General features: G+C 43.2%; 4 protein-coding genes across 7 annotated transcripts; 1 reads left to right on the forward strand and 3 right to left on the reverse strand.

Moving 5' to 3' along the window:
- Nucleotides 1-28,120: 28,120 nt before the first annotated feature.
- arid1ab (AT-rich interactive domain 1Ab) lies at nt 28,121-85,495 on the forward strand. Its single transcript, XM_071499286.1, has 20 exons — nt 28,121-29,557; nt 52,770-52,991; nt 55,759-56,481; nt 57,158-57,274; nt 71,952-72,192; nt 73,115-73,204; nt 73,562-73,732; nt 75,210-75,510; nt 76,166-76,311; nt 76,451-76,548; nt 76,635-76,844; nt 76,939-77,143; nt 79,208-79,340; nt 79,791-79,966; nt 80,056-80,185; nt 80,292-80,411; nt 80,553-80,649; nt 80,824-81,643; nt 81,910-82,040; nt 82,129-85,495. Exons 1-20 carry the CDS (start codon nt 28,658-28,660, stop codon nt 84,046-84,048), a joined length of 6,951 nt encoding a protein of 2,316 aa, XP_071355387.1. The 5' UTR covers nt 28,121-28,657; the 3' UTR covers nt 84,049-85,495.
- A 12,019-nt stretch (nt 85,496-97,514) lies between these two features.
- Nucleotides 97,515-99,494, reverse strand: LOC139634434 (DNA-directed RNA polymerase II subunit RPB1-like). 3 transcript variants are annotated; one of them, XM_071500885.1, is made up of 5 exons: nt 99,337-99,494; nt 99,166-99,224; nt 97,772-99,084; nt 97,643-97,705; nt 97,515-97,572 (listed from the first exon to the last, which is right to left on the reverse strand). In XM_071500885.1, exons 1-5 carry the CDS (start codon nt 99,357-99,359, stop codon nt 97,555-97,557), a joined length of 1,476 nt encoding a protein of 491 aa, XP_071356986.1. In that variant the 5' UTR covers nt 99,360-99,494; the 3' UTR covers nt 97,515-97,554. The 3 variants fall into 3 exon arrangements, with proteins under 3 accessions (XP_071356986.1, XP_071356985.1, XP_071356984.1); XM_071500884.1 differs by having other exon boundaries at nt 97,739-99,084; XM_071500883.1 differs by having other exon boundaries at nt 97,643-99,084.
- Nucleotides 99,495-101,725: 2,231 nt separating this feature from the next.
- Nucleotides 101,726-121,095, reverse strand: tmem222b (transmembrane protein 222b). 2 transcript variants are annotated; one of them, XM_071499997.1, is made up of 6 exons: nt 120,925-121,095; nt 119,492-119,576; nt 117,291-117,322; nt 117,065-117,161; nt 116,846-116,976; nt 101,726-101,951 (listed from the first exon to the last, which is right to left on the reverse strand). In XM_071499997.1, exons 1-6 carry the CDS (start codon nt 121,044-121,046, stop codon nt 101,852-101,854), a joined length of 567 nt encoding a protein of 188 aa, XP_071356098.1. In that variant the 5' UTR covers nt 121,047-121,095; the 3' UTR covers nt 101,726-101,851. The 2 variants fall into 2 exon arrangements, with proteins under 2 accessions (XP_071356098.1, XP_071356099.1); XM_071499998.1 differs by lacking the exon at nt 101,726-101,951 and adding an exon at nt 114,563-115,399 and having other exon boundaries at nt 120,925-121,091.
- tpbg1b (trophoblast glycoprotein 1b) lies at nt 109,221-111,368 on the reverse strand. Its single transcript, XM_071499996.1, has 2 exons — nt 110,864-111,368; nt 109,221-110,538 (listed from the first exon to the last, which is right to left on the reverse strand). Exons 1-2 carry the CDS (start codon nt 111,115-111,117, stop codon nt 109,689-109,691), a joined length of 1,104 nt encoding a protein of 367 aa, XP_071356097.1. The 5' UTR covers nt 111,118-111,368; the 3' UTR covers nt 109,221-109,688.
- Nucleotides 121,096-129,876: the final 8,781 nt, after the last annotated feature.

The raw sequence follows: 129,876 nt of genomic DNA on the forward strand, positions 1-129,876 counted from the left end.
GTCAACAGAGGCTGGAATCAACACTTGAGAAGCAGGGCCAGGGAGGAGACACACACACACACACACACACACACACACATACAAACACACACACACTGTCACCTCTTCACACTCGGCCCCGTCACAGGCCTGTCTTTGCCTCACTTTGAACTTCCGAGGTGACGAGAGGTAAATGCAGCGACGACTGACTGAATCTATGCGGAGAGAACGACCAACAGCCTGTGTGTGTGTCAGTAATCCCATCAGGAGCAGCGTGGATACATGCAAACAACCACCAAAGTCAAACATGTCATTTCACACGCACGCTTGGTGGGAAACCTGGACCCCACTGACACCGACACAGCAGAGGGCATCTCTGAGGAGCTACTTTATTTTAAAGGTTGGAGCTACATATATGTAGATTACACACTGATTTCATTGATTTTAAACACTGTCTATCATTTACAGCAGATCACAATCCCCCCTGGCTCCTCAGTTTCCCATGGAGGGCCTGCAGGTAGAGCTGCTGTCAAGGGAAGGGGAGGGCTGCCGGACCCCCTCAGTGAGTTGAGCTGTTTTAATCATGGCCCCCATGTGGGCATCGACAAAAGGGCCAGGTCGGAATCACCGTCTGCTCTTTTGTTGCAGGGGGAGCCATCGAGGCTGGGAGTGGGCTGCAGGCTGAGTCCCTGCTCCCGCCACCACAGCAGGCCTCCTGTTTATTTGCTTTGGAGATTGTTTTATCCCAGGTGACAGTAAAGGTAGCAGATTCCTGACGTGATATATTGCACTGTAATCGTTCTTACCACTCGGCCAGGAATGACTGTCAACAATACTGTGGGAAACACACACACGCCTGGCTCTGTAGACTTTCATCCGTTACACAGTCTACAGCTATAATAATACATGAGGCACACATCTCTTGTTTCAGGTGTAGATCATTTCTTACAGTCTATTTTATAGCAGCATATATTATGTTGACATAATTGCTTATTGGTTGCTATCGATAATCTATAACTCCTGGGATAAAGTTCAACATGGCTGATGGCTATGTAACTATGTTGAGATGAATATTAAAATGATATGATTCCAACCATTAGCAGTGAGTGATCTGACAGAAAATCAATGAAAACATTTGATAATCAAAAATTGTTTCAACCATCTTTCAATATTTTGCTTTTAGCCTCTTGGATGTCAGAGTTTGCTGTTTTTCTTGCTGTTTCATGTAACTGTCGATACAACATTTGGGTTTTTTGACTGTGAGTTGGATAAAAACCAGCTATGCGAGGACGAGAATTTCAGCTCAGGGGATTTTGATGGACATTATTTACTATTTTCCTCTCCCTCTGCTGTTATCCCCTTTTTTTCTGAAGCTAAAGAATCAGTCTTTATTTTTTTCTATGATACTTGGTTTGATGATCTCTCTACAGGTAAGAAGGACAGGCTGAACCACAGATTTGTCGCTGTGGGACTTATTGATTTTTTTTATTTTACAGAGATGACAGGAACTGCTTGGAGAGAGAGAGATGTGAGATGACATATCCAGCCGGACTCAAACTTTGGATTTTACACAGCGTCTTAAAATCTTATGCCACCAGTACACCACCTCCATCACATGGTTAAAATGACCAGCAAATTCGCTGGTTCCAAACTGCCTGGTCTGTCTCACATTTCCCAGCAGAGAGAAATGGAAAAGGTCCAAGTCCTTCTGTACAGAGAGTCAGAGCTTGTCCCCGAATGTAACCTGAAGTGTAAGGGAGCGCTGCCTGTAAAGGAAGTGGCTTTACACTACTGACTCGGAGTGATAGATACATTTTTCTCTCATGCCATCAAGCTTAGATTTGCAGGTGATGATGTTTTAATGATTGATGGTTAGGTTGGATGTGAATAAATGTGTATGTACTCGAGGATACACATTACATTTTATATGAGCTTGCATAACATTTTTTATGTTTTTTATTATGTTTTACATATCTTTTGTTAAAGGTCCTGAAAACTTTTTTTCCCAATCAGTTTCTTGCTCTGGGAGATGGGGTCTTACATGAACACATATCTTCTATAATAGGTTTGGTCATTTCTGTGTTTTGTATTTTGTCTGTGCCTGTGTAACTGTTTGAAGTGGGAGGGTCTCAGTTGTGAGAAAGTGACGTCATGTAAACCTGTGCACCAATCACAGTTTAGAAACCTTTTAAACAAAGTGTTATGACTGTTGTGGGGTTGTTTTCTGTACTTGTTGCCTGCATCGTCAATCACATTCAATCCAACCACAAACGAAGACACTTTAAGAGGAGATTAGAAGAGATGAGCTGAGATTTTAAACTTTTTATGAATGACTGAAAAACCCCCAAGAAAAGTTGAACTGAAGGCAACTGGACGTGGTTTTAGATGACATTTCTCATCCAAGAGGCTTCTTCAGTGCTGAGAGTGAAAACTGCAGAAGCCTTGTGGATGAGAGGTGAAATGTCTTTGGGTATCTACAACCAGTTGGCTTAGGTTCAACTTTTCCTGGAAAATCATGTCCTGGATGACTGAGAACCTTCACAAATAACTGAAAAAGTTATTTCAACTTGTTTTGGAAATAAATAACTTTAAATCAGATCCACTTACCAGTTTTTTCTTGAACCAAACCCAGATAGCAAAACCAAACTTACACCCAAATACACCCTGGTTGCACGGCCTGAGTCTGGCCCATACATTTCCACATCTGAGTAGATTCCTGCTCTTATCCTCCAGAGTTGGCTGACAGCTGGATGGTTTTCTGTGTGTGTCTACCAGAAGTGGTCCAGATGTGGAAGTAGCATCTGAAAATCATGCTGTATATGGGCCAGAGCATGAGTATGTATAAGAAATTTCATGCTCAATTAGTCAATTATCTAAAGGAAATATTATATCATATAATCAGATTAATTACCTCAGCTAAGGAGGTTATTATTGTGTTTTTCACCTGTCTGTGTATTTGTCACCAAAAACTACTGAACTGATTTACTCCGAACTCGGAGGAGGGATGGGATATGGACCAGGGAAGAACCCATTGAATTTTGGGACAGATCTGAATCATAAACTGTGAATTAGATTTTCTTTCTCTGAAGGACGGGTTACGTTGTTTGTCATTGACCTTGGTGGAGGTCTGCGCTCTCTGACTGCCCTTCGAGTTGAAAATAATTGGGTAACTTTAATGTCTGTGTCACAATGTCAAGTCTATCTTCCAACATTTCATTGAAGCTCTAAGTTGCTTAAATTGAATGACATATTGAAATTCAAGATTCTGTGCTTTCCATATGGCAGCACCATTGCATCAGTGGAAATGATGTAGATGTTGACATGACAGATTTCAAAAAGCTGCTAATTGTGAACACATCAGAGCACCCAGCAGACACAACTACTGCAAAGGTGACGAGTCACCGCAACAAGCACCAGACAAATGATGCCATTCAGTTGCACCAGCTGATTAATATTGATCACCACGCCCTGATAAATGTGAGCACGGTGTCTCCTTAACTCTCCTGTCACTCCTCAGCTGCTTTTAAGAGACACAGCTGCCGACACCCTTTCAAGGTTTGGTGACAATTTCATTGATCCTCGCAGTGATCTCTGGCTAAATGGCCCCCTGGTGTTTATTACAGAGCAGGATGGAGAGGAAAACATCTGTACAAATGAAGGGTTTGCATAGGAAAAGGTCAGAGACAGTTGTCTGAGGTGCGTGCAAAAAGACAGGGTAAATGTGTAAAAATCTAAAGGGAGTTTTGAATAAGAAAATATGATATGCTGTTTTCAGTGATTGCTGCTGCATGTGGTCTATATAATGAGTTTTTGCTTTCTTATACAGAGTAGCCAGTCTTTAAATAATGCATGGTCACCCTCTGGTGGCCACTATAGATAACACTATTCCTGGTGTAATAGTGGATGTTTCCAGCTTTCCATATCACTGTGCATTATTTTGGAATCAATAATTTAATCTGCACTGAATGTGAACCCCAAACAATGTACAATATGTTTTTTTGTCGTTTTTTTTCTCCAACAGCCTGCACAAAATCGATGATGAATTACCCACAAATCATATAGAGAGGCGACAAAGACGCACATGTCTCCACAGTTTCACTTTTCTGGGCCTGCTTTTGTTGCCGTGAATATTACACTGAGAATCAAATTACAGGAGCAGGCTTTGTGAATGATTGATATAATGCAACAGCATGCAGTAAAAATGACTACGTGATGATTTATTCATGAGGGGGCTAGATAAACAATAAAATCTCGCCTGAAACATGAACACCCACAGAACAATAGATTCATGAGAATAGCAAACACATTAGATTGTTGTATAATCGTCCTTTCTTAGTGCTATCACTTGAAAATGTATAAATTTCCCCTCGTCTGAATATGATTTGAATTCTGATGTGAGCAGGCAAAATATCTCTCTCTGCTTTGAAGATTTCGACTTCAGAGAGGAGCATTTTTGAACACATCTCATCAGGCTTTGTGGAATTTAGATAAGTGAGTTTGCATTCATGTTGGACCTCTTTTCCCTCTTTCCTGCTCTTTCATTTGCACCAGTGTCTTTCACTCCCTCCAAACCATGACAAACAGATGCATTAGCTCCCTAATTGCTGAGATTACCAATGAGATGCCTTATGAGTTACCAGGGTTGCCTCCCAGAAATGAAAGCCCCGGCCAATTTGCATGGGAGGTAATTGAATCGCCTGCAGTGAGGGAGAGAGGGGACGTGCTACGCATTACAGCCCAATTGGCTTCTCTGTGAGTGTGGCATGAAAAGCCATTTTCAAGCACTGAATGCCAAGGGTTTTCTCTCTCATTCATGTAGAGTCCACTTCTCGCAGCCTTTCCCATCCACTCCAGCGTTTTCTCCGGGCCGGTTGATGGCTGTTGAATGGGTTTTGCGTTCGGGGGCCCTCGTACTTATGGGGAAATGACCAATCACTCTTTCATCTGGAAATCCTGAGAACAGACACGGAAGAGAGGAGGAGGAGGGATTGGGTTTGGGGGTGGGTGGGGGGGTTGGAAATGACAGTCTGTGGGAATGAGGAATAAGTTAAAGTATTTGTATAATTCTCTAAGGCTGGGATGAGAAATGCTTTGGGACAGTGGTGAGATGTACATGTCATACGTTATCTACATGTGCAAATTGAATGTGCTGATGAGCTGCTACACACACATCCACACATTTGTATGCCCTTTTAACATGAATGTCGCACACCTCTCATTCAGAAACCGTTATATTCTGTAAGTATTGTGTTTTCTGAAGGTTATTTATTGACATTTTGATACATTTGAATAATATTTCCATTTATTTCTTGCTGTAATAGCTCATATTTTTTGCTTATTTTCACATTGAATATGTTTTAAATCTTTTTGTCTTTGTCTCACATCATAATGCTGTTTTTTGCAGAAAACCACATACACCCTATGGCTGAAAGTAAGTGGACGTACCTGTCCGCATATTATTTTATACCTGTGTAGTACCAGGGCAGTTTAAGATTTTACAGCCTTTAGATTTTTACTATATACTTACAGTAAACCAGAGAAGAGAAGACAAGAGGTGATGGAATTATTTTCATGTACAGTCACTACAGAAAGTATTCAGACAATATGTTGTCTGAATTGTAATTTTTTCGTCCATCAGTTTACACTGATTAACCCATAATGACAAAGTGAAAACATGTTTTTAGACATTTTTATAAAAGAATAGAAACCAAAAAAATCTCTTTTACAGATTTATTCAGATTCCTCACCATGGCACTCCAAATTGTGGTCAGGTGCTTCCTGTTTGCTTTATTATACTTGTAAATTAGCTTTGACTAGAATAGTGGTTCCCAACCTTTTCCAACTCATGGCCCACTTAAAAATATCAGTAATATTGGTGGCCCACATCCGATCCCAGAACAATACGGAGGCCGAGTAAGATCTTCTCAGAGCACTAGTTTTTACATTGTAATAATATTGAGTGAACATTCAGGACAGAACTGAAAGCAATTTTTCTTTTCTGTTTGACAGGGAGAGATCACCTGTCGATTCACCATCTGTATTTTGACTTTCTTTCTTTTTAATTCTTCTTGTTGCTAACCAGCGACCCATTTTGATCCAGTTTTTGCCATGTATCTAAACTAGTGTGCAATTTGACTGAAATAGCAAATAAGTGTATAATGTGATACCACGGCAAAGTGGTCTGGCCAGCAACAACATAAAAGTTCCTATCATTGGCTGATCATGGTCGTATGCCTCAATACGAGAGGGAAAAAATTAAAGATAATTTTCTATAAAAATATTATTCACATTTTATTTCTTTACTTTTAATAATTAAATCTTTTCACCAAATTGTTCTGTTTTGCAAATGATTTGTCAGCCCACTTGCAATTCCTTTGCAGCCCACCACTGGGCCCCAGCCCACAGTTTGAGAATCACTGGTGTCCCTGGTGAACGTGAGTGGTGTCCTCCTGTAACAAACTTTATTAACTGGACATAATGTAGCAAGGCACACACTTGTGTATATCAGGTCCCACAATTCACAGTGCATGACAGGACAAAAACCAAGCCATCAAGATCAGGGAACTCTCTGTGGACCAATAAAACATTGTGTTGGCAGGAGTACAGTGGCCTCGATAATTGTAACATAGAAATAGAAAAGCTTGGAACCACCAGGACTTTTCCTTGAAGGGTCTTGTTCAAGGAGATGACCGAGAACGCACAGGTCACTCTAACAGAGCTTCAGAAGTCCTGTGCAGAGATAGAGGAACCTGCAGGAGCATCTCAGCAGCAGTTCATCAAGCAGGCCTTTATGGTGGAGAAACTAGATGGAAGCCACTTTGAATAAAAGGCTTATGGCAGATGCATGGAGTTTTCCAAACTGCATTTAAAGGCCTCTGAGGGCATGAAAAAAAAGATTCACTGCTTTGATGAGAAATAAATTGAACCCTTTGAACAGACCTCCAAACACTATGCATGGCAGACAACAGGCACTGCTCATCACCTGGCTAGTACTATCCCTATGGTGAAGCATGGTGGTGGCAGTGTCATGCTACGCAGATAGCAAGATATATCTGGTCTAAACTTGGGCCCCACGCTTGTGTTTGTTCTGGCTCAGTATACGCCCTCATTCCACAGGCCAACTAGAAGGGCAGTCAGAGAGCGCAGACATCTGCCAAGGTCAGCGACAAACAACGTAAACCAAACTTCAGAGAAAACAAATTTAATTCACAGTTAATGACATGCCATGTGCCATCCCTCCACCAAGTCCTGTGTAAATCGGTTCAGTAGTTTTTGTTGACAAATACACAGACACGGGTGAAAAGATAACCTCCTTAGCCGAGGTAATTAATCTGTTTATAATATTTTCTTTAGATAATTGACTAATTGAGCATGAAATTTTATTCTTGACCATCGTGCCATGGGCTCCACAGATAGCAAGATACATCTGGTCTATACTCGGGCCACATACTTCTCTGGCTCAGAATACACCTGGTTCCAAGGCCCAAGTCTGGCCCTTATACAGCCTTGATTTTCAGATGCTATTTCCACATCTGGACCAGTTCTGGTACACACAGAAAATCATCTGGCCTTTAGACAACACCAGAATCTACCCAGATGTGGAGGTATATGGGCCAGACTAGGGCTGTGGAACCAGAGTGTATTCTAGGCCAGAAGTTAAGTTTTGCTCTCTGGGTATTTGGGAGCTTCTCAGCAGCAGGGATAGCGAGACCAGTTAGAACAGAGGCAAGGATGAATGCAGCTAAATACTGAGAGGTCCTTGAAGAAAAACCTTCTCCAGACTGCAGGTGACCTGAGACTGTGGCAACAGTTCACCTTTCTCCACGACCCACAATGACCTGAAGCAAACACCCAAGACGATGCTGGAGTCCTTTCATGAGATGACAATATCCCTTTGTGCAAAGCTACCTCAACCCATCCAGCTCTGTTGGGATGAACTGCGAGTCCACACAACAGTGCTGGACCTCACTGATGCTAAATGGCAGCAAATCCCTGCAGCCAGGTTCCAACATTTGGTGGGAAGTCTGAAACCAGAGGAGTGGAGGCTGTTACACCTCCACATTAAAGCCCACGATTTTAGGAGTGAATTGGTCACGTGTCTGGATACTTTTGGCCGATGCAATTTAAGTCCATCTGTACTGTTATCAATGATGTTCTTCCGTGCAGGACCCGGCAGTGTCTCATTTTTCCTAAGTGATTATTAAGTTTCATTGCATCTTATGTATTGTACAACAGGACAGTCTTGTATCTCAGTGCGGGTCATTTACAGCATATGGATGTGTCTATAATGGTCAATATATAATGCAAAATGAGAGCTATTACCTTGATGGCCTCACAGCAATAGAAGTGATGTGACAGTAAAAACAATATTCATTTCCTGCAGTCTATCATTGTGACGCCTGTCAGCACGGATGGACAACAGATGAGTGTCTCTATCCTTTCCATTTGCTGCATCTGCATCTCTTTTGTCATTAGACCACTGAAAAGAGAAACACACCCTGTTCTTATTTATTTTTAGTCCTGGCCTCAAATGGGAATGAGGCTGATTACACTTCCAAGATTGACAATTTTATGCTGCCAAATTAAAAGAACCCTCTGAATCAGTGAGATAATTGCATGCAATCTCCCTTTAATGGGCCTGTCAGTGATTACTGGCTGCCTCGACCAGCCCTATCAGTGGCAGGGGAGGGGAGTGTGCTGAAATGAAATGTCAATCATATTAGCATAAATGAGTAAATTAGTGCGAGTAGCTCATTGTCAGAGCAAATCAGTCCTGATGTGCCACCCTCCGACCCGCGCTGGGGACTGACACCATGAGGAATGAAGGATGAAGAGGACGGAAACAGAGAGAGGCAGGGAGGGAGGAGTAAGAGAGACAAAGAAATTACATGTGAGCACATGCTGCTGACAGCTTATGAGAGGTACAATTATTATCCTCGACCGGTGAAGCACATTGTTGTGGCAAAGACCCGTTGACAATCATTTCTCTTCATCTGCTTTCGGTTTCATGTAGTCAGTGTTGTGTGTTGCAGCATTAATGGCCCAGATTCACAACAGAACGACTGCAGAGGAAGAAATTTAAGGAAGTTCTGAAGTGCACTTCCCCAGTATTTGCCTAAGATTAGCCTCTTCTCTTACAGTGTTTCTTTGTTTCTCACAGAGGAATCTCTCAAACACAATCTTACCTTATGATTTACAAATGTAAGCATGTATAAAAGAGGGATTTTCCACTCTGACTACAAGCCAGAGATCTTTCATGTAGGTTTGCAGCACTGATGTATTTATACACCCATCCATTATGTATTATTATCCATTTATTATCCATTAACCATTATCTTTACCACATATCTGTACAGGGTCATGGGCGGGCTGGAGCTGGAGCCAATCCCACTAACCACTGCACCACCTGATGTATTTATGATTTACTTAAATGAGTTACTTTGAGCAGAGAAAAAGTCTCACACATTGAATTCTGCATTTTGACTACAAGCTCACAAATAACATTTTTCCCAGAAAAGTAAAAAGCCTAGAACATTTTACAATAACTTTATTTTTGCTTTGCGCCGCCTAAAATGTTTGTTTGAAAGTTTCATCTAAACTATATAACAGCTGTCATATTATAACCTTATGCCTTATGCCAGACTGTGGATATGAACAGCCCAGTGGGAAGAACCTTCCACATCAGCCTCCAAGTGTTGATTTCTGAATCAGAGGTATGAAGGATTTCTGACAACTATCATATCTCCTGCTTGGTGAAAAGAAAGTGTGAAAGAAAGCGTCGACAGACTCCTGTTAAAATCACTGTTGAGCCGACATCACTGAAAGTTACATCTCAATAAAATCTAATATTAACAACCAATCCAGTTCATTAAAACAAGCCCCTACACTCTGTGTGTCCTGTTTCACTTGTTGATGAGCTTCTACAAATACATAACACAATAAAATAAATGAACATAGCTCTGACTCATGGGTGTATTAAGAGAGCTGGATGTGGCGCCACCACTCAGCCTTGCTGCTAATTTGTCACTGGGGCCACTTGTGGTGCTGCAACAAAAAAATCCCCTGTGGCCCCACAAGCCTTTTCCCCATAGATAAGCTTTGGGCCATTAAACGTGAAGCCTGTTAAACTGTTGACAGGACACTTCCAAGATGACAACAACAAGGTCAATTAAGCTGCTTATATCTATGAATATTTAAACCATTGAGCTTTTATATTTGTAAACTTTTATGTGCATGACGTTCTCGCCATGTAAAGACTGAACTGGTGGAAGCAAACCATTTTTGGCTTACGTTCTTGCTGAGAAATTGTCATCAGAATGAATGGATGAGCCCAGTATCCAGTTCTAATGCAGCCCTGACTATAAGTCTAGTGGTGGTGGTAACCATTTTGGAAATATGTGTGAACACTTTCCATTTTGCTGATAGTGCACGAATGCAGCCTTATAAACCTGTCTTTGAGCTGTGTCCTAGTTCAGGGGCCACATCCCACAGAGGGTGCAGTCTGCAGAGGAATTCCTGTTTATCCTTGGCCACTGTTTTATTTGTTTTATTCTCTTTTTGAGTGATTCATCACTGGTGCACAATGAATTTTGAAATAAATTGGGACAGCCTTGTCATGCCGCCCTAGTTGCATCTTCAAATGCAGCCTTCGATGGATGTAGCCCCTGAAACACTGAACTGAGACACACATAAGGTTGAATATTTAAGCAGAGTTCCCTATTTACACATTATCCAGCACTGAACGCCAAACAAACTCCTTTTAGCTCTGTTTTAGTCTCCCAACTCATGAGGAAAAATATATATATAATAATAAAATAAATGTTGACTCTTTGATACAAACAAGCTTGATCTGAGTACAGTTTGTCATCCACAAAACAAAAACAATTAGCTAAAAGAGGCTAAAATGCTGAGAGGAACTCAAAAGATGGGTGATCATTTTCTGTGAATTTCTGACTTCCAGTGTCACCTTTCACACACATATCAGAAAGGAGGCTCTGAGCCTCTCTTCTGATTGGCTGACTGTTTTCTGAGTGGCTGAATAAAAGCTAGCAGATTACAGGTAAACAAAAAGACACCAAATCCTGCAAAGTTGGATGGTTTGTCCGGGTGGGCGGGGCTTGGGTCATGGCTGACTGCAGTGACAGCTTTGTTGTGACATCACAAAGTTACAGAAGTCCTAACGGCTCTGTGGACTGAGCACTTTGATACTTTCACAGTATTTATATAGAACCTTGACCTGCTTTATAATCAAAAAAGGAAAGGACATTGAAAACTCACTTTATACAATATGGGACCTTTAAAGTTGGGGGACTCACAAGAGGCATTCCCCACAATGCAACTAACAGTATCTTGTCCTTAGACACCTCACTGCCTAGTAAAGGCCAGCGTCTTTCAATCCCAAAACTCTAAGGCAAGAGATACCCTGGACATGTTGCATGTGCATGGCGGCTGCAGAATGTCTTGGTTTTGATTTCGGCGCCCAAGTTAACAGATTACACACTGCCTGCGGCACACACGTCTCGCAGCAAAAATAGACACAGAAAAGACCTGTGGACAGTTGAATGTCCTTTCTGTTATAAATGTGTAATCTCCTCGCCCAAATAACCTTGATGACATCATCAGGGGTTATGATCTCAGGCTTGAGAAAGCTCCTCCTGAGCCTCTGAAGACACTGGTTTTCACAGGCTGAATAGTCTTCATCAAAACAAGCTAAATCATCTTATTTGTAAAATTGGTGCTGTTCCCCTTTAAGATATTTTTTGTGTGTTAAATAAAGTTGTTTTTTTTTTTTAAGAACACTTAATAGTCTAAGAATTATTTTTTATTTTTGGTTTGGTTAACAAAATGTCTACAACCACTAACTTCCATTGTACTTACTCCAAGTTTACTGCAGACTCTCTGCATCTCTTATTCACACACACTCACACACTCAGCTCCTTCCTCTACAATTTCCCACAGGCAGCGGGAGCTGAGTGTAAATCAAGGCAAAATTCCTCCAGTTCGACAATTCATTTGTCCACAGGCTTGTTAGGCAGGAAGAAGGAGGAGAGGGAGCGCGTGTCAATAAATCATCTGATGCCTGGCTATATTTATGCCCACAGCATTGAGTTTAACAAGGAGAGCAGTCCTTGAAGCAATATCCTAAGTGGCACTTCATCCCTGTCTTCTTTTTCTACACCCCACCCTCCCTCATTTCCCCCCATCTTCCCACCACCCCCCCTTCCTCATCCCTCAGGAGGCTTCTGATTGTGAAGTGTCAGAAGATGCTTCAGCTACAGCGCGCAGACAGAGAGGGAGATGAACCCCAGACACCCGCTGCTGTCTCTCGGCTAAAATTATCCCACGAGCCAGAGATTTGGAGAACTTCATTTCCTTGTTCATAATTAAACTCCTCAACCTTAATCTGACCCAGTCATTCTCCTGCTGGAGCCAAGCTGGGGCTTCCTGCAGCACTTATTGAGTCCTACTTATTACAGGGATCAAAATCCATCCTCCACTTCAGCTGCCAAGTGTGGGTCACCCTATTCAATTATTTTTGCCATTCATAGCATAAGAAATGAGAGATCCTGGAGAGATACAGCTCGTCGGTGCTTTCGCATGCTGGTGAAGAGCCAGCGCGGGGTTCAGGAAAGGTGACTGGGATTTCTGTGAGAGGTTCAATTCCTGACAAAGTCTCCACTGTGCATAATATCACAATCCAATTCAATGCATGCCACAGTGTACCTACAGACACATCAGTGAAACAAAGCACTTTGCTCTTATCCTGCACTCGGCTTGTCACACCACTAGGTGGCAGTCATGAACCAGCCTCTTCTGTTCTTTCTGCTTGTTTCCCACACTCTTCCACCCACTGCTGCTTTAATTACTGCCATAAAAGAGGGAGCTGTTTGTTCTGTTCGCTCCTCACAGACCATCATCATTCCTCAGACTGAGATAGACACTCTTGTTTTGCTGTCAAAGCAATTTCCAAATCAAGGATAGGCTCGCTAAATAATTAAAAAAAGGATCTTATTCCAAACAATCAACACTGAAAATAGCAGCTGCCCCTTTCCGCCTGACCCTCTTTGCCAATTATTGTCACCCTTAAACTGATCTTATTATGAAGGAAAGAAAATAGGAAAAATCCAACATATCTCTGCTGGTGTTTCCCATTTGAAGCTCTTGATTAGCTCTTTCCACGCCAAGAGAAGTACAGCGCCTTAGTCTATGTTATTAATTTTGCAGGTAAACCAAATGCGCCGTAATCACTGCACAGGGTCGGCTGCTGCTGCTGCTGCTGCTGCTGCACCTTATGACCTGAATGAGCACTAGACAACATCTGAGACGAAAGGGACCATGTAGGTTATCATGCACTTTCACCAGCTGTGACTGAGAGATAGCCTGGAAGTGTGTCTGACACTGTGGCAGTATTAGTAGATCTGTCAGTGTCAGCCCCACGCCCTCAGCATTGGTATAATATCACTGCAAAAAAAAGAAAAGAAGAAAAAAAAAGTGTGATCCATCCAAGTTATTCACACAACTGTGTGGGAAGGAAAACAACAGCAGCCAGATGATCAGCTCTTTTTCCATTGTTGTTGCGCCCTTTATGAAGCTGATTTAGTGTGAGCCCAGAAGTGTGTCTTGTGCTCAGCTACATGATTTGAGCCAGGGTGGAGAATGGGATACAAGCTCGGCTCCATACAAAAAGCCCCCGCGCTCGGGTCGCACTGGTGAGCCTCTGACCCCTCTCGCTCAATGGGTATTGTGTGGCCCCGTGGATCGGAGGGTAAAACAATCCATATAGGTTTAACAGGCATGAAGCAGGAAGGATAAAGCTGGGAGACACTGGAAGGAGAGGTTGACCTGCGAGCCAAAGGGCTGTGCCCCCAGCGTGCCGCAGGTCAAGGGCAGCGGGGTAATCTGCAGGGGAAAAGGTCACTGACATGTCATCAGGAGCCCACTCACCTGTACGCTACAATCACGTGTGCAGCTTTTAGCCTTGGCTCTAATTTGTCTCATTCCTTTGAATGTTCTTACCCATCTCAGTTTTGCAAAGTCTCCTGGTCCTAAATAGCCATGTGTGTATGAATAGCAAGGAATGGGCAGCATTCAGTGTGTAGCAGCCCAGGCATGGGGATTAGTATGCTATGACCTGCTTTACAGTCAGTGGAAACAATAGCCTTTCCTTTGTTTTTCATTCATCGCCTCTCATTTTGGGAACTGTCATTTTAAAGTTGCATGCATCCTACCTTTGTGGAAGTAGGTTGTTTGTTTGGTTTTTTTTCGCTTGCAACAAGTGCAGTGAAGGTGTGACCAAACAACGCTCTTCACCCACTGTGCTCTTTGATGTAACCTATTTTTTTTTTTTTTTTTTTTTTTTTGGTTACTCTGGTTTACAAAATCAATCTACAGCTGAATTCCAGGATTAGGCCCTCTGTCAAATTAATTCAGTTTTACCGGGCTCTGGAACAGATGGCTGTTTCATTCAGGAGTCAGGGTAGTTTTGTTGCCTGGCAATCTGGCAATCTCCAGCCAAACCAAACCAAAGACCATAAACTGTCACTTAGGGGCAGTGGAATCTGGTTTTGCACGCAATCTGACTGCGAAAGCATCGGTTATCATGCAACCACATCTCACTACACTGAACCTGGGCAGAAATTAATTGATGGTTAAGCCACTAAGGAGCTGCTTCTCTTGAGCAGCTCCCAAGGAAAACCACAAAAGTAATCCTATAACAAATTCAGGGTCGCATAGCAGCCAAACCAGCCATAAAACCCATGTTATGGGAATATTTTAGTGACATGATAGGTGATAAAAATTTAAGATAAAGGCACTACAAACCCACATTTGAGTGGCACAGATGTACTTTAAAGTCCCTACAGGAATATGATAGGAAGATTAAGGAGTGTCTTTTTAATGGAGAGCCTTATTTTAGATAGCCTATTAGACTCTCCAAGGTTTAGTTACCAAAATTGATCAAACTAATCAGCGAGGAAATGATTTCAACACCATGTTTCAGGTTTAAATGTCAGATGAAGGACATGTTTACTTTGCAAATATGGGAATTTGTGACATATTCTATTAAAATGTCACTATATTACATTATGTCTTATCATCATATGGCTATCAAAAGCTAAAAAATCCTGCTCATAAAGGGGGGTATTGTTTATACTTACCTCAGTATTACTCATTTGTTAGCACTGAATGTAGTGGACAGGGAGGAGTGGACACTCTTTCATGCGGGGGGTTTTGTTGAGTAAACTGATATTTCTCCAACAATGTTTGAGTCATTATTTTATTATGACTACTGTGTTCATTTTACCCTGCAAACTTGGTGTGTGCTCTATAATGGAATATGAACTCCAGTGTGGGTGCTGTAGGCCTGCTTGTTTTATAGGGCTTTTCCACTCTCTCTCTCTCACTCGGCTCTGCCTGTGTGTCTCTCTGCCTCTCTCGCTCATTGAGTCAAGGCGGGAGTTTACAGGAACAGCAGGCAGGCAGGGCCTTGTCACAGCGCGGAACAACACTGGAATGTATTGTATGCGTTAGAAAGACAGGACAGCCGGGGCTAAATAGTGCACCAAGTTCCCAAAACCTGGTCTGCGGATGTTGAAACGTATTATATTTACTATCCAGCGAAAAGCCGATCAAAATGAACTACTGCAGTTTGTTTTACGTGACGTACCGGGTGAAAACTTTGTCGTTTTGGGCCGTAAAACAAGAGTCACATACACGCACACACAAGTGAGCCGCGGAGGAATCCTTAAGGTTGCCAGTGAGCGCTGCGGCGCTGAAAGCACACACAGTAAATTGAGGCTCCGGCTTCGCGGAAAACCCGAACTGGATTTTGATTTTAATCTGAAGTAAAAACACATTTTAAAAGTGGAAAAATAAAGAAGTAAAGTGTAATAGCACTCTACACCGCCTTACAAATGTATTTTACCGGGGTGAGGTTGTAAGATGTTTCATATTTAAGTAGATTTTTACCTTTTTGGGCCTCTGTATGCTAATGAAGTGCCTGTGTGTTGGAGGGAACGGTTGCTGTACTGTGACCTCTATCTCGACTTGACAATCTCTAGCTCAACTGTGTGAGCACCAGACACCAGCTACACAGCCTGTGGAACTGGTTACACTGGTGGGCAGTTAACTGGGGCATCTTTGTGTCAGGAATAGCCCCTAAAGTTCAGTCAGCACACCACAAAATGTCCCACAGATATAAAATGGTGAGGTTCTTCCTATGTGATGCCTCTGAAGCCTCTGCACCATTAAAGGTCCAGGAAGACATGTTGAAATGCCACCATCCACTGAGTCTATGAACTTTGAGGCTAGTTTCTTGTCAAAACTACATTACCCCATGCTATATATATGTAATAGACAGTACCAATAACAAATATCAACTCTCTAACTATTAATGTTAATAATTTTACTCTGAATTCATGTAATGCTGTCTTCATAGTCTGCTTTGGAAAAAGTCAGATTTATAGTTTATACAATTACTATAAAAAACAAATGCAAAAACATTGGTACAGTCTTTGGAATGTGATATATAGTTATCCATAATGATATATATTTTATTTCTCAATGTTCTTTTTTATTTTTTTATTTTTTACTTTGCATTCACTCTACTTAACAAGTTGACTGTGATGTTTCACTATTCACCTTTGTCTTTCAGTTGAATTATATTCATTATGCTCCATTATGCTGCTGCAAGGAGTCTACTTGCATAAAAGTTTAACCTCATCATGGATTTTATGAACAAACAAGAGTGTCAGTCATTAATTTTGGATGTCACAAACAAGTTTGCATGCTGAGCTGCTCAGGGGGGCACATAACGGAACCAGAGCCAGTTTGGCTTAAGAGCATGTTGAAGGCCAGGTCCGTGTGACCACAGACATGTTTAGATCTACAGTATCTAGACGGCAGCCCATGTCCTGTGCAATCTCTCCAGTCCGTCTGCCCTGGAATACCGCCACTGATAATGATTCCCCCCTGGAACAACAGGGAATTATTTGGAAATGGTAGCAAAATCAACACACCGTCTGTTAATTTATCCCCCTGATATTCTGGGTCCTTTGGCTCCACTGTGTGTTCAGAGCATCAAAGAGCCATTGGAGATGTCAGCCTAAAGGGAGGCGATGCACAGTTTAATCAAACATTTGGGTGCCTCTGTGTTCAGTGTCATGTGCCATCGTTTCAAAGAAATGACATATTAAGAAAAGCAGTGGGGAGAAATCACCCCCTTTGGAGCAAGGAGACTTCAAACCCATGCACATGTGCTCCTTTTTTTTTTTTTTTTTTTTTTAGGACATGGGGATCTGCATTGAGGTGCAGTTGGTTGAAATGCAACCAAGAACATTTTTGGGTGCACTAAAAAGAGATGAAATGCTCTCATCCATTTCTGCAACATAGGAACCATAGTTTTTGTCAACCCTGGAAAGAATTGTGACACCGAAGCCAAGAGTATATATGGATTTTTGTTGATATTTTCTTTATTATATTACTGTGACAGTCTATTGGTGGCCCAGCAGTTGTTATCAAGTGTCACAAACACAGCTTGTTACATGACATTTGATAAAGGATCTGGAGGAAAAGTTAGTGCCGTGCCTACACTGCTGTTTAGATTTGGACTCCATCACTCAGTGCATTTGGTATTGGGACTATATGCCTCTGCCTGGCCTGATAATACCCTTTCTCTACCCAGGCCCTTTCTCGACTGTCATGTCTGGTTGACACAAAGTGCTGCCACACGGATGGGGGGGGTTCACCCCTCCCTTGAAAGCCCAGCTGTCCGTGGTTACATAATAGCAGAGCCTTGTTGGGCTCGGCGGACGGCTTTGTGCGCCTGTCACTAAATGTGATTGTGGGTAAGATTAAGCGGCGGGTGAGAAGCCACAGTTAAGGGGTTCCTACCTGGTCTCCAGCAGAGACGACAGAACAAACAGAATCAGAGGTTTTGGAGAGCTCTTTAATGTGGCTCGGCAAGAATCATATCCCCTTTTCACACTGCACGTTGTGTTGACGAAGAGTCTTTCTTGCTTCCATGCTTGATGTTTTATGTATTGCCTAAGTAAAGACCAGTAGTGACATATTTGAACAAACGGCAATAACCAGATGCTATTTTTACATGGATTTAAAGCTGTAATACAATTCCTCTGCACACATTCACAAACCTAAGGCTGTGCTGAATTTCTATAGCCCTCAGCTACAATCAATAACTGCTTATGAAATATCATGTAATGTAATGAGTTCACCCAAATGGATAAAAAGCCAAATCTGAAATCTCAGCCCAACAGCTATACAGTCAAGACAAGGACGTGCATGAGATTCCAGTAAACATGATTTAATAATAACTGTGTTATTGAGCTTGAAACCATAAAAATCATGATTGGTGGGTGTTGGGGTGGGTGAGTGGGGTTGCCAATTTATTGTAGAGAGGCCTGATTTCCCTAGGGCTTGTGTTGTTAATTCAGTGCATTATAGCACTGTTTTCCCAAAGAGGGGACAGTAGCAGCTTCAGTGGGGGTACGTCCTCTCTGAGAAGTCACACCCAGAAAGACAGTCCACTCAAGCCAGGACCGGGGACTTCCACTGGACTGAATCCTTTCAAAAGCCCCTCTGAGTTCTCCATGTGGGGGTAACAGGCGTCCCTTCGGGCCACTGGATCAGAATCTGCTTCCTCCTCTCCTCTCCTCTCTGTCTCCCTCTTCCTGCCAATCCAGACCAGCTTTTTCCTCTCTCCCCTGCTTATAACAGAGAGCCAAGCCTTACATTAAATCTGTGTTTCTGCATAACCGGCCTTGTATGTGTTTTTTTCTCAGTCTGCTGGGCCCTCTTCTGTCTCTCTCTGCTTTCTCTTGCAGTGGAAATAGCGCAAGCCAAGCCTCCCAGTGGCTCGCTATCAGCGCTTTTTGCACAACCTGAATTCTTCCAACACAACAGCAAATAAACAACGCTGCCAAAAGCAGGGGAAAGGGGGGGGGGTGTACTGTGCAGAGCTCGACAGTGCCATTTAAAACTGTGGCTATGGAAACCCCTCTGTCTTCCCCCTTAATATGTGTTTACATTGCTGGGTTTGACTGACAGATAAAGGCACACTGGGGGAAGCGCCTTCTTTAAAATGCATTGTCTTCAGCACCTCCTCCCTCTTTTTTATTTTCTCTTAAAATAGGCCTCTCCTGGCAGGTCAAACTGAGGCAGAATAAATTACTTTAGCTATTTTGCCCTTTTTCCCTACTGTCTTGATTTGTACAGTTAAGGGCAGAAATTGCTCTCCTTGGTACCTGAAATTAAGCAGTGCTGTTGTCCCTGACTATGTTCCTAGCGCCCTTTTTATTGTAACAGTCTCACTGAGGATCGCACATGTGGCGCCTGCTGCTATCAAACGTGGGATATCAAAATCTCTTGGAGAGGCATTCAGCCAAATCCTCCAGTAAGAAGGTTCATGGTAAAGACACTGCCACTCTGGATTCACTAATGAGTGATATTGTGTATTTAATTTAGCTTTCGTCACCTGTTATTCTTTTGCAAAGTGAAAAAACAATACAGAGGCGCTCACTTTTTTTCATTCACTGATGCTGTGAATCCATATAATGACTAACACGCGTGTAGAATATGTCCACAATATTTTGCACCTTTGCTGCATGTTTTTTATTGATCCTCATTCTTGCACCTCTCATCTCACGCAGCGTCTGGGAGCTTTTTAATGAATCACTTTCAGTTTGTAATGCTTCTGTAACCTAATGCTAAGTTGTGTTTGGGCCAGTTGTCTGGAGGAGACAAGCCATACTACAGAGACACATGCCAAACAAAACCCTTGGTTGGCACTATGATGTGGGCATCATGCCTTTGCCAGCCTTCACTCTGTAGGGCCTGTGCCAACCTTTTATAAATGCCCTATTTGGCAAGAGCTGTGCCCAGCAGTGTCTCTTAAGGTTCTGGTTCAAATACCCTCTTCAAATGTGAACCTGATCCAAATCCTAAATGATCCAAATGATGCGTTCCAAATTGTAAGCTCTCATATCATATTCAGAGGAAACCGTGGATTATGTTTTATCAACTCGACTGGCAACAGATGGAGAAAAACTGGAAAGTCATATGCACAGCCTCGTTTTACTTTATTGTCACACATTATAGTAGATTTTGTTCCTTAATCTCAGCATCCTCCGCCCTTGCCACGCATGGAGGAAAAAAAAAAGGTGGCAGCTGCAACACATCACCGTTCATGGTTTGTTTTCTTGGTATTCAGCTTGGAGGTGTGTCACCCAGAATTACAGCAAAAGAGCAATTACAGCTTAATGTCCTCTCTTTCATCAGCATTTCAATGCAAAGATTTGATTCCCCCAAGGACCCCCAAGGACACCCAGCCAGTACCACCCCTATCTCCAACTTTGCCCTCCAGTCCTCAGGCCGATAATCAGCCCCAAAGAATAGTTTCTGCCCTCAAATGCCTCGCAGTCCCCTATCTCGCAGCCTCCCCACTGAGTCAAGATAAAGTTTTGTTTTCACAGTTGACTGGCGGGTGGTGCAGGGATCCCTCTTCAAACCCCACCCTTTGTCCTAGCATGGATGCAAAAGGTCATTCCTGAAGTGTGCCGACACATGGTGACAATTCCCATCACTACAGAGGAGGCCACCATTAGGCCCATATGCGTAGGTGCCTTCCCTTGGAGACGCTGTCAGCCCCTATAGCTTTCTTCTCATTAAACCAGTTCTATCTTGATATTGTCACCTTGCAAACATTAGATTTTATATGCCAAAGTTTGTTCCCCATGTTTCCCTGACAGCCCTCCGTTTGTGTTTATCCTCCTTCAAACACAACTCTCTTGCCGTTTCAACATCGACTCCACCACCTATCTCAAGCTGCTATGCTAATGTATTCCCTTATTTCTTTTTTTTCCTTTTTTTTCAATTTCACTTCATTGTTACCCTTTGTAAGTTAAGGCACTCATGCTTGAAACAGCACAAACATCAGCCCCCATAAGAGGGAAGAGTTCAGGCACAACAAAAGGCGCATCTGTAAACAATAGGCTAAAAGACTGGGACAAGAAAATGATTCAGCTGGTAGCAGCTGAAATACATCCAATTTCAATATATGAAAAGATTGGTCTCTTGAGCATCTCGGGGGCCCAGGGAGTGAATTACATCAGCTGTTTTTCAATATAATGCCTTGTATCAACATACTGATATTACACACAGAAAATAGTTTCTCCATAAAATGCTCCTTTGGTTTCTACATAGACTCTATTTTCCGTGCTGGATAAGTACGGCTGCTTGCAATTCTTTTTTTTTCTTTTTTACACCCATTCATTCGCATCCAATTCATCTTCTCAGCCTGCCACAGTTCATATTGATATATGCTCAGGGGCTGTTCTGTAACAGGTAACTTAATCACTCTGTCTTCAACATGTCAATTTCGTCCATCTCTCTGCCAGCCTGTTGTGCTGTTCATCATGTCTGCATTACATTTAGCCATTTCACCCCAAAACAAACGCAGGTCCCCAGACTGCCGACATTGATTGCAAAACAATGACTACTGAATCAGTAATTCAAACAAGCATATTTGGTTCAATTATAGTTTGAAATATTCATAGTCTAGTCTCTCTTTCTGTTTTGAATGTACTGTATGAACAGACTCTTAAGGCCCAATCTATGTCCAAACATAAAAAGGAGGGCAGCTCCATACACATTGAAATGTAGCATTTTCTTTTAGTTTGACCTTATGATTATGAAAAAAGAATTCTCTGTTTACTAATACTGAACAAATGCTATTTTAACACATTTTGAAACCATAAAATGTTTTTGTACAGTTGGAGTATTCAAAATTATATAAATAATCATGGGGAAAAAATCCAGACAAAACACCAAACACCAAAGCACCAAATTTAGAAAAAATCTGATATATTTTTTAAAACTTATTTTTCAATACCTTTTTTCCAATGGTTTTATTTCACAATGCCAATTTTCCTGATGCCCATCGTATTATAATTTATTATTTACAGAGGTCTCTGTCTGTTATTCAAGATAAACGGAGCAGAGCCTGTTATGTGATTGGCTGTTAGCTCCTACAGACCAAAGCAACAGCCAATCATATAATCACATAATTGGTTCTGCCCTGTTTGTCTTGATTAACAGACAAAGACAAGTTGTGAAATAATGACAGTACATTATTTCACAAAAGGATATTGACATAAAAACATGAATTAAATAACAATGAACTCCATTGAACTGTTGCTGCTAACAAAGCAGGATAAAATAACATTTTTCATAAATTCCATTATAATGAGCTGAGTTTGATGTATTTGATAAATTCACAATTTCATGTTTAAATTATATGTTTTTTTATTCATATTATCATTTATTTCATCATTTTTTCCCCCATAAAAGTACTCTCATGCAAAGTGATATTTTTGCAAAGCTCTGCGTGGTGGTTCGGCCACAGCAGCTTTAAAACTGCAAAATTATCGTAGCTTATTAGCTTTGTGGCACCATCCAGGTTTATTTAACCCTCCTCCGTGTATTAGGACATATTATAACCTCTCTCTGTTATGAAGACAGCGATGGCTGAGTGGCTGCTTCACAAAAGAGGAATTGTTCAGACATTTGTCAGACACAAATCTTGTAACAGTTTGCTACAAAAACTGTGTGACTGTACTGTCTCATTAGCAACCAAGCTAGTTCTTACCCAGTTATCTAGCTAGCTAGCTCATAGAGCTTTTTCCCCTTCCTCATGAACTCCTCATCGAGTGAAACGATGCATAATCCTGAAAACAGTTTAGTTCGTTTATCCCCCTGAGAGACAGAGGTGTGGAAAGCTGCTGTGATGGACCAGTGCTAGCATATTCCCAGCTTGTTAGCTAGTTAGCCATGTTTTCAAGCCACACAGATGATTTTCCATCTTTTCTCAGCATGACTGGCCCTTTTTACTGGAATTAGAATAAGTCAAAGATTCATAGCAGTTGTAAAGCCGAACAATACATTTATTTTTTGAGGGGCAATTGATATATTTTTCTCCGTAAGATTGGTTCCTTTTCTCCTCTTTATTTTGGTCCTACCACACAGCTGAAATGCTTTGTGTGATTCACCGATGGGACTGTTTGTCAGTCGCGGAGAAGCTCCCATACTGGGCTCCGTGACCCACAATGGAGCAGTTCCCAGTATGCTTGCAGTGATGAGTTCCCTTACTACAGAGATGATTCCCTGCACAGTTTCTTTTCATCCCCGCTGAAAAGAGAGTGAGCACTTCTCTGTCCTCGCAGGGCGGACACCGTAATTTTGAGTGCTCTTAACCTTGCCAGGCTTTGTTGAGATTGGGGGTCTTTCCTTCACTTCACTTGAACACACTGTGAGAAAATGGAGTGTTTGGAGTTCAGCGCCGGTGCTGATATGACTGTGTGGAGTTCATGAATTTGGAGATTTTCAAAAAAAATGCCCTCTAGGAAAATTATCACCCCAACACACACACACACACACACACACACACATACACAAAAAGACAGATAAAAGTGCTCCAGCATAACCGGAACATGTCCTACCTGCTTTGATTTGAAAACTTGTTGTAGGGCACTGGGGTCCCCTGAGTCTATTTTCACCTAAGGAACAGAGAGGATTTCACTACTTGGGAGAGAATAACACAAGGCGAGAGGAGCAACTGATTGAATGTCTGCTCAGCAGTTCAGGCTGAGCTGTGGCCTGTAAAAAGTTTGATCCCATTTGATCAAATCAGGTAAGAACAACGGCTGAAAGATTAATCTGAAATATGACATTATAAGGCAGCAGAATAATTCCACAAGTGCTTTTTAATATCCTTTCATCTATCAACGCTGTATGTTTGGATTAAACGTATGCTGAGGCCCTGTCTGCAGGGAGAGACTGTGATTTTTTTTTTTTTTTAAAGCCGATATGAAACTGATTGTCCACGTTTATTAAGGAACCCAGGAGGAAACTGTGCGGTGCTTCTTTTGCACATTCCTTATTTCGGCAGTGTTTACAAAGCAGTGGGTGTGTGTTTGTCAGGTGTAAGTTTCAACGGCAGGTTCCACACATGCACACACAGCATCTGGGAACAAGCCGGATGCCCATTGCACTTCGCAAAGTGGCACTTCCTTCCTCTACACACTCCAGACTATGCGTCGAACTGCTGCCTGGCAACCATCTGGACAGGGCCCAACTGTTGTGAATGCGTGTGTGTGTGTGTGTTGTTTCAGTGTGCATGTGTGTGGCCAGGATAACCTCAGTGTGGGATTGCCACTGATGTTTGGCGCGAGTCTGCGTTAATGACGGACTCTTGACGGCCATAAATTCTCAGTGTGTACATTATTGTCAGGTATGGGCTGTGTTTGGCTATTGTACCCGTGGGCGTGTACCGTGCATCCGTGTGCGTGTCTGTGTGCGTCTGAATTCAACTCCACTCTTGTTAGGAAATTCCGCACCACATTATTGGGTTGTCTTGGTGATTGTATGGCTTCATTCCCAGACTGGATCCCAAGGGATTAAAATAAAAGAAAAACTCCTGAATGATCAGTCACCAGTTAACTTGCTCAACAAGAGTGACACTTATACTGTCCTAAGCTGAGATTAATTAAAGAAAGTTACTACATTAAAAATTCATATTTAAGAATATCAAAGCGTACAAATGAACAGAAATAGAATATTTTGGCTTCGTTAAGTTAGTAAAATATTTATGGCCCTAGCCTGTCCACTGAAATTTGTGTTTTGCATTTATAACTAGATTTGACGATATGAATAATGAACTCCCACCAGATCTGGGCATCTTTAATGGAGATTTTTCACCACTGCTTCCATTGTTACTTTCTTTTCCCTCCCTCTAATCAAGGCCTGATATCAGTTTAATAATGATTACGAGAGAAAAGGGCTCCTGGAGGAAGTCCAAGCTGCTGCCTTGGTGACGGCTGGGGAAGCCGCGGCATCGGGCCGAAGGTGATGCATCATGGTCATCCTCACAGGGAGGCGGCGGTGGGGCACAAGTAAACACTCTTAAATCATCATCGTGGGACAGATGGGGGTTGTCACATGACCCCCCTCCCCTCCCTCCACCGTCCCTTCTGCCTCTCCCTCAACACATACTATCAATGGTCAGAGCAAAGAGAGAAATGTGACAGAGGCCAGACAGCATTTGTTCAACAATCTGTAAATAAGTTCAGATTTTCTTCTTCGTTTGTCTGAGTTAGACAAAAGACAGACATGGGCCACAATACTATGAGATCATGTGGGAAGTGTGAATCTTATTCTACATGAGCCAGACAGGATTATGACAGAGAATTACAGTGAGAAGTTTTCATGGTAACACTTTTTTGTCAAGTCATTCTTCATCTGTGGGTGGTAGCACTTATAGTACAGTGACTGCATATGAACAGCAACTGTAAATTCAACCATAAACTACTCTAGGTGGCCTTTTTTTTTTTTTTTTTTTTTTAAATCAGCTTGAGTATTTCAGAATAAAAGACTGCATTCCAGGTTATATCAATTTCAACAGTCAGGTCCCTATTAATTCTGTGTTAAGGAGGTCCTCATGCTTGCTGCTGAGCTTGTCTGGACAGGCAGCATTGCATTTTAGAAAACACCATATCCATGTAAAACAAGAATCACATAAATAAATGCATGACACTCTTAACTGTACAGGAGGTCTTTAGCATCATGTTGTTGCTCTCCCACAGAGGTTTAACACACCATATGATCTTTGTGCTTTTAAGTCACTTTGCAGCTGCACAGAGCCACGCTGACAGCAAAACAACAGAGAAATATTTTTCAAGGTGAGCACTGAAAATACAGCACATTTTCCTAAAATAAGACCAGGAAAACAGAGCATAGAAAGCAGATTGTAGTGTTCTTTTTTAAAAAAAATATGAAAGAGAGAAGAAGAGAGACTGTGCCCCTTGATAATAAACAGCAAGTTTATGCTAAAAAGAAAAAGAAGGTCCCTACCCCCTCCTCCCTCACAGCCTTGTCTTTGCGCTTTCTGCTAACACACGCACACACACTCTCTCACATACACACACACACACACACACACACAGGCGCTCACAAACACACACTCCTCCCTTAGCCTATATAAGCAGACAGCAACTGAGCTGACCCCCTCCACCCTGCATACTCTCCTTTATTAAACACAAAAGCTGTCTTTGCAGCTTTAAAATACATTTGGATATTTTTTTGTTGTTGTTGGTTTCAAAGTAAAACTTCAAGTAAAAGAGGATCTCTTTTCCACGGACAGAGTGAGCAATGTGAGCAGAAAGCCCCGCATTGTAGAGAGAAAGGGCTGAGCAGTGCAGGGAGCTGCTGCTTCCCATCCCCCACATTCACATAGCAAAGTTCTGCTGCTTTTGCAAGCGGTGATGGTGCCTTCGCGGTCTGCACCCGAGGCTCGTAAACGCACAGTGTCGCAGCATTCAGGCGCTCTATGGGTTGGAAATGTTGCACTTTGTGCTAATGCAAAAGTGTGTATTTGTTTCCTCAACTTGCTGATCATTTTCTTTACATGTCAAAGCTTCTTATGGGGGGGGGGGGGGGGGGGGGACAACAAGCGTTGTGATCTTGCAAAAACGTAACATTTTGTGCAGCTGATAAAAAAAAATACATGTATAACTTAGTGTCACCTGTCAAGGATAAATAGGCTGTTGATTTGTCACTGGTATATCTTTTTTTTATTATATATTCACATTACTGTCCATACATCATAGCACCCTCTTCTCTAAATATGTTCTTGTGTCGCAGATGACACTGTTTTCTAGATGCCATAACAACCTATGTGTCTTTCCTATGTGTGTCTAATGTCACCACAGCCTTAGATGTTACCTTTCATTCTACATCAATGTGTTTTGCTTAGGTTTCCTAGTGTATCTATGAGACGGTTTTCTCTCCGATCACACCCTAAAATACACTGCATCTAGGTGACTAAGATAACGCGGCATGTCAGACTTTCTTTTCACGTGTAACTGTTTAATTTTACTGTGGAGGAGTCGTTCGTGTCCGACTCGGGGGGGGGGGGTGAAGGCGAAAATCACGACGGCACTTGAAGGCAGCACGAAAGCTGCTGCTGCTAGGAGAGCGCGAGGCAGGCAGGCAGAGAGCACGAAGAAAGGGGGTGGGGAGAGAGAGAGAGAGAGAGAGAGAGAGAGAGAGAGAGAGAGTGGTGGAGAGACATAGGGTGTCTGTTCCTATTAATTGCATGGGGCGACTTTGTGCTTTCTCCAAAATCTCCCCTCGCTGTCGTGTGTTGTCGCGGGGTTTGACTTTCAGCAGACAGCATGTGATGTGCTGAATTTCAGTGGCCCACACTGTCACTTTTCCACCGCCACTGTTTCTCTTTTTGTATCTTCACTTCCTGCTCTGTGACTGGCTCAGTCCATCCCCCATCCTTCTTCATTTTCTACCCTCTCTCTCTCTCTCTCTCACACACACACATGCACATGTTGTAATTTCATGCTTTCCTCTACTTTCCTCCGCTGTACTCTCATTTGCTGTTGTGCGCACACACATGGAAGCAGCGTGGAGGCAGCCACTTCCACCCATTAGCCCACTCTAACAGAAGAAGACACTGTAGCCTGCTTGTTCCACTCCTTTAACGAGCTAATAAGATAAAGTGCACAAATGAATGCAACAGAGAGGAGCACAGCTCATGCATGGGGCCAGTTTTGCATGCAGGGTGGTTGAATAGTTATGGCTGACTCCGAGGCAGAACAGTATGGCAAAGGAAGGGACATTTTGTTTAATACCATCAAACTCTGTGGCATTTAGCAGCGCTGCACAGAAGCACAGTGTGTGGCCGCCTGTGGCTCATTGAAAGTTAAATATGTCGGACTCGCTTTGGTCATTGTTGTATTTCCACTAATATTATGTCAGGGCAGACATGGATATTTAGCTTTTCAACACTCTCAGTTAATACTATAGCGAACAATATGTGGCGCTGAGCGGTTCCACGGGAGCTTGTGTAGAGCCCATTTTTCTGTCTTTGTAAATTTCTAATAAACTCACACACTTTGTCAAGACAGCCCATTCCCGAGGCCTCCTCAGCATCAGCTCCACACCTGCATCTACTTCATTTGTCCCACAGCGAGCAGCACTTGATGCTCACAAACACGAACACGACGACATTTTTTTTTATTTTATTTTTTTATTTTTTTTTATTATAAACCTTCGAGCTCAGGTTACAGCGCATCAGAGCCACTGTAGCGGCTCGTCTTGGGGAGGAACGCTGCCGCTATCAGCCGGGCGGCGCGCTCCGGATCCGCCGCGGACTCCGCGCCGGGATTTCGTGTTCTCGCGGCGGCTCGGTAAGATGGCTGTGTCTCGCGGAGCCTCGTGCTGGTTTGGTTGATTCCTAGCTCGCGCTCTCGCTCTGTAACAGAAGCCCCCCCCTCACACACACACACACACATACACACACACATACACACACACTCTGGTGTCGGTGAAATTCATTTCCCCGGCTCTGTATTTATATATTTTTTCCTTTCACAAACTTTCCCCTCTCTGTTTTAACTTTAAACGGAGTCGCAGTGGATTACCGGATACCGGTCCGGGCGGAGGGCAAAGGGGGGAATGAACCGGGACGACGGGTACGTTGTTATAAATATAATTGTATTTATATTCAATGGTTATTCGGAGTTTGATTGTGAGTGAGTCGCCGTGCTGAGAGAGAGAGGCAGAGAAAGAGTGTGGGGGAGAGAGAGAGAGGGATATCATGGCCGCTCAGGTCGCCAGCGTCGCCACTCTCAACACTAGCCCGCCATCCGAACTCAAAAAGCCGGATCGGGACCCACAGGAGGAGTCGGTACCGGGAGAGAAACAACATGAAAATAAGGAACCGGGACCTGACGGCGGATCTCCTGGTCAGAAGGAGCTGCAGGACGGGACCGACGCTGGAAATGCTGGGGGAGGAGGGGATTCTGACATGAAGAACGGCAACGGGAATTTGCCCAGGGTAAATAATAATAGCAGTAATCAGAATGATACTGGCGGGCCCGAAGGGAATAACCATCCCGGGATGGGACACCACCACCCGGGCCCCTTTCCTCCACCTCCTTACGGTTACAACCAGCACTACAGCCGGGCCCCTTTTCATCAACATGGCGGACAACAAAGCCCTGGCATGGCAGCTGCATCGGGGCCGGGCATGATGGACCCTTACCCCCCTAATTCACACGAACACGGCTACCCCAACCATTATAACAACTACAGCCCGTTCCAGAGCAGGACTTCTTACCAGGGCCAGGGGTACGGGGCCATGAATTCCCCGCGTAACAACCAGCCTCCGGCGGCTGGGGGGCAGCCAGGCAAGCAACAGCCAGCAGGAGGAACTACAGCTATGGCTGCCTCTTATAATAATCAAAGGTATAACATGGGAAACCAACAACCTACGTCTACGCCAACTTTAAATCAGCTGTTGACATCCCCCAGCTCTGCCAGGAGCTACCCGAATTACCCCCAAGGAGACTATAACAATCAGGAAGGGGCCAACAAGGGACCAGGAGACATGGGCAGCAGTCAGTATGGTGGGGTCCATCCGGGTTGGCAACAAAGGACCCACCACCCGCCTCCCATGAGCCCGGGAAACACTGGACAACCTCCAAACAGAAATCAGGTAAAGTTCACACACTGCACTGACACTTTGACTGAGTTGCAGTCACCCAGCAGCTCAGACAACGCACCGTGGAGTTGCATGTTGCATGGGACCAGCCATTGTCTATGTAGCAAGAGCTATAAAATGGCTGCCTCTCTCTTTCTCCCAACACCACCCCCTGCAACAGTGTTTAGACAGAGAAAGAAGCCTCATATTCCTCCAGAAACAACTTTCTGAGTTGCGGGTATTGGTGTGTGTCCCTGCTCGGTACAGGGCAAGAGTTTGACTAAGTAGAGCAAGAGTTTGTCAGGAGAAAGTGAGTGTGTGCAGAGGGAGATGAGGTGATGTTTCTTCGCAGTGCTCCTTCACCCTCGTTGTAGATTTAAGTGCTGTAACCTCTCGTTGTTTCTGCGAGAATCCGCCGCGAAAGAGCCTCTTTTTTTTTTTTTTTTTTTTTTTTTTGGTGTCGTGCTTCCCACCAGTGCTATGAAAAGTTGTGTCAACGACTGTCAGGGCGATAAACAAGATGCAAATGACAGCGATGGCCGTTAAGTAACATTTGCATAATCATTAAGAAAAGACCCCGGTGTCGGTTTAAAAAGCGGCTGCACGGCGAAACGAAGACGCGTCTCTCAGTCCGGCGAATAGCAACAATTACATCCACTAAGTGTTTACTCGGATCAAAGTGTGATTGTGACCGCGATTGATTCATCTCGACGGAGGGTTTCATTCATTGTGGCTCGGTTCGACTCCCCTTCGCCTTTTTTCCCCCCCTAAACCTTTGCGTCTTTCTTCCATGTGCCGCCTCGTAAACACGGCCCCGCAGGTTGGAGTTGGCAAAGTGCAGATTGCCTTTGCTTTGGGATTTGAATTATGGAGGTAAAATCCTGCTGTCAGAGCCAAGAGACAGTTGGTCTTAGGTTGACATGCGAGCCGAGATCTGATTGGCTCCCCATCCCTCTGCTCTCGGCCATTTATAATTGCATCTAATGGAAGGCTGCAGAAAAACAGCCCCCTCTGCCCAGTGATGTGTTCCTCCACCGTGTCAAGACAACATAGTCCCATTGTTTTTTCTTCATTTTTTGTCCTTTTTCAACACAGTTGCACACATTTGTGTAGTCTTTGAATATCTTTATATAATTTTTTTTTGTGCATACAGATTTACTTGAATAACTCCCACTGTAAACAGAAATATACACCAGAAAACACAACATTATTTTCAGAATATTAACTTTATCGTTGGTTGTATTATTGAAAGCATTTTATGAACACATTCTTTCATTTCCTCCCACTGCAGTAATTTGCATGAGGACTGTTCTCCTTAGACCCACCATTGTTTTTATTTGTTTGATTCAACCTGAAGCTCACATGTGCTGAGTCACATCACTACTGTCATTTTTGGCTCTTGACCTCAGACATGCACCTGAAGTGAAGTTTTTTTTATTTTTATTTTTATTTTTTAAGGTACACAGTGTGCAATGCTCATTCACTTCGGCTGACTCTGGTACAGCACATAGAGTAGGTGTGGTCATGTAGCCCCATTGTACAACTGTGTTTTCCACTGTTTCCAGATCAGGAGTTGAGGAGACTTGTGTGCCTGAACCTCTCGTGGCTTCGTGAGAGAGTCAGACTGGCTGCACTTGTGTTTACAAGCAACTAAAGTGTCAGCCAAGTGTCACGGCTTTTTTTTTTTTGGGTCTTAATTTACTTCCACATGCAGAGAGTGTAACCATGTGAGCGCTGCTTACCTACATCTCTCTCCTCGGTGATAACAGCCACACGTGTTGTGTTTTTACTCTACAATTATGTGTCACAGGCAACGAAGGTGAAGTGTATAGCTCTGCCTTTGAAGTGAAGGACTATTTATAATATTTAAATGAGTATGTGAGGGATGTCTCAATTGCAACAAGTCCTCCAACTGAAAGCACCATATAGGTTGTTTGTTCCTACCCTCTGATGCGACCCATGCTAACTCCTGAGTTAGTGCCTCTGTGGTGACAGGAGGAGGTCACAAACAAATAGGGTATGTGATTCCTTTTAGGAAACAAGCTCGTGAGATATCATTTCTCTCTCTGAGAGTACTTAGTATATATTTCCTCTAAATATTCAACTAATTTAGACGTGCATCCTCTTGCTTTTTCCCAGGACTCTTTGCTTGATGCATCGACTGATCAAATCACAGCAAACGTTTTGCTGAATGTGTGTTGATATATTGGTTTATTAATACAAGAAGGTAGACTTACTGTTTATTTTTTACCACAGGTTGGTCATTAGGGACTGTTCATCTAGAGGTGCCACTGCACTTGTTGCTTTAAGCTGCTGCCTTCTCACATATTTTGACAGCAGCATTACAACAAATGACTGGCTGCAGAAGGATTTGCTCCTAGATATTTTTAACTCAAATGTCCAGATATTCTGTGACTTGACCTCAGCATCTCATCATGATATGATCATATTAACAGCCAGGCTGATCTGTATTGCTTTATGGGGAAAATAAAATAAATAAATAAAATATATATATACATGCTGCTCACTGCTCTTTAGAGGAAAGTTTGGATATTCCTTTTTAGTTTCGTTTTGTCAAACAAGTGTCCATCTCTGAGGCCAGCTTGAAGTTTTGGCACACAGGGGTGAGTTGACAGTTAGTGTGGATGGATGGATGCCCTGTTCTTACTTGATGCTCTTATGGCAATGAAGACTGTTTTTTCATTTTTACGTTTGATGTTTTCTCCAGCTTTTAATCCTGGAGAGCGGCTTGATTTATGACACTTAATAGTAGACGTCATGTTCTCTTGGAATGGAATTCACTGTCGTTTATTGATATGACATTGCATATACACTGACTGACCCGCACTTTAATATGTTTTAATCATATTTCTTTCTGCTCATCACTTATTCTCAATAGACTGCTTGAGCGAAGGTTGAGTCATTTGCTTCCAGCACGTCTTGTTGACCGTTTGATCTGGTGAATGTGGACCAGTCTCAATAACACTCATCCCCTGCCATCGTGAGCTCTGTGTAGTTTTAATCTTTACCTCAGTTTCTCGCTGTGTTGTGGTCAAAACAAAGAGAGAAACTACAGTTTGTATCCCAGATGTCAAATTAGAGTTATGAGCTTGGAACAAATGCCTCATCTTTGCTGTAGTGTCTCGATGTCGCAGAGATCAATGTGCAAAGAAACAACCTGTCACTCTTCCAGAGTTTAAGCGTGTAATGATTATTGCAGGCGACGGGATGTGTTGACGGTGCTGCGTTTTCCATTAAAGCAGCCATACAGGTGTTACAGTGAAGATGTGACTGGAGGAGTTTGTATTGCGCTTTGTGTTCATATCTCTGAAACCATATCCACTCTTAACACCTTTTCATTACTAGAGTTCATCCATGCAGGTTTTCAGTGTGAGCTAATGTGCTTTAATAGCAGTTCTTTGCTAAAGAAGCCACGGAGGCTCATTGTACAAGTGGAAGGAGAGCGCCTGGGAAGGTAATTGGACATTTTCGTTGTTCAGCATGCTTAAAGGTGACAGTGCAGACAGTGTATTTTTTTTTTTTGCAGAAGGCAAAAGTGCTGTTTGAGAATCCGAGTCACTGTAAACTGGAGCTGTGACAGGAGTTCGTCTTGGTGTCTGCAGTGCAGGAGCAGAGGACACATTAACTTCATGCATATGATCTCAGTCAGGACCCCTCGCTCAGGGCAAACAGACGGAAGTAGGAGGTGAATGGTTTCCACTAACTGTTGTCAAATCATGGCATGGAGATGTCACTTGAAGCCACAACCATGTGTAGGGAATGTGCAGTCAGAGAACTTGTGAGTTTGGCTGCAGAGCTTGTTGTGGAAGCCAGTTAGGTGGTTCTGGTGGAGAGTTTTTCCACAGACCCCCCTCAGCGGAGGAGCTGTCCATGATAAGTGCTGTTGGCTGTATTTTAGCTGAGTTTATTAAATGCTTCAACTCTCCGTTCATTAATTGCGGCATAATTGGCCTCTTTTAATCGACGGCTATATCTCCTGCAATGATTCAATGGGTGAGTTTTATGGAGCCATTCACCTGCCTCGGGCCACCTGCTGAAGATGAATGAATGTGTCGATGGAGTGGTGAGCGAGGGCTAATATTATGGGTTTTCATCGCGCCTTGCACACAAACAAATACTCTGAAGTGGATTGTAGTGGGGTTGTTTTGGATGGTGTAACACCAGGTGTTTCCTTCCCACCAGACACATGGGAGCGAGCCATCAGGGATGCCCCCCACCCCCACCCCTCAGCTCTGCAAGGCCGACTTCTCAAATTGAGTTTGGATTAAATCATAATTGAAGACACTTTGTAAATATTTCTTAGAGAAAGTCCCACATCTGAAAACATAATGAAAGACACCAAACCAAAGGTGTTAAATTGACTGCTGCTAATGGATGCATGCACAGCTCTGGTGCTGATGTGGAAGGGGAGCCCCCCCCTGCAAATTGGAGAGTAGCTTAAAAAATAAACAGTTTGGTGACAGCTTTTTGTGTAACAAAAAAAAAAAACTCTCAGAAGAAATGAAAATGGAATATATTTAATATTTAACAGAGCAAATGTCCTTTCCTTGCTTTGTGTTGTTACGCAAAAGTAAAACTAATTGAGGCATTAAACAGAGCACTATCCACTCGTTTAGCACACTAGAGCTCTGCTAAGTGTGTCATCTGTTTAAATGTTAGATCATAATGGGACTTTGACAGTGAACTGAGAGCCACCGGGGCAGAGGGGTCGTCCTGTTTCAGCTGAAAAGTCAGTCTTTGTTTTCTTCCATCAGTCTGAAGTGATGCCAAAGAAACAAAGTTGATCCAAGACCAACAGAAAATTAATTTTGCACTAGGGCTGCAGCTAATGATTATTTTCACCATTGATTAATATGCAGAATCTGCTGTTAATTATTAAAGAGGTCAAAAAATGGCAAAACAAGCCCATCACAAGTTCCCAGACTCAGAGGTGATATTTTAAAACGAACCCAGCCCATGTTCAGTTTACTGTCGCATTAGATGAGGAAAATCAGTAAATTATCACATTTAAGAAGCTTCAACTGCAGAATTTTTTCAAAAAACAGTTTCAGGTCTATTATCAAATATTTTTTCCACCAGTTTATCAACTAATTAATAATTTAAGTCAAAATACCATAAATATAATTTTTAAAACTTCTTAAAGGTCCCATTTTGTATAAAGTGAGATGTCCATGTGTTTTTTGATTATAAAGCAGGTCTAGGTTCTATATTAATACTGTGAAAGTATCAAAGCCTCAGTCCACAGAGAAATGCACACAGCCTGTATTCAGAAACTGAGCCTTAAAACCAGCCGTCAGGACTTCTGGAACTTTGTGATGTCACAATAAAGCAGTACCACAGCCCTCAGCCGAGCCTCAAGCCCCGCCCACCTGGACCCACCATCCAACCTTGCAGGATTTGTTTTTTCTGAGTGTTTTCCTGAAATCTGCTATATTTTTGCTTGATCACTCAGAAAACAGTCAGCCCTGTGCCTCTCCTCCGATTAGCTGACCTGTTGTTACTAGCGCTCCATTAATTTTAAATATTTTCACTTCTTTTTATAATAATAATAATAATAATAATAATAATAATAATAATAATTTATAGAGCACTTTTCATACAAGAGATGTAGCTCAAAGTGCTTTACAATAAGAAATGGAAAAGTAGTCTTTTAGTCATCTATGATATTAAACTAAACATCTCTTTTTTTTGGACTGTTGATCAGACAAAATATTTTAAAGCACCATCTTGGAGTCTGGTAACTGACATCTGTGATATCTAAACAATTAATTAGATATTAAAGATAAAAATGGCAGATGAATCATTAATGAAAGTGACTAACAGCCCTAATTATGAGGACGATTCACATTCACTCACACTTGTGTTGTAAATAATAAACAGATCATTTTTGAGCAGTGAGTTAAAGATGGAGAAAAGTTGTGACTGGAGCTGAAATGATTTGTCGATTATTCAAGTAGTTGATGGATGGAAAATTGGCAACTGATAATCCCAATAATTGACTGTTTGTCATTTTGTCAAGCAAAAATATTACTTAACTGTTTTTGATTGTTTCATCGACTAAACTATAAATCGGTTTTTGAAGCAAGAGTCAATAAATAATGATTAGTTGCAGCCCTAACTCTCTGTTTCTCTGTATTTGAAAGGATACGTTTAAGTCTGGTCCTGAACTAAGAGTCAGCGATGGATCAGGGTTTCAGCACTAGACTGTACGCTTAAGTTCACCTGTACACAACCACACGAAAGTGGTGGACCATTCCTTGACAGCCGACCCTTCACCACTGTGTGAACTGTTACTGCTCAGTAAACACAACGCACATTTTCAAGCGCACATACAGATCGACTCCCAGCTCCCGTTCAGACTCTGCGTGGTGGGGGTCGGCGGCGCGGTGAAGAGGAAGACCGAGCGTTCAAAGAGGAAGTTCACTCTCGGTTCTTTAGTCTGCACTGCTGAGTAATGATTCTCCACAGGCCACATGGACAGCATGCTGCCTCCCGGCAACTGTGTGTGTGTGTGTGTGTGTGTGTGTGTGTGTGTGTGTGTGTGTGTGTGTGTGTGTGTGTGTGTGTGTGTGTGTGTGTGTGTGTGTGTGTGTGTGTGCGCGCGCGCGTGCGCGTGAGGGAGAAACTGTGTCAGTGATACCCACGGGAGGGGGAGGGGAGGAGGTGGTGTGGGGGGGGGTGTTTTGTGAATGATCTTCGTCTGCCCCTGACAGCTGTGTGTATTTGTGTATAAAGTGCAGCAGTTACTTGGTGGTGTGTGTGTGTGTGTGTGTGTGTGTGTGTGTGTGTGTCTGCGTGTGTGTCTGTGTCTGCCGCTGCCTCAGGAGCCTCTCTGACCTGCTCTTACTCCACGTGTCACCAGCCATCCGTCTTTCTTCACCAACATTGGCCTTTTTCGTCCCGCTGACAACCACAGAAAGTGTTGCATTTTCCAGCTCAGTCTTTTTCCACACTTTGCTGTTTTGTGTGTGTGTGTGTGTGTGTGTGTGTGTGTGTGTGTGTGTGTGTGTGTGTGTGTTTCCCCTCAGTAGCATCATCCTCAAGACCCCTCAATTATCCTCAATAAAGATCACGACAGAGGAAAGGCTCTGACCACTTCACAAATCAAAGCAAACTCATCCAACTAGTTTTCAGTGATACTGTTAATCTTTTTGCTTAATGACTCAAAAAGTTAATTCACATCCCTGATAGTGAAAATGAGGGTGAATACTTCCAGAGTTGCACATAGAAAACAACTTCCTCCATGGACAAATGTCAGACTTGGGCTATTGCATGGGGGGCATGCTGGAAATGTAAAGGTAATTCATTTCTTTTGACATTTACCTTCTAAAATGCTCCAGATTAGCATAGTAATATCCTTTTCTGCGCCCGTGTGCGACCACAGACTTCATTTACATGACGTATGGTGTGTGCCTTTATGGAATAAAGTGGTTAACCTTTAAATGGGTGCAGTTGTTGATACTAGGAGGCAGAGAATGATGCTTCTTCTCCGCTCTCATACAACACTCACATTTGCTCCCTGTTAAAAAAAAAAAAAAAAAAAAAAGGGGAAAAGCAAATGACTCATATATAACACAGAAAATGGGGAACATGAGGAACAGTTGGTTTTCTCCTTTAGTGGAAGTCAATCATGACGCCTGTTGTTGTGGAGTCTGCCCCCCAGTCACAGCCTTGCTTTCTGTTTTGTCCAATGTGTTATTCACTATATCAACCTCTTTCTGAGGCTAATAAAACCACAGCTGTAGAGCACAGCACCTGTGCAGGGGATTGTAATCGCAGCAATACTCAATCAATACTCAAATCCTCACTCAAGTCTACGCCTCATGTTCTAGATATTTAATACAGGAAAGAAGTAACAAGAGCTGAAACGGTTTGTCAATTAATCATTCAACTGATTGATATAAAATAAATCAATTAGAACAACTGTTTAAGTGATTATTTTTTTTTGTAAGAAAAAATACAAACTGTTTGCATTTGCTCTTAAATTGAAGCGTAATGATACCAGTAGTCGATTGTCAGATTATTAATTGGCATTTGTTTTACTTAAAACAGTTTTTAAATGTTTAAAACAGTTCAAAAACAAAAAAAAAAAAAATTAAAATCTGTTTAAAAGCAGTTTAAAGTTTATTTTATAATTTTTATTGTTCATCCTCAATTTTGTTTTGTAAAACACTGTGTAACTGTGTTTTGAAAGGTGCTACAAAAATAATAATTATTACTATTATATCTTCATGTTGTGAGCTGTTGGACAAGCAGGGCTGCAACTAATGACTCTTTTCATTGTTTATTAAATTGCCAATCATTTTAAGAATCAATAGACTGATCGTTTGCTCTCTAAAGTGTCAGAAAATGTAGAAAAATCAGCTTCTCACAATTTCCCGAAGTCAAATGCGACATGTTGTTTTTGCTCAACCAAAAGTCCAAACCTCAAACATTCAGTTAAGACTCATCTAAGATAAAGAAACGCAGCAAATTCTCACACTTTTTTTTCCAGCATTTTAACTAAAAATCAGAACAGCTGCCGATTAATTTTCTGTTGGTTTAGAAAACAATCATTCTGCAAATAATTTCAGCCTTAATTTGAATGTGTAAATCTGAGCCATGGGAGATTGTGATAGACATTTATGTCATTTAATGGACCAATCTGTGAAGTGGGAAAACAGTCAACAGATTACTGGATAATGAAAATAATCAGTAGCAGCAGTAGATTTGTCAATCAAGAAGCAGAACCAGTAACAGCCTGATAATTAATCATTCATCATTTTTAAAGCATAAATTCACTGGTTTCTCCTCTGGGTCCAGATGTGAATATCTGGTGGTTTTCTTGGTCTTGTAGTGAATTGAATCTCCTCGGTGTTTTGGGCTGATAGTTACACAAAACATGACACATGAACTTGTCAATTTGGGCTGTGGGAAATTGTGATGGACATTTTTCATTATTTCCTAACCGGGGATGCAAACTTGCTGCCTCTTGGCAAAAATAGCAGTTTTGAATCCAGAGCAGGTCATTTGTGTGAATGGTGTCGATCCGAAGGGGAGGGGTGCATGAGAAGAGAAAAACCAGGGACTGGTGGGAACAGGTAAACTCTGATGTCAGCAAATATCAGCAACGTTAAGTTGATGTGCATCTCTGTCTGTCTAACTCTTGGTCTGTCTGCCTTCACGACTGTTCTGTGACTTTGCACCTGACAAAAGTGGGCGAAACACTAGTGTGTTTCGCCCACAGGCAGCGGGGTTTTAAAACTGCAGCTTGATAAAAGACAATGTGAACACGCATCCATGAGCATGAAATGACACAGACTTCTGTGGAGTCCAGTCCAGATCCAATACATGATGCACAAACAGGACACTGACGACCTGCTCTGTCAGTCGAGGTCTAGTTACAACTCTGGACTCATGCAGGATGGACTGACGTTGACGATTGATCAAATATTGAATTTAAAATGTTAAACACTGGGCAATATGGATGCACATCTCTCTGTAAGTAATAACATCAAGTATTCAGCCAAGCCTCAGTGTAAACAGTGTATTTGAAAGTGGTTTATATGGTTCACAGGTCAGGAGGGAGGGCAGGTGCTATAAACAGAAAATAACCACATTAATTTGTAGCTGACACCCCCACGCCCACTCCCACATGGTTGGCATCTTTGGCCCCTTTTTAACCCCTGATGAGGGTTTGTTTGCACAGTTAACACAACCAGTGATTAATCGATCAGTCAAGAAGATAATCGGCAGGCTAATCAATGAAAATAATCATTAATTTCAGCTCTAATTGAATTGAATCCTTTTGTCTTTCAGACTTTTAGACTCAGCTCGGCCTCTGGCAAATTATGCGGAGGAATTATTTACTGTTTTCTGACACTCTAAAGACTCATAAATAGTTAACTTGAGTTTAATTGACAATGACAATAATCATTTGTTAGTAATAAGTGCTCATCATGCTCGACACCACACAACTATCACAACAAACTCATTGTTATGGCTTGAGCATGAATTTTACTTTCAAATGATCAGTCCAAAAATGAACTTTTCAGAAAAAGTATATGTTCCAGTGTTTATTTTTATCTGGCCTAAATAATTAATGTGCTTTTTTTTTATATTTCTCCATAGAAATAGGTCAATGTTTACACAAGTTCAGATGCCTCCTCTTTCTGTCCAGCAGTGTAGCAGGCTTCCAGTTAGCAGACTGTTTGATACGGAGCCATTGTTTTGTTTTGATTCGATCAGCTCGTGGTAAAATAAAAAAATAAAAAAGAGCAGTCGCTGCTGGTCAGCAGGGACAAAGTTACACAGACAAAAACCAGACCAAAAAGCCTGTTTAGTGTCATTGTTTCTGGCCTGTGCGGCAGGTGACAATGATTTATGCACCAAGGACACATTTGAACAGTTATTTGGTGCCCGGCTGATGTTAAAGTGGATGTGATACGTCAATGTGTGGTTGCATGGCTGTAGAAAAAGCAGTAACCGTTGTGTTGTTGGCGTGTTCCTCTCTGGACCTGAAGATTTGCATGTCCGTGCCTGTGAGCGGCTGCTTCGTCAATGACTGAGTGCAAATTAACAATCCCAGCGGTTTCAACAGTCCGGCTCAGTCCGTGGCTCATTTGTTTTCGAGCAGGGCCTGAAATGTATGTGAACTGAAAGCTTTTCTTTTTCCCAACTGTGCTGTCGTTTAAATCAAATGTGCACAGCTCAATATTCAGTTTAAATGACTAGTCGTGTGTGTGTGTGTGTGTGTGTGTGTGTGTGTGTGTGTGTGTGTGTGTGTGTGTGTGTGTGTGTGTGTGTGTGTGTGTGTGTGTGTGTGTGTGTGTGTGTGTGTGTGTGTGTGTAGCAGTGGATCTGACATCAGTGTCAGAGTTGTGACTCTAACCATGAGGCGGGCAGTGACCCAACCAGGTCCTTAAGTGGCTTCGCCTCATTCAGCAGCCTGGGTATTTTTGGCGTAGTAGTGAGTGACACACTTATCGTAATGGGTCGTCCAGGGTGCCAGTGGTCAGCCCGAATAAGCGTCCCTTTTCTTGGTCGGCGTGAGTAGAGCCGAGCCCCGGGAACATGATGCAAGCGATCACTTGTTTTTTTTTTTTGTGTTTTTTTTTTTTTTTGCCTCCAGTGTTGACGGAGGAGCCGCAGGCCACTAACACATCAAGTGGCTTATCTCTGAGCACAAACTGCTTTTTCTTCCCCGAGCGGTGCTCGGTGAAGTGCTCATGTGACCCCGGAGCGTTGCCGCTCTGACACTGTAACCGCACTGTGGCCTTCAAGTAAGCCACACTGGTGTGCGTTATAGGATGTTGTTCGACCGTAACTGAAAACACAAATTTAATGATTTTAACAAGGATCTCATTACTGGGCAGCTTTTTTTTTTTTTTCAATGGTCATGATTTCAATGTGTGTCACTGAAGAGGAAGTCAAGCAGAGAAGACGGGCTGGGTGTCGTTTTGGTAACAAAACACAAGTGCTGGGTGTCGTTTTGGTAACAAAACACAAGTGCTGGGTGTCGTTTTGGTAACAAAACACAAGTGTTTTGTTACCAAAACGACACCCAGCCCGTCTTCTCTGCTCACGATTGTGTTTTGTTACCAAAACCATACTTAATGTGAGAAATACATACAAGTGTTTAAAACATTTTATTTGTACAACAAAAGTCAAAGTACTCAAATGTTAAATGTTGCTTAAAGGTCCCATATTATAAAGCAGGTCTAGGTTCTATATTAATACCGTATTTTCCGCACTATAGGGCGCACTGGATTATAAGGCGCACTGTCAATGAATGGTCTATTTTCGAACTTTTTTCATATATAAAGCGCACCGGACTATAAGGCGCATTAAGCGAAACAAAACAGTCAGATAAGTCAGTCAAACTTTATTAAATGCGTTCACAATAACTCTCAACATTGTTCAAACGTTAATGAGCGTATTCACAATAACTTCCAACCTTGTTCAGTTGTAACACGTAAAAAAAACACAGTTTGATACCGCTAAATCAAACGTTAGCGTATTCACAATAACTCCTTATAGGTCCTTATACACACACACTGTAATATTATGGTGAAGCACAGTATGTATTACTCCGCGACGCTCCTGACTACGATAGCCGTAATGCTGCAAGCAGTGCGGCTTTGTAGTTAACCAAAGTCGTACTAAAACATTTTGACAGAACGCCGTGAGCACCGTGTACCACACAAAATCGCTTCGAGGTCAGTAAGCACAACCAGAATTAATCTATATATAAGTCGTTTTTTGAGAAAATTAAAGGCTTTTAAATGCGCCTTATAGTCCGGAAAATACGGTACTGTGAAAGTATCAAAGCCTCAGTCCACAGAGAAATGCACACAGCCTGTATTCAGAAACTGAGCCTTACAACCAGCCGTCAGGACTTCTGGAACTTTGTGATGTCACAATAAAGCAGTCATCGCTCTCAGCCACGCCCCAAACCCCGCCCACCTGGACCCACTGTCCAACCTTGCAAGATTTAGTTTCTCTGAGTGTTTACTTGAAATCTGCTGTGTTTTTATTAGATCACTCAGAAAACAATCAGCCACTCAGAAGAGAGGTTCGGATCATCTCTTCTGATTGGCTCACTGACCTGTTATTGCCAGAGGTCCAGAGAGAAGCCTGAGAGAGGAGATGTAAAATTACACTGAGATGATTTCTGGGTTTTAAAACCATAAATATATCTTCTGATGGAGATCAACACTTCAGGATTAAACACTGGAGAAGTGCAACATATGACCTTTAATTGTAAACATTTTCACTTCTTTTTAGTCATCTATGATATTAAACTGAACATCTCTGGATTTTGGACTGTTGGTAAGACAAAACAAGATATTTTAAAGCGCCACCGTGGAGTCTGAGACTAGTTAATATTTTGAGCTTTTCTGACATTTATAGTCCAAACAATTAATCAGTGATTAAAGAAAAGAAATGGCAGATTCATCAATAATGAAAGGAACTGTTACAGCCCTGATGTAGCTGCTAGAGCTCCAGAGAGAAGCCTGAAACAGGAGATGTAAAACTCCTGTAAAACTGAGATGGTTTTTGGTTCTTAAAACTGACAAATACCAAAACTTCAAATAAAACACAGGAAAAGTGTAAAATATGGGAACTTTAAGCATAAAACAGACAAACAAAACTTGTTTTCCACACTTCCGAATGAGTATTTTTCACTAGCTTCTCAAAATTCATCCCCTCATTTCACCAGCAGTGTAGACAGGGAGAACTTTGCTGTTTCTGTTGTGTCTGCAGGTGCTGTATGCGTCACATCAGTTTATTATTATGTCTCTGTTAAATGATGAACATCTGGTTTGCTGTCAACCATTTTCCCGCCACAATGTGCGCTCTGCCCGCCAGCCCTGCTGCTCTCAGCCCCCGGTCCAAACACCGCCCCTCTCCTCATCTCACTCCCAGGAATCAGCCACCGTCACTTGGAAATATAAGTTTGGCCCGACAGGTTGACAGCTGGTAGTCAGGGCGAATGTTCACTCTGTTGTAGCTCCAGCTCCCAACATCACAGTGACAGGCCAGGCAGCAGCAGGCAGCCCTCGTTTTTTGTTTTTTTTTTTACCTGGACAGTCTCAGCAGCTCTGATCTACCTAACAGGAGATTTTCTTTTATAGAGCCACTGGTCCTGTTGGTGCTGTGCTGGGATCCGTTTGCAATGTTGTTATTCATCAATAGACAATCATTCTTATGTGCTAATCACTGCTGCCTGATAGATACTAATCAGTTGAGTTACTCCTCGTGGAAGGACTGTTTTTTTGTTTTTTTTCCTGAGGTTTTAACGTACTGAAGTAAAACATACACATTGGAGTCATAAAGTATTCACACCCCTTCACTTTTTCCACATATTATGGTGTTGAAAGGGCTCTGACAACTTTCTGCCTCTGTGTATTGGTCTAGAAAACACTAAAGAAGCATTTCTATCATCTTGTTACTGTTTGTCCATTCAGAAATTGATATAACATGTTTATCCATTTGGAAATAGGCTGTTTTTTCTTTACCTTTGGGTTAAAAATAGGTTATAAAACCAGTTCACGAGTAGTAAAAATGTTTTCCACAACCTGTAGATAAATGGAGCTATTACCATGTCTCAGTTCAACTGCACAGATCTGTTTCTTTTAAATGTATAACTGCACCCTTGGACATAACATTATCCAGAGGGGGAGTCCAGTTATTCAGCGCTGCTCTTCCTTAAAGAGAGAGCGGCTGAAATCGAAGCAGTGGAGGTTGAGATGTTCTGACTTTTGGCCTCTGATGTGGGTCAAGCTCTGAAAACATTCAGTCCTACACTTCCTATTATTCAAGATGTTTTGGTTAAACTCCATTTCTGCCTGTACACTTGATTTCTGTGTATAATTGGAGGTTTTTGCGATAGATCGGTATTGATAATAACTGTGATATTTCAAAAAAAAAGAAGAAACATTAATATTGTTTTAATAATACATGTATGATAATATTGAGATGTTAGGCCTTGTGGATTTTTTGTATATCACTTTATCTAGTTGCCTTTTTACTATCCATGAAGTCCATTCAACAATTATGGTCACAGACTCTCTTCACCTCCCTACACTTATTTTTGAGTCTAATTAATTTGCCAAAAAAAAAAGAAACAAAACACACAATAAACAAAGTTAAAGATGAATTTGACTGGTAGCATTTTTCTATAAATATCAGGATAATATGGTTATCATGAATTCTTCTGATATCGTGTCAGCGATATTTGAAATGTGAGTGTAAAATTGAAGCTATGGAAATAACCCACAGGCCTGTAAAAAGTTTCTTAAATTCCTCTGCTATCAAATTAAATTTTAACAGACCTCAGAATATCTCTTGATATATGTGACATCTGCTTGTCTGTGGGGAATAAGGTGCCCAGAAATGTAAGGGACCCTTTGAGCAGCAGCGTTTTCCTTTACTCCTTTAAAACCAGCCCTGATTCACGCAGGTAAAGAGTCGTGTTTTTAACCTCGGTCTTTGTGTTGCTGTTGTTTCTTCCGCTCTCGTTAAGCTCACATATCCACGGAACAGCTTTTGTTCCTCCCCTCGTCTCTCTCCCTGAGACGTGAAAGCCGACTGTCGTCCGAATGCGCGTGTTCCCTTCTTCCTCTCCTCCCTGAACATCTTTTGAATTTCTTGGAACAGCTGGGTGAACATCTGGGTGAGTAGGGTGCTGCTGCCTCTGCTCGGTGTAGATAGCACCAGCAGGCTGCCGCCCCCTCTGCCCAACCCCAGCTCCTCCTTGCTTTTATCCAGAGTCATGCAGCGGTCACATCCAGGGTGGAACTTCTCAGGTTGATGCAGAGGGAAGGCAGACTAATTGCTTAATTGAGAACATGGCCTTTTGGGGTTTTTATTTATTTATTTTTCCCTAGCTTGTTGTTTACACTAACTCAGGTACAGCTCTTTCCTCAGCTATTTGCTCAGAGCGGTCGGCTGTATTTAGTTTTCCTTAAAAGCTCATTTCAACAAGGAGTCTGGATTGTTTTGATGCTTTATGGCTGCAGTAAAATACCACGCTGCTCCTGTTGCCAAGTCTCAGCTTTTGGTTTTGTTTTGGTTATTATTTATGAATGATTTTTTTAACAAGGTTGCACAGTGTCAAAATGTGAATAGTCCATTTTGATATCATTGATTTTTAAAGGGTCACATTGAAGCCTTGCTCTGTTCTTGGTAGAAGTTTGTTAAAATAACTGGTCAGTGTTTCTTTTTTTTTTGCACACGCTTCCTGTTAGAGCTGGTTTGTAACATTTTAATACCTGTGCTGCTGTGACACCTGAGTCCTGGCACCAAAACAATACTTTTTTTGATGCTTCACATTTAGAGACATAAATGTTCATTATGAATCATTATAAATGTTCAGAGACACAGAAACACTGAAATTAACAGAAGTAAAATCAAAAATTCAATTTAACCCAAACAGTTGAGCTACAACTTTTCCTCAATAAAATTTGGTGCAAAATTGGCAAGAAAATTCAATTGAAATCAGCAACTATCTGATCAAAGAATAAGTATAGAAGACAACTAGAGCCATTGATCAATTGAAAATTTGACATTTCCAAGCACTTTTTCATATTTAAGAAGCATTTTCATGTCTTCATTTTCATTATTTTGGGGGTCACTTTGTATTTTCTTATATTCACACTTTTTCACAGGCTCTTTTCTGACATTTGTAGATCAAATGTTCATGATTCAAGACAATGATCTGCAGATGAATTGATGATCTGAAGAACACGAATCACATCAGAGATTCAGTCCCAGCTTTTGTTCCCCGACTGTTTTCCAGACTCTGTGCTTCAGATACATTGTGGTTGGTATTATGGTGCATACTCGGCCCTGGCGCCCGTCCCTTCTGACTACATCCAATTTAAAGTGAGTCTACTTTATTTAAAAGAGAGTCTGGAGGAGTGTTGCCAGCATGACTCCTCATCCAGCCGGGAAACATCAGAGGAGAAAGTGGATGAGGAACACTGTCCCTTGTCCTGGAGCAAAGTACTTAACCCTTCACTTGTGCAATGGATATATACAAAGCTTAAACAGTGAGGGACTGGTCACACTGGGCATCTCCCACTGTGAGCGGCTTTACTGTGAGGTGAGCGGGAAGCAAACAGATTCACAATCACACCCCTGAAACTGATAGAGGGTACGGTGTCCTGTTACTCTTTGACACGCGAGATGTGGGACTCCGCCGCCGCACGAGGGTGGCTGTGGCCGGCGTGTGTTGGTGCTGGCTTGTTGCGTGTCGAAGGGCTTTAACACAGAACAATAGTGTGTGTGCTGAGCCGAGGCCATGTGGCCGTGTGGCGGATTAAATTAGCAGCAGTTGTTTGTCGTCTGTCCCCCCTGGTCCATCTGTTCCGCTCGGCCCCGTAGACTCCAGCTCTGCTCTCAGGCGCTGCTCCAGACCCCTCCCCTCCCCTGCCACCCTCCCCAACCTCTCACAAATCCCCATCCCCTTCCCCATGTCACACACACACACACACAGTTTTTGAATAGTTGCAATATCCACCAGCAGCCCAGTCATGACACAATATACTCAGTGCAACCTCTTCTGCCAAGAGTGCTCTGGCTTTCTTTTATGCAGATTAGCCATGTGCTAATTGTGATTATTTATTTATTTTTTTTTTATGGAAGACAGAGAAAAAAGACGAGAGGGGAGGAGTTTCCTCAGAGGTTGATTTGATGACTGAGCTGAAAGAAAAGAGTTTCTGCGCTGCGAGTTGTGTTGCCATCCTGTGTGTGAATGTTTGTGGCTAGATGTGTGAAGTTTCTTATAAACCTTTAAAGACTTTAGCAAAAGGCCAGTTAGCCCTGAACTGACTCTGAGAGGTTTTTAACAGCTGCTGACGAGTGTGTTTATAGTGCTATCCTTGGTTTGAAGGATAATCAGTTTCAATCGTCCGATCTATGTCATGAAGCTGTTTCAGATTTAAAATAATTGGCCATTCATTTATAATTTGCTTAATATTCCACATGGATAAAATAAGAAAGCAGCTATTGGCATTAAATACAGGTTATCAGTGTTTTTACATCCTAAACGATCCGCCTGTCATAAAGCTATCAAACATACCGTCAACCTTTTGGAGCAAAAATCTTTTCACTTTCACCCAGTGGGCCGCTGCTGCTGCTGCTGCTGCTGCTGCTGCTGCTGCGGCGAAGCCCTTTCACCTCCTTTAATGTGTGTGGCTCAGGGAATTCCCCTACACATCATAACTCAATGACATTTTCAATCACATTCATTTTCAGTAATTAATATTCATATTCTGGAAATACTTACATTCAGCTTTAGGGTTGAAAAGTATTGTGAAAATATAACACTGCTTTATATGTGTGTGTGTGTGTGTGTGTATGTGTGTGTATATATATATATATATATATATATATATATATATATATATATAATTTTTTTTTTTTGTTTGTTTTTGTTTTTTTTGTAATATACATTGAGATTAAGGTTCAGTAATTTAATAGTAGCATCCATTTGGAAGAAAAGAAAGAAATAAAAGTGTATGTTTTGTTCCATATCTCATATATAGATATTTAATTTTCTTAAATAAGATGCCAAATAAAATATGTAATAAATTTCTGATGCTTGGTTGCTCATGTTATTATTGTAAATCAACTTCATGTAACTTCTGCTTAACTGTAACCACAAGTGGTACTCGCAGGGTCATGGAAAATGCTAAAACACAAAGCAACAAGAGAGTAATAATGTCAGCAAACTAATTCAGAACTGTTATTTATGCAGCAATATGCATCATCAAACGTTTGCTAATGTTAGCCACCGTTAGCTGCTGGTCGTACCAGACCAAGGAAGGCTGGAACAACATAACACTAAAGAGTATTAAACTGTGTGAGGATGCATTTTTTCACCTGTGAATTGAGTGTTTTGTTAGGAAAAGAGTGAATAGTCTATTTCATCAAGTGTTACTTAAATTTTGGAAGAAAAAAAAAAAACAAGGTGTTTGTTAGCTTGTTTTGTTGTTGAGCACTAAACAGTCGCTTTGGGAATTACTACGATTGGTCATTTCAAGGCAGCACAACCACCAATAAGTAAAACATTAAATTAGGCAAAGTTATGAATGTTGTTTATCAGACTTTCTCCATAATGAGTCATGGTTCAAAATGAGTCAAACCTAGCTAGTTTTAGTTTGCTGTTAAGCAAATAAAATCATTTGCATTATTCATCATGAGCTTAATTTGGCGTTGTGACTACATGCACGTGTGTACACTGCAGTGTCGATGCTCAGATGATGTATTGTTGTGACTGGAGTAAAAATGATTAGTCATAAGAAAGTAATCTGACAACCACTATAAAATATTTTCAACCCTTGAACAATCAAACTCCACAGCATAATTCTAGTAGCATGTGGTAGCTGACAGGTCGTTGTGTCAGACCTCAATCGCAGTCATTTGTGTTTCACAGCACAAGGACTCAGACACACACCCGGTTTCAGAAGCTGAAAGCGTTACCGTCTTCCCACTGTGTCTATCTTGCCCTCACTCCCTCCAACCACCGACATTTTCCTCTGTTACATCAGAAACTGTCTGAGACCTTGAGCACTGAAAGAGCTGACTTCCAAAGCAACAGATGACGACGCTGACCATCTTCATGTAGCAAAAGGAAACAAATCTTGAATACAGAAAACCGTCTGCACATCATTCTAGTGCTTCCATTGGCCTCATGTCTTCAGCCACTAATATTTAATATAATTCTACTTTTAATCATATTGTTGTTGCTAAAACTTGACTGTAAAACGTGGGAAAACCGATTGAAATGCTCAAGGTCTTTACTCAACAGCTGCAGAGCTCCAGCATCGGCATTGCCTTTCTTTAGAGCCACTCGTTCTATAACTAAGAGAAAGAGGAGCAGAGCCTTCTATCGCTGTCCCTGACCTCTACAGGCGAGATGCAGCAGAGGTTGTTCAGTGTCTTTAAAACACACACAGACACAGACACACACTCTCACAGAGGCCTCGGCTGAAGCTCTCTGGGTTCCTGGAGGATGTGTAATGGTGTGTCAGATGTGAACAACTTAAGCAATACGAGGAAAATGCTGGTAAACAGATCAATGACGGCCCAGGCAGCAGACTGGCCACAGCTATCTCCCAGCCTGCACAGATGTGTTAACATCATGGAATGAGGTGTTGGAGTGGAAAAGAAAAAAAAACAAGACTTTTTGAGCAGTTTTACTGTCTTGGATCCCCCCCAGAATTAAGCTCAACTACAGACCACATACTTTTAAAAACGTGATGAAGTGTTATGAATATGATCATATAATATTGGCTGTGGTTTGGACCCATTTATTGCACACATATTGGCATTTTATTTATTATACTGAATTAGTTCCCTGGTTATGCCTTAAAGGATAATTCTGTTTTTTATGCCCTTTTACTAATGACTTTGTTGTGTTCTGAATTCACTGATTAATCATTAAGTCCATAAAATCAAAAAACATCCATCCCAGCTTTCCAAGGTGAAGTCTTCATAAGTTTTATTTTTTCCGTCCAACATGAAAAACCCCAAAAATATTCAATTTACAACTATATTAAACAGAAGAGCAGGAAATATTCAAATTTCAGAGGTTGAAAACAGTATTAAAAATCATTCTTTTCTTCAATCATCATCTTCATCAGTTAATCAACTAATTGTTACAGCTCTGATGTTTTTCTGTATTTCCTGAAGGATTGATAGGATGGCCAAAACTATGAAAATGGTCCCCACGGCTTGGGGCATGGCTGAGAGCAATGACTGCTTTGTTGTGACATCACAAAGTTCCAGAAGTCCTGACGGCTGGTTTTAAGGCTCAGTTTCTGAATACAGGCTGTGTGCATTTCTCTGTGGACTGAGGCTTTGATACTTTCACAGTATTAATATAGAACCTAGACCTGCTTTATAATCAAAGAAGACATGGACATCCACCTTCAGACTGTATGAGACCTTTAACCCACCTAAAAGACTGTTATTGGGTTGAGTCGTCTAAATGTCCTCCTTCAGTGAAAACTGGTGCAAAATATCAGGTTATCAGTGAATATTTAGTAAATATTTGTACAAAAAATGATCAGTGGCTGTAGTTCAAATATGTGATTGCTGAAAGGTACACATTAGGCTAACACTTGTCTACACAGTGCACACTTATCTTTGCTATCTGATCACCTGGGCAAATGACCACTATCTCCACCTGTAGAGTGGTTGTTAAATGAGACATGAGAGCCAGATGAGTGGTTGTTCTGGAAACGTCAGGGCTGATTCTCCACGTGGCTCTGGGAGCCCGTCGTAACCGAGCTGTACTTTTCCAGCTCTCTGAGCCGGGGCCCGACCTGTTGGGCTTCTTAATGGAAAAGTGGGCCCACAAGCCGGTGTGGAAATATTCTCACCACCAGCAAAGTGTCGACTGAAATTGGCGAGGAAAAGGGTTGATTGTTTTACAGCTTGGTCATCGCAGGGAGATTTTGTCTAAATGAGAAATAGATTTTACCTTTAGTGTTGCTGCTTTGTAGTTTGTCAGCATACAAGTCATTTTTCATGAGGATTGAAGGACGTTAGCGGCTGATTCAGGCCTCAGCGGCGCTCTTTATGGATAGTACAGGAGGCTACATCGAACTGCTTAAGCAGCTCATTAGGAAAGAAGTATAGCACATATCTACCCAGTGAAACAAGTGGCTCCAGCCTTGTTTGTGGGAAAGTGGGGATTTTTGTTGTTCGCCGTAATTGGACAAACACACCTGTCTGAAATGGATTGAGCACCAGCATGAAGGTGGTGTCTGCTTCACTTTTTTTCCAGGCTAAGCAGTGTAGTGTGTGGACTCCCATGATGGCATGATGTCAGGTTGCCGGGGGGGGGGGCATTGTGCCCTTCTCGCAGACCGGGGTTAAAAGTGCATTAGAGGTCACAGGAGAGTTCCTACCGTGGCCTCTTACCTCTTCCCCCCACGGTGCAGGCGGTAATGACCCTAGGGAGCGTAGTAACACCCTCCCCTTCCCCTTCCCTCCTTCCCTCCATACACAAAACATAACACACACACAACACAAATACTCTGCTGAACCTGGAGGAGCTCAGGAGTGTGTGGCCTGGGGGAGGCTGGAGGGAAAACCTGGAGTGGAATATGTTATCTTGGATAATGTTGGTTGACCGTCCTGACAGCCTGTTGATCCACCCCCACCACCCCACCAACCTCCCAACACCTACAGTCTTCCCCCAACACACACACACACACACACACACACACACACACCAGCCCACCGCTGAGCCGCCGTCCCCCCCTCCACCCGACCTCCTCCTCTCTCACTGCACCACTGTCATTCATACGGTGCCAAAGCCTGCTGCTTTATTAAAGCCCAGGAAGAGCAAGGCCTGGCCCAGGTTCAAACAGCAGTGCAGCTGGGACCTGTTACATTTTCGGCAGACTGCCCTCTCCGTCTCGCTGGCTATAAATAGCACCGGTGGTTGTCTCCCTTAACCAAGGAAAAGAGGTTTTTGGGGGAGGAAAAAAAAACACACACACACAGATTAATAACCGTGGGAAGCAATGAAAGCTTTGTGTCTGCTGCCCGAGGTCAGCGGGCCAGGAGGTGTTGCTACTTCAAAGCCCCCATTGTGGCTCATACTTTCAGACGCCACTGCGGTGGGTTTGATGGGAACACACAGGGGCTGCCAGCGGTGTCATGAGTCGATGGCACTGGATCGTGCCAACCAGTGAGATACCCACGCAGCCCATGTGTTACTTTGTTTTTTTGTTTTTTTTTTCTGTGGGATGACCAGCTCATTATACTCTAATTGAACTCCATATTTGAATTGAATTTATTTTTATTACTCTGGAGGAGTGTTCTTTTTGGGGGGATTCCACCGAGCTCATTTCTTATGTAGCATCAGACGCTTTATGACCTTGGCTCCAGCTGTTGACAGGCAAGGCTAGCTCATTATGAACCCACCCCCCCCACCCTCCTTCTCTTCCTCCTCCGCTCTCTGTTTCCCTCCTCGGCCCTCCTCCAGCCAGAGAAAGGCGTCTGGCCCAGTAACATTGCCTGCCCGGGCCATGTGGATCTCCCTGAGTCCAAGCCGGCCAAGGTCAGCCCCCCCCCCACCACCACCACCACCCCGGCTTCCATCCTGACGTGGCTCCAGCTGAGGGGTGGGCCCAGCTCCAGCCACCGCAGACACTTCCACTTCCTTAAGCTTATTTTCATAGAAACCCTCCCCGACGTCTCCACCGTAACAGTATCCACCCACTGGCACAATGATCTCCTGGGCAGGGAAACGCTCCTGGCGGATATAGTGGGCTCATTCATTCATTCATGGCCAATTTTTTCCCTTTCTAGTAGGAAAGTAAATCCACTACTGTTTTTTTCCCTCCCCCTCCTGTTTTTTGTTCTATATTTGCTTGATTATACTGTGACTGCTTTACGAGATGATGCTCGCACGACACATTGCACTGGAAGAGTCATCATTCGTGCTCATTGCTGAGTAATGCTTTTTCAAGAAGAAGGTTCCAAAACAACTCCTGTTATACATTATCTCCGTTTCCTGTCACGTCACTGGTTTCTGAGCAATGTCCAATCAGCTGACAGCACATAGGGGCAGTAGACTGACTACAACCATCAACCCCAAAAACCACAATCACACCTTTTCATGCAGTTTTGATACCTGATTTGCCACTCCACCCCTCTACTGTTTCAACTTATTTATACAAATTTTCTTTGTGTCATGCAGCCTCCAAGCCCAATGGACCAGGTAGGGAAGATGCGGGGCCAGCCATATGGAGGACCCAACCCCTACTCCCAGCAGCAACAAGGGCCTCCCGCAGGGCCCGGACCCCAGCAGGGAGGCTCTTACCCAGGCCAGGCCTACGGACCTCCTGGGCCTCAGAGGTATCCTATGGGGATGCAGAGCCGAACACCTGGCACTATGGGCGGCATGCAGTACGGACAGCAGGTTAGTAATCACTGACTTTGATTACTTTTTCCTGCATCTTCATTGCAACCGTGTGCAACCTCTTGTTGGAGTCACAATTGGGACGTTGTGGAACGCCCTGAATCAAAACTCCAGCCCAGTGATTTAGGCTACATCCACACTACTACGTTTTCATTTAAAAATGCAGATGTCCGTCCTTAAGACTGTCTTAGCTCCGTATCAGAAACAATCTCCGTCCATACAAACAAACCTGAAAACGCACACATACATGACCATCCACATACACTGAACGTGAATGGTCATGTATGTTCATGTAAGGGTGTAATCGGGAAGCAAGTTGTCTACTCTGTAAGTGATTAGTTGCAGAAAATACTACAAACAAGGAATAGCAGAAGCCGTTGTAGCGTTAAAATCCAGAATTTAACTGCACAACAGCTGCTAGCAAAAACAACAAGGTCAGTAACGCTTGTAATTCATTATCCATGTTCCTTTCACCACTGGTAGTCGAGGCTGATAAGACACAATCAGGGGACAACCGTGGGTGTCTATGTCATCATTTCCAAAGGTCAGTTTCTGCCCGTACAGACTACAACAAAACCCCCGAGTTTTCAAACTTAAACGGGTCCAGCAGTGTTTCAGAAAACTCTGAAGTAGTTTCGACACAAGACGGAAATGTAGCAAAAGTGATGCATTTTAAAATGAAAACGTAGAAGTGTGGACACAGCCTTCAATTCAGAATCTCTCCAGTCGTCATACCGCCTGGATGATTGACATTAACCTTTGCAGATTAATCACCACAAAATCACAAAACTTTGTTGATTTAACTGCAGCAGATTGACTGTCAGGAAAACAATTAAATAGTCTTAGTTCATTTCCTTATCTTAAGTAAAAACTACATTAAAGATGACACATTTCTGAGGAAAGACTGACCAGCGTTACGTCTCCATGTTGGCCAAGGTGACCTCAGATGATAAACTACTATTATCAAAGTGTTCTCCAAACTGAACTAGAACCTGTGGTTCTGCAGAGGCTTTATTCAGCAAACTGATAATGTTTTTCAAAATAAAAGACCTCCTCCCTTTAACAGGGGCATTATGAGTTCCTGTGGTACGTAGTCATGATTTGAAGTCTGGACCACAAGTTAATAAGTTTTTTACATTCCTGTTAGTTGAGGCACTAGAGCGTTTATTTGGTAGGTGACTCAGTATTACAGGAATAGTGGAAAGTGACTGGTCTCATTGGACATCACACACAAGGTTTGCAGAGGTTCGAAACCTGTTTCTCTTTCATGGCGAGGACTTCTGATCTGGATCTTCTAGGGTGTAATCAGTCCAGTCAGAAAAGGAGGCTTAGATTCCAGAAGAAGGTTTTAAGTGTCCTTTGTGCTACCGCAGACTGTCCTCCTTTTGGAAATGGGTAGGAAACAGGCTCTGTCTGAAGGTATTGCTTAGAAATATAGTCCAGAACAAGACGGTCCCATTTTAGACAAGAGTGTGTATCCTGGATCAGAGGTGACCAACAAAGTTAATGGAGATCCAAACAAACCAAAATCTAGCATCCTGTTCACCTGAAACCTCAAACAGACTGAAAAAAAAACAGCTCTTAGAGGAACAGACTCTCAGGGAGCACTTCATCCATTTTTCTCTGTCTTGATGTATTTTCATGCTTGAAAAGAAAAAGTTGGGGAAATTCAAGTCCTGTCTGCCGGCACAGTGGGCAGCCCATTCTGACAGCGTTGTCCAATTGAAAACGGCAAACATCCAGTTTGCCGTAGCTACTTACTCATAGCTAGGAATAAGCCCCTTCTTGAACTCTCTCAGCCAGGCAGTCTGTCTCTACATAGAAATACATGCAGGGAATCCCGTAGAGTGAAGCCTTTTCTTCCGTGTCCGCTGTCTGTGGTCTTGTGCCCATTGTGTGATGTGATTATCTCATACTGGCTTGCCTGGTGTCTGACCGTGAACTCGATAAGTGCCCTACAGAGAAGAAAACGGCTTCCCTCCCTTTGTCGGACAGATACAATACAGCCACTTCATGTTGTTTTAAATGTGTGGCAATTCTTCACTATCTCGTATTTCCTTTGAATTCTTGAGAACCTTCCCAAAACTACACGTGGCTTCTTTTTTTTTTTTTTTTATTATTACTGTGTTTCCTCACAAGGTCAGCGCTTTCTCCTTTCCCTGCTTCTTCAGGGTAATGAAACGAAAACGCTCTATTGAAAGGATTTCGGCGCGCAGGAACGGGTAGAATATGAAAAGCCTCATATTGAAGTTCAAGGAGATGAAGTCAAAACTAAATTTTTATTTTCATGCCTGTAATTTAAAGCGATACACGGCTGAATTCCAACATTTAGATGGCTTTTCTTATGCGCTTTGACTGATCAGTTTATATCGAGGAATGCGCTCGTCTCTCTTCACACAGACAGAGAGAGAACAGTTGTCTTCTGCTTTTTAATCTGTGAGTAAGATGAAGAGATGCTCTGATTACTCCGCTGAGAATGTATGGAGAGAGGTGACTTTTGGATATTGAGTTATTTTTATGTGTCTTTACAGCTTTAGAAAGGATCCTGTCAGAGCACAGACTGTGTTCGGGAAGTGATTGATATTCCACCGAGGGGCTCAGGATAGTAAACCTGTAGTAAAATCTTAGCTCTACAGAAGAAAGCTGTTTACATTCACAGGCAATTCAGCTATGTCAGGTTATATTTACTCCCATATCTGAGAGGTCTTCCCTTTTATTTTGAAAGAACTATTGTTGGTCCTAACTGACTTCTTGTTTCCATGTCTAGATGTCCACATATGGACAGCAGGGCCCAGGTGGCTACAGCCAGCAAAGCCAGGCCTACTATGGTCAGCATGGCCCCCCACCTCACCCTGGCCAGCAGCAGCCTCCATTCCCAGGCCAGCCACAGGGCAGCTCTGGACCTCCCTACCCCCAGCAGGGACACCCTTCACAGCCTCCTGGCCAACATGGGCAGCCAGGAACCCCGTACCAACAATCTCAAGGTCCCCACGGGCCCCCTCCAGGCCAGCCCCCCTATAGCCAGCCCTCACAGTCTCAGCCAGGACAGCCACCTTATGTCCCTCCCCAGCAGCAGCAGCCTCAACAGCAGCAGGGTCCTGGTCCCCAAAGTCAGCAGGGCCCTCAGGGCCAACCTGGCTACCCACAACCCCCTGGACCTGGGCAGCCGCCACCACAGCAAACCTCACAGCCACAGCAGCAAGGGCCCCCACAACAACAACAGCAACAACAACAGCAACAGCAACAGCAACAAGCAGGAGGTCCGCCTCCTCAAGCCCAACAACCTCCAGGTCATGGCCAGCAGGGTCAACCATCACCTTACTCTCAGACACCCCCACTGCAGCAGCAGCAGCAGCAGCAACAGCAGCAGCAGCAGCAACAGCAGCAGCAACAACAACAGCAACAACAACAACAGCAACAGCAGCAACAACAACAACAACAGCAACAGCAGCAACCGTCACCATATCAGAGGTTCCCACCTCCTCCACAGGTAACAACACCACACATACATCTAGAGCTAGAATGTGATGAGCAGTGTCGGGCATCTGTGTGTTTCCTCAGCTGACACCTGCTGCAGCTCATCACTGCTGTGATGAAGTCCACACCTGCTGTACAGTGTTAATGCAAACCAGAGCCTGTCTGCCGCTGTGTCTCAGTGAAGCCGCCTCGTTTGCAGAAAACAGAATGAACATCATGCATTTAGTTTTTCATAACAGAACACACCAAATATGTGGTAGTATCTCCGTGAGGATTCAGCAGTGAAACAGCCATAGGATGTAAGACATGCAAGCCATTTAGGGCCGAATTATTGCTTAATAAAATTTTAATTATTTACTTAATTAAAGAGGCTCCTGTCTGTTACATGGATACTGAAAACAGAAGGATTTAGAGCACAAAACGACTTTGACTTTTCCTGTGCCACGTCTCCTGTGGTGACTCAGAGATGTCGTTCAGTAAATATTCAAATCACAGTTCCTCATTGAACGGCACACACTTTTTTTTTTTTTTTTTTTTTAAATGTAAATTACATAAATTTACATTTATTAAGCCCAGCGATGATCAGTGTGTCAGTGTTGTCGATTTGCTGTACATAGCAAAGAGGTAATAAACATGTATGATTTGGAGACTGGAGATCACTGTCTCATCCTTCCTGTCCCTGCGATCAGGAACTCTCCCAGGATTCCTTCAGCTCCCAGTCGAGTGCTCCTCCTTCCAACCAGCCCATGACTTCCAGCAAGAGCAGTCAAGAGGACAGCATGCAGGCGCGGCCCTCCAGTCTGCCGGTGAGCCCTCAGTCATCTTTTACTGTAGCAGGCTTTTATCCACTGGCCGCCACAGGAACCAACCACCTCCACAGTTTGACCTGTTCCTATATGTTTTATGACCCTCATACAGAGCCTAAAATCCCACTGAAGCAGACACACGTCTGAGTAGTTTATAATCTAATGACCAGAGTCAGTCCAGTATTTAGTAATCGTTCTCTCCTGCAGCTGCGGCCAGAAAATGCAATAATAACAAATGGTCAAAGCCATGCACATGACTTCAGTGAAAGTAAATAAGGGATTTAACCTGGACTTTGAGTTTGTAGACCAATATATTAGTCAAAATCTTGACGGCGGGATTAACAGCATTTTAGACCAACTCTTATTCCAGTGTCATCATCGTCTGCACCCAGGTTCGACAACACTGCTGATTTTGGTGTATATTCAGACTCCACACAGATTCAGACTAAACTCGCAGTGTGAAAGCAACCTCATTAGTGACTCAAGCTCCTGCCAGTCCAAATTCAGCTCCACTGAAAAACACAGGTGACACCTGTCTCCCAAACCAGCCGGAGTTAGAGCTGGTCTGGGAGGACAGTGTTGTCTTGTAACCAGGTAACGGCTCCTGGCTTTACTCTATGATAGAATAAAACATCATTGTTAGCCCATAGTAGTAGACACCAAAGTTTTCAAGTGTGACAAAAACACATAGGAGTGTTGTGTAAATATTGGATTTCTGTTTCTTCGACTGACGACCAGACACTTGGATTCAGCTGCATCCATGTATTCGGATCATCATGATGCTTCCTCACAGACATAGCTACTGTGGGTATTACATGTTTTACTAGAGCAGAATCAATATCCAGAACTTTGGACTTCAGACATTAGTGTATTCCCAGCTTTGTTTGTTGCTCTCTGTTGACGACATGAGCTGGAGATACTGACGTAAATAAAATTCCTACATATCCTAATGACAATATTTATCAGTGTAATAATCTTTTTGACCCAGTATCTGGATATTAATGACACAGTAACGATGAGAATTTGGGCTGAGCTAATTGAAATATTCCAAGGAGTACAAAACTACGTCCCTTCTGCCATCTTTCTAATTTAGACCACAACCCTTTTTTCCTTCTCTGCTACCTCTGACTTCACACACACACAGTCCACAAGCTGAGTACAGTGTGTGAGCAGTGCAGGTTTCTACTGACTTGTTAAAAAAAATAAAAATTCTGAGAGCGGGAAAAAAATATTTCTGCCAGGGAAAAGATTGTTGAAAGTGAAGTAAATCTGGCATCTGATAGCCCTCTGGCTAAGATAAAGGTGAGAGAACCCCCCCTCCCCCTCCCCCCAATCCTCCCTGTTAAAGAGGTGTCTTGCTGTTACACGTTGCAGTTTCCATGGCAGTGTTTATAGGTCAGACTGCAGAGCTAACCTCATTCTGGGCCTCAGGGAAGGAGAGTGAGAAATGAGATCATTAATGAGAGAGAATGAAAGTGAGAGAGTGGAGTCTGTGGTGGTGGTGGTGGTGGGGGGGGGAGCCAAGATTGAGAGAGTGCAAGCAAATAACTTCAAATAGTGTGAGTGATTGGTTGGAGTGGGAGATGCTGAGAGAGAGGGAGGGGATGAGCGGCGTCTATGCCAGTAGGGGATGCCCTCAGGATGTGTTTCCCTCCTCTTTTATTTATTTCTCTTATTTATTTATACAACCCTCTGTGGGCTCAGCCATTGGCCGAGCAGACCAGGCCAGGGCTATTTTTATTTATTTCATTTTTTTTTTCCCCTCCAACTTGTCGGGGATTCCCTATCGGTGCCACGTGATTGGCTGTGAAAGCCATTAATCTGGCCGAGGTGGAGATGAACGGATCCCCCTTTCTCCTCCTCCCCCTCAGCATCTCTGTGGAGCGCGTACGACACTGTGTGCAGATTAGACCGTGCTAACTGACAGTAATAACCCTGACAGCCTGAGTCAAAACTCCTACAGGTGTGTGATGAGTAGATGTGCACCACTGATATCTGCTTTACCTGGAAATGAGGCCGTTTTGATGTCCAGACTTGCATGGCACAAACTCTGCTGCAGAGTCAGAAGAATGCAGGAAAACTTTTCTGCAGAGTTCACGGTGGTTCTGATGTTCATGGTTTTACTGACTGGGGGTTAAGGTTAAGGTTAAAGTGTCAGAGGTCGGCCTTGGCTTGCTGCTTGGCTGCAGTTTTAACCCAAATTCACAAATGACGTGAGCTGTTAGCTGCATAAAAGAGCCACTGAGGCTGCCTGTCAGTTTAATATACTCCAGCTTCTGTCGTAAACATCAGTGTGCTTGGACCAAACTTTCCTATTAGCTGTACTACTCCTGATTAAAGACAGGGTAATCAATATCAGAGTTATAATCAACAAAAGTGGTCTCCACATATGCCTCATGAGAAGTATACAGGAAGAAAGTAACTTTCTTTCTAAATGTATTTATTGATTTATTTCATTTCCTTCCTCCTGTAGCTTTAAGGCGCCTGTGCGCCTCACACATTTCCAATGTCGCAACTGGAGAGACTGCAGCCGACAACTTCTATAATCAAATGCGACGTCCTAAATTTTTCATGTGCAGTGCGTTTGTTGAGATGGAAGCGTCACGGATGTCAATAATGCTCCAGAAATGCTCAAAAATGTGTCTGATTTAGCCTTTCAGTCTTGTTTCCCTATTCTTAAAAATAAATGAATCCAATTTTTTGACCATTTTATCAGGAAAGGTTCTTGCGTGCCTGTTTATGTTTTAAAACAGAATTAAACACTGATGGATTTGAGGGGTTTAGCTTGTTTTGTTAAGCAGGAAAAGGGATTTTGCAGAAAAAAATGTTCTAATTTCAGAGTAAGGTTTAAAAAAAATGCATCATATTGGTCCTGAAATTCAGCTATATTGGCACTGGTATTGAAAATTTTGCTTTTTTTTTTTTTTTTTTTTTTTTTTTAGCCAGCAAGCTAATTATTTCATTCGCAAGCAGATAAGACTCTCAGGTATCATATATTCTGTATTTCTTTATTTCTCATTTTCTTTTCATTGGTGGATTGATAAACACAATAGAAAACTATTTGTGCACTGGGACGTGTTAAATAAACTAACTGGTGTCATGTTGTAAGCAAAGAAGGACGTTTTTCAAATTAAACTACACCCAACAGACTGTCAGGTACGGATCTGCAGGTTTAATTTGAGATAAAATACTTTGTATATTTTGTAAGGACCTGCAGTGATTTCTTTTAATCTGCCTCAAAACACGTTTGAGTGCCGAGCCAACAGCAGCCGAGGGGTTAGCACCATTTAGCTACTTTAGTTTCATTTGCAGAGAGCCAGCCAGATATCCCCCTCATCCAGAGTACAGATGGGTCTGTTTGAGCCAGGTGCTAAAAACCAGCGTCTGTTAGGCTGCCGATGAGGTGGGAATAAAGGAGTGCAGGAGGCTCAGTGCCTGCTGGAAGGCGCAGGTAGGAAAGCAACAGTCAGCTTGAGAAAAGAGCCGTGGATAAGAGGAGGAGGGAGGGTGGAAAAAAAAATAAAATACAGGCAGCGATAGTGGAACTAGCTGAGCAGGTTGAACTTGTTCCTGGTTTGTTTTCACCCTGGCTCCAGGACACACTTGCACAGTTTCACTGTTGAGTGTTTACCACACTGTCAGTTCCCCAGAACTGTTGTCGTCTTCATAGAAACGTCTTCACACTTGTGAAGCTGGGGCCTGTAGCTGATGCTAATCTAGAACAACGTACAATGAACGCAGCATCATAAGTAGTACAACTGGAAAGTGCTGGTCTTTGTGGCTGTAAAATATTCCTGTGACCTAATAACACGGAATTCAATAAAGCTTCATTCAATAACATTCAAGTCGTTTCTAGGAAAGGAAATGAATTAAGAGCCAAAAGGAGGAAGAGAAAGGAGGTTTTTGTGCAGTTCTGTCAGAAGCGTCACATTATTGCCTCAGTCTATAATGAATAACCTCCTTAAAGGGGCACACCAGCAATTTTACACACGAACTGAAGTACAATACAGCCTGTACAACAGTTGTATTATGTGGCTCTTGATGTTTCCAAAGCTTTCCAAAAAAATAAGTGATGTCATAATGATGTCATCAGGTTTATTGCAGCTACAAACTGGAGGTTTCAGGTTTGAAAGGAGCGGCATTTAGAAGGCGCTGAAGGTGCTGTGCCTGTATGATGTATGATGGGAAATCAAGGATTGTGTGTTATTGGAGCTTGACTCACACTAGAGACTAAGGCTACGTTCACACTACTACGTTTCAGTTTTACAACGCTTCTCTTTTGCTACGTTGTCACCTGGTGTCCACACTACTTGAGCGAATGAAACTGAGACTTTTGGAAACACTGCTGGACCCGTTTTCGTTTGCCAACTGTGGGGTTGTGTTGTAGTCTGGACAGGCAGAAATGGAGACCTTTAGAAATGATGATGTAGACACCCACAGTCGCTCCCTGATTGGGTCGTATCAGTGGTGAAAGCAACATGAGTAACGAATCTCAAGTGTTACCGACCTTGTCGTCTTTGCAAGCAGCTGTGCAGGTAAATTCTGCATTTTACTGCTGCAACTGTCTTTGCTTTCCTTATTTGTTCTATCTGCAACTAATCAACTGCAGAGTAGACAGTCTGCTTCCTGTCTACTCTAGTTTGAGCATGCCCAGTGTATGTGAATGCTCATGTATGTATGTGTTTTAAGGTGATATTATGGATGGAGATCGTTTTCGATACGGAGTTAAAACGGTCGTCTGGACGGAGATCGTTTTCATTTTAAAATGAAAATGTATTAGTCTGGATGTAGCATAAAAGTCAGAAAATCTCAGCCTCTACCTTTGACTCACAAGTCAAACAGCTTCATGGAGGTGCAGCAACAGAACTAACTGTTCACATCTAGTGCTGCTCAGTTTTCTGGCTCCGACCATCTCCATATACAAATATTCTTCGAGGGAGCTTCATAACAGCGACACCAGTGTGTTGTGGCTCAGTCAACAAGTTGATATGGTGAGTCCAGTGTGTTTATTTTGGACAAAGGGTTATGATAGGCTTTTGGTATGAAAGTGGGCACAGGCACAAGGATCCCACCTCCTTCGTCGTGGCTCCAGAGGAAGTAAAGTACGCCACAGTCTTTGCTGTCATCATCAGGCTTTCATGCTCCCTGGAAGTGACACTTCCTCTACATGTCAACCCATGGGAGTGGGAATAACCATCAGACCACCACTAACACACTACCCTCTCTCCCATTTAGCCTCTTCTCTCACTCTCTCCCTTTTTTAAATCTCCTTGTCCTCTCCCAGGTCTTTTGTACACCCTTTCTCCACTGTGGGGCTAATCCCACTCAGGACCGCCCACCGGTCGTGGTGCTCCTCTTTTCTGATGTTGTCTGAATGTGCTCCAGACTCGAGAGGAAGGTCACATGTTGGTCACACACTCGACACTCCAGTTTGTTTTTTCTGTCCTCCATCCTCCCGTTCCTCTTGCTCCTCTCACCCTTCCTGAAAAAGAGGCGTCATCTGGAGAGGTTTTATCGCGAGGGAAGAGCCGAGGATTTACGCTGTCTACTTGATTTGTGTCGGGGGGGAATAATTTCCTATTAACAAAGGTGTAATGGAGTAGATACTGCCTTTATTCAGCTCTACTTAAACTCCACAACCATTCACAACAAGTAATGCGTTGTAGGTATGAGCTATTTTTAATGCTGAAGGAAGTACATTCTCAGTTTTCTATCAGCTGACTTATGTTCTTTTGTATTGTTGGTGCTTTTGCTTTGATGGATCATCAACTGGAGCCACTCTACGGTTCTAGTCTGGTTCTAGTTTGGTTCTATTCTGGTTCTAGTCTGGTCCTTGTCTTCCCCCCTTGTAATTAATCACTAGGTCACTCCCCATCAGGACCCCACCCTTGCAAGAATTCAGTCCTGTCCAGTGCATTTGCAAAAGCTCAAAAACCACCCACTTCACAACAACACCGGCAGCCACCCCCCCACCCCCCACCCCCATAATGACCTTTAATATTATGTGCCGAACCTTCTGATCTGGAACCGAGGGATCTTCCAGTCTTGATCAACTGAGTCCCCCCCCTCCTGCAATCCCCGTTCCCTGCTCAGCCCAGCCCTGCTCTGCTCTCCTGCGGCAGCTAAGCTTGTTTTTGCGACATAGCTCTGGAGCAATCAGCCTGACAAGGCCGGCCCCCTTTTTTCCTCTCCTACCCAGCCCAACCCCCTCCCTGCCTTTTTCAATATTACACACTTTTTTTTTTTCTTTGCTGCATTTTTCTCTTTCTTTCTGTTCATATATATATATATATATAATAAAAAATTTTTTTTACTCTCTCTGCCTCTCTCTCGTTCCTCTTTCTGTCTAAATTCTCGTTTTCTCTCTCCCTTGCCTGCGCCCTCCTCCTCCCCACCTCCTCCTCCGCCTCCTCCTCTCCCCTTCCTCGTTCTCTCTCCTCTCTCGGTAAATCAGCTTTCATAACGCTGTGCAGCGCAGCCTTGTTTTGCGAAGCTCTGACGCTGACAGTATTCAGAGTCCGGGGCCAGTTTCCTGTTGCTATTCTGGGGCCCTTGCTTCCTGTGTGGGCATGTCTTATTCAGATTCCAGGGTGCCTTGCTCGCTCTCACTCACCCCCCCTCCCCCCCACCATACACACACACACACACACACACACACACACACACACACCCTCCCTCCCTCCCTCCCTCCCTCCCTCCCTCCTCCTCCCGGCTTGTCTGTTTCTCTCCCCTGCTCCCTCTCAGTCTCACCCCTTTCTTTCCTCTATGTGATTTTTAATTAATGTACTTGAGAAAATTCAATCTGCTGACAAAGTGTGTTATTTTGCATTTGCTTCAGTGAATTGTTTCTCATCCTGCAAAAAAAAAAAACAAAAACCCCGAGCTCTGTTTTTGCTCTTGCAAGAGCACGCACGCACACACAGAGAGAGAGAGAGAGAGAGAGAGAGAGAGAGAGAGAGAGAGAGAGAGAGAGAGAGAGAGAGAGAGAGAGAGAGAGAGAGAGAGAGAGAGAGAGAGAGAGAGAGAGAGAGAGAGAGAGAGAGAGAGAGAGAGAGAGAGAGAGAGAGAGAGAGAGAGAGAGAGAGAGAGAGAGAGAGAGAGAGCTCTCCCTCTCCCTTTTGCTCTCTGCTCACTCACACACTCTTGCACTCGCACACACACTCTCCCATGCCCCTCCCCTCAGCCTCCATTTCTGCTGGGCTGAGCTAGTTTTGCAGCACAAAGACTGTGGCTGACTGCAGCACTGTCTGTCCTCTGCTCTCGCTGGAACAAGCTGCTGAGCCTGGACCCACCTCACCTCGCAATGAAATTAACTCTCACTCCATCAAATAACCTCCATATCTTTTTTTTTTTTCATTTTTCCTCCCCCCCTCACCCTCAGCTCTACCCAGTTAAATTCACTGGTGGTATCAGTTGCCGTGGTAGCGCCCTCTAGACACGCTGCTTGTGTGACAGTAGGAGGGGAGGGAGGGGCGTTGCTGCTCTGAAGCAGGCAGACTGGCTGTAGGGGTCTGGAGCCTCCCCAACCAACCAACCAAACCCCCCCCCCCCCAAACCCTTTGCTTCTCCTGAAGCCCCTCCAGCCCCCTTGGCCTGTTGTATCCTAGCAGCACCCCTCACCTCAGGCTGGGCAGCTGCCTGCCTCACTTGGGCATCTGTGCGCTGCCCTGGGACTCCCTGCTACCATTGTGATCTCTACAAAAGGCCCCCCACGCACACACCATCTCCCCATTATTCACAGCAATCAGACCCCCCGTCCCCAGCCCCCCCAGCCCCCTCTCTCTTCCCCTTCACCACCTCCCTGCAGCGACACACAGACTGCAGTGTTTGTGTGCCTTGCACACCCCCCTTTTTTTTTTTTTTTTTTGTTGTTCCCCCCACAGAGAAGCTCAATTAGGCAAATGTGGAGCATTTAAAAAAGAACTCCCCACCTATTGATTAAGATTCATAGTTGGCCTTTATTTTCTTTTTGACTGGGAGCCTGTAACACAGGAATGTTGAAGCAGAGCATCATTGATCCGCGTCACATGAATTGTGTGTTTTTTTTATTCTTTTTATTTTTTTTTACGTCTGAGCAGGACCAGCCTCTTTTTCTGAATTTTGCTGGGTCACCCTTTCATCTCCTACTTTTCAGTCCGTGTTATTATCCATCCCACGTGGCCGCTGGTGATAAAGTGGCGGTGTAATGGTGATCCCCGGGGAGCTGAAGCTGGCTCGTCTGTGGACGGAGTAGACATTGTGTCTGTGGCACTGATAGTCCAGACGAGATATCTAATCCCAGCAGGGTGCTCCCAGGCTCGGAGCACCGAGGCGCCCTCCTGGAGCTCACTCCCTCCACGTTGACTGTTTGCCTACATTTTGGAGAAATGAAATAACAGAACTCAGAGACGTTAATTTCAAACACTGACTTTAAACTTTGGTCGTTTGCTCAGTAGCTCCTGTCTGTATCATGGTAAGGACCAGGTGGAGGTTGCATGGGGCACCTACAGGGTGTCCAGACTGTGTGTGGAGAGTTTCTTGTCAGCCTGTGCTGTATGTGGAGCCCTGTAATGGCTGCTGCTGCTGCTGTATGAGGCAGGGGCCTGCTCTGCTTCTCCTCCTTTCTCCAGTTCTTCCCTCATAGTGGGATGGGAGTGCCCCCTTATGGTTGAGCTCAGCCCTGCAAACCTCGAGCTGGGGCTGTGACTGCCTCTCTACAAACCTCCATTGGACTTCCCAGAATGCCCTTGCAGCTCGGCGTGGCCCCCGGATGTAGGCGGGACCCTCGGGCAGGTGGCTGAGGCATCAACAGCGCCCACCTGTCAGTTCTGTTTACTCAGCATCTGGTCATTTCCTGCTTGTCATCCCATGGCGACGCAGTGTGGCGTCAGTACAGGTGCTTCCATAGAGCAGAGCCGATGTTTTATTTAAGCCTGAGCACCTGCAGTCGATCTGTCACCTGTCTGTGATGGAGAGACGTGCTCTGATTGTGGCGTGGAGGTAACGTGCTTCTGGGCTCAGTTAAGTCAAGTCAGCGTGTTTACAGACGGAGCTGAAAGAAAGAGAAGAAGAAGCCCTTGATAAAAAAAAAACAAAACGTGCAGAGTGAATTTCACTTGATCTTAGGATTTTAAAAGGAAGAGATGACTTTTCCCATGACCCCCCTTCAGATTTCAAAAGCCCCACTTTGCCCTGAGTGAGTGGCGAATGCGCAGCGCTGCAGTGTTCTTACTGACGAGGTCGTCAACATGTAAACATAAACATCAGCGACTCAGGAAAGAAGTTCAAGGTTTCACCGTCTCCTGTTTGTCCACTGGTGTGTGTGTCTCTCCCAGGCCTCCCCAGCGCAGAAGTGCCCGGAGGCTGAGTGTGTAATTAAAGCGGCTGTGGAGCAGGAATGAGGGAGGGGTGGGGGTGTTGGCGGGGGTGAGGAGGGGGGCACAGCTTTGGTGCGTCTGCGTTTCCTGTAACAATGACGGGCTTCTTCTTTTGTAGTAGCTGACTGCACCGTGACCCCGGCAGGCACGCAGGGAGGCCACAGAGAGAGAGGGAGGGAGAGAGAGAGAGAGATGGCAGCAACAGGGGGGAGGGACTGTGTTGGCTCTAATGTGTCAACCACGTGGATCACAGTAACCATGGCAGCCCTTGAGATGCAGCCAGCTTTTTTTTTTTTCCTCCCCTCCTCTATCTTCCCAACCTCCACCCCCTTCTTCTTCTTCTTCTTCTTCTTCTTCTTCTTCTTCTCCTTCTTCTTCTCCTTCTTCTCCTTCTTCTCCTTCTTCTCCTTCTTCTTCTTCTTCTTCTTCTTCTTCTTCTCCCCCTCCTCCTCCTCCTCCTCCTCCTCTCCTCCTCAGCTATCACCTCACCACAGAGGATGTGCGAGCAGGCAAGTCTGGAGTGAGTAAGCTTTTTTTTTTTTTTTTTCCCTCTGTATATTGTGCTCAGCATCTGGAGGCCTGAGAACAAGGAAGCCTGCCAGGCAGCCGGGCTGGTGAAACCCTGAGGTCTGAGGATGACAGAAGAGTGGGTCAGGGAGAGTGTGTGACTGAGGGATGAACTCTGCCCCCCCACCTCTCCCTCCTTACCACCACCAGATCTAGTTACACTACTGGCCAGGGTCACACATTCCAGATACGTTTCATTATCTCAGTGCTGCTACGCCACCTCTCTCCTCCCTCTCTCTGTTTCTCATAACCCACAAAAAAAAAAAAGAAAGACGGAAAGAAAGGAGAGAAATCGGCCGGCTTGGCAGACTAATGGCTCTGGTCAGGCTTGATTGATTCAGTGAAGTAATCTGCAAATGGAATACATTAGGCCGGCGGAGAGGAGAGCAGAGCAGAGCAGAGCAGATGACTCAGAGACGGCGCAGCCTCACTCAGAGGAGCAGAGGAGAATGTGGGAACTGTGGAGAGAGTGAAGACTTTTCTGCCATTTTCCACCTTCACAAGCAAATAATTGCATCAGAGCAAATGCAATCGAGCAGTTTTCAGATACGTTGTCTTCGCACGAATCCGTCTTCTCAAGCCCCCGACATGAAGAAGACGCCGGTGCAGGTCTGAGCTCTGAAGTTCCATGTTAGGCAGTGCTGGGAAAAAGCACAAAATGGCTGCCACAGAGAGGAGCTTCCACAGAAAGAGCTGCAGCAGCTCTCTCCTCCGCTCCACAACACAGCTTCCTCCTCTGCCTCCACGTATGGGGGGGGGGTTTGTGCATTTTTTTATGTACATGTTATCAGCTGTTATGTTTATCACAGTACAACCTCCCTCCCCAGCTCATAACCCCCCCCCCACACACACACACACACACTCTCTCTCTCTCCCTCTCTCAAAAGCCACTCTACCGTCCCTCAACTCAACTGCTCCTCAAGCCTGATCCCCGTCCTCTTCTTCACCGTTCGCCTGCTAATAATGAGCAGGTTGAATAGCAGAGGCTCAGCAGCATCAGTATCACCAACACCACCCCTCCTCCTCCTCCCCCTCCTCCCCTCTCCTCTCACTGTCCGGCTTGTGCAGTCAGCAGAACAGGCTGGTGCTGTGCAGTATTGAGCTGGGAAAAATCAATGACTGCAGAGTGGGAGTAGGTAGGAGCTTGTGTATTTGAGTATGTGTGTGTGTGTGTGTGTGTGTGTGTGTGTGTGTGTGTGTGTGTGTGTGTGTACAATGCTTCTGCCTATCCAGGGATGAGAGCTGTCTGCTGTCAGGTTACAGCAGAATGTTAAAAAGCGCGGCCTCCATGCTGCACATGTGCGAGTGGAGCAGCTGCACATGTGCAAGTTTTGTTATATTTACAATGTGGTTTTTTGCAGATTCACCTTTTTTTTGTTTTTATGCATCAGGGACAATAAATTCAGATCATAAAAAAACCCTTTCAGGAATAATTCTTGTTTAATATTGAATTGTGCAACTGTTTGCAATTTGTCAAAACTACTGCCACTACTCATTTAAATACCATCCTTATGAGTAATTACGTTTTCCTTTCAACAGAAGAAGCCAAACTTCTCCAGTCTTATTGAGGAACTTAACGCTGACTTGAGTTAATTATATGAACAGTCACTTTATCAAACTGTAAATTGATTCTGGTCCCAGTCTCCAGTGCAGCTGCTCCTCGTCTGCCCTGTAGACTGTAGAAAAATTGTCCTCGTCAGATATAAAAAGGTTTGGATGATTGTTCGATTGTGTTATATTGAATCTGAATCCAGTTCATTTCAAATCTCTTCAGGCAGTTTGTTTGGTGAGGACTGAAAACGTCTCTTAGTTAAAAAAAAAAAACGAAACGTGTTGTTTTTATGTCTCGGTATCAGATGCTGCTGCGCTGAAAGGCTGCAGAGCTTTTCTCACATGTTTTTGTCACTGCTCTGTGACATTAAACCAGTCTTTACTCTTTTTAAATTTTGCCTTAAGGGAAACAGGGTTTGCTTCCCACTTGGGTGGCTGTGCAGCTGCAGAAGTAAAAACAACACAGTGGGAGTAGTATAATAAATTCTGCTTTATCAATCAGCAAATATCAGTGAAACATAGATTTTTTTTCCCCCGAATGCACTGGTGCACTGAGGTCACAAAATCTGACGGGTCACAGAATCCGGCCTCCGGTTCTTTACTTTAACATGATGGATAGCAGATAAATATTTAATTCATATACAATCAGTGATTATTTACTGTACAGAATTCATAAAACCATAGCTGCAGAATTTCTCCCCAGGAAGTTGTTCAGCTGAGACAGCGAGGCACCCAGATCCCGACCCCTCCAGTCTCCCAATCAATTAAAGTGACGACCTAAACAACAGCTACAGTAAATATAACAACTTTCACCGTGTGAAATATCACCTCTGCCTCTGTGTTTGTTTTTATGATGTGAGCAGCGCTGGCTTGTGTCTCAGGCGAAGGTGGTCCACCTCTGCTACAAAACACTGCTGGAGGGGAAAAACAAAAACCAGGGTCTGGACGGAATGATTTAGATCAGGAATCATCTCATCAAAGAAAAGATGGAGAGTTTGTGAGAGTTTGTGGCACCTGACAGCTGATGTTGGTGCCAAAAAACCCATCACCTCTGGCCTTCGTATAAACTGTACAGGTTTAAATTTTGCTAATTTCTTGTAGATTTTTACTCATGCTGCTTAAATGCCCTCAAGCGCCCCTGAAGTCCCCCCAACCTCGCTGATAAAAGGCGGCTGTTTTTCATCAGGGTGGATCCTGCCTTGTTAATACCTCCTTGCTCATCTCATGACTGAAGTGTGTGTGTCGGTGACCACAGTGACCTCCTACTGAGATGCCTAACTACAGGAGTTGACCCCTGACCTTTTTCTGCACTGAGGTCTGGGTGAGAGCCACAGAGTTTTTCTGACGCTTTGAGCACAGAAGCTGCCGAGATGGTCGTCAAGGCGGGCGGCCCAGAGCCCTCTGTCAGATGACCGGTCTTGTGATGTCGGAGTGGAGGTGGGGTGGTGCCAGTTGGAAAGAGGGGAGGTGTAGGTCAGCTGACAGTGCTGGCTGCTGGAAAAAGGATCCCGCCATGGTTGTTTAAGCGAGGAATGTCAAGCTGTTTGATCTCTGCTCTCCGCTCCGCAGCATTAAGATCTCGCTCTGTATCGCTCACGCAGCGTGGCTGTGCCTGCTTCTGACCTGTTTTTACATTCGTGAGCATTAATTGGGCGTCAGCCAGTGAAACACTTTAGAGTGTGACAGTCGCACACAAAGCCCTCCTGCTGTGTCGAGCATGGTTTTGTAGCTGCCACATCTCCTGTGTGGGTCAGAGGAGGCCTGGGTGTGTGCAGCCACCGACGTGAGGGAAAGAGGAAGAGATGCAGGGAGGGCAGAGGGAACAGGGTGGGGGTGGATTGGTGGGGTTATGTATGTGCAGGGAGTTGGGAAGGAGGGGTGGTGGTGGTGGATTCTGAATCAGCGTTCTCCTCCTGTCACTCCCTCTGGGGTTCCTCCATCAGGTCACGTCCCAAAAATAGCAACGGGCGCCGTTTCAAGTGCAAAACCGTCGGCTTCGGGGCTGCAGCCAGCCTGCGAGTGTGAGATTTCTATGGGAATAGTTGGCCACCTTCCAATGAGTGCTTTTTTTTTTTTCCTCCCCTCCTCCTCCTCCTCCCTCCCATTTTTTTCCCCTCCTCTGATGTGACTGGCAGATGAGCTTGCATTTCTGAGCAAGCACATGGGCTCCACGTGAGTGGCCAGTGTGTAAACATTCACCTTCCCACAAACATAATCATCGCCGGCTGCCTTCCTGCCTGCCTGCCTGTCTTTGTGTCGCAGCCAGCGAGGCTCAATAACAACACCACATGGCACCAGAGCCTGTGCCCAGCACCAATTATTTCAACTGCCTCCCAAGATGACTTGCTTCAAATATTTTTTTTTTTTTCTTCCCTTCTTTCTCTTTGCAAGCCGCACAAACAGAGTCATCCTCGCCAAGATGGATCATTATCAGCATTATGGGAGTGATGTGGAGTATTTTTAAAAAGGAAGCTTTGTATCTGAGTGTGTTTTTGCACTGTAACAGGGCGGCAGGCCTGTATGTGAGAATAACAGACACACCCGGTTGAAGGCAAAGATTGCTGTAACGCGTCAGTGACCATTTGGATTTCCTCCCACTTGATTTGACTTCACTTGACTTTGATATGACTCTGAAATAAAATGCTCTCACCCTCCTCTTACAAGTGTGTGCAGGAGGGGGAAAAAAAAGCCTGAATATGATTCACATTTCTCCAAATGCAGTGGATGTCTTCTGCAGCATTTTTAGTCTGAGCCAAACTGGGCTTTATTTACATCCAAACTTACACACACACACACACACACACTCACACACACAAAGAGATTTGCCTTTATCGTAAATCATTTTTTTCCACTTAATTTCCCACTTTCCATCATAACTGCAGCCCCTCCCCCCTCCCAAAAGGGTTGCAGAGGATTGTTTGATAGTTTTTGTCTTATAAACATTGATTCTTATAAAGCTGTGGCCATCAAATTGTCAAATTACATCACAAACTGTTGAAATGGTGCAGAAACTAAAATTTCAGTTAGTGTTGATTTGAAGTGAATAAATCAGATGTTAAAGGAAAATGTGAGCCATTAAAAAAGCCGTATTTCATGATTTTAAGCTAAGAAGAAAAGGAAATAGACCTGGTAATATTCAAAGCTGCCAGCTCAGTCTTGATGGTCGTCATCATGGTTAACCTGCCTCCCTCTTCTTGTTCCAGGACCTGTCGGGCTCCATCGACGACCTGCCCACCGGTACGGAGGGGGCCCTGAGTCCAGGTGTCAGCACTTCGGGGGTGTCCAGCAGTCAGGGCGAGCAGAGCAACCCTGCCCAGTCACCCTTCTCGCCACACACTTCACCCCACCTGCCAGGCATACGTGGGCCCTCGCCATCACCTGTGGGTTCCCCCGCCAGCGTCACCCCTTCCCGCACAGGCCCCCTATCCCCTGCTGCTGTGCCAGGTAAAGTCGAATACTGAAAACAGATTGTTTTGTACCGTGTATCTGAAATTTGTTGGAGGTTTTACTCAAAGGTCCTATATTTTTCACTTTTTCTGCGTTTTATTTGAAGTGTTGATATCCATAAGAAGACATATTTGTTTATCTCTGGAGTACAATTTACACCCAAACTACTTTATGAAATCACTTTTTTTTTCTTTTACTTTTTGAAAGTTTTCCCTTTTGTATGTAATGTTCAATCCCAAAAAAAAAAAAAAATTCAATTTTGCTTCGGTATGTTTATTTAATTATTTAAACAAAAAATGTTTTACTTTAGATTTTCAGTGTAATAAGAGGAAACTTTATGGCATGATTTGTGTATGTAAAATGACAGGACAGGACAAATAACCAAAAGCAAGTAACATTATCCAGTATGAACTGAAGGCAGTAATTTAGATTCACCTGCCGGAACGTAAGAAATACATCTGCTAAAAATGCAGAGCTTGAATCCATTTTTCATACCAGTGTCACTTTCAGTATGGATGCTGTGTAAAAACATCCAGAACACAAACAGGAGACAGATTTAGAGTTTTAATTCAGAACTTCAGCTCACTCACAAATACAGTGGATCATATTTGTAATTCATGAAGCCAGTTGCCATATGGGGACGTTAAGTTGCTCCTCACACGATGCTCATAAACCATCCAGACGGCAGAGTAACACAAGCTATGGTGCCACCAGCAGCTCGTGGAGCGAGCGCTGTAACAGGCAGCTGATGGGGCGCTATGTTTTTTGTTTGCTTTGATTTGATTGGCATGTTGCCATTAGGTTTTCAAAGTTTGAGGATGAGCAAAAAAAACTGTAGAAAATCATGATGATGAGATTTCCAAAGTAAATTCAAAGTATTTTCAAGTTCCTGACTCTCTGTGTCGTTCCCGTCCTGCAGGTAATCAGATGCCTCCCCGGCCGCCCAGCGTCCAGTCGGACAGCATCATGCACTCTTCCATGAACCAGTCAGCCATGGGCCAGGACAGGGGTGAGTGCGGGGATAGAAACCCCTCGCCATCTGCTCGGTGGCCAGGAGTGCAAAAGAATGTGTGTCACATCCTCAGCAGCTTTTAGGTGTGATTGTTTGAATTTGTACGCACTCCTGCCTCGTGTAAACACTCCCGCAGGCTAAATCTTTAAATAAGAATAGTCTGCTTGCCAAGTCCAGTGAGGGGAAGAGCAGACAGATGCTGTAAAGAGCGAGGTTCTTCACACGGGACATATTGTGTTATGTAATGTTATGTTTAAGCATAACATTACAATTACAATTTTCCTTCCACATGAGGTCTTTTACAAATGATGACTTCAGATGCATTTCAACACATCCTCTCCCAATCCTCTGCAGTGTACATGCGTAACCCTCAGATGCCTCCATACGGGTCCCCTGGACAACCTGGCTCCGCCTTATCTCCACGCCAGTCTTCAGGAGGCCAGATGCATGGTGGGATGGGACCCTATCCCCAGAACAACTCCATGGGAAACTACGGGCCTCAGGGGGGCCAGTATGGCCCACAAGGTGAGGCCTCAGGGCAGAAGCATGTGTGGTGAACAAAATAGTAAAGTACAGTTTTGAGTATCAAGTTTCTTGTTTTATTTTTTTCAAATCCTAAAAATATTATGAATGAGTTTACAGTTGTCATCATGCGACCATCACAGTTTCATAGATGGCCCAGATTTAAAAAAAAAAAAAAAAAAAAGACTTTGAAGTTTCCTCTCACTTCATATATTTATGAAATTATATGACTGCACTTTGAAGTCTCAGATGGTTTCTGTGGGCTTTGAAGAAGTTCTGCTGTGAGTCATAGCAGCGAACAGTGAGGGCCAGATAAAGCCTGCTTCATCAGGCTGCTTGTCAGAACAGGCAGCACAGAGGTAAATTTAGAGCTGGACGACTGAAACTCTTCATCTTGTCAGTGTAGAAATGAGTGAAAGTTCTTTCACAGGTTTCTCTGTTTTAGACCGAAATATAGTTTAAAAACACGACAGGAAGCCACAAAACTTAAGTAAAACAAGACCAGGTAAAAACCCAGTATATGTCTGGACCGCCCCTCTTCAAATCCTGATTTTTATAACCGTGACATCGCCTTGCAAACTCACCAAACACATAAATTAGAGCTGTGATTTAAGCTATATTTACTGTAAAATGATCACTGAGAGAGAAGAGACAGAATATCTTTCTTATTTTGTCTCTCTCACAGCTCACAGCCTCTGTCTGGATCCACAATAATTTAGCTTTTATTTACCTCAACTCCAGAAAGTAACAGACTTTTATCAGAGGCAGGTTTATTTCTAACTCCTTCTGTTTGATATGTAGAATTGGTCACAACTGTGTTATAGTACGAAGCCTAGTTTTCAGTCGCTCCTGTTTGCTTTGTTAAAGTTACTGCATTACGTGTTAATACAAACTCAACTCTTCCTGTAACTATTTCATACTGAAAAACCTCCAGCGTTTCAGTGGGCAGAAACCCTTTATTACTTTTATTGCTGTGCTGCAGTTAGCGTATTGTCTCATTTCCTGTTGCTGGTGTTTCTGTTGTTTAGATGTTATTCAGATCTGCTAGTTTCTTCCATGACTTCTCTCTGCTCCATGACTTCTCTCCCCTCCTCCCTCTCTCCTGCCCTCTCTGCTCAGTGTGTCTAATGTTTAGTTATTCCTCTGCCTCCTTTAATGATAATGATGCATGTAATTTATTTACTGTAAAAAGAGGTGTAGGCCTAAGCCCCCAGTGGGCTTCCATACAGTGTCCAGCCATGTACCAGGTTTTTACCCAGTATGTTTTGAAAAAAAGTCAACATTGTGCTAAATTGGCAACACTGCAGCTGTAAACACCCCCCTAATAGAACCTGTTTGCACTAGAAAGTCCAACTTGGTGACCAATGGTGGAAATATCATCGTCAGTCACTCAGGGACTTTCCATATTATAGGGCTGCCCCTGCCCCGTCTGGCCAAAAAGGCTGAAATTTAAATGTCTGTCCATCTGTGACTCTTCCAGGTTACCCCAGGCAACCCGGCTACACAGGGATGCCCAATGCCAACTACCCCAGCGGTCCCGGTATGGGCGGCTCCATGAACCCCATGCCTGGTCAGGGCAGCGGGGCTCCTTATGGGAACATGCCGCCCGGTAGAATAGTCCCGGGGCAGATGGGTACTCGGCCCTATGGTCCCGGGATGGGCTCTAACATGGGCGCCATGCCTCCTCAGGTGGGCTCCGGGATGTGCCCCCCTCCAGGCATGAACAGGAAGGACAGCGTTCCCACCATGCACCACGGACCCACTAACTCCATACACAACAGGTGGGTGTTAGAGCTGCTGGATCAGTGAAAACAGAAGGGAGCACTTGACTGTGGAGGGTCAGTTTGACTCATTGTATTAAGACTCTAGAGCCTGGAGAGTTTCTTTTCTATATGTGTGTGTGTGTGTGTGTGTGTGTGTGTGTGTGTGTGTGTGTGTGTGTGTGTGTGTGTGTGTGTGTGCGCGCATCTTCGCTTGCATACACTGGTTGTGCGACCATGAAAAATGATTTTTGGTTTCTTCCCACGTGCAGGCCATTGTGTTGTGTTGTGTGTTTTGGTGTCTGAGTGTGTGCTGCAGTGTAGATGGCAGTCGACCAAACTTAATCAATGAGAGAAAAAAGAAAAGCAGAGAGAAAGAGAGAGCAGGAGATGGTCTCTGAGATCACTGAGTCACATCCTTCCCCAGCGAGTACGCCAGCTCAGCCTACAGAGAGACACCCGTGTGGCAAGTGCTAGAATCATATAAAGTGAATTGATGTTTCCTGCAGAATAATTTGAACCCACTGAAGACAAGACAAGGAGAAAGCATAGATTTGTTACAGCATCAAACAGCGAGACATGAAAAGGATGACAGAGTCTTAAATCTTTATATCTTAGTGATAATGATGCAGCTTTATCAGCTGTGCTCCATCTAAACAAACATTCTCTTCTCTAGGCCACCTGGCTACCCTAACATGTCCCAGGGCATGATGGGAACAGGCTCTCCATACGGCCCTGGCATGAACAGCATGCACGGTATGATGAACCAGGGAGGGCCAGGGCCATACCCGATGGGAGCAAACATGGCCAACAACACCCCTGGTGAGTAAAAGCTACACTGAACTCCTGATCAGGGGGTTGCGGTGCCACTCTGGGCCGAGAAGTTTACTCCATAAAATGGTTTTATAGACTAGTAATCTCTTATTTTTATGCCCTCTTCTTATTACCCCTGAACACCCAGGAATGGCTCCCAGTTCGGAGTTCGGCATGGACAAGATAAACCCAGCCCCGAAGATGAACAACAAAGTGGAAGGGACTCCCAAGCCTGAATCCAAAAAGGTAAAAGTCCACACGAGGGAATTCTTGTCACTCTTTAGATCCTTTTTTCCCCCAGCTCATGTTTCCTTCCTTCATCTGTTCTGTAGAAGTCGAGCTCTTCCACCATCACCAACGAGAAGATTACTCGTCTGTATGAACTTGGGCCGGAGCCAGAGAGGAAGATGTGGGTGGACCGGTACCTGGCTTTCGCTGAGGAGAAGGCCATGGGCATGAACAACCTGCCTGCTGTGGGCCGCAAGCCTCTTGATCTCTTCAGACTCTACGTGTCCGTCAAGGAGATTGGCGGCCTCACCCAGGTACACATCAGAACAGGCAGCTTTGTACTGCTATTCTTACACGGCTGGTCTGTGCAGCTTTCCTAAGCCTCCTCCTTCCTCTGTCGCCCACCAGGTGAACAAGAACAAGAAGTGGAGGGAGCTGGCCACCAACCTGAACGTAGGCACGTCGAGCAGTGCGGCCAGCTCGCTCAAGAAACAGTACATCCAGTGTTTGTACGCCTTCGAGTGCAAGATCGAGCGAGGCGAGGACCCGCCCCCGGACTTCTTCAACACGGACACCAAAAAGAACCAGCCGAAGATCCAGCCTCCCAGCCCAGGTGAGCGGCGCCATCCTCCTGCACCTCATCGCCGTTTATTTCAGCCTTATAAATAAACTGCACTCGTATTGAATGAAATTAAAGCTCATTTCATTTCTCCCTTTCTCCCCTCGGTGCTGCTTGCTTTCCATGCAGTTCATCACATCCTCCTTGCTCTATTTGCCTCATATCATCTGCCTATAAACTGGTGTATTTTATGGTAACCTATTAATTGCAGTGTTAACAGCCGATCATAGTCCGTCGTTTGTCATCTCCTGTATGGGGCTGCCATCCTCCATAAATCGCTGCTGTTTTGGCGGATACTGGAGGAGTTGTAAATGAGGGCAGTGTGGCTGTAAGTCACAGACATACACTGCATCCTCTGGACAGTTCCACAAAGACGTCTCTTGGGGGAATTACTCCCTGGCATTTGCACAGGACGTGACGAAAGACTTGTCCTTTCTGACTTTTTTTTTTTGTGCAAACAGCGATGCAACCTGCATGCCAAATCTTTCAATGAACTCTGAATGTTGGGTAAAAGTCAGTCAGTGTGTAAACTGGCAGTCACTCATACCAGAGGTTTTGGGGAAGAGGGGGGGGGGGGGGGGGGGGGGGGGGGGGGGGGGGTCGCCTGAAAGCTGTTTGTTTTGGAGGGACTCCTGCTGTAGCTGCCAGGAGCAACCACACCAGGATCGACCACGTGCTGCTTCAGTCTGGCTGAGACCCAGGCTTGTCAGACACAGGGCACTGAGTCAGCGCTGGGGTGTTGTTACAGGAGACATCAGGGTGCTTGTCAGCTGGCATCAGCCCTCTAGTTAGTACGAAGGAAGAGCAGGAGAGGGGGAGGGGGGGGGGGGACAAGAGGTGATTTGGCGATAGAAATGCCCCGTCAGTGTCGTGTCCTCTCTGCCTGGTGCCTGGCCGAGGGCTACAGAGGCAAGGCAACGCTCCCTGGAGATTAGTACTGAGCCAGAAATGATGAATGGGGGGAAGAGGCTTGAGTGTGTGTGTGTGTGTGTGTATAAAAGTCACACAATTCTCTCTCTCTCTCTCTCTCTCTCTCTCTCTCTCTCTCTCTCTCTCTCTCTCTCTCTCTCTCTCTCTCTCTCTCTCTCTCTCTCTCTCCCTCTCCCTGACTCTCTGTTTCTACCATGCTATTTTTTTCCCATCCTCACGAGAACCTCCCCCTCCTCCCCCCTCCCCTTTTCTTTCCTCCCTTCATATTTAGTAGAGGGAAATCCCTGCCCAGAGGGAGGAGGGGGTGGGGGAGGAAGAGGAGGGTGAGCGGGTTAATGTGTGTGTGTGTATGTGTGAGAGCTACAGAGGCGAGAGGGTGATGTGAGAAAATGTGAATAAATGTGACCTGCCAATGACCCCAGTGTGTGTGTGTGTGTGTGTGTGTGTGTGTGTGTGTGTGTGTGTGTGTGTGTGGCAGTTTAATGAATGGGAACCTGTGAGTCATCAGACTGGCGTGCTAATAGTGAGAAGTCCTGAGCTGAAGTTAGGGATGAGTGCTACTATGTCTCCCTCTCGCTCTCTCACACACACGCACACACACACACAATACAAACAAACTATCACTCTCGCTCATGCACACATACACAACTTGCCGTCTCCTGTCTCTACAGGCCAGGCAGTAATCTGTCAGAGCCCAGGTTTAGATCATTGTTTCTTGGTGTCTCCAAGAGCCCAGCAGTGGTTGAGAGACGGGGGGAGCGGGTGTGTGAAGGGGTTGGCATGCTGCGATGAGCTGGAGGATTCAACATTTTCTCTGGCTGCGCACTCAAAAGCCAGTCAGCTTGACACAAACTGTGTTCCTCTGTGCAGCACTCAGGAATTTCTTAATGGGATTTAGGATTGCCAAAAGCAGCATGTGTTCCTGAAAGCCTCCAGCAGCGCTTAGCCCATCCACAAGGCTATCCCGCCTGACTATCAACTATCAACTCTCGCCTTTAGGAAGAGAGGAGGAGGAGGAGGAGGATGGGAGGGGGTGTTCTTTGAATTCTTTGGAATCTTTGAATTTTACAAACAGTAGGACTTGATAGTTGTTTCCGAGTACTCAGTGTGTGTATCCTTGTTTTGAAGCTGGTTCTGGATCCCTGCAAGGACCCCAGACTCCTCAGTCCACCAGTAGTTCGATGGCAGAGGGGGGAGATCTGAAGCCCCCCACCCCAGCGTCCACCCCACACACGCAGATGCCTCCAATGCCTGGTGTCAGGTACAAGTTAGATGTGACAGTATTGTTTTTCTATGATGATAACAACCAATCAACTTGTTGGAGTTTGGAAAATAGGAAACACTGAAACAATGAAAACTATAGAAAATACAAGGCTCAATATTATGAATGTCTGTGATATATACATTTCCCACAACTTTGGATGTTTCCAAATGTATGGAAGGAAAGAAATAATGTAATTCTTAGGTCTTTTTTAAAATAATACATTAATAATGCTAAACAATATCTATGGTTTTCGCGCCCTGTTATTTCTCATATCTTGAACTTATAGTAATTCTTTTGAGGACCAAGGCATAACATTCAAAGCAAGAAATTAACAAGACTTTTACAATAAACAGTGTATGAGTCCGGAATACATTAAAAATTTAAATAATCTATATGAATCAAAGAGTTCAACATCAAGGTATTGACAAGTCTCCTGCCCTCCCATAGGAGTAGTGTAAATCTGCAGGACCCTTTTGCTGATGGCGGAGACCCAGCGTTTTCCAGAAGAAATGCCATGACTCCCAACTCTCAGGGCTACCAGCCTGGGATGGGTGGCCCAGAGATGATGGGTCGGATGGGTCCCTACGAGTCCAACAAGGATCCCTTTGGTGGCATGAGGAAAGGTGAGCGCCAGGCAATCCAGCAAATCAGACGATACAGGGGTTCTGTTGGAGCTGGAACGAACAATGTTCTGTGTTTTGTCTTTTTTCAGCTGGAGAGCAGTTCATGCCACCAGGCCCCAACAGTGGGATGGGAGAACAGTATAACAGAGGCCCACCAGGCCCCATGGCCAACATTCAGATGGGCCAGAGGCAACAGTTCCCATACGGCTACGACCGAAGGTAAACAGACTACATTATTCCCCAAACGATCAGCATGATTCTGTTCCTGTGTCCTTTTTTCAGTCCAGTCAAATCAACTGATAAGTGTTGTTTGTTGGGTTTACAGACAGGAGCCAGCCATTGGCCCTGACGGCAGCATGGGACCAGGAGCTCCTCAGCCCAACATGATGCCTTCTGGAGCCGAGACAGGGATGTACTCACCTAGCCGTCCTCCACCACAGCAACGGTCAGTACCATTCAGTATCAAGATCGGTCCGTATGAGGAGAAAGATGATGGATTAACATCATTTAAACTTTATACTAAAACTGTCAGTGCGCTCATTAAAAGGAAGAAGAATGGTGTGAACTTTTTTGTTACTGTTCTCAGGCATGAGTCCTATACCAATCAGTACCCCGGCCAAGGAGCTCCCCCTGGTGGCCCATATCCAAATCAACAGCCAGGAATGTATCCACAGCAGCAACCGGTAAGAACATTTTGTTCGGCATTCACCAAACTCCTACTTCAACTTGATCCCATCTTTTTTCCTAATATTAGAGATTCCTATCTATGCTGGCATTCTGTTGAACAGAAGAAAGCATTCACTTTTCTTAAAAACAAATATATAGAGATTCTAATGCTGAATGTTGTCTGTTGACAGAACTACAAGCGTCCAGTAGATGGAGGGTACGGTCCTCCCGCAAAGCGCCATGAGGGAGAAATTTACAATGTCCCCTACAGTGGTCAGCAGCAGCCAGGACCACAGTCCTCTGGGCCTCAGGGCCAACAGGACATGTATAACCAGTATAACGCATACCCTGGAGGGGACCGCAGACCACCAGGGCCGCAGAACCAGTTCCCCTTCCCATTTGGTCGGGACCGAGGACCGTCATCTGCAGGCCCCAACTCCCAGTCTCCAATGCCTCCCCAGATGATGGCAAGCCCCATGCCGCCGGGTCCTGATGGCCCCCAAGGCCCAATGTGGCAGGGCCGCACTGAGATGGGCTATCCTAACTATCCTAACCGACAGGGACCTCCTGTACCAGGCCAGGGCCCCGGCTACCACGGCATGAACCGCTCAGAGGAGATGATGCCGGCAGACCAACGCATGAACCACGAGGGCCAGTGGCCTGGCCATGTCAACCAGCGGCAGCCACCGTTTGGCCCCGGTGGTTCCGGACCTCCCATGACCAGACCCTTGCCATCCACCTACCAGACTTCCCAGAACCACATTCCTCAGGTGTCGAGCCCCGCACCCATGCCCCGGCCCATGGAAAGCAGGACGTCACCCAGCAAGTCCCCCTACATGCATCCAGGCATTAAGGTGCAGAAAGCTGGACCTCCGGTACCTGCCTCTCACATTGGCCAGGCCCCTGTGCAGCAACCCATGATCAGACGAGATGTTGCCTTCCCTCCAGGCTCCATTGAGGCCTCACAACCCCACCTTAAGCCCCGCAGGCGGCTCACTATGAAAGACATTGGTACAGAACTTTTATTTCATGCCTCACTCAATATTTTCAATGGATATGCATATACACGAAACCATGTACAATTATTGAATATGGTAAAATGTTACCATATAACATGGACTAGAAGACTTAGCTTTACAGAGGCAGATCAGATAGAGGCTGTATATCTAGAATAGTTGACATAAGGATTTCGGAAGCTTGATTTAACTTGATGGTACAGATCCGTGAACCTATACCTGTCATTGACTGATCATGATCATGTTTTTGTCTTTCCTCAGGCACTCCTGAGGCCTGGAGAGTGATGATGTCACTAAAGTCAGGCTTACTAGCTGAAAGCACCTGGGCCTTGGACACCATTAACATTCTACTGTATGATGACAGCAGCATTACTACTTTTAACCTGTGCCAGGTGAGTTACATGCATCTGTTTAATTATCGTTAACACAAAAAATGATTCCACAGGACTGTTTTGGTGACCATCTTCTTTTGTTTCCCAGCTGCCTGGATTCCTGGAGCTGGTGGTTGAGTACTTCAGACGCTGCCTCATCGAGATCTTTGGCATCCTAAAGGAGTACGAAGTAGGGGACCCTGGCCAGCGCACCCTCATAGACCCCAATGCTGCTGAGGACTCTGATGACGAAATTCCAGTGCCAGAGGGTGAGGACATGGACACGGAAGAAGAGGACGAGGAAGATGAGGAGGTAGAGGAATCAAAGGCCAATCCTGACAACTCCTCACTGGTCCAGGTGAAACAGGAGGAGAGCTCCCAGAAGGACAAGTCTTCAGAGGACGAGGAAGAGGAGAAGGAAAGGGAGTCTTCTATCAAGGAACCCAATACCTCTACCTCAGGGTCCTTCCCGGACCCCAACCTCCACTCGGAAAAGCCCAAGCAGGCTAGCAAGTTTGATAAATTCCCCATCAAGGTGGTGCGGAAGAAGAATCCCTTCCTGGTGAACCACTCATCCAAGCTTGGGCAGCGGCAGAGCTTTGACAGTGGCTTGATACACTGGAGCATTGGTGGGGGCGACACTACCGAACACATCCAGACCCACTTTGAGAGTCGGATGGAACTTCTCAAGCAGCGGAAACACACACCAACTGCCACTGAGAGCCGCAAAAAGGTCCAGGTGCTTGAGATGGCAACGGAAAACCCTGAGAAATCCAAGTCCAATGGGGAGGATAAGCCTCGGCAGCAGCCACCTCCATCTTCTGAACCTCAGAAGTCTCCAGCAGAGAAGACCTCTCCTCCTCTTCCCATTGGCGCACCAGTCACTGCCACCATTGATGATGTACTGTCTGCCCGCCCAGGGTCAGTCACAGAGGAAGTAGTTCGTGGAGGCGCAGAGGAGCAGAAAGAAAACGGCAAGTACCTGTTCAGCATCAACCCTGACCTCCAGAGCCGTCGCAACATCAAGATCCTCGAGGATGAGCCTCATAGCAAGGACGAAACGCCGCTCAGCACTGTGTCTGACTGGCAGGACTCGCTAGCTCGGCGCTGCATCTGCATTTCCAACATAGTGCGCAGCCTCTCCTTCGTCCCTGGTAATGACCTTGAGATGTCCAAACACCCAGGCCTCCTGCTGCTCCTGGGCCGCCTGGTGCTGCTCCACCACAGGCACCCTGAACGCAAACAAGCGCCGGTCACCTACGAGAAGGAGGAGGAGGAAGATGAAGGCGTGAGCTGCGAGAGAGACGAGTGGTGGTGGGACTGTCTTGAGGTGTTAAGGGAGAACTGCTTGGTCACTCTGGCAAACATCTCAGGCCAGCTGGACCTTTCTATCTACCCAGAGAGTATATGCCTGCCACTGCTGGATGGCCTGCTCCATTGGGCGGTCTGCCCCTCGGCAGAGGCCCTGGACCCCTTCCCCACGCTGGGGCCCCATGGCTCACTTTCCCCCCAGAGACTGGTTCTTGAGACCCTCAGCAAGCTCAGCATCCAGGACAACAACGTTGACCTCATTCTGGCCACGCCACCCTTCAGCCGCTTGGAGAAGCTCTACGGCTCGCTTGTGCGTCTGGTTGGTGAGCGCAAGGTGGCTGTCTGCCGGGAAATGGCGGTTGTCCTGTTGGCTAACCTGGCCCAGGGTGACAGCCTGGCGGCGCGGGCGATTGCAGTGCAGAAAGGCAGCGTGGGTAACCTGCTGGGCTTCCTGGAAGACAGCCTAGCTGCCACGCAGTACCAGCAGAGTCAGAGCTCCTTGCTACAAATGCAGGGCGCACCCCAGTTTGAGCCCACCAGCGTGGACATGATGCGGCGGGCGGCCAGGGCCCTGCACGCCCTAGCTAAGGTAGAGGAAAACCACTCAGAGTTCACTTTGTACGAGTCGCGGCTACTGGACGTCTCAGTGTCCCCACTTATGAACTCTCTGGTGTCCCAAGTGATCTGTGACGTACTGTTTCTGATTGGCCAGTCATGACAGCCGTGGGGAGGTTTCAGCTCTGCCTCTTTCCGTTCCCCTCACCCTTTTTTTTTTTCTTTTTTTTTTGTGCGTGTGTGAGTGTATGTCTGTTGCGTGTGAGTGAAAAGAGCAAAACTGACTGTCCTTTTTTTTAATTTATGCAAAATCACCTCGGATTCCACTGTCTTTCTACCCCTGCTTCTCACTAAAGGAAGGAATATCATGAAGTAGCTGTGGAGTTTAAAACGTCTGAAATGGAAAGATACTGGCAAAGAAGAGCAGTTTGGGACCCAGGCATAGGACAGAGTGCGCTGCCCTGCGAAAAAGGACTTGTTTTTTAATGAAAAGAAAAATCTCCAGAAAAAAGAAAAAACTGTAACCAAAGTTGCTGTCTCGTTTACAGTGAGTTTGGGGGATACATGTGCTCGCTTCCTCCCTCTGGGGGTCGGCAGGGAGAAGGGGGCACAGACTAAACAATACTATGGTTCATGTTTGGAGGCTACATAGACGCACGGACTGTGGTGTGGTATAATTGCTGTAACTTTGGATGCTATATACTCAGCCCCACAGGAACCACATTATTGGCTGTGAACAGACATCTGTCATGGGAGGCCTGTGCAGTAGATTGTAGGACTTTTTTCTGTACTGTACACCTTAAAAACTGTAAACATACTGTAATAATACTGTTTCACACTGAGATACGCTGGCTTGGCAGCAAACTGTAGTTTTTAAAAACAGTTTTAGTTAATGTCGAGAGAGAAAACGGCTTTCCCCCCAAAGTATGGTGAACCTACAACACCCCGACCTCTTCTCTTTGTCCCTTGATTGTATGACTTGACCCTTATATTAAAAAGTCACCTCTTTAGGACTGGTCCTCAACTCTAGATGCAGTCCAAGCTGCAGTGTATATATGATGTTGTACATTACACTTCTCTCTCTCTTTCTCAACTTCTGTTGCTCTTCACCATTTTTAATCTTTGACAATTACAAGTTTCCCCCCGCATCAAGTATGCCATGTGAATACTTGACGCCCACCCTCTCTGTTACTTCGGCGCCTCACCCTGCTCGTATCGCGCTCCAGGAGAGGGGGGGGTGTTTAGCTGCTGTCCAACGCCACCCCCCCTCTCCCAAACAAACAAACACAACTTCAAGTTTCAGTTTGTCTCCAGTCTGGGTGTAGAGAATATAACAAAAATCATGTCTGCGGTTCCATTTGAGCTCCTTCATAAATGACAAACTAGACCTTGATGAAGAAACCATTTTAATTTTGTTTATTTTGTTTTTGTTTTTTTTTTTCCAGTGATGCGGATTCTGCATATTTGTATTTCAGATGATGTAGCTAAAAACTTGATGTAAATTCCTCTTTTTTCCTTTTTTTGGCTTAATGAATATCATTTATTCAGTATGAAATCTTTATACTATATGTTCCACGTGTTAAGAATAAATGTACATTAAATCTTCGTAAGACGTTTGCTGTGGATTTATTTATTATTCCCCTCACACACGGTTGAGGCATCAGTAAATAAGGTCCTGAATTTTTCATTTGGCTCTCACTTCACTCGCACAGAGACAATTTGATACGTACAAAGCAGCGTGCAGCGTGTTCTGCTGACGATTTTGATATTTACACATGGATGCAGAGACACAACTCGAAGCCGTCTCTGTGGACTATGTGGCTTATCAAATGCACAACCATGTTTCCCATCCCTGAAATGACTGACACCTCACCCCGGTGTTGCATGGCTGTCTTCGTCCCAGGATCACACGTGCTGATATTTACATTTATATTTACGTTAGTGGGTAAATGTGCAGAGGACAGGTCTGTTCGGTATGTATGGATAAGCTATTTCTTCTGTCTCTTCTGAGTTTCACTTGATATTTTGATAGTCGTTGCACTCACTTTTAAAACAGATCAAATCAAAAACCTGCTGATGGGAAGCCAATTTGGAATACAAAAAAATTACAAGAAACAAATAAAGCAAATAATCCTTCCCCAGTAGACATCATCATAAAGTCTTGAAATATTTATTTCCGTTGTCGTCCTCAATGATGAGACAAAATAGCATCCATAAAAACAAAAAAAACAGCATGAGCTAAATGTGGCACCGGCTACATTTTCAAAGACTCCTGCCACCTCTTGATGTGGTTTTACTTCGTTAAGATTTATTTAATCAGGACATCTCACTGGGACCAAGATCTGTTTTGCGAGAGAGACATGAAAACAAAGTGAAGTCCCAGCTTCCTTTTCACAACATTGATTTAAGGAGGTTTTGATTTGGTGAAATGCTGAAGGCACATGGATCTTCTTCACTCATATTTAAGTTAGAGATATACATTCATTAGGCACCTTTCATACAGGAAAGTGCTTTAAAGGGTGACTCCAGCAGTTTGGTATTACACTTCTGTAAAGTTGGGGGAGACAGACAGACTTTTAAAAAAGAATGGTCAAAAATTGTCAAGATGTCTTGATCTGAAGTCGCTAGTGTAAGTCAGTCTGGATCTTACACATGACACAACTCAATAGCATCCTGTTTGAGACCCTGTGTGTTTCACTTCTTTGAAACCCTGCACCTTTCATTTATAATAATATAAGGGTTTTATTTACTTAAGTCTGAAGCCAGGATATCACATCATCTGATGAGATGATCTTAAGTTTGTGTAAAATTGGTTGAAATGCTCCTTTAATTAAGATTAATGTAAACATCAGATAAAATGCAAACATGTCCAGGAAAAAGAGTGAAGTAGTGACGTAATGGCAGACTATATGCAAGATTTTTTTAAAAAAAGGTGCTGCTCTGCTCAGATCCAGAGGAACAGTCTTAGTCCAGAACTGCAGAGGACAGCTTCAAGTTTTAGTAAACTCTTACTACACTATAGTACTACAACATGTAGAACAGGAGACTATATGCCATTAGTATGTACCAAACACTGGTTTAAACTCATGTAAGTTCATATCTGTCAGTCCTGTTATAAAGTCCCTCTGACAGTAGTCCATGCTGGTGTTTTCACTGTCTGTGCCGTTGCACCCTCTAGAGGCCATTTGGTGTTATTGACAGTGGCACAGGCAGTGAGGAGGCAGTTAGACATTCAGACTGCACTACCATGACGCAGTGAGACAAAAATAAATATGGAGAAAATGATTAGAACACAACAACTGAGCGGAGAATAATTTAATGAGTGAAGTGGTTGAATTCTATTCGCTACAGCTTTTCTCCACTGATTTGATGCACTGTCAGAAAGGATAGCCTGGTTATCTGTTTGCAAAACAAGCAAATGCATGCAAAATCACACAGTGGTCTGGAAAGAAATAATACACTGAGAACTCTTCAGTCGAGATAACGAAACAAACAGAAGACCTTCTTTTTTGACACATATAAGAAATCAGGTTCAAACCTAGAGTTATTATCTTGGGACCAATGAGGAAAAGGAAATATGTAAAGAAAAAGTGAGAATTTTAAGAAAATATTAGCCACCAACAAACTGAGAGGAGAGTCAATAGCAGCTGCTTGTCTGCGTATGAAACATGTGAGTATTGTATTGACAAGCGTCTTTATCCATACAATATATTGTTAAAAGGCTGCAGTCTCTTGGCCTTAGAGGACATCTGTTTTTATTAGTACCTGGAGCCTAAGCAACAAGAGGACACTGGGAGAGTGGGAGAGTCCACAGAACTGGGTTGTTCTGCCTCCAGTTCCAGCTTGTTAAACGTCAACCTGTCAGCTTTATTTTAGGTACGTTTCTGGGCCAGTGTTGGCTAAGTAACAAGATGCCTGTTCACAGCAGAGTTAAACAGACTTCCTACTACTTCTCCCCTCCTGTGTTTTCGGTGGTGTCAGTTTGTGGCAGTTCACCGACAAAGAGAAAGACAAGGAGTGTAGGTATACAATATGTAAGATATATACTGTTCTGTAGGGCTAAATGATATGCAAATTAATGTCTTAATGTTTTTTGGGGGGTTTTTTTGCACTATATTATATTGCAATTGTGATATGAGTGCTGATTTCAGTTGGAATGGTCATACTGTTTTTTTTTGGTTTTTTTTTACTGCGATTTGGCAATTGTACTTGGCCATGTTGTGATTTCGATAATATATCAATTAATTGTTCAGCCCTGCTGGTCTGAGATGAAATAAGATAAGATAAGATAAGATAAGATAAGATAAGATAAGATAAGATCACCTTTATTAGTCCCACAGTGGGGAAATTCACAGTGTTACAGCAGCAAAGTGGCAGTGCAGATTACAGGAAAGGTGCAGAAACTGCAGTAACAAATATACATTTTATATATATATATATATAAAATATACAGTATATTGGCAATATTTTTCCAAATTAGTACATCATCTATCCGGCATACTGTAGGCCTACTCAGAGCATCATTTTGTTGATAAACTACAACCTATGTTTTGAAAAAAAAAAAACTGCTCTTACACAACTTTTGTTACATCAGGCACAAAACTAAGGCTGCAGAATGTATGACAGACTATTGCCAGGGACTAGCTATGATGATATTTTGGCAGTTTGGAGAAAAATATATTTCCCACTGTATATCCAAAAGGACAAGTTTTTATTACAACATTACCGATTTTGGGACAACACAGCCATCTCCTTTATCTGCTGCCTAAAACACTGTATGTTGCTTCACATAGTCAGATACAGCTGCACTGACAGACCATACTGAACTTGTTTATCCAGTGCAACACTATTATTCTTCCCTATATTGTTTGTTATACATAAGCTGACTGGCAAGATATGCACAATTTTCAATAGGATCCCAGTTCCACCTTTTAATCTAGTCTAATAAGTCACAAAACTGTGGGCTTTAACAACAAAAACTTATTTCTAAATATTTGTGGATGCAAGCAAATATTAGTAATAACAACATATGTCCAAATATTTTCATTTCATTTTTTTTCATTTATGAATTCTGCATTTTGAAATTTCAGCAGAAATGTCAGTGAGTTTTTCAGATTCAAACTCTTTCTACAGATACATTTTTAATAATCTTCCCAGCTCATTCTTTACACCTGAGACTCCTGAACTTATTCATTTTAAACTGTCTTCCTGTTTATTTTACTCTACAGGTCCATGATGGCAGAGGCACTGTCAGATATTGTGACTTTCCTGCAGAGGACGAGGCGTCTCAGAGGAAACCATCAATTTGATTGAAGAGTAAAAGGGACTGCTCTGAATATGAGATGAACCAGTTACTCAGTTTCCTTGTGTAACTCTTTAAAGGTATCTCTATCCAGTACATGGCAGCCAATCTCGACTTTAACAGAATACTAATTAAATTATCTTTACAGCAATTTATGTCAATCAGCACATCCTCATTTTTCACTGTAATTTAGTCTCTTTGATAGCTCTTATCATCCATGTTACCATCTATTTGTACTGTTTATAACTTTATGTCAGTCTTCCCTAAGCAGACAGAAGTGTTTCTACCCTTTCACTATTGAAGTACAAAAAACTAGAATTACCACCTCATGGATGTACGCCTCCACCAACCAGTTAAGTTGCAGAAAATATAGGCACAATCTTCCCTTCCTGAGTTACAGCAATGAATAATGGACAGAAATGTTTTTGCAGAACATTATGATGTCACAGTGAAGTTCACCTCATCACATCATCACATCATCACATCATCATTTCATCCTCTAGCTTTGTCCCAAATCAGGGGCCGCATCCTTCAGAGGCTGCATTTGAAGACTGATTGCATCACAGTAGCACGACTAGGCCGTCCCATTTCAAAGGCTCCTTCAAATGTGGCCAAGATTTGCAGCCTTCTTTTCTTGGGCGAGGAACAATCCAGTGGGTGGATCCTTCGTGGCTCAACCTATCCCAAGATTCATTCCGCACCAGTAATGAAAGCATACACCACTGACAGAGAGCCAGAGGATTTTTTTATTTTAAATGTAAGTGTTGGGTTTCAGCTCAGTTCAACTGTTAAACCAAGGGACTTACAACCTTGCTAGGCAACAGGAGCCATGCTTTGAGACACAGAGGTAAGGGCAGGCACAGCTGGTGACACAAAGCAAAAATCCTCCGTGGACCAGACCATCTCATTTCGGTTCAGCCTTTGCAGTCTACGATGGCTACAAAGGGCCTCACCTTCGTAGACCGTGTCCTCTGATGGATGAGGCTCCTGAATTGGGCACAACTCATTAGATATTTGTGTTCAATTGTGTCATAAATAGTGTATGAGTTTGTGAGTTATGGCCAAAAATTATTTTTGTGAAGTCACAGTGCCTTGAACTTTGACCACCAAAATCTAATCAGTTCATTCTTCAGTCCAAATGAATGTTTTTGCCACATTTGTAGAAATTCCTTTCAGGCACATCTGAGATATCACATTCATAAGAACGGGATGGACAGACTGACAACCTGAAAACATAATGCCTCTGATGCATAAAAAAAAAAAAACACCTCTCTGGCTGCTAACGTGTTGGAATATGACCCTTTGTGTCATTACTGAGTGAGCACCTCTGCTTGTTTTACCTGCCTGATATACTGAATAGAGTCACACAGAAGTAAAAGCCTGAACGTGGTTTTCTCTTTGGACTTTTACTTTAATCATCTTGTTTTTCCTTTTGCATTCAGCAGCCATGTCTTTTTCTGATTTACAGATTGACAGACTGGACGCCCTGCTAATGGAGGATGCTCAACTGGCAAATTATCTTCCATCACACGGAGACAGGATTGCCCTGTTCAGTTTTGCAAATGTCATACACTCCTCAAAGCGAAAGAGGAGTCTTTTTGGAAAATTTAAAAAAAGAAGCTAAAACTTGGAAACCACAGTTTTAGATGAGGATCCAGAGACATCCTACAAAACAAGAAGTAGAACAAAACAGTCCACAAGAAATATTCCAATAGGACAGTTTCACACTGATGATAAAGGTCAGAGCAAAGCAAGGTCAGGGGCAAGGAAGGTCTCAATTAACATTTAGGTAGGATTTGATGTGATACTAAACCAAGGAAAGGTCTTATTGTTTCCAGACAGAATCTATTAAAGGTCACAAGTCTAATTTTGAATTTGATGTTTGGGACTAAAATTGTCTTCCCAAGGATGTCTCCATCGAAATGGTATACAACACTGTCAAATTTCTATATAGCAACTCAACCAAACCCAATGCTGAGTGACCACTGGTTTTGGTCTGATGATGACCTCTGATAATGGCCTCTGATGGTTATGTTTCTGACCAAGTGATGTAAAGGTTCACAATGAACAGAAAGACCCTTGTTCCACGAGTACAGCTGTTATAAATCTCTGTCAAGAAGCTACTGTAGACATCTCTGACTACACCAGACCTACTACCCTTTACTGCTGAGTTGTCAGGAAGTAGATGTTTCACTTTCAGTGTTGATGATGACCTTAGCTGTGATGGTTGTGTCTCTGACTTGTGTCTCTGATTTAGTGCCAAGTAATGAGGTTCACAATGAACAGAAAGATTTGACACATATACCTAATCACTCCTCTCCAGAGGTGTTCATTGTCTCTGAAGAAATCATCACTGAGTCTTTAGTAACCAGAGACAGCCCTGCAAGATCAAGTCATGTAGCAAGCACATTTGTCAGTGAGCCCATCACTTTGTCTGTGGATACCAACTAAGCTGTTTTAGAGGATGTTGTGATAGGAGCAGATACAGTCTAATGAGTTCCCTCAAAGCTCTGCTCCTATCTTGCATATCTTGAAATGACAGAGGCATTTTCTCTGCCTGAGATTATGAACAAAACATTGAAAATGAAACGTCCACTTCCTCACAACTCAGTAGTGACGGGTAGTAGTCAGTGATGTCTACAGTAGCTTCTTTGCAGAGATTTATATCAGTTGTATCCATGGAACAAGTATCTTTGCTCGTGTAGGATTTCTGTACTGCTACATAGAAAGCAACTGGATGAATTCTCCTGAAAGGAGTGCAGGTTGCTACCTGCCAATCAAGCTTTCTCCTGCTTCTCCAGAGGAAATGCTTTCTGGGGCAGAGCAAAGTGACCTGAAGACAAGCTTTCTTCATTTTGTGAGCTGCCAAGAGCAGGATGTCCTCAGGCATGCTTCAGATGATTTTCCCTCTGTTGACGTTGATGACCCTCTAGAAGTGGTGTACAGCTATGAATGCAGGAAGAGGTTCACTGCTGCTACTCTGCCGGAAATCTTGGACGAAATATCTCACAAAAACTTGGGCAAAGACCAACGTTTGTCATCAACTGCTGGAGGAACATCACACAGCCACAGATGCATCTCAAGTCTGAGGAACTGTCCAAAAACAACAGCAAAGAAAATAGTAGGGAAATTAAACTTTCCTAAAGGGTTTACATCAAAGGACGTGAAGGTTCCCTACAACTGAAAATATACATCAGAGAACTTGATGAAGAAAAGCTTGGAAGATTATTTAAGTAATAACCTGGATAGGGTTGGGGAAAAACAAAACTGTCCAGGGAGCCACCTGTGAAATGTTCGTCATCTCTGAGGGTTTGAAACCCTGTTTATGCAGGACTTCCATCATGATATCCATCAACGAAGCTTCCCTCTCCTGCTCAATGGTCCATTTGATTTCTACACAGGTAGACCTGCATTTTCCTGACATGTCCACATTTTCCACACCCAGGTCAGTCGTTAGTTAGTGTTATATTCCTCCATTCACATTATTTGACAACTTAATCAGCCACTAATTACAATGTCATGTGGCTATTGTTTATCATAGGAATCCATATGCCACAATGCGCTGGGGCCTTTGCTGGTATACTGTCAACATCAGAGACACCATCCTTGTTGGACTTTCAATCCTTGAGGATCGAAAATCTTACTACCAGTTTCATTGTTTCTTGAGAAGCTACAACACCCCTGGGAATAACACTGCAGATGTAACCATCTATAGCTTTGAACCCAACCACTGCCAGCTATTACCCCCTCCACAACAGACACACTTTCTTTCAAAATGATGGTTCTTTCTCCAGAATAAACAGTGCTTTTAGCACAGTCTCTTCAAAGTCCTAGTACAATGATAAGTTGGCTCTGATCTGAAGTGTTTTGGTTTTTGTGAAACTTATTTTAAAGTGTATCTTCACAAGATACAGCAGCTCTTCTGATGTTCCCTACCTGAATGTCACAGTTTTTTTCTCTTAAGAAAAGACTTTACTTGCACACTATTACGACTATTTTCTTGAAAAATTGAAAGATTTTTATCCTCAGTGGCCCTCATTAATAAGAGGTAGAAAAAACAGAAAATTACAACAGTCTGTTTGCTGTTTATCTTTCCTGTCAGTTGCATCAGGTCATAGATTTCCATTCACAGTAGGTGTGTACTGTAACATTCTCCTTGGTCAAACACCTTATATAAAATAGCTGAAGTCCAACCTCAGCAGGACTTCATGACTGTCATGACAGGCAAAGCAAATTTAAAGCATATTTTCTGTGTGATAGTTTTGTCAGAGAGAACTGTGTGAAAAGAACTGGAAAGTAAAGTGAATACCTCCTTTTGTCTGAGTAGTGTGATTGAAACTGACAGAGTGCTGAGGTCAGTCGGCTCAGTTTGACTGATAACTAATGACAGTCAAAACAAAATCTGTCAGTTTGATACAATGAAATCTATGTACCACTATCTAAAAGACTTTATAATTATCATTATGCATCTATTCATCCATTATCCACACTGCTAAATCCTTATAGGGTTGCAGTGGGGCTGGAGCTGGGGGCTGACATTGGTCGGGATACATCCTGGACAGGTCACAGGGCTGACATTTATAGAGACAAACAACAATTAACACTCACACCTATGGGTAATTTACAGTGATCAGTTAACCTAACCTGTATATGACTGGACTGGGGGAGGAAGCCAGAGTGAGAGAACTCACACAGACGTTCACTGAAACGTGTGTTCGAGTAGTGACTTCAGCACAAGTCTCAGTCATTAGTGGTGTTGATGATGGTCAAGATTGACCTTTATATGCTGTAAAAAGAGTCGGGCATCACAGGACATTGTATTAAAAGTAATGCACCATGTAGAATATATTATTAGATCAAAGTTATGACGTTTTTAAAGGTTTTTGTGTGTGTATTAACTCAGCACAGCAGCCTAGTTTGTATATTGCATTGTCATTTCATTTCATTTTATATTTACATATTATTTACATGCATTTAGTCTTTGCTTTGCTGCCAGTATGTGTGGTTCATTTTATATTTCAGAAAGCTCTTCTCTCTAGTCTGAATGTATGGCGCCCTCATGTGGTCAGAACAGCAAAATACAGGCAACTAACTGATGGTGTGGGTCACAGACTGTCTACAGGCTGTGGTATGGGTGGTACCTACTCAGGTAGTGTAGCAGTGGTGGATCTATTATATTGTGTTCTCTGAGCTGTGTGTGTGATGAGGTGTGATGGTCAACAAGGCACCTAAGGTGTGGCTATAGGGCGGATATATTCAGGGGGATAAAAAAATGTGGGGATAGGCTAACGTGTGTCTGCATCTGTTCTTTTCAGTGAAAGAAGGCACTTGTTTTAAAGCATTTGTCATAGTGTCCCAAATCTGTTTGTGTATCTAGTATCTAGAGTGTTTTGTGTCCATTTAATGAATAAGACTTAACATGAGCTAATGAGTTACATATAGATATGTGACAAGAGCAGAGCCAGACACCATATTATATTTTAAAAGGGCACTCACTCCAGTGACTCCATGAAGCTACTGCACTCACCAGAAACATATTAAAAATGATGATCATAATCACAGCAGAGGCTGAGATTTCCAGATTTTTCATCCCTAGTATTGGTCAAGCTGCAGAAACACAGGGTCCTACATTTCCCATAAAGCAACCTAGTAGTATCTTTTGTTGGAACCTTCTCAGCTATTAAAAGCTCACATCTTCTCAACCCCAGACCTCTGATCTGACCCAGCAGCCATAACCTGAAAACATCCTCCCCATGGGTCATTTTTTAAAACGTGACAAAGCTTCTTCATATGAGGACCAGAATAATAAATGAAATAAATTAATAAATAAAATATATAACTGAATACATCAGTGAATAATGGGGAACAGATAAATGATAAAATGTGTAACAACTCCACCCACACCCCCATCAATGTGTTGAGTTTGCATATTGGCCAACCAGAAAAAAAGATGACTACTGAATCAAAGTCTCAAAATAAATACCATAAAGATAAAATAAATACCATAAAGTTCAAACTAAATGTGCATTAGACATCAAACTACAGATGTTCTCATCTTATAGGTGTCATATGTATTCATTTACTGATTTCACATATTTCTACTTATTAAACTACAATGTGAGACAATAAAACTGTGAACATGTTTCATTTTTAGTTTCACTTCTAATTGGAAAGTGGCTGTGAAACAATATATTATCTTATTTTGTTTGCACAAATATTGCAAATATTGAGCGTCTTCTACATTTCTGGCAGTTTTAGGGCAATGAAAAATGTTAAAATGCTTATGTAAAATAGTAACGTGACAGGATGAAAAAACAGAGAGAGCAGGGGTTTGGGAGGTGTAGGTCGTCCACTTATTACAGGGCTGGTGGTACAGGTGGGTGTCAGTGCCGAGCTGTGACCTGTCAGTGTACAGCTGAGGAGTGAGAGGTAACACAGCGGGGGACAAGTTGAACTCACCCTTCATCCCTCTAGGTGGCAGCTAAAGATGAAAATCAGTATGTTTTGTGGCTGCAAGGCTCAGTGTTAATGAATTCCCCTTGAAACAAGAAATTGTCTCTCCATTACTACCTCTGTTGTGACAATAATATGATTATAAATACAGGAGACAGATGGGACTCTTCTCTCAGGCCTGGTTTTAGGAGGCGTCATCACACTTTTACTGCTGCTCCTTTGTGCTGATCGAGCCAGTTAAGATATTTGACTGAAATATCTCTGCTGGCTCCTCCTTGAATATGTGCTGGTCTAAGGTCCAGTGGGCTTCATGCTGATAGAAGGAGCCAGGGATTAAAAAAAGAAGAAACAACCCTGAAATGAATAAAGAAACTGCTTTAACAACCGAGCTCTTTATTCACATAATATGCCAAAAAGACAAGCAAGACTTGAACAGAATTGCATATGATATACCTGTCTTCAGTTTAAGTCATGTATTTAATGAGTTTAAAATTGATCACTCTGTTATATACTGCTATTACACTGCATGTTGTCTTATTAGTGATTCAGTGACTATTTAGCTTCCTGTTTTTACTTGGGTGCAGATGGCTGTAGCTGAGAGAGGTATGTGCATAAGTGGTAACATTAAGATCTGCAAATCTGAATATATCATTTAATCACTTATTCTGTTGTATTCTGATGATTTTTCAGAAGTGCAGGTTTGGCTGTAGCAGAGGAAGGTGTAGTAATAATGTTAAAAGTCTCCCGTTAAGTTCATCATCATTTTGTTTTAATAATTCACTCTATTGTGTTGCGATGTGCCATCAGCTGACCCCAAGCACCATTCAGAGTTAAGAAGGGGAGCCGAGTGTCTTCCTGCCAGAACACATCTGCTCCATCACCAAGATCCCTGCAGCACCCCCCTGTGGTGACCACATGGTAACTGCAGGGGATCTTGGAGCAGCTCTGGGCTCCTGAGGTGCAGTGTGCAGGCCCAGAGAATGAAAATATGGAAGACCAAGAAGTAGCTTTCCTGCAGTCCATGACAAAGGACTGCTGCAGACAGGAGATGGAGATAATGTGGTGTTTAAGTCAGTCTGACCACAACAGAAGCTATAGCAACAAAAGGTTGTGATAAGCAAAAATTCACGTTGTACTCCAGAGGGTGTAATGTTCTCATCTCACAACTGATGTTTGATCATTCTATAAAACATTCATGGCCCATTTTTGATGTCAGGGTAGGTGTCTCCACCACCACAGCCCACTAAACCTTTCAAACACCAACAGAAAGGTTGGATCCCCAATACCACCCCACTCAAGAGGGTGAAGATGACAAGCTCCAGAGCAGTGAAGTCTGTTAGCTGAGAAAATGTTTAAACTATAAAATTGGTCAAATTAAACTTGTATCACTATATGCAGTTATGATGCTGTTTTCCATAACATAAGTTATAAATATTCATGTCTTGTTAGTAGTCCTGGTCAAGAGGATGAGGAGTGTCCTAACCTCACTTGCACACATGAAGTTGCTGCTCCTATGGTGGCAGGTTTGTGAAGCTGCCCACACAGCTCTCAGCATCTGCTAACTGTTTAACATAATTACCTAAAGTTGTGCAACATGTACTCTACAATGCAATTCATGTGTGATCTCTTTTACAAGGCTTGTTTTGCCACAGACTCTAGGTTACACTCAAAATGGTCTTTTGAAAACCCATTTAGTTCCAGATAGGTGTTCAGACCTGGATATTTACAGGCTTGCACAGCAGGGCAAGACTGCCTGGTTCAGAGCAACTATTGTGCATTACACCTTTTACACACTAGGTGACACTAATGCTACATTCTTAGATCAAGCTTTGGCACTTTTACCAGGTCCACAAAACTGAGGTGTAAAGTCAAGATTTTAAGTTAATAAGTTTATTTTAAACTCCAAGTCATCCATCACTGAGTCTGCAGCACCTGTAGTAAGAAGAACCATTAGAAACCAGACTTAAGTATACAGAACACTTAGATATAGCCAATTACTCACCTGATTCTGTCCCCAATTCAGCTTGACCCTCTTCCATTTGCTTGGCTGATGGACACTTGGAGCCTGTGGCTGGTATGAGGGGGTCTGCCGTGGAGCCTGTGGCTGGTATGAGGGGGTCTGCCGTGGAGCCTGTGGCTGGTATGAGGGGGTCTGCCGTGGAGCCTGTGGCTGGTATGAGGGGGTCTGCCGTGGAGCCTGTGGCTTTTCAAATCCAGTCTTTGGTGGAACTGTGGAACTCTGTGGCCTCTGGACACCAACTTCCTTCTGGTCAACAGGTTCCTTCAGCCGTCTGATAGCAAACCCACCATAGCGTTGAGGGATGTTGTGTGTTCTGGTTGGGGCAAAGTGCTGAGGGGAGGTTCCTGCTCTGCTGCTCCCAGAGGCAGGGAGGTTATGAGCTCCCTGGGCCGGGTTTCTGTTGCTCCCCAACATGGAACTTGTTCTGCTGGGCATCTGCTCAGTGGATGTGTAGCTGGGTTTGTAGTTAAACCTCTGGCTTGTGGGCATTTTTACACTGCGAGGCTCAAAGCCAACAGCTTTTTGTTTGTAGGTTGCTGGAAGGGACTGGGTATAACTCACATGGCTTGAGGTCATGGTGGAAGTAGGCTTGTAGCTTCCTTGGGCATTTCCTCCAGTTGCAGGAAACAGCTTGCTCTGGTACATTTTACCAGCCAAAGCCTGGCTGGGGTTATAGCCCATTCTCTCATTTTGAGTAGAGGAGAAACTGGAGGGTTTCGTTGCTTTAGTTTGACCATTTTTATACACTCTTCTAGCGGGGGCACTGACTGATGTTTGCATCTTTACAGAGCCTTGCTGGGGTGGTAGAGCACCAGCACTGAACAGGGTGGAAGACTTCACAGATGGAGAGAAACTTCTTTGGCCATAGTAGGCTGGTGTTTTGGCAGCAGCACTAGGAGGTTTTTGTGCTGCAGACTGGTGGGAGGATGATGTGAAGAAGCCTCTCTCCCTGGAAGGACCCTGAACAGATGCAGAACTGCCAGGTAGATACTGGCTAGTACGTGATGTATCCTGCTGAACTGGCCAAGTTCTCTTCTTGCTGATATCAGTAGGGTCATTCTGCTTTTGATTGTATTTACTCACAGAAGTTCCACTAGCAATAGCAGTAGAAAGGCCAAATGACTGCTTTTGAGCGTTTACCTGTTTCAAGTTTGTCATTCTCTGCATCAACTTGACCGAAGCATAGCCGCTCTGAGTTGGCTGTGGAACAGTTTGTGTGTTGCTACCGCTAGAAAATCTCTGGTTATTATAACCTCTACTAACTGCAGTCTTTGAATTAAGGCTGGTGCTGGGGGCTGAGCCTGGAGAAATTGAGTCCTGTCTGAATTGATCCTGGGGATAGCTGCTACCAAGCCTTTGTAGGCCACTGTCCAGTTGCGAGAAGCCAACATATCTGTTACCATTTTGTCTGTGGGAGCTTTTAGCTGCAAGAGAAACGAGAGGTTAAATGCACAACTTGTAAAATTCAGTGTTAAATGATGGTAATGCATTTGTGTTCTGCTCACCTTGTGTAGCCCATAAACAGCGTACATGCTCTGCTTGAATTAAACAAATCAGCAAGATCCTGCTCAGAAAACACATCAAGGTCAGAAGAAATGGGACAAAATCAACTTAACACACTTAAAATACCTGTGTTGCTGTTTTTTTTTTTTTGTTTTTTTTTTTTTTAAATTTACCCCAGATGAACTCCACAAGCCATTTCTGTGTGAAACCGCACGCAGCCAGGTCAAAGCAACAGTAGCCCACCTGCCCTGAAGCTACTTGCTCTGCAGGTGTGTGCAGCAGAGAGGTAGCATTTATTGCAGCCTGCATCCAATCACTGCTTAACGAACTGATTGTCTGCAGGTGCTTGGTGTTGAAGTGTCTGGGAGTGTGTGTCTTGCCTGCTTTGTTTGCTGAACCCTCTCCAGACTGCATGAAGCCTGACCCTGAGAAAGCTCATGCTATTCATGATGGCCTTGTTAACATTATTAATGATGCTTCCCGTACCTCCTGATGCTGAATAGACCCAGGCGGCACACTGCGGTAATGACGCAGTCGACCCTAAACGTGACAAACAACACATCAAGCTCAGTGTGCTTCCGCCTCCTGTTTGCAGAATGTAAATCACTTACGTACCACAATCTGCACATCATACAGTCCGACTATATTTGAATTCTGTTGTTTCTAATACAGAAATTCATGATGTCATATGAGCACAAGTGTGATATTATCAGCTTCCTGCGTCTGTTTGACTGATCTGTGACCATGTGGGATGCTCGGCATGAAAATGACCCTCTACCCTGTCAGTGTAGGTGACACACACACTAAGGCAGGCCAGAGGACACACTCCCTGGAAGTCTGGCAGGTGTGAATCTTAATACCAGACTGTGCTTGGTCAATAGTGTTCATGAATGACAGCCCCCTGCAGCCACAGGAAGCATGATGCAAGAGCATGACAACTGAATCTGTCACTCTGTCCTACTTTTCCCAGTGTGTTTGCCTTCATCAGGTTCTCCTCTTAAACCCAGATTTATTACAACTGACTTATTTTCCGTTTTTCAGGAGCTCAAGTGTTCAACATTCACACGGGCATCCTGTATGAGCCAGAGCGATGATGGCAAATATCCCCCCTGTACGCTGCAGGAAAGAGTGACACCTCGCATGCGATGACCAGATGAGTGTGGTGGCTTAGATCAAAGACACAATTTCCTGTCAGAGGAAATAGCGCAGAGGAATTTTTTTTCAGGAGCAGTTTCCTCCTTACTGAGTTCTTTCCATTACGCCTATCAACTTTTATATGAACAAGAGAGCAAGTGGAAGTCCCTGAGTGGAATCAACAAAAACATTACTGATGACACAGGGTGCTGCTCTAACAAAGGAAATACACTGTTCGATCTGCGCAGACCCCTGACCTGTGGACGAGTGGAGGACTCAGTCATTTGACGAACCTCTCTTGTGTAAAGGTTACATTCTGCTCATCAGCTCCCTGCATGCTGAGACAGATTTGTATCTGTATGTGCACGGCCACAAATGGGCTGTGATAGAAGAGAAAGCAAACACAGCATCGTCATCTAATTTATGTGCAGAGCTTTGCAGGAAATGGAGACATTTGTGAGAGGAGTCAGTTATAGTTGGTTGAGACCACACTACACCAGCTAAATCTGAAAAATGTATTTGTGTTGTGGCCAAGATGTAAATCTACAATATAAAAATAGGTCAATAACATATATTTAGAGTTAAATTAAAAGGCTGAATAATTTTCTGGCCATAGAAGTATGGAAAAACATGTGTCTCACCAGATTTTGAAATTTAAAAGACTGTGAATTTCTACCATGACATTTTTTTTGCATTAATATGATACATTAAATTATATATTTTTGACTCTGAGTGCAACTCTAGAAAATTTCAATAACTAATTTCACTGTTATTTGTCTATGTTCATAAATTCAGAAAGAGAAATTCAATATCAATTCAGCATCTGTCACATGACCAACAGAGTGTAACTTGATTGGCTGGATCTGGATGTTGGTTCAGTTTGAGACACAACTGACTTCTTTTCCTTGGTATCCCTGGTGTTGAATCTGAATTTTGGGATCTGATTTGAGCAACTTGAATATGTATGATTCAAAATTATTGAAACCTGAATTTTTCATTTTGAATTTGTGAACACTGAAAAAATAACTGTGACTTGAGTTATTGAAAATTTCAAGAGTTGAATTCAGAGTCAAAAAAACTTCTGATATATAAATTCAATGCAAAAAAATCAGTGCTAGACATTCACAGGCCTTTATATTTCAAAATCTGGTGAGACACATTTCCTATAGCAGCAAACATTACCTGCTGTGCTTTTGTTTTTTTTCAGGTGTGGATCAATACACATTTGGTGCTCTAGTGAGTATTTGTGGCAGCAGGACAGGTGTATCTTGAGACTTGAAATGAAAAACACTTTATCTACAATAATATTGCAGGTTTTCTGCAATACTGGTATTGTATGATTTTGTTGGGAGGACCTACATTATAATTGAGATCTAATACTGATTTTACGGAGACAGAAAGTTTTTATTATTATTATTTTTTATCATGCACTGCTGTAACAAAATGTCCTTGTCCAACATGAGCAGCATCATCTCCTCAAAGCCCTTAATGTAACAAGATGATGTAAAGTCAGAGACCGACAGTCAGCAGATGGTGTCTCCTCTCTGGAAGAATCTACCCTTTGGCCTCTGAACCGTGCTTCTCCTCCTGACCAATCAGGTGCCTCTGATCCCTGTTGGGTGCACTGGGCCCCCTCCTGCTCCGGCATCTGGTCCTGCATTTGAAATAATGAAGGTAATAATAATGAGCTTAAGTCTCCTCCCATCAGGAAGGCAAGAGGTCAAACTACCTATGGAGAGTTCACACTCAACACATTCCACGAGCAGCTCAAGGATTCATCACCATCATCGTCAGAGAGGTTGCGCTCCTTCCACTTCTGTTAACTTTCGACATTGTTCCGGAGCTGAAGTTAAAGGGCAATTCCAGTTTATTGTAACTTTGCAATAAAGTGTATTAAATTATATAACAATGTTTTCACTAATAGGTAATTGCTGAGATCTGGGAGCACAGCAGCATCACTACAACAAAGCAGGAGTGTAGCCACATTATCTACTACTACTTTATCTGGCGGTAAAACTGAATATGAGTGCAACTTGATGTAAATAATAATCCCTCGCTGCACAAAAAACTGTTGAAACAAGTATAGCCAGTCAAAGTTGAACCAGGAAGTTGGTCTGTAAAAAGTTAAATCGCCACAACCATCTTTTCTAAATACCTTTGGCTAACCTGGCGGCCTGTTTAAAGGGGCTTTTTTTCTGCTGCTGAATGTGTTCCTTGCCAGGATTGGGTGGTGGTGACTGAGATTATAATACCTATAATAATTATAATACCTCCTCTGAGCTGTGCTCCCTCTTCAGGGCAGATTGGAGGCTACAGTGAGTCACTATTTGAAAGTGACAAGATGGGCCGGGGCAAGCTGGTTAGCATGCTAACTTCAGTAGAAGAAAAGGCATGATAGAGTCAAGAGTTAACACTGCTGTTGCTTTCCACCTCTGGAGACAGCTGTTGGTCTCTCAATGTTTCTTCCGGGCTGGTAAATAAACAGCTGTTAAAGCTAACGCTGGTTATGTAGCAATTACAAAACTTACAAATAGCTCCTTTAAGAATCTGATCAACTTTATTTTTCTTTGACTTTGACGTCAATGAGGAAAGAGTTATTGCTCACAGAAATGAAAACTTAATATATAACACAAAGTTGTTGTGAAACTACTGGCCCCTTGGGGGCAGAACTCCACAGCAACCTCAAATGCCTTAACCTTCATAGCTAACTATTGCCAGTTTACACATCCAGTGGACATGAAGCAACATTAGTATTTATTTGTAATCATGTTTCTGAAGAGCTGACATGTGTAACTCCAATACTGACTATCCTTTTAGCTATGTTTTGTTCTCCACCATCTCCTGAGAGAAATATCTGGCTCTTTATCTGGCTCTGCTGCACTACATTCAAAAGCTACTCCCTAACTATCTGTCTGCCATTTGGTGCTGGGCAAGTAGCGTAATGTGAGATTATCAGAGCTTTTTGCTGAAAACAGATGCCTGCTGTGACCAGATGAGAGCAGTGACTGCACCAAAAGAATAAATGTGTGTACCAGCAAATCAAAACAATCTGCTGAAAGATGTTAAAATGCTGCATAGAACTAAGAAGAACCATAGAGTTCCTTCTCAGGCTTTCTCACTATGAGCAACAGTTTTAACATTACAAACATTTGAGCCATTGCTCATATAACAAATTGCTGCCTCGCAGTTGTATGCCTCCATCACTCAGACCAATCTCAGGTTACATCCCTGTTTATCAAGAGTCATATAAAATACTAACCATTTATGTGAGATTTTGCCATAATTATTGTGTGAAGTCTTGTGTTAGGGCTAAAAGGTGTTTTCTGTGGTCACCTTGACCTTTGACCTCTGACCACCAAAATCAGTGGACATTTGTGCCAAATTTGAAGGGATTCCCTTAAAAAACTCCCAAGATACTTTGTTCACAAGGCCAAAACTGCGTTTTGTGAAGTCACTGTGACCTTTCACCTTTCACCTTTGAGCAACAAAATTGAATCAGTTCATCCTTGAGTACAAATGAAATTCCCTTAAGGCATGACTGTTATATCACGTTCACAAGAATGGGACAGACAGATCAACAACCTGAACACATACGGTCTCTGGGCCCGACTGTCATCGGCACTGAGGGATAAAAATATCAATAACACAGGCTTGAATGTTCTTATAAAATGCCTACTGCTGTAACTAGACAAAAAAGTGGGAAAAAACAATAGCCAACAATAAATTAAATCGTATATAAACTGTTGTGGGTCTACTGAAGAGGGATTTCCTCCCAAGTGTCTCCAAATGACTCTTGTTTCCAGCCTATTGTATTTGTCTCTGCTCAATTCCAACTCAATGATGCATGAATCCGATGATGAAGCAGTGCAGGAGTTGTGAGTATCTTGTCTTTCTTTTAAAGGGCCATTTATAATCAACCAGCAGCACAGCCCTGATTCCTTTTCTCTGAGAGGACCAGAGGAGAAGGTCTTTAATGAATCATAGGGGGGTTATTCCTCTGGTGAGATTAATCAATTGAAGGGCTTGATTACGTATCTTCACCATTGGAGTGATTCATCTTTAAACTACGTTGTTTTCTCTTGAGGGTCTTCGCAAGAATATAAAGCAGAGGAGAAATGTGTCTTTACTTTAAATCTTAGCACATCAAGTAAGACTGAGCTTTAGGGTCTCATTCAGAGTTTGAGAGAATGAGGCAGGATGGGACATAGAGGGAAACATGTCTGTCTAACTGAAAACTCCCCAGCTTGTCCTCCTGTAAACAACCACAGCAACAAAACAGAACTTCTGACAGACCACATGGATCGAGAGAGAGACTGATCACGGCCAACTGGAGGACAGCAGAGCCCACAACAAGGCTGAGGACACTCAGAGCTTAGAGGCCCAGAGGAGGGGAAGTTGTAGGGGTGAGGGGCTATAAGGCCTGGGAGAGTCATGCTGTTGCTCCGTTTACAGTTGAAGTCAATTCAGAGATCAATGGAGACGCAGTCATGAAGACTTCAGAGGGAGGCTGCATTGTTGTGGTGGGGTGTTTTACATGAGCTGGCCTTTCATACGAGACAGGACTTTGTTGAGAGCATTTGTTTCTCATTTTCTGCGGGTCCTGGGGATCCATTGCGGTTGTGCACCAAGAGGTTTTTGTTTAAATTTCAAGAGCATAAAGTATTCCATTATGACATGTGGACACATACATGTTGTACAAACTCTGTGGTCAACATACCCAAGTGGGACTGATAGATTATACAATTGAATGCTAATGAAATCCATTTGTAATCTGAGTTTTATTGAGGCTGAACTGAAACGGAATAATTCTAAGTTCTTCTGTACAGAAATATGAACTATGATGATCTAGCTATTGTGCTGATATTTCCATTTTTCAATAGATAAGTGAGGGGAACTCCACAGCTAAAAACCACTGATTCATTCAGTATAGTTGGTTTAGTTTGAAGATTCTGACTTAAAGATTAGAAAGACTGACCACCTCTAATGCACTACTAACTAAGATTTGACATTATTTGCCTTTTCCAATAAGCTCACATAGCCTGTTTGTGATTTACAATGTTTTCCTTCATAACATTAAACATTTCAGAGTATCCATCATGCATAAGTTTGTAGTTCAATTGGAAAGTTGAAGCTAGCAAGCTGGGGTAACTGCCTTCCTAGCCTCTCAGGTTACATCCCAACTAATACATTTTCATTTTTAAAACAGAAAAAAATCTCCATCCAGACGACTGTTTTAGCTCCAAATAAGAAATGACAATCTCTGCACGAAATACTATGGATGAGGAACAGCGGAGGCAGTTGTAGCCTTAAAAAGCTGAATTTAACTGCACAACAGCTGTGACAAGGTCAGTAACGCTTGTGATTCGTTATCCATGTTGCTTTCACCAATCAGGGAGCGACCGGGGGTGTGGACGTAGCCTCAGAGAGGGGAGGGAAGTTAGCCTGGCTTGCTAACATTGTCACTTATTTCCCACTTTCAGTGGTTATTTATAACAGTCTCTTTTTTATGGATCCAGTTGAGGCAAAGGAAAATAACCAGACAGTCAAAGCTCACAGCAATGAGTCGTGTAACCTCAGCACTGTCTGATACCCAGTGACTCAAATCATGTCACCTAGAAACATACAGTCACTAAGACAAGTGAGTGCTGAAATAACCAGTGGGACTAAGCGATGGCTGAACCTGGATGAAAGCCACTGGTGGAACTGAAGTGATTTTATGAACAGTTTTTAATGTTCACCCACACATAATATATGAATGAAATTACTCCAATGTAAGGGGTGCTATTGCAAAATAAATAAAACCCTTAAGTGGTTACAGTCTTGACCAAATAAGTACACCAAGTACTGATTTTATAGTTACATTAATTTCATATTAATTTCAGATTGATTTTTGGACAGACACTGATGTCAGAGAGCAGACAGAGTATCTGAATACAGTTTTAAGTAGAATGGCTGCCCAGTGCAGCACATAACCTCTGCCATGGCCAAACAATCTTATATCTCTGTGAGATACAGATATTATGATCACACACTCATAGATAAATACATTCCTGCAACTGCCCTTTTAACCGGATTGGCACCAAAATTGAATGAGTTCTTCCCTGGTCAATGACCCATCTCTCCACCAAGTTTGATGGAAATTTGTTCAGTACTTTTTGTGTAATCCTGCTGACAATGCGAAGGTAATAAATACTGCGATACAGGTATGTGTGTTTACACATACTGCATGCTATATGTGTGTTTAGCTGTGTTGTTAGCTCTAGCCTTTATGAAAGTGATAAATGGGAGGCCAGTTGGCTTTAATGGGCAGCTGGGCCAGCTGTACCAACTCCTCCTTACTTACATCATCTGGCAAACACAGTCACATTGATCAAGTGAACAGCAGAACAATGGGTAATACCCCGCTGGAACCACTTCTGTGGCTCAGTTGCCACCTCCGCTGACCAGACTGGTTGGACATGATGGATCAGCGGCATACAGGAAGCTGCGTGAACAAATTCATTGATCTCACAAATACGTTCATTGTTAAAAGAAGGGGAAAGAAGAGAAGAGAGGCTCAGCTCGACTTGGTTTCACTGCTCTGTGCCGGGTTTGGTTTTTAAAAGTGGGCCGCCAAATGTAAATCTGAATGTATCAGATGACTGTGTGTTTACTGATGGTAAATGTAAATGATGACATGTGTCCCTGGCTGCGAGAGAGACAGCTGTGTATGTCATACCGTGCCAGTGCAGGGGGGGTAGATGCCACTTTGTCTCTGTCGTCATGCTGCTGTCTGTTGTGGTCGCATTTTTAATGTGTTCAATTCCTCACAGATGTGGCGTTCACTTTTAAGGCATATTCCCTATCATGGCCATTAAACCCATGTAATGGCGCCAAGATGTTCCCAGAGACAGGAGGCATATAAAATAAAGAGGAACATACTCCAGAGGAAGACATTAAAACCGAAAAGAAATACTTTAAATATGTATTCTGCAAAAACCACATGCAGCACAGAATTACAGCAACATGAAGCTGTTAAAGTTTTTAAAACTGCTTCCCCTGAAGAAACCTCAGCGCTGTAACAAATAGCTTGTGGGAATACAAAGACGTGGGAAGCAAAGCTGAAATAAAGACGTGATCTTTTAATCAGATATGTGCAACATACAGTCTGAAAGAACACAGTAATTGGAGCAATTTTTCTGTTTTTAACAAGCCTCTCTTTTGCACAGTTAGTAATGGAGAACGTCTGGATCCATTTGTGGGGTTCCTCTCGATTCATTGCATTCCTGCTGAGACAATTTTGCACAGCCTATAGCAAACAGACCATATATTTTTCAAACAGACAGGCTCATAAAAAGACAAAAAAAAGGCACAGCTCCTAATCCACACTTTAATGAGAGGAAACGGAAGTAATGACATCCAGGGAGTAATCTTTCTTCTTTCTGCTCCACCAATTGACACCAATAACCCGTGGCCGGCTTAATGCCCCGGTTGTGACATGCTGTGTAATAGCAAGTGAAAACTTCTCCTTGGATTTTCTCCCACAGCCAAATATTAAGAATGATGACACTTTACACAAAGGCTGGATCAGAGCGCTCAACTTTGTCATCATGAATGAATCCTATTACGCGGCGGCATAATGGCCGTCTGTGACAACAGAAAGAGAATGACTATCACAAGGCATCTTTCTACGCCGGAGAACAAAGCTTATTTGAGGCGTCTCGCCATCCGAGCTGCCCTTTGTGTCAGCAGGCGATCCTCAATTGTTTTCTCCTTGGCGAGTAAATGCCCGGCTTAATGTGGTTCTGCAGCTCGGGAGGGATGATACCTTCAGTTCAGTCCAAACATCGTGGTTACATTCCTCTCGGCTGTTTTCACGACACACAAGATTACATTTGTACTAAATGGGTCTACAGAGATCATGACCTTCTACAGTTTTATTTTGTCATTCCACATGCGGTAAAATGCTCTCCTGTGTTACAAACACTTCTGGATCGCTATCAGAGGAGCTCGGGGAACATCTTGATGGGATGAAGATACTACTTTGGCTTCCAACAATGGGAGGCTGTTTCAGTTTATCCCTGGGGCTCCTTTCCCCCAGTCCAAATACCTAGATAGCTAACAATTCGGGCAATAAACACTTGGAGGAATGGCAGCTTGCCATCCCCCTGTTTGTAGCATCAAAAGGCCACAGCGAATTGCTTTTGTCGTGTAGCCATTTAGAAAAACAGTGACAACACATATGGCATTTGAGAAAATGTTTTGTTGGGGATTCATTCACTTTAAAACGTGCATGTAAAACATTAGATTTGACCGTCTTGTGACAAACATCTCTGGATTTCATATTTACACTACAAAGAGCCCAACTGTAAAGGTAAAGAGAAACCAGAAGACTGAGAACATATTCTTGTTTCTTTTCACTACCTAACAGGTCAGAGCAAACTGCTGAATGAAACAATGTCGCTGGTGTTTCTGAATCATCTGTATCTTATCATTGAAAAAAAAAAAAAATCCCCTAAACAGAAAAACGTGGAGAGTCAGAGAGCTTTCCTTCAAAGAGCCTCCGGAGCGGCTGTTGTCTTTAAGGAGGGAGGGAGATTGCTTTCAGCAGCCTCAGCCCAGGACTGGTTCTCATCATTTTGACAATAAAAAACTCAAGGAGTTAAAACAAAGCAACGTTTCATGAAAAAAAAAAAAAAAAAAGATGAGGGGGCTAGGAGATTTCCGCTGGTCTGTGCTGAACTGTCTCCCCCATCCTCCCCCCCACCCCCCCTTCCAATCCAACAGCCAGAGAAAAGCAGAGTGGTGATTTTAAGGGAGAGCTTTAGTGAAGCTTTCGGGGGCTTAATTCCTCTCTGGCACCCTGGGGCTGAAGGAAGAAGGGACCAAAGGGCTTGAAATGGTTCAAAGATGAATGAGTGATTGTGCTTTAAGTTCCCAGAGATTTGTTTTTTTGTAGTGTCAGGATTTTATTGCAGCGTTTTGTTGCCTTACTTTTTTTTTTTTTTTTTTTTACAGGCTAAATATGAGGACAAGATCTGACACAGAGCACTGAATGGAAGTTCGCCAAGTAGAAAATGAGTTCGGTCCAGATCACTAAAATGATCAGTAAACAATACCAAGCTGACTTTAGGCACTTACTGTTGCTTTTGTGTGAACATAAACAGCAGGCAAGGATATTAGAAATAACTGTATTCATAACATTTGTGTCCTTAGAGCAAAGAAATCCAAGATATTAGTTGTGCAGGGGGGATACATGGGCAGTGCATGCTTTAATCAACAAGGCTGGAAGATTATTAACACTATTGTATTCATATATTTACAGATAAATCTGTACAATTTTTACATTTTCCCTACTGATAAATGCATTAGAAAAGAGTCATAAGAAAATACACCAGAGGTGATTGTCCTGTCACACGTCAGCGCTCGTGGAGACCTGTGACAACCTGGGGTCAGAGTCGATCTCGAAGCGGTAGTGGTAGCCTTCCCACACCTCCCTGCAGGCGTCCCTCATGTCGTAGATCCGCTTCTTGATCCCCTTCCGGTTGAGATAAAGTACAAATAGGAAGATGAGGCCTATGAAGCCCAGGACGATGCCCAAGAAGACGTAAGAGGTCTGCAAAGCAAGGTCTGCCCCTGCATCCCTCTGGTGGCACCCCAGAGTCAACGTGCCCACAGCGAGCATGGAAGTGTTCCTCATGCCGGCTGGGAAGGCGCACACGAGGTCGTCTGCGTTTCTAATGCGTCCCTGTGACCTGTTGAGCCACAGAGCGAAAGGTTCAATTCCACATGTGCACGTGAACGGGTTTTCCCCCAGCAGAAGATCAGCTCCGGGCAGGGAGTCCAGCTCTTGCAGGCCCTCCTCAGGCAACGTCTTGAGGGCGTTGAGTGTGAGGTCGAGCTCCTCCAGGCGCTCCAACCCCGAGAAGGTGGAGTTGTGGATGGCCACCAGGGAGTTGTTGGAGAGCTGGAGCCGTCGCAGGCTGGTCAGGTGGGAGAAGATGCGTGAGGGTAAAAAGATGAGGCTGTTGTCAGACAGGTCCAGTCCCTGCAGGGCCCCCAGGGAGCTCCAGCGGAAAGACGTGGCCAAGTCCATCACGGAGGAGTGGTTGTAGAGGGCTCGGCTCAGGTTAAGCTCCCGCAGGGACTGGTTCGGGACGGTGAAGGCCTCGGGGTGAATGACTGCCATCTGGTTGTTGCTCAGATCCAGAGAGCGAAGGCTGCGGAGTCCGGCAAATGTGTGAGATTCCAGCTCGGAGATTCTGGATTTGAAGACACCAAAGAGACGTCAGGAAAGTTTAGAGACTTCTACTACTGTTAGTACTTCTTAAATATTACTGTGGATCGAAACTGAAATAACACTGTTGTTTTAATAAACCTTAAACCCACTAAAGCCCCAATTTCAAGTGTCATATGACAAAAATCATGACATAAGTTTAACTGCTGACCAAAAATAGTATCTTGTCATTGAGACAAACTGTTCAGACATTATCTTAAAGCAATAATTATCCTTGGATTTCCCATAATATGTTTGCTGTGCTTCACAGTAATGACAAAAAGGCGCAGCGGTGTCCAGGAGAGTCTTACCTGTTATTACTCAGGGACAAGTTGGTCACATTATCCAGACCTTTGAAGGACTCCGCGCCGATGCGACTGATTTGATTCCCGGTGATGAACAGATTCCGGGTGTATCCGGGGATCCCGGTCGGGACAGTCCGCAGGTCTTTGGAGACGCACTTCACGGTGTGAGCCGCCTCCGAGCACTCGCAGCGCGGAGGGCACGACGCGTGGACGCGGCAGAGGAGCGCGCAGATCACAGTGCAGCGCAGTAGATCCAGCATGTTGGAGAAGTGAGGAGGCGAGCAGCACGGACAGCCACACGGGAGAGAAAAGGGGGATAGATGGAAACGATCAGCTCCTCCGAGACGTCATTATCATGCGCTGTCCCGGCTGGGAATGCGCCTCAACTTTGCATCTGTGCGGAAAGTGTGGCCGGGAGGCAGGGTCTGATTTCCATGAGAACAGAGGCAGGGGTCGTGCTGATCAGAGGGGGGTGCTTGATCCTTCGCCGTGGCAAAGCGGGGCGTCGCTCCTTCTCTAACAATGAAGTTAAAAGCACCATCGACTATAGTCCGGTGATCCGGAGGGGAGGGGCTTCTCTCCTGCCTCTCGGCCTCGAGTGGAGACTGTGGATTTTCTCTACACATGCACAGTCCTTCACCTGAGCCTGAAGCCAGACCCGGGCTTTATGAGCATAGAGCAGATTGAAATAAAACAAGCGAGAATTCAGTGTTTTGAACAATAAAAGTGAGAAAAAGTCTAATTCAGTTTATTAACCACGTTTTCCTGGTCTCATCAGCCATAGTATTATTTTATTAGAGGTTTCTAAATGCAATGACTGCCGTAGTTTCACTACTCATGTTGAAGCTGATGTCCCAGGTCATTCCCATCTACCCAGGTGGTAAAGGTGGGGGAGGGGTGCAGACCTTTGATCCCCCTGCTCTTGAGTGCCATGATACTCTTCAGGATAATGGCCCCTGAGTGGGACTTGGTATCAAAGCATGTGACGGCTTTCCCTTCCTTAATGTTTATTCTGACAGATGATAATGATTATTACAGGAATCACTTCAGAGTGTGTTTATAGAAACTTGCAGAGGAGGAGGGGACTTTGCCTTTCATGGCTCAGAGAGCCTTGAAATCCTAACATCATCCCTCCTGCTGACAGCCTGATGAAACACAGTCATCATAATTCAAGGACGGAAATTCAATTTAAAAGAAAGAGAAACAAAAAAAACAAAAAAACTCCAACAAATTTCTACAATAATAGACATCTTTATTGGTATTATATCTGTAAGTCATAAACACATTCAGAGTTCACACAGTCATTTGCAGGAGTCTTAAAATTCCCAATGGGCCATATGATCTGCAGCATAAAAGATATTTTGGGGGATTAGAGACACAAAAGAGGGTTTGGAAAATTGCAGACTGGTATAAGTATTGATAGTGGCACTAATAATAGCATCCCAACTGTCTTTTGTCAACGGTCTGAATCGCTGGGACCACAGGTCTCCACATTCCTGGACCTGGCTCTTGGATACTACAAGGCGCCGAAGCAGGCAACATCGAAACCCATTCAAATGATCCCCGGTGAATATTGCATTCTCACACATGCACTCCAGTTAAAGGACTGGTGTATTATTTATCAATCTGTCTTCCTAAAATATACATAGGCCTATATATTTCTGTCAGAAGCAGTGAAATGACAATGTTCATCAGGTGATCTCAAAGGGCTTTTCATTCACAGCTCGAGAACGTGATGAATGAGCTGATTCACTGGAGAACAAGTGACGTATTCAAGGACACAGTCTGGCTCCTGTTTTTTCTGACGTGTAGCTCAATCACAGGGAACCAAAGACGTTTTCACTTTCTACGAGTGGAAGTTTGGACAGATGTAGTTTAGGCATAATGAGAATATTTCCACATTTCTTTTTTTTTTTTAAACACATGCTACTTTTAGTAACAGCACTCTGAATGCGAGGATACCAGTCGGCTTACTTGTATCTCAAGTCCAATGATTTGAATTTTCCAAAGACTTAAAACATACATATTTGAGACTTTTCACTTCTCAACACTAAGTACAAGTGACATAGCTTTAAAATATTCCCAAAACAGTGCATTTTTATACAGACTATTTCCACTTTTTCAAATTGAGGTCAGGTTCTCCGTTTCTTTCTTTGTTTCCTCCTTTTAATGCTTTGAGAAAACAACTCTGCAGCTCTCGTCTACATCATCTGGAGCTACGCACAGCACAGGCCAATGCGTCCAATCAACATTAACTTAGGCAGGCCTGTTACACTCTAATTTATTATTTATTCTTCTGAGAATTTACTAGCAAATCACATCAAACTCTGCATAAAGAGATTAAGATAAAGATATGGAGTAATAAACATAGAACTCAATCAGTAGGCAGGTGGCTGCAATGAAATGCAGCTGATTATTAATCAAGAAGCCACAGTATGAGTCAAACATGAACAGTCTTTGTCAGACTCTCATATATTCTTGCATGCATGCAATACACACATGCCGGCATGCAATCACAGGTTCTCTCTCCACGCACGCACGCACGCACGCACGCACGCACACACACACATGCACACTCACTGCAAGGCAGAGATGATATGCAGAAACAAAAATGACAGTAAATTATTCAAAGGAGAAATCTGTAGAGCGATCAAGTTTGCAAAGTATGTAAAGAGCACCTGGAGTACAGTGTAATGTGTGTTCAAATATTTACAGGCAACATGGGTGAAAGACACACAAGAGGCCAACGAATATCTGCTCCCAGCAGAAGCTCAATGAGGAGAGCACGGTGTAGAAAACTGGCACTGCGCTGGCCCTCCTAGCATCAAGCCCTTGCTACAGCCGATCTTGGTCGAGGCGCTCACACTCAGGATGACATCTCCTCTGGATTATTGCAGGATGTTGGCCGCTACGTGTCAGAGCTTTGTGAAACAGCCCTGACATTTCACAGTGACCTTCGAATCTGATCTGCAGAGGTGGAAAACAGCAGGAGCGACGCTGATCAGGCGCTGAGGGAGGGAGGGGGGAACTGGGGATATTCAGCAGGGGTTGGCGAGCGTGAAAAAAACCTGAGGATCCTGGCTACCTGCTGCTTCTGGCAGCACCGTGGACAAAGAGAGGGCCCGACACTTTTTTCTGTTTGATTGCAAACAATGAAGGGATTTGAATCTACTCAACGAAAGCCATGGCAACGGATTTCAAGTGCCAACCATCGTGTGGAATTAAAGTTTTTTTTTTTTTAACGCATCAAAAACAGCTGAACATATAACACATAAGGGACGTGTGAGCGAGGTTGTTTTGAGGCACTGGGCACTTGCTTCTTCCCATAAATTCACAATTAGTGATGAAAAACAAAACAATTACACCAGGTTTCAGAACTCTGACATCAACAGGCTTTTCATTCGCTAACTTTGGAATCATTGATGAGCTGTTCCACTGAAGAACAAGCTCCATGTTGAAGGACACAGTTTGAGTTGGTCTCACATTCTCCTACATTTGGCACAAGTGTAGAAAACCAAAAGGAGCGTTTACTGTTCTGTTGGTTTCTCTAGGTATTTTCCACAGCCACATTCACTGAGGTTGCTACAATCATTGCACAGCTGATCTGTAGTTAAAGGTATGAAAACATTGATCGTAAACCTACTGAAGTAGTACCATGAGGTGATTACGTGTGTAATGCATGTCGAACGTATCTCTGAGAAAATATTTCTTTTTTTTTTTTCTTTTTTTTTAGAAGACGCAAATTTTCTGATATCCTCCAGAGTTAATCTGAATACAAGTAAGAAAATGCACAAAAATACAAACTGCTCTGGCATATTTCAGCTGCAGTAGAAGAGCTACATTAGATCAAGCATGAAATGCAATAAATTCCCTAGAAAGGCATCTAATTGATTTAACATGTTTGTGCTCCCTGGTATAAACATGGCATCCTGGAAGCACTGAATCATGGGATTGCACTCCCAATCCATTACAGAGTAAGATCATAAAAATCTGAAAGCAAGGCATGGATGTGTTTCCTTTCATCGATGTACAGAAATACGGCTACACACTTTCTACACTCTGCAGGTGGCCATGGCTTAAACCTGCTTTCAACAATTATAATCCATTAAGTGTGTTTGTATGGTCCTGGTATTTGTGGAGGGTGGGTGGGTGGGTAGGTGGGGTGTTCAGTCACTTCTCTCTAAATAACTGAATTTTAATGAATTTCCGTCACCACTTCCAGCTTCAGCGCTGGAGTAATGCCAGTTGCAGGCCGCCCCGAACCAAGCCTGCGTTGGTAGACGTGTTGGACATTCCTGTTCAACGGTCCCTCGGAGGCGAGTGGTCCTCATCTCCTCGGTTACTTTTGCTTGACACCGTGTGATGCCCCCCGCCGCCCGTTTGCTGTTTCAAAGGTCAAACCCCCATGTCCGACCTTGCGGGGGTTCCACTGTGTCCCCAACCTGCCTCCCAGGTCACCGGAGGTTGAGGGCCAGGGCCACTGTAAGGATGATGCCCATCAGCATCAGGAAAGGCAGCCAGGTCTTCAGAAAGCCTGCACAGCTGGACCAGGTGAGGAAGAGAAGGGTGAGGGCGAGTACAGACGTGGAGACAAAAACACAAACAACCCCTCCTCCACCGTCCTGATCGTGCTCAAGTCAACAAAACCCTGAGCTTGCTGTAACCATGGCAACAGTTGTTTCAGTATGACATTACTATCCCATTTGCCCCCGCTGAGAGGCTGGGAAATCAGACATGAAATGATTTGTATGATGCACCAGGACATCCGGTGAAATCTGTGCCTGTGTGAAGTTCAACACTAAAATGAAATTAAACAAAGCCTGGAGTTAAACTGTACAGATGCCTGGTCCAGTCTTTAAACGAGAGTCTTAATTCTTAAGTGTCTGGTTGGTTTTTAGTCCACGTGGATGCATGATGATGGTGAATAGTTAATAGCTGAGAAATATTTTTCAACAACCTCCAGAGACTCTGTGGGATGTGTAGTCCATTCCTGCAACTATAAAGAGCCTTTTGGAGGAACGTCCTATATACTGGTAATACTTGGAGAATCAGGACTCTCTCCCTCTCTCTCCCTCTCTCTCGATCATGCTCGAGCCCCTGGGATCCCACTGAGAAACCTCATTCACAAGCTTTAGCCCTGTTTCTTATCAGTGCACTGAAGAGAGCAGCTGGAGTTTATAGGGCTGATGCTAAAATCAGCTTTTTGAGGTGGACAACATTCAGGTATTTTTGGACTCAGGATGACAATGAAACTCCTACTTAGTGACTCTTGTTTACTTTGTCTCCTCACAACTAGATCACCTCATGTGGCTAATGAGCCAAATAAAGTCTGAAGGCTACAACACATTTTTGGACACCCTGTATTAATGAGAACATCCTCTCATAGTTATCAGCTATTGATTCATTTCAGATCCAATTTATTATCAGCATATCAGTCATAAGACTGGACTGAACTGGACTGTGCTGGACTGGACTGTGCTGGACTGTGCAGCATCCAGACTTGCCTGTGATTTTGTGTATGAAAAAATAAAACCATTCAAAGTAAGTCCTCTTTCTGTTTTGGTTGAGGCAAGTCTGCTGTCATGTTATGTCTTACACACAGGCTGCATAGTGAGAGCAGCTGCAGCAGCTTCACTCCTCCATCTGTGTCTACACAGGGTGCGTTCAGGCTCAGTACTGAGTGTAGGCCACCAGTGTTTTGACAGTCACTGTAGTTACATGCGTAAAATGAGAGAAAATAAACTTGAAGCTTAAAATATGCTTCAGTTTGTGGCTCCACTGTTAGAATCCAGTGACATATGAGCCACAGCTCAGCCTGCACAGACAGATGTTTTGATGAAAATGAAAGCACATCTGTTCTTTCAGACACACGTGACACAAACAACTAAAAAGATGATTAAAAACCCAACCTTCCACCATCACTCAGCCACCCTCCCTGTAGTCTGAACATTAATGCAGTTTTCTCCTCCATCTATCAGTCTAACCTACCTGACATGTTTTCCATGGATCAGAGCGAGGAGGCAGAGGTTGACCATGTTCCACGAGGTACTGTTTTCATATCGCATCAGGTTCAGAGCCATGGCAACATGTGAGTGACAGTTGTCACAGCAGAGGTTGTGCTTTGGAGAAAACAAGAATACAAGTTCTTACTGGTCTGTTCATTTTTATAAAGTAAATAAAGAACATGTTCACAGATCTACTTATTACCATCCTGTGCTTATACTCCTCTGAGGCATCGTGCACCGCCGTGTCCCAGGCGTTGGAGCCGCTAGCGTAGACTTTGCTAACGTCGAGCATCCAGTATCTGCAGTCAATGAGAATAATAAACTGTAGTGCTGCATGAAAACAGGTCTGACGGATTGTAGCGATATGTTCACGGGAAAATCAGTGCAACAGTACGATCACAGCATCCTAAAGATTTTCATTCACTTACTTTGTTGGTCTTCCAAAAGCCATGTTGTCTTCCTGCAAGAAGAGAAACTGTTTAATGTCATCCATCATTTCAAAACAGTCCCAGTGATCCTTGGTTTAATCTCGCCTCGTCTCAACTGCAGCCAGATGAAAACATCAGGTCCAAAGTTGAGCAGCAAATGATTTGGTTGTAAAAATGTTTTTCAGTTCAATTTTCAAAGACAACCTGTGCCTTCAAGATGTGATCAACACATGAGCACTGACACTCTTTAGAAACTGGAATATGTAGTTTAGATGGTTTAGCATTAAGACTTTAGGAAATGTGCCTCACATCCTGTTTGTCTGAATTCACCATCAACTGTCTGTGTGAAGAGGCCAAACGCTGATTTCAGCACCTCTATGTGGACGAACAGGTTCTTTTCTATCTGTAGTGGAGAAGCCTTTAAACATAATTTTATAGAAGAAATTTTATAGGACATTTAAAGGAGAAACTTGAGAAGTTGTTAAATGGTTAAACATTTCCATTAGCAGGTTGGCCTGAAAATGGCTCTATACAGCACATCTCAACAAATCAGAGACCTACAATGTCCACCCTCCTCAAATCAGACATACTGAGCTGGTTTTAGAGGCCCTGTTCAGACCTGGTGTTAACATGCGTCTTCAGTGACCCGATCACAAGAGGTCAGCTTCAAGCCCATCAGTTCACACCTGGCATTAAAATGCATCTCACCTGACCACTTGTGATCAGATCTCACTTCCTCGCTTTAAATGCAAATAAACACGTCTGCGTTGTTGTTTTTTGGCCTGGGACGTGTTTGCGTTCACACTGCTAAAAGAACGTGGTCACATGTGACCCAGACCACCTCTGAACGTGGTCTGAGTGATCAGATCTCAAATGCTTCCTCAATGGATCTTAGGTTGCTTTGACACCTGAACTTAGAGCTGTCCACTTGTGATCGGATCACCCTAAATGGATGTGAATACCAGGTCTGACCAGGGCCAGAGTCCTGGATAGCAGTTGTGTTCTGTTTAAAATGCAGCCCCATCATTCATATGAATGGGACCACTGCTTTGACACAGAGGGAGGATGTTCGAGAGCCCGGCAAGGAAACTTTAGTTTGCAACAACACAGCACAACATCATCCAGCAAGCCCGTGGCACTGCCCAATCAAATTCATGCGTTACAAGTGCACTTTGTAACACGAAAGCCATATTTCTGCTGTTTATCTTGTGGTTGTCATGACGAAAAATAAAAAGGCTGCTGTCATGATGACCTTCCAGAGCTGGAACAGACCACTGTGAAGTGTTTCAGTCCCATCGATTTATCACTCACGCTGCTTGCGAGAGACAAACAAACAAAAGTGAGCGTTGTGTCACATTTTAGGCAAAAAATGTAAGGGTTTCAAACAATGAGCAAAAGAAAGCAGAGAGCAAAGAAGTGATTTATACAGCGGGAGTGGTTCCAGAAACTTCTTTTGACATTTGGAAACACTTGTTCTGCTGTAAAGCAGAGTTACCACTGGAATCTATTGTAAGTGACTGTAACTGCCATTCTCTAAGGAGCAAGTTTTTTAGAGTCTGTGTTCAAGCTGAAGTGGTGAGTGTTTGATATTCAAAAGCTAATACTCATTATATACATTTACATGGAGCCTTATATCATAATTATAATCGGTTTAAAAGCCCAAACAGAGTAAATATAAAGTGATCAAATCAAAAACTGTACCATCCAGTAATCAGGATAAATCAGTAATTTATCCTGATTACTTTCTGGCTGTGTTGTTTTTTTTTTTGGTTTTTTTTGTTTGTTTTTTTTGCACATGCCCTCCATCTTGATGTAAATGCATCAGGACGTACGTTTCCCTACACGACGTGTTCATCACTTTAACGCACGTCAAACAGCTGTTCTTAGAATATGTGTCAGCGCCTGTAAACACCAGGCTGCATTAAATCACATCCCATATAAACAGTTGACCCAAAACTTTCAAAAACAATGAAACAATTGCATGTAACAGCAGCTATTGTCTGACGACACAGACAGACTTTCTGCATCTGTGGACTTTTCTCCAGATGTGCACACATGCACGTGGTTCCATTCATATACTACAATTGATGAAGGTGTGAATTGGTCTTTGTTTCGCCTCCGCTGTGCACTGGGTTTAATTGCACATACAGGCAACAATATTTCCTCAGAATCAACTTGTGCAAACCACAGTCATTACTCACTGAGACAAAGTAAGGCCCAGCAAAGTCCCGGATGATTCCTGTGGAAGTGCAGATTCCCATGTGACCAATGAATGGAAGCAGCCATCTGAATTAAAAAAAAAAAAAACATTCAGAGTTAACATTATAATATAAAACAAGCATTTCTGTGACAAATAAAAACAAAAAACAAAAAAGATAAAACACACATAAAAATTTTTGTGGTCACAAAGTTATCTTTGGCCAAGTCAATGTAGGACAGAGGAGGCAAGTCTGAGACGCCTACATGTTCAATATACAGCTCTCATTAACCTTATTGCATTTGGAGGCAAGGCTCAAATGCATGTGTAGCATAAATGTGTTGCAGAGCAGGGGCAGTAACGCTCATCGCACTTTTACCAAAACATCCTCTCGGGTGGTTTATACATTCAGATTGTGACAACAGCTCTCACATACTCATGTTTACAACATAACAAACACATGAGTGTGCAGGCCTCCGTTTGATCGGGTTATGTAACAAGGACATTTAGGAAAAAGCTGTGTTCCTGTTGTTAAATTGGACTGGTGTGATAATAGATAAAAGAAAGCAGAAGCAACACACACACACACACACACATACTTGTACTTCTATCTTTGTGAGGACACTCACTGACATAATGCATTCCCTAGCCCCTTACCCTAACCTTAACCATCACACCTGAGAGCCTAACCCTAACCCTGACCCTGACCTTAACCTAAACCTAATTCTAACCATAACTCTGAAACCAAGTCTTAACCCTCAACACGTGATTTGAAGGTGTCTCAAAAAGTGAGGACCGATCAAAATGTCCTCACTCTGTTAGTAAAATACTTTTTTTGGTCCTTACTATGTAGCAAATACAAGCACACACACACACATACACACACACATTACAAGATCCACTGTTCTAGGTTAAAGGTCTCACTCAAAAATGACAGTATGACTTTGGCACTTCCGTGTAGTTTTGGTTGAAGAGTGTTAAAACACTTGAGTTAGCAGATACAAACGGTATCACAGTATCTTGACATTACTACAGTGAGGACATTAAACTTTATAACACTGTAATAATGTTCTTTAAGGCCGACTTAAGGCTTAGCCTACAACTCTAAGTTCTGTTAAACTGTGTTGAGTTGCTTCGTTTGTCATTTGTTGTTCACTTTGTGTTAATATTCTTTCTAAATGTTGTTAGTTATGCAGCGAAATACATTTGTATTTCAGATTAAAGTCGTGAAATTTAAAGTATTCTTAATCCGTGTTCGTGATTCGGACTCTTTTTTAACAGCAAGGACGTTTTACTACAACACATTATTGAAAGGAAATCAGCAACAGGATGGTAGTGTGCGTCTGCTAGCTAGCTAAGCTAGTAGAGCTGTCACTTGCTCTCCCGTCCTGAGCTTCTGCTCTAAAGCCGACCCGCACACCGGCGGCGGTAACTCACGATAACACGGGGATAGGTGTCCACACAATACAGTAAGGATAGCGACTGATCTCTGGGTTAATTTTCTCTGATGCTATGTGGTAATTCCTCATGGTGTCTTTTTCAACAACATCCGCCATCATCAGCTGTGGAAAATGAACTTCATTTGTCCCACAGCTGAAGCAGCTGCGTCAAGCCACAGACACGGAACAAGGTCGGAAAATGTGCGATGTTAGCTTCAAAATAAATCACACAACACAAAACACATTCATTGTGGTAACAAATGAAAAAAAAACGAAGGTGCGAGATCTACACAGTGTGAATACTCAGAGATATAGATTTACATATAGGGGTAATCATAACAGAAAATACACAAGGGATTTTTTTATACCTAACGAAGAAAGATGTAGCAGTTGAATATGTTTTACTTTGAAAGGTACAGCCGGAAGCTCTTTCTCTTATTCAATCTAACTTGACACGCTCGTGTTGCTTGGCAGCAGAAGCAGCTTCCGGGGTCTGTGCGGGCCAGATGTGGATATGTAACACAATTGTTTCTCATAGACTGACAAAGACTACTTGAAAATGAAGAAACATTTGGTGCAAAGCTGCATTCAAGGCTTTTCTAGAATTTAGCTTTACCTAAAAAAATTAAGTAACAAATTTAATTTATCAGAATTGTGAGTATCAAATATTAGTGTCTATTACAGAACATTAGGCTATTTCAGCCAATCAGAGGGATCTCTGGGTGGTTTTTGTCGTAACTGACAGTACACATGGGCTTACAGCATAATAAATAAAACATGTACAACAATCCTGTGTTCAGAGTTCTTTACTCATATTTTACAACAGTCAAATCATGTCATTAAAACAAGAAGTTGACTGAACCATTAGTTGATCAACATACAATTTTTCTGTTTAAGTCATTTTTCAGGCAAAAACAGGAAACATGGATTCCAGGTTGTTCAAAGTGAGGATTTGCTTCTTTTCTAAGTTTTACCTCACTGTAAATTGATTGTTGATTGGACCAAACATGACAACGTAGATGTCACCTTGACCTTTAGGAAACTGGGATGGGTATTATGTTCTATATTCTAACATTTTATAGATCAAACTTGACCAATGAAGAAGATATTCAGTTGGTAGTGAAAATAATCATTAGTTGCAGCACTAATCCTAATGTTTCTGACCTCACGTGTCAAGAATCAACATCTAGAATGTATGACCTCTGACATATGCTACTTTTTTATTTCATCTTTTATTTTTGTATGTAATACCTCCATTTACTTGTTCAGGCTGTAAAGATAAGAGATTATCCTCTGTTGAAGGTGTTATGACCCAAACAGGCTGAGGACCACTGGGAACAATTTAAAAATAGCATTCGTGAAACCTTGACTGCCTCTGCCCCAACTTCAGGAGAGAAGACAGTATAAAACTATATATTATAGGATAATGACATCATATTATATCAATTACCCTAAAGTAACACTAAACTATGACACCAATAACCATAGATTAACCACCCAACACAAACAGACTCTCTCTCGTCAGTCACCAGGCCCCATTGTTCAATGTCACTTTGTGACAGAAACAGAAAGTTAGTGCCTCATCTGTGATTGTACTACTGTATATGTCCAATAAGAAACTTTCAAATTTGTTTACACTGTAGTCCAAATCTTGAATAATGTCTCATCAATTAAGTGCAAGTTTTGAGTTTGATTTAATTCTACCACAAGTGCTTTAATGGGACTTCTATGCAGTTTATTGCAAACAGCCTCTATTTGTTTTCATGCCAGCACAGAGAGAGCTCTCCAGCACGGCGGAGGTGGAGGGCTGCAGCTATCGAAGGAGTTATCTATGGCAATGGTGGAAATGGAAACAAAGATGAGCCCAGGGGATCTGCCGGGGCTCTGTGTACTCTATACTATGTCCTATTAGATGTGACAGGTGATATATTGTGCGAAGGGCAAAAACAAACTACTCAGCAAAAGCAGGCAGACATTGATAAACGAAGGCACACTGGACTCATGATCAGGGAGCTGAGGGAATTCTCCGGCAAATGCCACCTCGATATCTGGCTGAGCCATCCAACCCAATTAGGCCAGAGGATGTGTTGCTTTAAGGACTGTAACTCAGTGACGTGTTATCCATTTCAGTCAAAGGTTTGAAAAGTAAAATGTCAAGTGTCTACTAGTCCCCACTTCAGCTCCCTAGACTGTGATTACCCAGCTAAGAAATGAATTCAGGGTCAAATTCTACACTTTTAGAAACACATCTGAGAGTGTGAATTTATCAGCAGTGTTTTGTAAAAGAGTAAAGACGTTAAACAGTTGTATTTCCTCCTGGTTAAATGAGATGCTTATTAAAGGGAGAGAAATCACCCCCCAAACAGTCATTTTAAAGCTACACAGCACTTTCCCAACATAACACCATGTCACTTAAAAAGCTCCCAGGGGTGAACTGCTTTTCATTAAAGGCAAATGAAACCTTGTGAGTCTTTACAAAAAACCACACACACAAATACAACTCCCATAATGACTCTACCCATTGACTGAGTGTAATCTGTTGAATTGTGAAATTGATTTTCTGTTGTATTCAGTACAGTCCGCTAAGCTTAAAATTTTGCATTACTGAGGACAAGAGGGAGGTCATTACAACTTAACCCACAGTTTACATTGTGTGAATCCCACCTGGCAAATGGCCCCGAGACCCTGGACCCAAAGGCCCCGGGGTCAGTGTGTTGCAATGGTGGTGATTTCACTAACTGATTATTTTGTTAAGGAATTTATAAAACTACAGTAGAACATAAGACGAAATAACAAGTGCCAAGAAAATGGCAGGTCCTGCATGTTAACCTAAAACTGAGAGTGTAGATTGCGTGAATATGAAGTTATAGACCCAGAGTTATTTCAGTTCGTATTGTGCTCATATGGTGCATATTCCAAAATAAATGATCATGAAGTAATTTACCAAATATAAGTCACATACCAAACGTGGGGCAGTGTATTATCACAGAACAGGAGCAATGCCTGCTTTCTGCAGCTCTGGGAAAAATGAAATGAGGATTATGATTATCTATAAATGGCAGGAAATATCTTGATAGTAAATGAAGTGTGAACATCCACTTGTCGATTGTCTTAACTGCCTCTCCTGTTCACGAAGTGAAAACAATCAAATGGCATTTGTTCTTTTCTGCATGGTGAACTATCTGCTCTGACCAGCAAGGTTAAAACAAATGAAACACTGCCCCTCTGTGGATTAGCTGGAGAGTTACTGGGCAGGATGAGTGGGACTCCTGGGCTGTGGTGGACACCTCGATGGACAACATCATGAGGTTCAAAGAAAGAAGTGAAGAAGAATTGATCAGGACTTATTGAAAGGAAACTGCAGTGTTAAGAGAATCTGACTGCACTTTAAACCAACTTTATTTATAACACATGGAAGACAGGCACAGTGACTAACTCAATGGTGTAGGCCTATAATTCAGGTAGGCCAAGGTTTCCTCCTGAGAGAGGATGTTTTCACTTTATACATTTACCCATCAATTACTCATAGGAGGCAACAACACAATTGAATTATTGGAAATAAATACAAAAGCAAAACAAACACAATTAAAACGTTGGAATAAAATCACATGAAAGGAATACACAAGTGGAAAAAGTTGAGCCATTAAAATAATAATTGCATGAAAATAAGAATTGAGCAAGGGGCCAGAAGATAACTACGAAGAGTTTCCTGGCATGGGCACTTATGACCTACTTCATTTATATGTTAAGTTGAAAAAAATCTTTTTTTAGTGCATCCACAATGGGAGGATTTAGTGAAATAACATTTACGTAAGTAATATTTTGTTATGATGATGTTATTGTTAAGTTCAATATGCTTGTTCTTGAAGATGACTCCTGACTTGATCTGAAAAAGAGGAAAATCTATGTTTATGGATTTGCAGCTCAGCTAATCATTTAAGAATTTCCATAAATTTTGAATCATGTCTGAGGCATAAAATTAGTGCTCTGTTGTTTCTACATTTACATGGGACTGCCAGTTTGTTGCTGCTGCAAGGAATGATGGGATGGCATTATCTCCTTTCCTTTTGTAAAGGATGGTCTGGTGTATCCTATGCTAAAGGATATAAGATAGGCAGCACTGAAGCTCCTCCCCTCAGCTTTTAGAGTCTTGGACCAGCTCTTCTTGAGGCTGCTGCTCAGACACTTCTGGATCATTTCACTCAGTCAGGAAGCAAAAAAAAAAAAAAAAAAAGGACTTTTCAGCCTCAGCCCCTTAACAGTGTTTCAGTGAAGTATAAACAGACATCATTCACTTTAGGGGGAAACAGGTAGAACAAGTTACAGAGATCTGTGTACGACCTGCAGAAGACCTGCTGGTGAAGACAAAACAAAACACCTGGATCCACCCAGAGATGTGACTGGATTACCGTGTTTTCTGTGTTTCTGTGTTTTTATCTCACAACTTTCTCATGTCCTTACTTATTTGAGACTATTTTCTCACTAAACATATTTTGTTACTAGTTATATGGCTGTATATATAATTTCATACCTTTTTCCATCCTTAACTGTGTAGCAGATGCTCAAAATGTATATCATGTTCCAGATTTTTACTTATGTATGTATGTCTTCTTGTATATCTGCCACTGTGACACTTCAATTTCCATGAGTGGAATCGATAAAGTTAATCTTATTGTCTGTATAAATGTTTAGCTATTATTTAATGCACATTAATGTATGTAATGTATGTAACTGAGTGAATTGTTTTCCAATCTATGTCTTCAATTTAGTGAAATATTTTCATAATTAAATCAACAAATTTCCAATTCACACAATCTCACACAGTAGAACAAAATATGGAAGAACAGGCTGAGTCAGTGATGCATTGAGAAGTACAACTCAATATGCAGTGATAAAAAAAACAAAAAACTAAAACACAATAAATGAATCAAAACACAGCAACAGATTGAATGAATGGATGAATATGATGACAATAAAAGGTTAAAAAGGCCTGAAATAGCAAACGGCGTTATTAAGCAAGTCAGTGTGGTTAGCAACAGGAAGTGTGTACTCGTAAGGAGATAAACAGTCAGAGAGAGGGTGGAGTGACAGAGCGAAAACCTCAAGCTCAGTAGATCGATGTGTGTTTATCAGAGGCCGTGTGTCTATATTTAAAACTGTGAAGAGAAACAGAGTCAGTGCTGGTGTGAATGTTACCCTCTCAGAGATCCTCCCAGTTGACTGATGGTAAGATAATTCATATTTTGTAGATAATAGACAGTAAATGATCAGTTTTACTGTTTGAGATGCCTAAAAACTGAAGCTGGTTTCACAGATTCCACTTGTTCTAGACTTAGATCTTTGTGTTTCAGACTTCATTTAACTTTAATTTTAAGAACAGAAATATTTCACTAATCTTAATCACCACTGAGGCTTTTCAAATGAGCCTCATCCATTGCTTTAGATGCAACTGTAGCTTTAATTCCTCAGTGTGGAAATGACTCACTACTTTAACATCACGCAGCTGCTCCTATCAGCAGGTTACATATCTTAATAGGGCCAGTTTTTCACATGTGATGTGTTTATAAGGTTCCTTTGATGAAATCCTTCCTGTGCAGTAAAACCGCCGGAGCCAAATTTAATCTGTGTCATTGTAAGTGGACCAGAGTCTGTGGTGTCTGGAACACTGTGAACTAATTTCCTCCAGGACAGGAGAGAAGTGTTGATTACTGCCAACACTTTGTGGGAAAACAGTTAGAATTGCTCTTTAATTGCCGTTTCTGACATTATTTCAGTGAAATGTGCAGTCAGAGGGGGACGATCTTATCTGTGGCGATGCTTCCTCCTTCCTCTTTCTGTCATCCTGCAGACGACTGAGACCATTCTCTCTTACACAAACTACGTCTATACATCTCTGTGGCGTGCTGGGGTGCTGGCATCAGAGCAAAGGATGCCGACAGACTGAATGAACTCATCAAGAAGGCTGAGTCTGTTGAGGCTGGTCACAGCGGAGGAGGTGGCTGAGGACAGAACTCTGGCTAAACTGTTGAAAATCAGTGTCCCCCACCCCCTCCGCAACACTCTGGGCAAACTTAAGAGCACATTCAGCAACAGACTCATACAACTCTGCTGCATCAGGGACCGTAACATTCCTGTCCAAGTGCATTCAGTCTCTATAGCACATCTTAATAATTCACAGAAACACTCTGCACTTTCACTCTTGCACATCGGTGCATATACATAAACCTATTTATAAATATCTGTCTACTTCTCATTTCTATTTTATACTTCTGACATTTCTGCGTGTTTTTGTCTTTTTTTATTCAGCTGCTATGATTTTAATTTCTCTCCAGGGATTTATAAATCTACCCCTCCATCCATCCATCCATCCATCCATCCATAAATCACCATCTAAACCATAGACTTAACTAACTCTTAGCCTTATGTTAACCTATATACTATACTATATAAATATACTATAACACTTTTCACTGTAAATTTGCAGTTAACAATTAACTGGCAGCAGCTTCACCTGCAGAATACTGTATATTTTTTATCTTACTGTATTTTAGAATTACAGCGCGTTATTAGAAAAATACTGAACAAAAATACAAACACAACACTTTTTTTCACAGGTTTTATTCCCTTTTCATGAGTTGAGATGAAAGACTTTGTCTATAAACACATACACACACACACACACACACACAAACACATATACCGTGATGAGATCCTGAGGCCCACTGTTGTGCCATTCATCGGTCGCCATCGCCTCATGTTACAGAGTGATGTACACAATTCCTGGAAGCCTAAAACACCCCCCCCCCCCCCCCCCCCCCCCTTAATAAATGTCTTTTATTGTGACCAGTCCAAGGAACACCTGTGCAATAATGACACTGTGCAATGAGCATCTGGGTAAGCCACTCCTGTCAGGTGGGCAGATGATCTTGGCAAAGGAGAAATGCTCACTAACACTGATTTAAACACGTTTGTGAGCCACGTGTGAGAGAAAGAAGACACAGTTGTGTGCTACGACAATGTCATTTTAACTCGTGAAAAATTTGAGCCAAAACCAAAGTGTTGAATTTATATATTTTGTTCAGTATAAATGTCCAGTTCTTTACTGTATTCTTTAAATTTACAACACCATACTGGTCGCAGTTCTGTCAGTAATTTACTGTGTATTTACAGCATGCACCTGTATTTGAATCTACAGTATGTACCTTGTATTTAAGGATAATTCAAGAATGGTACCGTACTATTACAACTATTGAGGCTAAAACCAGGTCTCACCCATCGAACAATTGATCTGAAGACACAAAGACAGGTTAAAATGTCCTCAGTCTCAAGGTTTGAAATTCAAACTGGCCCTCACAAAGATAGAAGAACAACACACACATGTATCAGAGAGTGGGAACTGACCATTAGTTTGTTTGTAAAACTGAAGAAGCAAATGATAAACAGATTACTCATATGAGAATAACTGATTATTACATGATACACTGTAACTTCCACGTTTTTCTGACAATGCAATGTGCAATAAAACATTGTATTAATATATGACGTCTTCAAGTCCTCAGTACTGTAAATAGAGCAGTCTGTGCTCAGACACTGTAAACTGTACTGTTGGAGACTGTTGCTTTCACGCCTCTAAGGTAAAACTGAGGAAATATGTGGGCAGACTGGACAGTTTACACTCAGCAGAGATCAGATCCCAGGGCCAGCTCTCACTCCTGCCTCAGGCTGAGCGGTTATGTAACAGGGAGCTGTGCTGTCTCAGATCCAAACAACAAAGGAGAACTTTGGTGAAAACTGCATTTGATAACATACTGGGATACAGAGCCATTTTCATTTTACTACACAGGCTGAATTTGATTCAGAACAATTCCCTGAAATACCACAAATCACTGCAAACCAGACACGAAGGGACATACAGCCCTTTATAATAATAACAAAAACATTAATCATCCCTTAAACTGCTCATATGTAGTTTGGGAAATACACTTCTTTGCTGTCTTGCCTCGGTGTGTTGGTGCGCACTTTTTTGCCTTATTTTCTTTATAAATCCAGTTTTCTACCTTGGTTTCCGGAGCTCTTTCACCAGAGAAAAGCTCATTAACACCAGAGAAACAACTCCAGAGGATCTTTTTCCACCTTTCTCGACTCACCTGTGGGATTATTGGACATTTTGGTCAGAGGTCACTGACCGTTGCTCTCGCAGTGAAACGCCGGAGGAGAGGAAAACGTGCCGGTGCGTTTGTGCGTCTCCGCCGGCGTGGACTCCGCACACCGCTCCCAGGTATCTTTCTCTCCAAGGTGCGTTCACTGCCCAACAAGCTGGATGAACTTCAGCTACTGGTGCAGAAGAACAGAGACTTTTCCAGAGACGTGACAGTGATCCTGCAGCACTGTTCTCCTGACCTGGAGACTTTCATCATAAACTGCAGGCCCTTCTACTCCCCCCGTGAGTTCACTTCATTCATCCTGGTCGGTGTTTACATCCCACCACAGGCCACAGCAGATACTGTGTGTGGAGCGGACCAACCCGGACTCCGTAGTTATTGTCCTTGGTGACTTTAACAAAGGGAACCTCAGTCATGAACTGCCCAAATACAGACAGTTTGTTAACTGCCCGACCAGAGAGGGGAACACTCTGGACCACTGTTACACCACAATCAGTGGTGCTTATCCCGCCGTCCCCCGGGCTGCACTGGGCCACTCTGACCATGTCATGGTCCACCTGATTCCCACATACAGGCAGAAATTAAAACTGTGTAAACCTGTTGTTTACAAGAACCTCCAAGAACCTCCAATTGCACCAATCACCAGAACAAATTCCTTGTATGTGAAACATACTTGGCAATAAAACTGATTCTGACTCTGACTCTGATAATTATTGGTGTGATGGCCCCGGGGCCTCTGTCAGGGCTTGTTGTATGTATTTCATGTTTTACATTCCTGGTTTGGTGGA

The sequence above is a fragment of the Trachinotus anak genome, unplaced genomic scaffold (assembly GCF_046630095.1).
Source record: "Trachinotus anak isolate AG129_WGS33_773 ecotype Australia unplaced genomic scaffold, CSIRO_AGI_Tana_v1 ptg000016l, whole genome shotgun sequence".
NCBI lineage: Eukaryota > Metazoa > Chordata > Actinopteri > Carangiformes > Carangidae > Trachinotus > Trachinotus anak.

Excerpts from the sequence above, each read along its gene's own strand:
- tmem222b (XM_071499997.1), bottom strand. The coding sequence starts at position 121,046 with ATGATGGCGGATGTTGTTGAAAAAGACACCATGAGGAATTACCACATA. Across the intron at positions 119,577-120,924 it reads ACACCTATCCCCGTGTTATC|ATGGCTGCTTCCATTCATTG; the intron begins GTGAGTTACCGC and ends TTTTTAATTCAG. Across the intron at positions 116,977-117,064 it reads AGGAGTATAAGCACAGGATG|CACAACCTCTGCTGTGACAA; the intron begins GTAATAAGTAGA and ends TTTTCTCCAAAG.
- arid1ab (XM_071499286.1), top strand. The coding sequence starts at position 28,658 with ATGGCCGCTCAGGTCGCCAGCGTCGCCACTCTCAACACTAGCCCGCCA. Across the intron at positions 75,511-76,165 it reads ACTAACTCCATACACAACAG|GCCACCTGGCTACCCTAACA; the intron begins GTGGGTGTTAGA and ends TCTCTTCTCTAG. Across the intron at positions 82,041-82,128 it reads CTACTTTTAACCTGTGCCAG|CTGCCTGGATTCCTGGAGCT; the intron begins GTGAGTTACATG and ends TTTGTTTCCCAG.
- tpbg1b (XM_071499996.1), bottom strand. The coding sequence starts at position 111,117 with ATGCTGGATCTACTGCGCTGCACTGTGATCTGCGCGCTCCTCTGCCGC. Across the intron at positions 110,539-110,863 it reads TTGTCCCTGAGTAATAACAG|AATCTCCGAGCTGGAATCTC; the intron begins GTAAGACTCTCC and ends CTTCAAATCCAG.
- LOC139634434 (XM_071500883.1), bottom strand. The coding sequence starts at position 99,359 with ATGGCTTGTGGAGTTCATCTGGG. Across the intron at positions 99,225-99,336 it reads GCTTGTGGAGTTCATCTGGG|GATCTTGCTGATTTGTTTAA; the intron begins GTAAATTTAAAA and ends TTTTCTGAGCAG. Across the intron at positions 99,085-99,165 it reads CTGTTTATGGGCTACACAAG|CTAAAAGCTCCCACAGACAA; the intron begins GTGAGCAGAACA and ends TTTCTCTTGCAG.